Raw genomic sequence first — 124595 nt, forward strand, 5'->3', positions numbered from 1 at the left:
ATTCTAAGGGGAGATGGCAATCATCTGTTGTTCGGCTTTGGGGGAAAAACATATAAAGCCCTGCTCAGCCAATCAAATCAGACCTCAGATCAAGTTGTGAGCCAATCATGTACAACCTTGATGCCAGAGAAGCTTATCTAAGTGTTAGCACAGTTCACTTCATCAAAAGCAAAACAGGTCATGAGCACTGAGCCATCTACTTTACTACTTTACAAAAGTTAGTTTTAATGAACACATTACTGATCATTGCTATTATAATACACTGTAATCCTGATGGTTACAAACTACAGCCATTCAGTCCTGCAGATACTCGCACTACAGAGGATTGTTACTGCTGCTGTAGCTAAGTTTAATAGCATTTAGATACACTTTTACTGTCTCTGATACTGTCTGCTACAAGCTGTTGTGTATTATGAACATACCTTTTATTGCACAGTGTTGATGTTGGCTGGTGTGCAGGTTAGTTAAGTGTGTGCTACTTTGTCCTGTTCAGCTCATTTTCTGGTATAAAACAATGGAAACTGCTATCAGAGAAGCTGATTTGACATGATTAAGCCCACTTTGGCTAGTTTACGTTGTTATATTGGAGATTCGTGAGATGTTTAGATTGTCATTAAGGTGTTTAAGGCTAATATCTGAGAACACCAGTTGATTATCACACACTTTTCCATAGTATTTAATCTTTTTTTGGTCAGACTATCTCCGTTTGGCAAAAGGGCAGAGTTCGACTTGTTTTCTGACCCAGAGTTACATGATATAGACCAGCCCACACCACAACTCTACACACACTCCTCATCTTCATCTGCGACACTGAGATAACCAAGGTGGGTAGTGATGCAATGAAAACTGGCAAATGCTTTTGTCTTAAATGTGACAAAATCATGACCATTAAACGAATGCTAGCTAAGTAAATTAAGGTCCTGACAACATTTCTCACTACCTAATGCTCGGATCCTCATCCTCCTTAAGCAGCTTTTTCATTCTTATGTTCTTAGTGCCATCTTGTTTTTATGGAGTTCTTGCCACTCTTTTTACTATTCATGCATGAATATTTGCGGAAAAAGTAAAGAACGCTGTAGAGCACTGCTTGTTGTGTAAGATTCATGTCACGGATTCTCCCTTTGTCCCTCTGAGAGTGTCTTTCTTCCCCTCTGTTGTAGCCATGTGCCTTTTTGTTTTCTTGTACCTTGTGCTTTTGTTGTTGTTGTTCTGTATCTCCTCCCTGGTCCCACCCCCTTGTTACCTGTTCCACCTGTCTGTGCTCATTAGTCCCAGGTGTTTCTCGTTTCCCCTCTGTGTATTTATACCCCTGTGTTTGTTCAGTCTCTGGCTTGCATTGTGGATGTACTTGTTGAAGTTATCTTGTCTCCTGTCATCTTGTTTTGTTTTTGTCATAGACTTGTCATTTCTTCAAACCTCTGTTACTCTGGACTCTAATTTCAATAAAAGCAACTTGCATTTGCATCCTGTCTCCACCATTACAATTCACATCATAATGCTGAATTATCCACTTACAAAACTGCACCAATTAGCATCTTTAGATCTTAAATGATAAAAAGTGTAATTAAAAGAAAGGGTGATGTAAACAGTGGAAGACATGCCTTTATCCCAACTATTTTTGAAGGTGTTACATCAATTACTGAATTTATTCATATTTACAAAATACAATTATTGTATTATTAAATGAAATTGGTGATAATCTATATTCCTTCACTCTCCCATTCAAGGCAAAAGAGGGTCAAACATCCAACTGTGGTGTTCATAATCTCTATAGGACACAAATGTATTGGATATAGTGTAATGAGCAGTGTCTCAAAATGACATACAAATGTCCATGTCCAATGACCCTAGTGAGCAAACATGTTGAACCTGTTGAGGCACACTTGAAAATATCAGCATAAGTCCTTAAATCTTATACAGTTGGATGAAAATATGGATGACTTTCAGTCTTCCTGCCTATATGCAACTTTAGGGCATGTGTAGGCAATACTGAGGAGATGTCATCAGTACGTCACTCAGATAGCTCACTGTCTTGCAGTCCTTCAACAGGAACACTCTGAACATCACAGCTCATGAAAAGCACAAAACAACCCACAGTTTCTAGTAGATGGTCATCATCACACTATAATACAGTAAAGAGATCTGATGTCTAACCCCCACACAACTTACGTATGACTAAAACATGATTGTGTGCTTGAATTGACTATTAAAATTATTCTGATAATTAAGATGATTAAAATATATAAATTTGCATGAAAGATGAAGGATACATGAGTGTGGGGGATCTCCAATCATTCCAATAGCCACTGTCCCTACTGTTCCAGAGATGAGGTTTAGGATTCTAATGCTGTGTGCTGATGCTGTGGCTTGGTAATGAACCCTCTCTTTCCAGGGAGCTGGTGTCGGGCCCAAAAGGCCTTCTTCTTTATTGAGCTTGGATGGCAACATGGTTCCCAGACAACCACAATGCAAAGAACATCTCAAAAACACCCACTTTTATATCCTGTTTGGGGTGATGAAGTAATCGCCCCTCCTTTACTACGGAATTCTATACCATCTTAGTTCCCATCATTTCCAAACCTTACATTTAAGTGGGAACCGTTACATTTTCACTTGGGAACCCTTATTTCCAATCATACATGATATATGTTTTTTTAAAAATATCTTATCTTAGCCGTACCAGGATGTTCCAGTTCCCAAGGATGTTAGCCTTGACTGGTTGCTTTATAAATTCACCTACTCCAGGACTGGTTCTTATCTCAAAGACAGCTCCTCTTGCTCACACAGCAGATTCTCACAAGCTTCAGGAGGCCCCTTTTATTAAAAGGGGCATCCTGAGTCCAAGTTCTCATGGAAGCTAAGGCCTATTTTACAGTGTGAAGATTACTATTCTTTGGTTAATAAACACTACTTGTTAGAATTATCAGACGATAAAGATTATTTATTCAAAACATCCGTCACTGGCTTTGTTCTCTCATCTCACACGGGGTTCAGGTGTCTGTGAGCCTGCACCTCATGCCAAAGTTCAGTTTTCAGAACAGCAGTTCGTCTTTTTTTGCAAACCTATAAATAATGAGCTAAACCACAAGTGAGAAAATTCCCAAAAATATAGATAGAAGTGTTCAGATAAAAGATAGAGGTGTTAGCTGACTCACTGGCTCATTATAGTCTTGTTAATGGCAGAAAAACACTAAAGGAATATACTTTAAACAGCTGCTAACAGCTTTAGCTACTGTGTCTGTCTGTTTGAGCTTTCAAAGCAATGGAAACTCAGCAGAGCACAATCTTTTGTGTAGGTCTCAGTAGAGCAGGACCTCACTGGAAAAGCCTTAATTTACCTTAACATTATAGACCAGTTAATACCAGCAACAAATCAGTTACACAAACTCATATCAATAATCTACATAATTGATATTGCAGAGTGACACAAATAAATTTGTTAAACATTCAAACTTCCTGATGTAAAAGAGAGGAGTAACTGAACATGGCCCTGATGTCTGTAATTTGCCTGACAGCAGTCTGTCATTGGGTGCTGTACTCATTCTAATAGAACAGCCTGTTTATGAGCAAAGCTGAATTATCAGATCAAACTAAAAAGAGCTGAAAAATACAGGCTTTGGAAAAAAAAACATGTTCTTAACCACACATTTTAAACACAAACAAACTAATCTAGTATGCAGATAAACCTGTAAACATTCTGAGTCACATCAGATTTTAAGTTTAACACCAACATTTTGCATTGTGCCACTCAGCAGTGCTACATGAGGCAACCCAACACAGCTGAATTTGAGCAACTGACCCTCCTTTAATGGAAATACTGTTCTAAAAAAGGTTCAGCAGAGTCTCGCTCACTCAGGCTGAGGTGTTAGACCACCATGGCATCATCAGGCAAGCTGGGCTGCTGGACTGTCTCTGTTCTCTGCTCAAACTGAAGCTCACATTCCCACAGCATTGACTCCAGCCTGGAGGTACCTATATGGTGGAGAAAAAAGGAGAAAGAAACTCTAACTGATCTGCTCCTCCAGACGCAGAACCAGTATCCTTGACCTTCACTGTAACCACAGTCCTTATTTCCACACTGAAGATGCAGTCCAGCTGTAGAAAGGTTAAAGTCAATCTACACAAGTGTAGGAGATGAAATGGATCCAGCTCAGGTGAAGGGCACAGCACCAGCATGATACAGGAACTGAAAACAGTTCTGAACTCACTCTGAGACCCCCTTTTATGAGGGTCTGCAGAATGCATAAAATGCAGCACAAAAATCCCATAATTAAACACAACACAGCAGAAAGTGGATATACTTCAGTTCAAGAGTATTTAACATCATAAAGGTGTTTTGTCTTCTTAGCCTAATGCAAAAATGAAATAAACCAAAACTTTCTCTAGCTAAACAAAACCAAAATTAAAAAATTAGACCTATTACACTCATTTTCAATATTTATAATGCTATTTTTGGGGTCTACTAGAATAGATGTGCATGCTTAAGTGTTCCAAAAACACATTATTTTTCTCATACTGTGGATCTCTATTCACCTTCTGTCTGAAATGCTCTATTAGAGTTCCTGTGTCTTTAAGCCCTGCCTCCCAATGAGTGCAGTGTGCTCCAATTGGTCAGCTCCCCGACTCTGTTCAGATTTTCCAACTGCCTGAATGGTTCTGTCCCTACAAGTGCCGCCCCTGTCTTGCAGTCCAGGGGGCTTAGTCTTAGTCCAAGGCTAAGAAACTTCGCAAGCTGGTTAGTAGAAGCCTACAGTGGATTGCGACCGTAACATTACTGCTTGTAATCATAAATCCACCCCTACAGTTAAACACTGTTCAACATCTAGTGCCCGAAAAAAACATTGCATATTTCCACACCATTACAGCAATGTAATTAGTTGGCAAGTTAGCTATATTAGCCAAGAAGACTATGGCTGAGCATTGTATCTATGGTTTAGCTAAAGCTAGTGACTCAAAACCTGAACACTTGTAGTGGCTACCTTGTTTGTTTTAAGCATCACAAATCCACAAATAATAATGTGTAGTTACAAATTGTGAACCTGAATCTTCCGTTGGGCCACACAAAGTTGGAACTGCGCTGTTCTTCGAGTAAGGGCTGTGCGCTGTGAGGCCATGCCAAACGAACAGAGAAAAGGGCTGGAATTCCAACTAGGTGTTTCAGGCAGCTGAGAAAAGTGGTTTCTGTGGGGGAGAGTTTCTCCCTCTGGAGTGAACTTTGAGCTTTGTGACTTTGTAGAATGTTTACATGCACAAAAAGTTACATAACACACTAAAGGAAATCTTTAATAAAGACTGCCAAATTCTGTTATGTTACTCTAATGGAGACTCGAAATGCAGCCATGAGCAGATAATTAATTATAGGAAAGGGTAACATTTTCTTTAAAATATCAAAATAATAACCTATTATTATTATTATTATTATTATTATTATTATTATTATTATTATTATTATTATCCTTAACACAAACATTCTTATTTTCCATTTAGTATATCCACTTAGCATTTCACAACCCTTCCCCATACAGCACCTGCTTTGTCTCCTTCTTCACTAAGGAAAAATCTTCCTCTTGAAAAATTTTGAACAAATGAAATCTAAATACATATCTATCTTTAGGATTAGTTAAGAGAAAACTTCAAGAATAGAAATAAACACAAAACTGAACATGAAGACAACTCAAAATTTTACTTTGAGTATAAACAGATTGTAAATGATCTGACTCAAACAAACAGAGGCTTTTCTTTTTTTTTTATAAAAAAAACAAAGAAATAAAATTACACAGACAGACACAGACCCACTCCACTTAGTACTCCTCTTGGGCCAGACACAGTAGCACACCACTGAACTACTGCACAGTGTGATGATCTCAGAGAACATGCCAGTTGAGCCTGACCTCCCTTATGCTCCAAATGAGCACTAAGCAATAAAACTATATCCTTATTATTTTATTAAGTGTAAATCATGACCCTGGGAGACTTTTGTTGTGACCACCTCACTCTCTTCTAAATGTAAATATGTTCAGTTCGAGATAACTACACACACTACTTTGTGAGAGAGGCCAGTTTTCCGTTGAGTTCTCTGGGCCTGAGCTCATCTCAGATGATCTGAAAGACACTGAAAATGTGTGCTGTGGTCAGGTGAGTCCATGTTTCAGCTTGTTTTTCAGAAAAAAAAATATGTTGAGTTCTCTGTGCCAAAGACGAAAGGGACCATCAAGACTTTTATCAGCGAAAGGTGTAAAATTCAAAAAGGCTGGCATGGCATCGGGGGACATCAGTGCCCATGGCATGGATGACTTGCGTATGTGTGAAGATATCTTTAACGCAGAGGTTTATATTGGGATTTTAGAGCGGCATATGTCGCTATTAAGACAATGGCTTTTCCAGGTAAATCCATGGATATGGAGCAAGACAATGCCAGGGCTTTTCAGCATGTGCTACAACAGTGTGGCTTCATACACAGTGTGTGTGCGCTTGACTGGCCTGTCAGCAGTCCAGATATGCCTCCCGTTTTCTCTTGTGTTGTCTTATGAGTGATAAATGACCCGCCACTATGTTGAACAGCAGAGAAAGATGATCTTTTTTCAAACTGAAAGTTGATGTTTCCTAGAGTGATCCCAACATTAGAAAAAGTGACAAATCACCTTTGTTCACATTTTCAGGAAAACTGTACACCACCAGGGTACAAAGATTGTCTTAGGGCCATTTTTGACCCTTAATTCTCTTGTGATCTTAAGATAATACAACATAGGTCGAGATCACAATACAACTAAGTTGTGATCTTGAAAAAATGACTTTTGTTATCTTGAAATCAAAAGACACTTGACTCAAGTGACCTCACACATGACTCAAGTTCACAGACAAAATAAAATCAATTTCAGACAAAAGAAACATTTCTTACAAGTTATTTTTTTAAATGTCTTCTTGAGAAAGGTCCTAGAAGAGTCTACGTCAGACTCATGACGTGTCTTAAAGCGCAGAACTGTTCTCACCTGTGTGTGTAGATTCTGTTCTTACCTAAGAACAAAGCCTAAATAAGAAAACACTGGTGAATGTCAGAATCTATGTGAAATCTGGTGGGTTTAAGAAGAAATAGGATCATTAGTGTCATGGCCATTTGCATGACGTTTAAGTTGGGAGTCAAGACAGTTGTCCCCATATCAAGTATGAGAACAAGTGTCTCTTCATCTCACCAGTGGACATTCTGGGGCCTGCTGTACACCAGTCCCCACACCAGACTCTCAAAGCTCACTGTCATGTCCACTATGGACCCACGAAGACAGTCTTCATGATGCCTGTCAATCAGTCTCTACAACATCTTCAGCATCCTGTCCTCACAGGCAGGGTTCACTGCAGAACAAGCAGTTCTCAAAAATGAGACATGTACAGATGTATCACTAACTACAAAATAGCCACTGTTCCAGAGACCAGGCTTAAGATTTTAATACTGTGTGCTGATACTGTGGCTGGGTGATGAGTCCCCTCTCTTCAGGGGTCTGGCTATGTTCTCCCATCTCACACGGGGTTCAGGTGTCTGTGACCCTCTTCCTCATCAAAGTTCAGTTTTCAGAGCAGCAGCTCCTCACAGCACAGCAATAAGCTCACTTTTGAAATCGGTAAATAATGAGCTAAACCACAAGTGAGAAAAGTCCCAAAAATATAGATAGAAGTCTTCAGATAAAAGATGGAGGTGTTAAGATAAAGGATAGAGGTGTTAGCTGACTCACTGGCCCATTATAGTGCTGTAAATGACAGACACACTAATGGAAAATAATTTAAACAGCTGCTAACAGTTTGGGCATTTAAGCTTTCAAAGCAGTGAAAACTCAGCAGAGCACAGTCTTTTATGTAGGTCTGAGCAGAGCAGGACCTCACTGGAAATGCCTTAATTTACCTTAAGGATATAGACCAGTGAATAACTGAAAGTGGACGTGAAGTAGCCTAGCAGCAGCTTCTGCCTGGGTACTGACTCATTTTAATGGAACAGACTTTTTATGAGCGAAGCTGAAATATCATATCAAACCAAGGGGAGCCAAGAAATACAGGCTTTGAGTAAAAACATGCATTTTAAACAGTCTAAGCATAAGCCATCTTTTGTTTTAACATACAGATAGTACAGTAAACAGATAAACCAGTAACCTCTCTGAATCCCCACCAAAATTTAAGCTGAACACAACAATGTTACATGAGGCTAACAAAACAGCTACATTTAAAGGCACAAAGAATGTTTTTCCTTTCTCGGAGCTCAGGGGCTCATAAGCAGGCCTACCTCTGACTTTGCAACACACACACACACACACTCTTTATTTGAACTTTCAATTTTACTCCTACATTCATTCAACCTGTCTACACTAAGTTTTGGGGGAATTTCCCCTTTGACACCTCAGTTCATAGTTTCAGTTGTGTTTCATCTATTTCTTTATATACCTCTTTCATTTCTGTAAGGGGTCCTGGCCCTGCGGCAGAGGGTTTATTCCCCATCCCTGGTGGGTTTTTTTAAAAACCAAAATCTCACACACACAGACAGACAGACAGACCCACTTCCCCCTGTTACTCCTCTCAGGCCATACACAGCAACACAGCACTGAACTACTGCATAGTGTGATTATCTCAGAAAACATGCCCAGAGTTTTTTCTTTCCACACACAAGAGGTGGGCATGAGAGCACCTGCAGGTTTCTTCCCCCTCTAACACAGACTTGGTCACAGCAGTTACAGCTTTATGCAAATTATATATAAATTAGGCAATCTGCATGTACCATTGTTATTATTGTTGATTAATCATTACAAATTAAAACTATTATAATGTAGACTTGGATTGGTTCAGAAACAAAACTCAAAACAGTGTCACTGGTGAGATTTATTGGTGTCTGTATTTTGCATATGAAAATCAACTCAGCATTTACTGCACTGTCAGCGTTTACAAATGTCATTTTTGTCCTGACCCTGCCAGACGCTCAGTGTCTGTATGTGGTGACAGGAGGAGCTCTCAGAGGGGTGGGATCTTGTAACAACTGTGAGGACAGACACTGTAATGTGCCTGACTGACATCGACTCAAACTGAAAACAGTGTGCTGCTAAATAGGTGCTCAGTGCTGCAGGAGAATCATTCAGAAACTAGCACTGGTGTTAATGGCTCAATATAATCTGCAGCCTTTTGCCATCACCATCAGGAAAATAGTCTCAATAAACTGTAAATATAGTTCTGAGTTTGGAGATTTTCTTTATTTGTTAACTGTTAACAGTAAATCATTTAGTAGCTGATATGAGTGTGCAATTTTGCAGCTGCACAGCAGAACCCATTTCATGAATGTTATTGTAGGAATGAGCTATAATAGATACACTACCATTGAAATGTTTGAAAGCTGTATTTTCCATTAAACCTATTAGGCTGCAAATAAATGTATAAATTTCTTATTCTAATATCTTGGTGCTGTGTGTCTTCACAGGTTTTAAATGATTAGTAGGAAACTGGGGTGAATAAAAAAAAAAACAAAAAAAAAAATGGATGCGTCCACAGTGAGGACCACAGCTGTAAGTGAAGTCAGTTTATTAGCCATTATTATTGTGAATTGTGACTTCCTGTGTGTCAAAGAGCATCAGGCATCAGTGTGTAGCCAAATAAGCAAAGCTCAGAAAGATCACTATACTTACAAAACTGAGATGATTCATCAAATGTATGGTGCCTCCATGATTTACCAGTGTCTCACTGAAAAACTTTACTGAACATTTCTCTTAATGTCTGAGAATTTAAAGTGCTATTGTTCGATAATTAAAGTGCTTCTTCCACATGGTTTCTCATTTTTGCTCTTTTAGCCTAGAGCAGAGGTCGCTAATAGGCGGACCGCGGTCCGGGTCCGGACCCAGACGTTGCCCTATCCGGACCCGGGCCTATAACCGATAAACTATTGAGAATTATTTAATTTTGACGGAGTATTTCTATTTTAGACGTCTTAACTTTTCTAGCATTTATGGTACAGATTTAGTGGCCCAGGAAACTCACACACCAATCATGCGCGTTATAAAAATCACGAGACGCTACTCATCCAATCAGATTTGTGCATTATGATGCGCGCAGCGACTCGAGTAAGTGACACGCACACGGGAGATATGACGCAAGAAACAGCGGTCTGAGAGGAAAGCCAGTTAAAATGGCGTGCTCTAAAAAGAGAAAAGTAGACAACGAAAACAGAGCTTTTAACCAACAATGGACAGAATCGTACATGTTTATTTTTCCCACGGGCAGTTCGAAACCAACATGTCTCATATGTTCTGAGACCGTGGTGATTATTAAAAGCAGCAATGTGAAGCGCCACTACAAGACAAAACACAAATCGTTTGAGCAAACATACCCACTCAGGTCTGAACTGAGGTCACAAAAAATAAATGATCCAATAGCCCAGTATGATCGGTCCACCAGAATCCTCACACATTTATTCACTGCTCAACAACGTGCTAACGAATGTTCCCTTAAAGTTGCTTGGATTTTGGGTCAACATAAAAAAACATTTACTGACGGAGGGATTGTCAAGGAGTGCATGAGTGTGGTAGCTGAAACCTTATTTGAAGGAAAACAAAAAGAAGACTTTTGTGAAAAAATAAAGCAAATACCTATGTCAGCATCATCAACCACAAAGAAAACTGAAATATTAACCCAGGATGTGCTAGCACAGCTGGATGAAGCAATTCATAAGGCACCATGTGTAAGTTTAGCTGTAGATGAGTCCACTGATGTATCTGACAATGCTCAGCTGTTAGTTTATGTAAGGTTCTTCAACAAGGAGAAGAAAGAGTTCTGTGAAGACCTGTTAGGTGTTATACCCCTACAAACCAGTACAAGAGGAGAGGACATCTACCTGGCCATAAAGGAGATATTAGAAGAGAGGGGAATAGAGCCAAAACAAGTGGTTTCAGTAACCACGGATGGAGCCCCTGCCATGGTAGGGAGGGAGAAAGGAGCTGTGGCTAGAATGAAAGAGGACAATCCTGAGCTAATGTCCTTCCATTGCATAATTCATCAATCAGTCCTATGTGCCGCCCTGTCAGATGAGTATGCTGAGGTGATGAACACAATGATGAGAATGATTAACTTTCTGAGGGCATCATCTTCTCAACAGCATCGCATGCTCAGGGAATTCCTCAGAGAGGTTGATGCAAATGCTGATGACCTTCTGGTACATAATAATGTAAGATGGCTCAGCAACGGCAGGGAGTTGGAGCGCTTCTGGTCCATCCAAAGGGAAATTGCAATTTTCTTGGCACAGCAGAAGAGCCAGAAGGCAATACCATTTTCTCTCTTTTTAGAAGAGAAGAAGAAGATGGATATTGTGGCTTTTTTTGTTGATATCACTTTACATCTGAATGAACTGAATTTAAAGCTACAGGGCAAGGACAATACAGTTTGTGACCTGATAACAGCTGTCCGCTCCTTCCAAAGGAAACTGGAGGTGTTCAAGGAAGACCTGCGAGGAGACTGTGCACACTTCCCAACAGTGCAGGAGCAGATTCAGCATGAGAGAGATGTATCTTCTTTTGTTGACTTTGTGGATAAGCTGATTGTAAACTTCAGCAAACGTTTGGACAGCTTCAGCCTTGGGCAGCAGCTCACCCTGTTCATTCAAAACCCCTTTCTTATCACAGATGTCACAGGGTTCTCAAAGGAAGTCACACAGCTTTTCAAGTGGGCAAATGCTGGGCATCTTCAGATGCAACTGATCGATCTCCAAGCAGATTTGGCCCTGAAAGAATGTTTTGGAGAAGCTGACCCTGCCACTTTCTGGCTCCAAATGGTCTAAGAGACAGCTTTCCCAGGTCTGAAGAGAGTAGCCCTGTAGCATGTTTGGCTCTACATACAACTGTGAGGCAGCTTTTTCCACGATGAACATTATTAAGACCAAATATCGTTCCAGGCTCACCAATGAGCACCTTCACATGTGTATGAAGGTGGCCCTGACACCATTTCAGCCCAGGTTTAAAATCCCGGCAGGACAAGCAAAAGCACACTTCTCTCACTGAACAAGTGTGTGTGTGTGTGTTGTAGGGGAGGGGGTAGGGGGTACAAGAGTCAAAGAAAGAGAAAAGGTGGTGTTGAAGCTGTTCAACTGTTAGGATGTGAGATTTTTTTGTTATAAATTGGTTCATACTGTTAAGATGTGATACTGAGTTAACAAAAATGATAAAGTCCAACTCAAACTCCACTTTCTATATACTTTTTCTAAAATTAAGCACTTTAAGCTGCACATTTTTTCAAAAGCTTTCTGTTTTATTTTTTTTTAAATGCAACCCTTGTTTTTACTTAAAGTGAGAACAGAATATTTAGTTGGAGTATTTGTTATTGTTCCAGTTCAGTGTGAAAACTGACAGTAAATATTGTTGAAATACTATTAAATTGTACTTTATTTGGTTTGACATTCAGTTGCTAACTACTGACTTGCTGCTGATATAACTATAGGCTACTTCAATATACAGTTTAGGCCACTGAATCATAATTATGATGTTCCAGACCTTTGCTTGAGGAAATTTTCTTTAACTGGACCTTTTTGAATTTTAATTAAATATCCCTGGCCTAGAGGGGTGAAGCAGTTGAAGCAGAGAAGACTGAATATCAATGTATTTAAAGGGTTAACAGTGATCAATGTACAGTGCTCAGGCCTTTAAATGAAAACAAGTTTGAAAATAGTTATAGAGTTCAGGTCCATCAAAGTGGTAACAAAAAATGCTTTCTATTTCTGTTCATGTGCACAGGTTAAAATCAGTCTGATTCAATGTGAATTTGTCTGAATGTCTGTGTGTTGCGAGGTCATAGATCTGTCTGTCTGTCTGCCTCCTGCTGCTGTCTGTAGAGCTGCACTACGCTGGAGAAGAACTCCTCAGATCACATGATTCACTGTCTCTCCATCTCTCACTCGCTCAGGCAGAATGTCATCTGTCCATAAATCAATTCTGAATAATGTAGAAAAGAATCTGTTACATGCTGTTCTCATGTGTTTAGGACATCATATAACACTGTTTAGTTTGGTGTAACCCATCTCAGTGGAAAACACAATGCAGTGGACAGTGCTCCTTGAAAAAGCACATGGCTTCACATACACATTAGCTTGAACATTAACACTGTACAGAACAGATTAGATGTTGGAGATATACAGAAGGTTGAATGGAACCAAGTGTTGGTATTAAATGAGAATGTGGAAAAAGCCCTCAGGTTACTCACTGAGCTGTTTCATCTGTTTTATGAGAAAAATAATGACAAACTTAAACACTCACTCACTCTCAATCATCATCTAATTGTCACACATCCCTCAGGCTCTGACTCTCACTCGGACTCTAGGTGGTCTCTGTTCTTCTCCCGTTTTAAATTCAGTATCACCTATCGTCCAGGTTCTAGGAACACCAAAGCAGATGCTCTATCTAGATTATACCAGAACAAGAATCTTGTTTCCAACCAATCCGAACCCGAACACACTTTACCCCCTGAGTTTTCTATTTCTGCTATACGTTGGGAAATAGATGAGGAAAAATGCAAAGGCATTAACCAATGTCACAATACCAACCCAGTGTCCCCCAGAGAAGACTTATGTCCCAGACCAGTTTCGTATGCAACTTATCACCTGGGTCCACTCCTCACTCACCTCTGGTTCAGCTACAGCTAACTCCTTTCCAGTGTATTCTAGGGTACCAGCCACCTTTAGCACCTTGGACAGGTTGAGAAAATATTACGGAGAAACAAGGAACAAGCAGATCGTCTTAAAAGTGAAAACCTCGTGTTTCAACCCAGAGGCCAAGTGTGGTTATCCACCAAAGACTTCAGGGTCACAGAGGGAAGTAGGAAATTACACCAAATATATTGGACCTTTTAAGTTGTTGAAGAGAATAAATGAAGTAACTTATAGATTAGATTTACCCCCTCGTTTCAGAGTCTCTCGCTCATTTCATGTTTCTCTCCTGAAACCTGTCATTACAGGTCCTTTGGATGAGGCCACGCCCGATGTCATGCCACCTCCCCCAGAGGAGATAGATGGGGCACCAGTCTACACTGTCTGCAGGCTGCTGGACTCTCGGAGACAAAGAGGTAACCTCCAGTACTTGGTGGACTGGGAGGGATATGGCCCGGAGAAGCAGTGTTGGGTGTCAGCGTGAGACATCCTGGACCCTGGTCTCATCGCAGATTTCCACAGTGAACACCTGACAAGCCTGCTCCTTGCCCTAGTGGTCATCCACGGAAAGTGCTCCCTAGTTCACTTCCTGTCCGTATGCGGAGTCGTCGTGATCGAGGTCCGTCGGTCCAGCGCCTTGGCAGCTCTGGGTCTGCCCCTGTTCGAGCCTCCGGTAGTGGGCGTGGTAGTCATTGTGGCCTGTCCTGGCCCGTCCATCCCGGACCGGGGGGGACTGTCACGCATCCCTCAGGCTCTGACTCTCACTCGGACTCCATCTCCCAGAATCCTCACAGACTCCTGTGACCTCTGAACTGCCTTCACATTCCACTCAGCGCTCTCACTCTCCCGAATACTAATTTGATTCACCTGTTTCATAGGTCATGTGATATCTTTATAAGCCCAGGCTTTAGCATAGAAAGGTTGTGAAGCTCAGTATCGTTTTCAACCTACTGAGCATTCTATTGTATATCTGCTTTTCTGTTTATGACCATTTTGCCTGTTTTTCCCGACTCTGTCTTTTGCCTAACCCTTTGGATTGTCTGCCTTTTGATCTCTCACTGTTTTTTGGAATTTGCCCTTTTGGCTCGCCCTTTAGGTTGTTCTGCCGATTGTTATGTTTTTGATCTGGTTGTATTTTCTGGTTTTAACCCACGCCTGCTTTGTGACTACGAGCCTGTTTCACGTTTCCCTCAGTAAAGCCTCTCTTGATAATTTTAACGCGAGCATCTGACTCATTCTGTGCTGTTACACTAATGCACCCAGGTAAATTAAGCATTTACATTATCTGTGACTGTTTTCTCTTTATGATGTAATGATTTTTTTTCCATTCACTGTTAAAAAATATTTCATGTGGTTAGCTATTTAACTGGCTTTGTTCAACTCGAAGAAATATTTTCAATGAAACACTGCAAAGCAAAATGTCAGTTTAGATGAACAACAATCAACAATCAATATTGTACATCAGTTAAGTATTTTTAAGGTTTTAACATTTTATTTTATATATATATATATATATATATATATATATATATATATATATATATATAATATAAAAAAGATGTACAATAAAATTTAGCAGTAAAAATCATATAATCATGTTCAGGCTCTGGTCTCTGTATAGTTGTCCTGATGTTTTGCCTGTGCACACTACGAGTTAAACTTTGTTTTAAGATGTTGAAATGTGCTGAATAGAAACTTGGCTCAGATCCTCCAGCATCACTGAAGTATTAGAAGCATACAGATAGCCAACCAATAGCATGTAGGTTTAGTCTTTCTAATTAGCATACTGGAGAAAGAAATATAGAAATATACAAAAACCTATAAAGAAATATATATACATAAATAAGTAAATGTACAACTACATTTCCAAAAAAATTGGGACGCTGTGCAAAATGTACATAAAACCAAAATGTAATGCTGTGCAAATACTTTAAACCCTATGTTTCATTGAAAATAGTACAAAGACAACATACCAAATTTTAAAACTGATTTTATTTTGTTTTTTGAAAAATATTGCCCATTCTGCATTGGATGCCAACAACACGTTCCAAAACGTTGGGACGGGGCAACAAAAGGCTGGTAAAGTTGTGTAATGCTAAAAAACACCTGGTGGTTGATTGGCAACAGGTCAGACACATGATTGGGTATAAAGAGCATCTCAGAGAGGCGGAGTCTTTCAGCAGTAAAGATGAGGAGGGGTTCAGCACTCTGTGAAAGACTGCACCATCAAATACTGCAGCAATTCAAGAATAAAATTTCTCAACATAAAATAGCAAAGAACTTCTGCTTTTCATCATCTACAGTACATAAATCATTAAAAGATTCAGAGAATCTGGAGAAATCTCTGTATGTGAGGGACAAGGCTGAAAACCAGTATTTGCTGGCAGTGATCTTTGGGCCCTCAGATGGCACTGCATTAAAAACAGACATGATTCTGTAGTGCAAATCACTGCATGGGCTCAGAAACACTTCTGAAAACCACTGTCTGTGATCTTTCAGTTCATCAGTGTATCCACAAATGCAAGTTAAAACTCTAAAATGCAAAAAAGAAACCACATATAAACAGGATCCAGAAATGCTGCCTTCTCTGGGCCCGAGCTCATTTAAAATGGACTGAGGTGAAGTGGAAAAGTGTCCTGTGGTCCGACGAATCAACATTTTAAATTCTTTTTGGAAATCATGGACACTGTGTCCTCCAGGCTAAAGACCACTGAGCTTGTTATCAGTGCACAGTTCAAAAGCCAGGATTCATGGTGGTATAGGGGGGCATTAGTGCACATGGCATGGGTGACGTGCACATCTGTGAAGGCACCATTAATGCTGAATGATATATACAGGTTTTGGCCACATATGCTGCCATCCAGACGACGTCTTTTTCAGGGAAGGCCTTGATTATTTCAGCAAGACAATGTCAAACCACATTCTGCATGTGTTACAGCAGCATTGCTCTGTATTAAAAGAGTCAGGGTGATAAACTGGCCTTCCTGCAGTCCAGACCTGTCACCACTGATAACATGTGAAGGGTTATGAAATGAAGAATATGACAAAGGAGAGGCTGAACTGTTGGGCAGCTGAAATCCTGTATCAGACAAGAACAGGAAAGCATTTCACTTTCTAAACTACAGCAGCGTCTCCTCAGTTCCCAAACACTTACAGAGTGTTGCTAAAAGAAGAGGTGATGAAACACAGTGGTAAACAGGCCCCCGTCTCAACTTTTTTGGAATGTGTTGTTGGCATCAAATTCAAAATGGGTATATATTTTTGAAAAAACAAAATATCTCAGTTTCAACATTTGATATGTTGTCTTTGTCGTATTGTCCTTCAAAAACATGGTTTATGATGTGCACATCATTGCATTCTATTTTTATTTACATTCTGCACAGCGTACCAACTTGGAAATGGGGTTGTAGAATTACATACATGCATAAATAAATAAAACATCATTCATTCATGTATTATTTTTACTTTTCTACTACTCATTCATTTATTTAAATTTTTCTTTTTTTGTTTATTCATTTAGTTGTTATTTTGACCATTTTTGTCCTCAGTTTAATGGCAGTGGAAAAAAAAGCATAAATAAGTAATTAAATAAATTAAATCTAAGCAAGGGTGGAAAACTTGGATGAAAAATAGGTAACACTTTTTTTTTTAAATTGTGGACATTAATTAAGTCTTAATTCACTCCCCCTGATTAGTCTGCCTGCTTGTGCTTTTTCTTTGGAGAGGATCTAATTTTTCATGAGAAGATCTGAATGAAAACTCTGAGCAGAGCAAGAAGACCAACTGAGAGTTTAAAGAGTGAAAGTTTGTAGGTTTCAGATGACGAGTGTAAGGGCTGGCTCCAGGGTTGCGACGCTCCTGGCCACCAGAGGGAGACGACGCGCTCCTCCCAGGTCCAATCAAGCCCAACATCCTACACCTGGATAGAAGGCTTCATAAGCACAGAGAAGGAAACACACATTGCTGTGTCTTTGTCTCATCTTAAGTCAGCAGAAACAGCTGGCAATTTGGGTAAGAGGGCTGGGAGTTTTCAACTCTGTTTGTCATTTTTTTTATTTTAGCTCATCCTTCCACTGTACATAAGCTTGGCACTTGGGTCCCTAAAATCTGTGGTGGTTTAACTGGTAGGCCTGGGTTCACATCCTCTATCTTGTGAGCCATCCCTCGTTACAAAGAGAAGAGACAAAGCACATTTATGAAGTGAAAGACAGAAACATCTAGGACAACAGATCATCTTAACATCCGTTTTATTGGCTTCAAATGTGTTATATAACAGATTATAAAGAGGCCATTCACATTTCAATGCACTTCTATTCATTACTTTAATATTTAATTTTCACAATGAGAAAAGCATGAAGGCAGAGGCAGTTCTTCCATTGCAGTAAGACTTTATAAATCTTACTGTTTATCTCCCCCTAGTGGAGAAGTGTGAAATGAAGCATAAAACTGCTAGAGCTCTGGGTTAAATACTGTCACTCAGCTGAATCTAAAGGATATTCATACTGCACTGCTGTTCACCATCAAATCACTTTGACTAAACATGAAGCGTAAAACTGCTGGAGCTCTGGGTTAAATACTGTCACTCAGCTAAATCTAAAGGACATTCATACTGCACTGCTGTTCACTATCAGAATCACTTTGACTAAACACTACCAGCCATGCAGCAGAGTTTGGCACATATGGTGCTAAAAAGTCAAAATGTCTACAATCAGGTCAAACACACATGCAGAATGTAGAAGACACACTAAAAGCATCATATTTTATATTAGATGTGGGCAGCATGACAATATTTATCATGATAAAGTTTGTTACACAATATACTTTTCTAGATATTACCTGTGATTAAAGAACACAGACCAACCACATGTTTCATCATGAAGAGAGTATAATCAGTCCTGTTTAACTGGACTTAGTGCAGTGCACTGTAGGAAATGTTGAATATAATTAATTGTATCCAGAGTTTTGTTGGTAGTTTTTAATGTGCCTCTACTAGTGCACTATGTCTGTGTGAAAATACCATGATACATACTGTGTATTGTGAAAATGTCTGTAAGTATCGTGATATGGTGTTTTTGCCATGTTGCCCACCCAGCACGTTTACATACAGCAGAGTAGTTTATGTAAATGCAGTATGAGCTGTATGTACAATCCACCATTTGTATTGTTAGACTAAGCTTTAGGTTCAACTTCAGGAGGCAGAGAGAGAGAGAGAGACAGTGATGTTGAGTTGAGTGAGGTGGTGGTTTGAGGGAAAATAGGTTTGTGATGGTGAGAGGAGTCAGAGTTCATCTTAATCACCTCTGAATTCTTAATTACCTTCATAAAGACAGTAGAGCTTCAGTTCAGGTGAGTGCTGTTAATTTTGTTGTTGGTTAAAAAAAACATAGTTCAGCTGTGGCTACCTGTAATGGCTAAAAATAAAGTCATTTCTATTTTTAAAGTCATTTAACTTGAGCATTAAACTTGTGTGGTGGTCTATTTGTTTTGTGTTGCTACCTCTTAACCTCAGACTAGAGCTTGGTAGGTTTTAGACCTAGTATTGAACCTACTGAAAGGGGTCATAATGAGTCTCTCTCTGTGCTCCTAAAATGCAGCCTTATATCTGTGTGTGTGTGTGTGTGTGTGTGTGTGTTGTTGGTCTAACATATATATATATTATACACATATATGGGTTTTATGACATTTGATTGGTCACTAAAGGTGCAGTCACTTATTTACAGGAAGTGCTTCCTCAGATCTCTGTGTGTGTGAATCTCTTCAGGTTCGGCATCTGAGTGTTCAGATCCTGTAAGACAGAAACAGAACAGAATGATCAGACATGAACTCTCATCACCGTCACACCATCAACTCAGAGCTCCTTCTTTAAACACTCTCTAACTTTAATTCAACTCTATTAACACTGTATAAACTCCTCATCTCACTCAGACTGAGATCAGACACAGAACAGAAAGATCAGACATGAACTCTCATCACTGTCACACCATCAACTCAGAGCTCCTTCTTTAAACACTCTCTAACTTTAATTAAACTCTATTAACACTGTATAAACTCCTCATCTCACTCAGACTGAGATCACAAACGATAACTCTGTAATGACTACAATCAAATGGTACAGTGATTTTGGTGTATTGTCTAGAGGAATGGACCAAAACTGAGCTCTAATGGGCCGTCTTGATTTTGTTTTAAAACATATTGGAGCCACTGATCTGTCCTTTGCTTAGCAGCAGTTTAGTCTCCCTTTAATACAGCTGTGTATTAAATTAAACCTGATTGTTCAGTTGAAACAAGCATGAGTCTACGTGATCCACCGCTAAACTTCGGCTAAACTGGAAATTCTGTCAAATTACATCATGATCAATCTAACTAAAGCAAAACACTGCATAATAAACCGCATAATGAAAAAAATCTATATTTTTATCCAATGACAAATGTTAAAACAGTATTCCTTCAGTTTATTTACAAGTATAGCACACTGTAACAGCCTTTTTAATTTCAGACGTAACCTAACACAGCAATGGAGTTTATGAACTCAGGTTAAACTTTAAAACACAGCTATGCTAAAGTGCAATTGCCCCATCATATTTATCAACATTATATTTTTGTAACACTTTCTATGAATGTCACCTTTGTAAGCATCTATAAGCACATTCATAACAAGTCATAATGTATGTATAAGACATTATAAACATAGCTATAAATATTTATAAAATGCATATGTTATAGCCATGTTTATTATGCATTATGAATTGTTAACATAATACATTATAAGTACTGATCATAACAAATTATAAGAGCTCATAAGTTGTATTTGTCCGCTCTAAGTAAAGTGAAGCGTACTGTACTAAAGCCTCCTCCAGTGTTAAGAGTGAGGCTTCAAGTTGAAGTATTTACTGAAGTATTTACTGAAACACTAAAACATAAACAGTAAAGCACATTACAGGCTTCAAATGTCAGAGTTTAAACTAGTGCTGCCATCAGTGTTTTACCCAATGTGGGAAAGGTAATGTACACCACCGTTAGCTTGGTATTTGTCTTTACTTTACGCTGTCTAAGCTGGGACTGACTTCTTTGGCACTGACATTATAACATGTTATTAACATTATTTATAATGCATTATATTAACAATTCATAATGTATAATAAACATGGCTATAAAGTGTAATCCAATGTAATTAATTTTTATAAATATTTATAACCATGTTTATAATGTCTCATGCATACATTATAACATGTTATGTGTTTATAGATGCTTACAAATGCGACATTCTTAGAAAGTGTTACCTATATTTTTTGTTCAAAATTTTAGTCAAAATTATAATAGAATTTGTGTATAATTACACGATCATGTGTAAATTTGAAGTAGAAATGTGCACTGGAATTATTTTAAATAACAAAAACAAAAGTGTCTGAATGCTTGTTTCTCCTTACTGTAGGTAAAACTGTAAATATTTCTGCAAATGGAAATTTGGCTCATGTAAAAAAGGTGTAATTTGTGTGTGATGGGGGGTGGTTGCAGGGGGTTACAGCCTCTCCAAAAATCTTAGCTCAGCCATGCCACTTCCTAATAATGAATTTGGATAATAAACATTTAGTAACAAAGCATGACAAAATATTGGTTTTACTGATATAATAGATGCTACTCTAAAAAAACTTAAACCTAAAAAAGATGTGACAAATATTTATTAAGATGTTTTGGTTGCCCCTCCCCCAGTTCTAAAAACTTGGTTGCACCCAGAGCAGAAACAGGAGTTTTCTCTGGCTTCACACTGAAGTTCCTCAACAAGCTTGTCACAATCAGCTAAAGAGCTGCCACGAGTCAGAAGTGTTCTGACATGTCGCTTTATGAAAAAAGATGTTTAATCCAGTGTTTAGTGTACAATAGCCTTCCCTACAACAGACTGTGGGCTTCAGACTGTCAGTACGCATCACTCAGTCTGAGACTGAGACTAACGTTAGCATGAGTATTATTTGTGGTTGTGTTAGCTAGAACTTATAGTTGAACTTAAAGTAGCTTTATATCTAGCTGATATGACAGGCTGTAATATTTTTCCACAAGTCTCCTGTTCAGAGAGCGTTTAGAAGAGCCTCCAGTGGCAAGATAGGTTTTATTTTGTGACACTGTAAGTATTTGCCTAATGGCTAACTGACTATATTATCTAAAGGGAGATCCAGTAAATGAACTTCCTTTACAAGTTCACATTTACCTTACTGTGTCTACCATCTGGTAAACTGTGACATGTGAAGAAGGCATGTGATTCCACAGGCTGTTTGGATTGGCTGCTCAATTCTGTCACCTTGAGGAAGTAAATTAATAAAATTTAATAGTGGTTAAAAGCTGCTGCCTGCTCATAACTGTGTGGGTGTGTCAGAACACAAAATACAGAAGTGTCTCCCAGGCAACGTAAACAACCCGGCTCCAGTGGCAGTGGTGAACAACACTGAGTGCGTTTACATGCACTCAATAATCCAATCATAATCTGATTTCTGCAGTTATCCAGTTACTCAAATGGTCATGTAAACAGCATACTCTGATCTAGAAATCAGATTAAGAAATCTGTTAGAGGCTGGATTTTAGCTCAGTAATCAGTCTCAGTGCTGTAAACTCTTACTCTGATTTCTTTCAGATTTCTCAGTCTGTGCATGTGCGGAACAGACTCCTGTACCGAAATAAGTGAGCAGCGTTGCCGTGAGATGGCAGCAAAACACTTTTGAAGCAATGCTGAAACCTATTTTTCCACATGGCTGAAAGCCTCTGGACACCAACAGAGAGCTCTGTTTAACCCCTCCAATGTTTAACTCAGAGTTATGGCCTTGTCATGATGGTGATATGGTCCAAGGACAATCTTTAATATAAAAATGTCTCTAACATCAAGCTAAGGGGTTTAATGCTACACAGCTCTTACACACAGCAACAAGCAGCTACACATGTATCTGATGCACAAGGATTTGAAACTTGTAACAGACATTCAGGTACAAATTTGTTTGTATGCACTTTATGGTGAATCATTTAATAAACATTTCAACTTTACTCTGTGTTTATTTACCTGCTCTGATCTGCTCAGTGGAGGTAGTTTAGCACACAGTCAGACTGTGACAGTGTAGTGGGAGTTTATGAAAGCAGAGCTGATCTGAGTGTCTACAAATCTCTGGTGAAGCTGCAGTTCGTTTGACTGATTTTGCAGGAGTAGTAATTTTAGATGACAGAATTACTGAATACAGTCACGTGTCTAGCGTCCACACTGATCTCCAAACTCCATGAGGCTGATGGAGCTGCAGGCTGAGACTGTGTGAGCTGTTTCTGTTCTTCACTGGATAAGAAAACACAGTGAGTGTGGAGAGAAGAGACTCAGACTTCTCACACCTGCAGTTTTATCACTTTTTAAATACTTTTAGACTCTCTTTCTTTTTCCTTTCCATTTACTCTTCTATTTGTCTGTATTATCATTCCTTTTTAGCATCATGAAACTGTTTTTGGAGGAGATTGTCAAATCCATCTGACAAAGGTGTTTTGGCACTTTTGGACTCTTTTCTTAGAGAATCAAAACTCAACTGATATTTTAAAAATGTGTAAATTAAGAAATATAAGACAGTAAAAGACTGCACAGTGCTGAGTGTTTGTGTGTGTGTGTGTGTGTGTGTGTGTGTGTGTGTATAGATTTAACAAGTCAGTAACTCACCGTAGTTTCTTCAGATTGCAGGATGAATCCTTCTGTATATCGGAGAGTATTTTCACTTTTGAATCTCCTAGATTATTGTTTTTCAGGTTAAGCTCTCTCAGCTGTGGTGAGGGCTTTGATTTCAGAGCTTCAATGAGAGCATCACAGTGGTCATCTGTAATATTGCACTCAAACAATCTGCAGAGAGAGGAAAAACACCTCACACTTACAGATAAATGCACACAAGTAACAAGAAAAGCAGACATTAAACACCAAAACACACACACACACACACACACACACACACACACACACACAAACTAACTAAAAGACGTAACATTGCTGTTGTTACCAGCTGCCTTGTGATGTTTCCTAGCTATGTGACCCTCATTATTCTCTTAGCATGTATGTTATTCATTCAACAAATGTATTTCCATCATAATCCACAAAAATTATCTACACTTTTATTCAATATTTGCTGTTCTTATTAAGTCTTTTTACTCAATATGTCAAATATATCATATCTCTAATTGGATATCTAAAGTGCTGTACAAATACTGTCCATTTAATTATTATTATTATTATTATTATTATTATTATTATTATGTTTATATTATTATTATGTTTATATAGCACCTTTCCTAAGCTCAATTTCGATTTTATAGGGCATCCAAAACAGGCCAGGCTAACTAACACAAGTCTTAAAAACTTAAAACAAGAGGGACAATGTAAAGGAAAGCAAACGCACAACAAACATGCACAGTAATAGCAAAGTAACAAATAACAACAGAATAACAAATGTCATTAGAAGATCATAAGGAAAAACCAAATGAAGTTACGATAGAAGATAAGTAATGATTGAAAGCTTTGTAAGAGGAAATGGATGAGCAGTCACAAATGTGTTTGGGCGAGGACAGCTTAGGGGCTTTAGCACTAAAGGACCAACTACCCCAGAAGGCAGTCTAACCCGGGGGATAACCAACAGCCCAGAACCAGAAGACCTAAGTTCACATGAAGGGATGTGCACATGAAGGAATGAAGTATGGAGATGTCAGACCATGTAGCACCCTAAAAGTAATCAGAAGAGTCTTGTATTTAATAGTTGACGCATATAAATCAGGAAAAGGATGGGACCACAAACAGAACCTTGAGGAACCCCTTGAGTAATTGGGGTAGTAGAGAATTTGTGTTGACCTTTAGTAATAAACTGCTGTCTGTCAGCAAAGTAAGATCCAAATCACTGAAGGTCAGTGCCTGTAATCCTGATTGAGGAAAGATGGGACAAATGTATGTTGTGATTTAAAGTATAGAAAGCAGCACTAAGGTTGAGAAGAAGTATGTTAATAGCACCTGCATCAGCAGGAGATCATTACTTTCAACAGGGCAGCTTCTGTGCTATGAAATTATGATTGTGTTCCAATAAAAATGCCTGAACCTGCAAAGCAACTACCTTTTCCAATACTTACCCTAGAAACGTAAAGTTAGAGATTGTGGAATAATTTCAGAAAAATGTTCCCCAATGTAAAATTCCAAAGACTTTGGACATTTCACCATCTACAGTACATAACATCATCAAAAGATTCAGAGAATCTGGAGAAATCCCTGTACGCACGGTACAAGGCTGACAATCAATATTGGATGCTCATGATCTTCAGGCCCTCAGCATTTTTAATGCAGGCAGCACTGCATTAAAAACAGGCATGATTCTGTACTGAAAATCACTGCATGCGCTCAGGAACACTTCCAGAAATCACTGTCTGTGAACACAGTTCACCGTGAAATCCACAAACGCAAGTTAAAGCTGTATCATTCAAAGAAGAAGCCATATGTCAACAATATCTAGAAACGTTGCCATCTTCTCTGGGCAAAAGCTCATTTAAAATGGATTGAGGCAAAACAGAAAACTATCCTGTGGTCAGATGAATACATTATTTAATTCTTTTAGGAAACCACGGACGCCATGTCCTGTGGACTCAAGAGGAGAGAGACCATCCAGTTTGTTATCAGCACACAGTTCAAAAGCCTGCGTGTCTGATGGTTTGGGGTTGCATTAGTGCCTATGACATGAGCAGCTTACACATCTGGAAAGGCTCTATCAATGCTGAACAGTGTATAGAGGATTTAGAATGATATATGCTCCCATTTCCTTAAAAAAATCATTAATATTACACTTTAATTCTGACATCCATGCAAAATTTCAAAGCTGTGCTCCAGGTACTTTTTAAATTATGATTTTTTAAAAGTTTGTCCCAAATTAAAAAAAAAGGTTTGCCCCACTGATTTCTTTATAATTTGCCCCATTCAATGACTAAACACAGCTAAAATGTTAAATATTAAAAAATAGAAATATTAACAAAGAAAACATACTGCCTTTGAAATAAGTGTGCAGGCTTTCTAGAGCATTATAAAATTTGAAATGGAAATCCAACGTTCAACGTTTAACTATTTGTGATTATTATGCTTGTTAGCCAAAAATGTCATGTTTAAAAAACATTAAACCATGAGGGAGTCATAGTACATCTGTAAGCAAACTAAATATATAATATGTAATTTAGAGCCAATAGGGCAAAACTTTAAAAACTACTTAAAAAGAAAGTACAAAAAACTACATAAAAACAGTGCCGTCAAAAACAATTTGTATGGCACAAACCAGCACAAATGAATAGTAGTATTTTTATTCCATTTCTGACCACTTTGGGGGCAAGCTTCGTGGAGGTCTTGAGACAGGGATGTCATCAAGACCAGTGGGCCAAAACTAGGGTGTGCCCATGAGTATGAGTGGCTCAAGCTGGGTTAAGTTAAAACCTTCAAGGCTATGCAAGAATTTAGCTGTGAGGGGACAGCTAGTATCAACATGTACACTATATTTCCAAAAGTATTCGCTCGTCTGTCTTCACATGCATATGAACTTTAGTGACATCCCATTCTTAATCCATATGGTTTAATATGATGTCGGCCCACCCTTTGCAGCTACAGGGTTTAGGAGTGTGCACTGCTTAAACTAGACTTACAAGAGTTATTTACTTTAACACTTTAAAAACAAAAAAACTTGTGTTTGTAAACTTTGTGTTTGTGAATGTGTTTGAGAGAGAGAATAATCAATGATTTTAAGTATGCAAAGTATGTTGTTTGTTTGTGTGTGTGTGTGTGTGTGTGTGTCTACAGGTAGTAATTCAGTAACTTACTGTAGTTTCTCCAGTTTACAGTTTGGATCCTTCAGTAGATCAGAGAGCTCCTTTATTGCTGACTTTCCTAGATTATTGTAATTCAGATCCAGCTCTCTTAGGTAAGATGAGTTTGATTTCAGAGCTTTAAACAGAGCAGCACAGCCTTCATCTGTAACACTGCAGTTTCCCAGCCTGCAGAGAGAAGAAGAAAACCTCCTTACACTAACACTTATTTTCTGATTTACACTCTGTTCACAATTTACACTCATATGCAAATGTTTAGGCACCCCTGGTCAAATTCCTCATTGTGTTCATTTTAAATTACGTTCAAAGTTAAAACCTGTAGGTAAAATTACAGCATACAGTATTAAGTGTTCTTAGCCAAAAAAGTTGTGTTTGTTTTCTTTGCGCTCTCTATGGTGTTTCTTCAACATGTACATCTGCTTAGTGAAAGATTTAAGTATTTTGTAGATACCAATCCCAACTAATTTGAATAGTGCATTCCATTTAATATGTCGCTTTTAAGTATTTTTATATTCAGTATGTTGAAATATGCATAAAAATATGTGAACGGTGATCTAGCTTTTGTCTCCTTCAGTAATGTTCATTAGTGGGCCATACCCAAATTTCTCTAAAGCTGTTCTGTGAAGGTTATAAATAAGTTAGTGCTGTGCAAATACTATACACTTGAAATGAATTGATTTGAATTCACCACAACTCATGCCACTCTTGGTCCACACAAAAATCATTAAATTTCTGGACACATTACATAACATTCTCATGTGAAATACAGATCTTCAGTTACAGAAAGCTTTGTAGATGTTCCTGCTAAAGGTGATACAACCAGTTATTAATTTTATGGGGGACAATTATTTTTTCACATGGTTAAATGTGTTGCAAAACATTTTCCTTTCAATAAATTATTTTTCTGATGCTACCACACTATGACTATGAAGGCTGACAGAGGCATAAAGCTCTACCACATACTTGCAAACTGCTACAACTGCAACATCATTGGAGAGCACAATGTGCTTGGAGAGGAATGCTAACTGCTAATCCTCATATCAGCTAACAGACACCTGTGTTGGCTAGTGCTGAGTGCTGTTGGGAAAGGTAGGCCCACCTTACCCATCTAGAAAGAGGAAGAGAAGTTCTCTTGGACTCCCAGCTGTGGCATCACCAGTGATCAAACTCACGATCTTTTGATGATAACGGCAAGTGCTCAGTATGAAGATGCAAATACTTTTTCATAGCCCTGTAGGTGTGGTGTTGTGTCCAAACAAAAATAGCAGACAAGATGAAGCTAACATCAAACTGGATATCTGTTGACACAGGCTAACCCCTAGTCATCTTCAGATTTACAAAATCAGCAGAGGTTCCTGGAATCCTGGTAGTTTCAAGGCTGGACATTTTTTATAAACTCCTTTTATCTGTATGTGTGGCTTTGTGTGTGTGTGTGTGTGTGTGTAAGAGAGAGAGAGAGAGAGAGAGAGGGAAATAGAGAAAAAAAATTTTTTTTTGTAGTTTGTAACACTATTTTTCAGCTGATCCTGTTTGTTTGTTTGTGTATGTGTGTTTGTGTGTTTTTCTAAATTCTCTTTCATTATGATTGAAAAATGACTGTGTGTGTGATGTACTGTACATCCACAGTGAGAAAGTGATGAACTCACCTCAGTTTCTCCAGTTTACAGTTTGTACTCAGTCCCTCAGAGAGCTTCTTCACTCCTGAATCCTGCAGTTTATTGTTACTGAGGTTCAGTTCTGTCAGGGTTGAGTCCACTGAGCTGAGAGCTGAGGCCAGGTCTGCACAGCTTTCCTCTGTTAGATGGCAATCAAAAAGCCTGGGAGAGAAACAATAACACTGTCATCTCTCTCTCTCTCTCACACACACACACACACACACACACACACACACAAAGCATTCAAAATGAAGCAATGAGAAGACTGTCTAAAATGTGAAAATAGCTTTTGTAGTTTTTTTGAGTGGGTAAAAAGGCATACTTCCATAATACAGAGTACAGTACACAAACAGCATACGGAAATTCCCTGGATGATGTACTTCAGTGGGACAAATCATGACATATGTGACCACAGCTCACTGTTCTGTGATTCCACTGGAGCTGAAAAGCTGATTGTGTCTGGGGGATCATTTCTTAATAGTGTTGGTAGCTTTAACAAGCTACAGAAAAAACAGTATTTTTATTTAAATCACTAAATACAAAATAAATAATAAATAATAATGAATAAATTCTACTACTTTCAGTAACTGTACATGTATTTTTTAACTTGTGCAGTCTGTACAATGACAGGTGGTGAACAAAGAGACAATGGAGCTGGATTAGATACATATGAATCTTTAGGGTAGCCACTTTTTATGCATGATTTACCAGGAGTGTAAAAAGTACTGGGGTGACCGGGCATAGGACAGGCCTTCTCTGTATTGTTAGCTCATCAGTGTACCCATAAGTCTGTGTGTAACCCTGTCACAGTGTAAACATTAGCCATGTAGCTCTAGTTAGCCTGTTCTGTGTTACTGTTATGCCCTACACTGTGGTACAGGAATGGATTACTGACCGGGCCAGTGGGGCCAGTACCTGAGGGTCTCACACTGTCAGGGGCCCCAGACTGCCAGGGGTCTCAGGGTCCACAAGGCCAGAGGCATCTTAAAGACTGTTATTTTTGTGTTGTCAGAGTATGGGGGTTAGGGAGCCTTATTACACCATAATTCATCCCACAATTAGAAAAAAAACTCAGAACATGCTTTTATACATTAAAAGAAAACATTAATTCCTTTAATGCTATGCAGGAGTGAATCATACTCTAAACCTAGACTAAGCAGTGTCAGTCTGCACCTTCCTCAGCCCTCCTCCTCTCATCTTCCTCAGAAGTGTGGCCCTTCATCTTTTTCAGCAGTGCTGCTCCTCACCTTCCTCATTATTTATATAAATTTGTTTATATGTTTTAATAAATTTAAATATAGAGACTTAGACCTTTTAAAGTCTAAGTGAAAATGTAATGCCGCATTAGCTTGTTTGATGTAGACAGATATTTCTTTATTTCCAACAAAAAATTCCAGCACTGTCATCGACAATGTTCTACTTTCCACTTACTGCCAAGAGTTTCATTTTCCCAGCTTTTGCCATCAACTGTGATAGTAAAATACACAGAGTGGTGATTTTTTGGGAGCCATAAATACAGAATGTCTCATTGTGCAGGATCACTCAGTATTATACAACAAAAAAGAGTACAGAGTGCTCTTCTGTCTTCACTTTTAAGCTTACAGGAGGAATCAACACTGCTAAAGGTCTCCACTAATTAACATCCATTTTCACGCCTATACTGTCACTATGTTTTCTTTTTTGTGTGCTGCCATTGGTTGCAGAAGGCTTTGAAGCACAGAGCAACGCTATTTTCAGCACCAACATGTTAACACTGTAATAGAAACTGAAAGTTACTGAGTTACTGTTAATGCTTAGAAGTATTTAATTTCACATATACTTAAGTAAAATACAAATCATCCAAATAGTAACAAAGTACAATCACTAAAGTATTTTATACCCCTGTGTTTATAAACTGGATCTCTGTTGACACAGGCTCACCCCTAATCATCTTCAGATGTTCAAAACCAGCAGTGGTTCCTGGAATCCTAGCAGTTCCAAGGCTGGAAACTTTAAAAACTCCCTTTCACCTGTGTGTGTGTGTGTGTGTGTGTGTGTGTGTGTGTGTGTGTGTGTGTGTGAGAGTGTGTGTGTTTGTATGTGTGTGAGAGAGAGAGAGAGAGATAGAGAGAGACAGAGGGGGAAAATGTTTTTTTTAAATGCTGTGTTTTGTGAAGTTACTCACTTTTTTCAGCTGATTCTATGCAAGTGTGTTTGTATGTGTGTGTGCTTTTCTAAATTATTTCTTTCATTACTATCACGATAAGTGGGTGTACTCCACACTGAGAAAGGGATGATCTCACCTCAGTTTTTCCAGTTTACAGTGTGTATTTTTCAGTCCCCTACAGAGATTCCCCACTTCTCTGTTGATACTCAGGTCCAGTTCTCTCAGTGTTGAGTTCTTAGCCCTGAGAGCTAAGGCTAGAAGTGTACAGCTATTCCCTGTGAGATCACATTTAATTAGGCTGGGAGAGAAACAATAACACTATTATCACACACTTAACATTTAACATGAAGTAATGAGAAGATATTTAAAATGTGAATACAGGTTTTGTAGTACATGACAGCAGTACACCATAATGTGCTTATTGTGTCTGAATATATAGTGTTCATCAGACAGCACACGAAAATTCCTTGAATGATGCACTTCACCGAGACAAATTATGAAGTATACAATCCCAGCTCACTGTCCCATGATGCCATTGGAGCTGAAGAGCTGATTGTGTCTGAGGGATGTCATGTAACAACAGTGTAAGTAGCATAAGTAGCTTCAACAGACAACAGAAAAAAACTACAAGCCCAACTGTATACAATTTAAAGTCCTGGCAAGCTAAGGCAAAGCAATTTTATTTATATGGCATGCATTTCATAAACCAAGGCAATTTAATGTGCTGTACAAAAAAAATAAAAAAAAAGACTGCATAAGAGTGAAAAACAACAAAAGATAAAAATATTTTAAATATATCAATAAAAGAAAGTACAAACTACAAAAAAATCAAAGTACAATAAAAACATAATTGGGAATTAACAACTGAATTGTTATTAAAATTAGCCTATTAGGTGTAAAGTGCAGTAAAAATAACATGCAATTCAAATATGGATTTTAAAATTGCTACAATTGGGCACATATAAGATCTTCTGGCAGTTTGTTCCAGTTGTAGCAGCATAACTGCTAAACGCTACTTCACCATGATTAGTTTGGACTCTGGGCTTGACTAATTGTCGAATTAATTTCAAAATTAAAGAAGGCTGTTTGGTTATTGCTTTGACATGGTTGATAAAGGTGAGATCTGAGTCTATCAGAATGCCAAGATTTTGGACTTGGTCTTTGGCTTTTAGAGCCTGAGAATTGAGGTGCTCAGTAATAATAATTCTCTTTTCTTTATTGCCAAACACAATAATCACAGTTTGTCCATATTTAATTGTAGGAAATTATAGTTCATCAAATTAGTTTTATGCCCACATCCAAATATTGACACAGTGAGTCTACTGGGCTGTAGTCATTTGGTGAGAAAGTCAGATATATCTGTGTATCATCTGTGTAACTATTGTAATTAATGTTGTTGTTCTGTGGAATTTGGCCCAAAGGCAGCATATAGACTGAACAGAAGAGGTCCAAAAACTGAGCCCTGAGGGACTCCACATATCATAGCCAGTCCAACTGCCAAAGGTGACAAAGTAACTTAAGCCTTCTAAATAAGACCTCAACCAATTAAGGACTGCTCCAGAAAGTCTTAATTTCCTACTCAATTTTCTGACCTGTTCATAAGTATTCTATGACAGTGTCAAATGCAGCACTAAAATTAAGTAATACCAGAATTGATATTTTACCTCAGTTAGTTTTCAGATGTATATCATTTAACACTTTTGTAAGAGCTGTTTCAGTACTGTGCTTAGGTTGGAAGCCTGACTGAAATTTGTCTAAATAAACACTGGAGTTAAAAAATTGCTGCAAATCAGTTGTTACAGAGTAAAAATAAAATAAAATTTTTTGGTGAATTTTATTAAATTGTGACAATGATTAAGACATTTCTAGATGGTGGTAAAGGAGGCACAGTATCATTGTTTGACTGTGTGGTGTTGATGGTGATTCTAATTAGTTGTGATTTTTTCACTGAAAATCCATTGTTATGACAAAGTTGTATTCAATGGAGATAACTGACAGTAGTTCAGCAAAGACATCAGTAAAATCTGTAAATAGTTAAACATTTTTGGGAGCACCCTTTAATGTTAAACAGCGGTATATGAAACAGATAAAATAAATAAAATTACCAGGTACAATCTCTTTGCACTGGAATGAATCTTAAAATAAAGCAGCTACTCCTCCTCCTTTACCAGTTCAGCACGTATTCATAAAACTGACGTTTACTGGTGCTGTCCCGTTGAGAACAGTAGCAAAGCTGCTACTATGCCAGACACAGTAAGAAACAGAAAAATCTAAATTGTAGGATGTTATAATGTCTAACTAAAATTGATTTATTGGCTAGAGACCTGATATTAATCAACACAGGAATAAAGAACATATAAAGTATTAATTAAATTACTTTTCCGCTTCTTATAATAAAAGTAATCCCAATTACAAATTTAGAGTCATCAGTTCATAATAACTTACTCAAGAATATTTTTGTTTTGGAGCAAATATTCTTCATTTTGTCTATTTTCTTTTCTCAGTGAGGACAGCTACACATCCTTTCTGACCCATAGCACTGAGTCGTCCTCTCACAGTGGAAGGATGGACAGAAACATCTGTGGATATTTTCAGAAGCAGCTTGATTTTCTCCTCTCTCTCAAAGATGAAATCTTTAAGTGCGTTTTCTATCTGATGGGGGCAGTTTTGGTGTCTACCAGGTCTTCCAGGTGGTTGTTACGAGCCTCAGTAGCTCTTATTCATTTTCTAAAAGTCCAGTTTTGGAAACTGTCTCTACATTTATTCAAGTGGATTATCTTGCATCTAATGTCTTCTGAAACATCTCATGAAAAAGTAATAAATATGTAATGGCTACTGAAAATATATTCAATGTTCTTTATTCAAGATTATAGATAGATAAAGGTGATATAATTTAAAAGTGACACTTGTAATTAGAATTTTGTCATCGTTTCTATTATTGAAATAAACTGAAATGTAATTTTCTGATGTGGAAAAAGTAAGGACACCCCTACTAATATCACTACTTCAAACGTATCAAATTGAAATCACGTGCACCCTACCTGGTGCTAATGATTAGAACACTTGCCTATGAGTCTGGAAAGGGTGTTTAAGAAGATATCCACAATAGTGGAAAATGATCATTTCACTGTCTGGAAGATCATCTACAAGTGGGGGAGATTTTAAACCACTGCCAGCATATCCAGAGCTGAATCAGGTGCCTTTAATGAGGCAATGTGCTGAAGCCTGCAGTGTTTTAGCTTACAAGGACTGGTGCCTGACACGTGAACTACATTGTGCAGTACAGAACTGGCAGTTGGTGTGTTCCTGCGAGCTCATTCGACTGTCCCATGATGTTGCATTTGAGGCAGTTAAAAATAAGCAGTGGTGCTTCACAGGTCTCGATGGAAGCCTGTGCTAGCTTTCACCCTCCTAGCCCTGGTGGTATTGTGAAATTGGGGGATATATATATATATATATATATATATATATATATATATATAATATATATATCTCATATCAAGGCAATATATCTTAATTTTTTTCTCTGATAAGACTTTTTGTCTTACAAAGCACTTGTAAGTGTAAGATTATTTTGTTTATTTTTAGAACATTTACCTTGATCAGCTTTACTAAGAAATTTTACCTTATATTAAGTTATTTAGGGCTCAAAATAACCACAAAAGGTCACTGGTCAAATTATTAGGATTCATGCATCCATATTTAAGTTACAAAATCCGGGCATTTTCATGTGTTTCAAGCATTAGGCTGCTCTTACATTGTCTTCCTTCAAGGATTTTGAGATGGAGCCAAAAACACTGAACATTTATTTGTCATGATGCTTGCATCATGTATTACACAGATGCATTAAGTAATTACATTACATTACTTACAAGAAATAATATGACATCACTTGTACAAAATGTGTATAAAGGACAGGAATCTATCTGCCGTTATCAGCTCAGTGATTAAGACAGTACAGGGTAATCTCATTTATTTACATCAAAACCCAAGAGATGAGAACTCCAGTCTTGGAGGTCCAGACTCCAGTACAGTTTGGTGATTTTCCTGCTCAGGCAGATCTGATTTAACTCATCTGTTAAATACCAGATTTGTTTGGTAGGACAGAGCAGGAAAATCCCCAGACTCTGGCCTTCATTTCCCTACCCCTGTACCACACAGTGACACACTTTCGAGTCATAATTGTACTTCATAACAATATTGCATAAAAACAGTGAGAGTTTGACAGCGAGTGTGAGAGAGTTTGATAGTGTGTGTAAGAGGTTTGATCATGAGTGAGAGTTTGATAGTGTGATGAGAGAGAGTTTGATAGTGTGTGTAAGAGGTTTGATCATGAGTGTGAGCATTTGATAGTGTGATGAGAGAGAGTTTGATAGTGTGTGTAAGAGGTTTGATCGTGTGTGAGAGTTTGATAGTGTGTGAGAGAGTTTGAAAGTGTGTGTAAGAGGTTTGAAAGTGTAAGAGGTTTGATCATGAGTGTGAGAGTTTGATAGTGAGTGTGAGAGAGTTTGATAGTGTGTGTAATAGGGGTGCGGGAAAAACTCGATTCTTAGATGCATCACGATGCAGACGTGAACGATTGTGAATCGATTAACAAATGTCAAAAAACGATTTTCTAAATATTTATTTTATAACGTAAAGTTGACAGAACAAAAGGCGGAACTTGCAAGTGCGGAAGTGCAGCACCTGGACAGTCTGTGGGGGCACATAACAAAAACACTACTGGATGAGTGAGAAATCTGACCAGCAGCCTCTGCATTAAAGCCAGGTTAGATCAGGAGACACAACACAAATGACAAGAAGAGCCATTTTGTCCTTTCAACAAAAATCAAACCAGCTTGGGAGACACAACATTTTATGTCCAGTATGTGTCAGTATGTGATAATTTCCTAGTATAGACTAAACAATATAAATGAGAGCGCAGACTTACTTCGCTCTGCTTTAAGCTTTAGCTCAGCCATAGCCGCTTTCCTCCCCTTTCCCTCAGGAAACTTTTATTCAAAACTAGAGCAGCTTATTGTAAAATGTCTTTCAGCTTTTGGCTGTTTTACGAGGCTGAAGTCGCTTCTCATTTGCCAGCTTCTTGTTCAGTTTTTCCCGTTCCACCTTAAATTCTGACTGAGTCGCCGAATGTAAATGCGACACCATTTAAGGTGGAATGGGAAAATTCGAAAGAGAAGCAACTTCATCTTCATAACTGTTTAGTGTTTGACAGTCTCTCATTGCAGATTTTATGTACCAGGAAACCAACTGCGCTGCTTATAAATGCGAATAACGCATTGTTGCTAGGTGACCTGCAGTCTGCATGCCAATTCTCAGTCATATGCTGCACACACCCCACCTCAAAGATAGTTTACTGACACAGAGATTTCCCTGCCCCACTCTCTACAACAAGACCAAAACCAAAGTTATAAAATCACTAAAGAAAACGGGTAGGACGGTTGTAACGCGCTGTGTGGTCATCCATCACCACAGGATCTTATTTCAACGTAACTGCACATTTTATCGCAGATGAGTGGCAGCAGCGTCTCATGTGCTCCAAACCAGAGCAGTGAAAGAGAGCCTTCCAGTTCATTTGCCACATCACTTCCATTTGTTTTATTAATAAAAGATATTGGAAGTAAATTCATTTTGATCATTACAAATACTTTTTTTGGTTTAAAAGTACCAAGTCACTTTAAATAACAACTGAGTCACTTAGTCACTTTAAAATGTATATTGTATATTCTTTGTATATTTTGTGTATATTTAATATATGTCAGTTAGTTTTTCTTGTATTTTTACTTATTTACTTTCTGTAGAGTGATTAGCTGAGCCTCACCACTAGCATTTCAATGCATAAACGTCCTGACATGTTGTGCAAATGACAAATGAACTTGAAACTTGAACTCACACAGTGAGAAAATAGAAATTCTGTATAGAAAAAAAAAGATGCATCGAGATGCATCAGTAGTTATTAACCCCGGTAAATGTCAAAATGATTTATGAGTTATCCGTGACGTCACATGTGAAATATAAGTATTTTCTCAGGGGGTTGATATGTATAAAAACGTAAACATCAGTCGTATGACGTTACGTGTGAAAATTGCAACTAATTTTCCCAGAGGTGATGTGTGTAAAAAATGTGAACAACTATTGTAGGTTGTAAAGAATTTTTTTTTTTACGGTGATAAAATGTTCAATTTTCCCCAGGGTGCGTGTTGGCAGGGGTGGCAAGTGTGAGCAAATTTTCCCCCTTGAGAAGTGTTAATGAAAAAAATGTGAATTTTGTGTAAAAGTTTAAAGGGGTGTGAAAAATTAAGAGTAAGGATGAAAAGATGCGAGGACTTACCGTCGGTGGGGTGGGGTGGTTGGGTCGGGGTATGGTGTGTGTGTGTGTGTGTGTGTGTGTGTGTGTGTGAGAGAGTGTGAATGCTTTTTGATAACTACCCGAGGTTTGCCCGGTATGATGCGTGGGAATAATTTTCAAAAGATTCACAGGATGTGTTTTGGAAAAAAAAGATTCCCAGGATGTAATGGTATGACGTAGTTGTTGTTGTTGTGTTTTTGAGTGACAGTAGCAAGTGGGGGGCCCCCGTTCTGCTAAGTGTGACTAATAATTGAACAGGTGTCATGGTGTTTTTCTCCTCACAATACTATAAAAACTGGCCGTAAAAGAGACAGATTGGTGCGGAGAGTGACTTTTCTGCAAAACCATCGTCATGGATTCTCCAGACAGACCGTCTAAGGCTCAAGCTGGATCTCCGATCTTGAATTCCTTGAGCAAATGGTGCTATCGCACATTCATTCGGGACAACTTACAAAAGCGTGGAATACCTTATTTCGTGTGGCCAAACAGCCTAAAACGACTGAAACTGTTGGACCAACCCCCGAGGACCAGTCAAATTTTGAGCGCGAGGAAGGCTTTCGTTCGCAATGACATACCTAAACACTGCTGGCCCCATTCGATTCGGGAAGAAAACGATGTTACACCTGTTGTTTATTTAGTGGCGATGGTGTTTAGATGTTGTGAAGAAAAACTCTGCCGATACTGAGTTGCTAGCAAACGGTTTATTACATAGTAAAACAGCATCATATCAAGCACTATAAAGCACCTGAGAAAGGATCCGTGCCAATTCTAAATGTCCTCTCCCGAACAGACTGACCAACAGCATATATATATGGTTCTTGTTGTTGAAACAGGAGACAGAGCATATGGTTCTTTTTAAAATGATCTCATCTATTTGGACCTAAGAGAAGAAGGGAGAAAGTGAGAGGCCCCCTTCCTATGGACCTTTAAATTGAGGGGCTATGGACCCAGAGGCCCCCCCTGGTTCAAACATTCCTATCCCCTGCACAAACAGAGCACACAGGGAACTCCTAGATACTTGGAACTTCAGACATCAGCTTATACTCAATGTTAAGAGTGTTTTTACCTTCTTCTATCAAAATGCTCCTTTTTAAATATACTTCACACCTTCGCAGAAAAAAAAAGCAGGAAATCGACAGATTCAGAGCGGACGACAGTCTGTTTAAACCGAGCATAAAGAGGAGATGTCTTTCGATGACGTATTTGAGAATTTTGCCGAAAGAAACCCGGCTGAACAATCGCTACATCGTTTTTCGTCAGAGCAGACTGTTTCACAGTGACAAGCCGACTGAAGTCTCCATTTCTGAAAAGGAGTTCTACCTGTTAAACCAGACCGTCCCGAAAACGAATGAAGTGGGGGAATTGCATGCTATGATCTTACAGGCCAGAAACAGGTCATGTATGGTTCGCGACACAAAACACAAGACCGAACTGTCCAGGTCAGCCACAACCACACTGAAGGTCAGATCCGCGCATTATTTGCGTCAAATCACCCTGACCATCACAGGGCTCAAGACCACTGAGTTTACCTACAGAGTTCGACTGGAAGTGTGCACGTCACCTGTGATAAGGCATGAAAACGTGTGCTCCAGCGATGATGATCAGTGGATTTTTTATTTTGCCCCTACTGAAAAAGAAGAGCACGTCCAGCTGATTGAAATAACTTTGCGGGAAAGCGAACTACTGGATATTTATCACGTAGTCAAACATGTTCTGACAGGTAAGAAAAACGCTTTTTTTCTTAAGAATTCATTTTGACCGTTTGAGGTACCGTAGTTTGTGAATATAAGCCGTGAAAAGGGCTATACCGTTTCAAGTTGCAGCGTGTGGCCGAAGAGTAAGCATGTACGAGCCCGTTAAACCTTTTAACGATTTTCTCTCTCTATCACCAGCCAGCGTAATATGCGGTTGCGACAGCTGTCATATTCCACGCCCGACAAGTCTGATGTCTAAATACCAAGATGACAAAACAGCGATGCGCATGTGCGAGGACATGCCCAGCGAAAGAGATTGGGGGTGTTCCCCTGACTCACCAGCCAGAGCACGATGAAGAGAGTTCTGATCTAGACCTCGTGGAACGTAAAAAAAGCGGCGAAAATGACATTTCAGATTCGACCAGCGCCAGCGAGGTAGAAGAAGAGGAAGAGGAAGTCTCCGGCGTGACCGATCTGGACAGCGATGAATTTATCGTGGTGGACGAGGACGGCTTACAAAGCCGACCTTCTTCGCCGGCTGACATCGAGCAGCGTGAGAGAGAGAACGCGAGCGCTTTCTCAAAAACGGGGTCAAAAGGTCAATGCGAGGAACCTCTTGACGCCGGCGCCAGCTCGGAAAGTCAGAGTGAGAAGCCTTCGGACCTCAGTCTGAAGGACCGAGCCACGAAAATTGTGGAATTTATCTGGGCAAGAGCGATCGTCCTGGCTGTTCGTGAATGGATGACGAGAGATTGCTCTGGGTGTCAAATTCAACACCCATCACAAAAACAGCACAGTTGCGTGGAAGGCGTCCCCGTAAGATTTCTGGACAACGAGTTAAAGCAGAAGTGGCTGAATCTCATTCCAACTTGTGAATTGGAAATAAAAGAGTCTCTAAAGCAACACTTTGAATTAAAAGAACCTCATGATGGTTTTGTAATAAACATTTTGTGTAGAATTTACTCGCTGACGCAGGAAAAATTGAGTGAATATAACCCGCTGTCCGAGTACCTGAGCAGAGATCCGTCCGAAATTCTGAGCCGGTTCTACACGCGGCTAGATGAACCCCTGGACTGCGCTGCGGGGTCTGAGGATGACAGATCGGCGTAGTGATTCGCGAGAGAGAGAGAGAGAGAGAGAGGAGAGAGAGAGAGAGAGAGATTGTGTATTTGTACAGAAGACATTTATGACACCGATGTTTTTTTTGCTGCTAGTAAGTTTATACATTGTATATTTTTTTTATTAGACAAACCATAAACATTATTATTATTATTAGAAAAAACTGGGACCTTTTTGTTTTATTAAAAAACACCACGTTTTTCATTTAATATTTTAGTCGTTTGAGTTTGTGTAATTGTTTATAGCACCTTTATGACATCTTTTGATCGCTGCTAGTAGTTTACATATTTTTTTGAACCCCTTTTGTGCATGTTTATTAGACAAACTGTATAGTCTTTTCATTTTAATATTTTAAACCATGTAATCATTTTCATTCAACATTTTTAATTGTGTAATCATTTTAAATCATGTAACCATTTTTCATTTTCATATATTTAATAGTGTAATCATTTTAATATTTTTAACAGTGTAATCATTTTAATTTTTTAATATTTTAAATCACAACCATTTTTCATTTTCATATATTTAATAGTGTAATCATTTTAATATTTTAACAGTGTAATCATTTTTTATTTTAATGTTTTTAATAGTGTAATCATTTTCATATATTTAATAGTGTAAGCATTTTAGTATTTTTAATAGTGTAATCATTTTTTATTTTCATATTTTATACTTCAGTGTTCATCACATTTAGTTTGAAACTAATTTACCTATATCTCAAACTAACGGTTTGTCAGTAGATTAGATACTAACAACCAAAAAAAATATAAAAGAAATAAACCGTTTATAACAAAAAAAATACACATAAAAAACTTTAAACAAAAAAATAAAAAAACATAAAAACCTTTTGAAGTCGTTTTCTGTCATCAGTTTGTTTTCTCCACATTTTATTTTAGACCGTGTTTTACCCAGAAGAAAATATAAAAACCCTAATGTGTTTCACACCTCGACCATTTGGACTCAGACGGCGCTGAAAGAGTTGTACCATAAACCAGGGTCGGAAGGCGGTCTGTGTGGTAGGGAGCCCTTTATCAAAAGCGTAAGGGAGGTGGGGTTGGCTAATAAAAATAAAGATGAAATTGATAGGTTTTTACAAAGTTCAGACACTTACACGCTACACAAACCCCGAAGAATAAACTTTAAAAGGAGTTTCGTACTAGTGTGCGAAAAAGATTCACAATGGCAGTTAGACTTGGTAGATGTATTTTCAAAGTACGCGTGGGTGGAGGCGTTGGAAAATAACAACGCCAAGAGCGTAACGAAGGCCTTTGAACAAATACTTTTACGAGGTAGAAAACCCGTCACTCTTCAAAGTGACAAGGTGCGAGAATTTTGTAATCATTTATTTAAAAAACCTTTAAACAAATATAAAATAAGACATTTTACTACGGCTAGCGAATTGAAAGCCTCTGTGGTGGAGCGATTTAACAAAACCCTCAAAACGCGGATATTCAGATATTTTACAGGTTTTAACACCTTGAGATATTTAGATGTGCTTCAGGAACTAGTGAGCGCTTAAAATCGCGCCTTTCACAGATCTATTAAAATGCGTCCCGAAGAAGTGAACGAGGGCAATCAGATACAGGTGTTTCATCATCTGTGCGGGAAAAGAATGAGAGGAGAATTACCCCGACCCAAGTTTAAAATAGGTGACGCGGCTCGGATTTCGAAAGAGCGCAGGGTCTTCGCGAAAGGTTACGAACAGTCTTTCACAGATGAATATTTTTTTGTGGATAAAATTATTAAACGAGACCCGCCGGTGTATAAACTAAAAGACCTCGATAATGAAATAATAGAAGGTTCTTTTTATGAAGAAGAAATGCAGAAAATGATTGTACCTAAAAAATAAAGTCTATCGTGTAGAGAAAATACTGGCTAGGAAAAAAACTAAATCCGAGGTTCTCGTTAAAGTGAGATGGAAAGGTTGGGATAAAAAATTTGACTACTGGGTAAACGAAAATTCTATCCAGGACGCTCGATAAAAACCCCGTGAGAGAGCGGCGCGAGCCCCTATTCAGAAGCGCGGACCCCCACCATGGAAGAAACCAGAGATTTTTTCATCACTCTGCCGAGTAACGCTAGCTACAAATTATACCCTCAAAACGATATATCCAGCTACAGGGTGAAGTTAGCCAAAACCGTTCACCTCAGGGGCGGTTGGGAGGTCGGCTTAGCAGAAATTTCATTTCCCCAGAGTTGGTACACGCTGGCGGACGGCGGGCGACAGGAAACGGACTTTTGGGTGTGTGAAGGGCCGGATCTCAGTAAACAGGTGGCTTTTAAAGTAAAATGCGGTTATTATACTTACATCGCTGACATTTTGACCGAAATGAACAAATATTTTAGAACCACCAAAACCCACGTCGAATTATATTTGGATAAGGTCACGAGACGGGTAAAATTAGGGGTCACACCAGAGGAGATTATAGACTGACCTCGCTGAACAGATGGCCTATTCAGATTCGAACGCACGGACAGTTGGCGCACATTCTGGGCTTCGAGGAACAGAAGTGGACTGACCCGACCGAAACTAAATTCCCTGCCCATATTAAAGGCGGAACGTTTTATTTGTTTCTTTATTGGGATATTTCTTCGCATCAGATTGTAGCCGATACCTTAGCACCTCTTTTGCGAACCGTTCAAATACCCAAAGCGCATCTGGATTTCATCACGCTAAACTTTGACAAGGTGCACTACAACCCGGTCAGCAAACACGTGTTTGATGAAATTTTAATAGAGTTAAAGACGGATCAAAACCGAAACGTCAAATTCGAATTTGGAAAAGTGATCGTGAAGCTACATTTTAGACCGATCCGATAAAAAAAATGTCTGCTTATCACGCCGACCCTCGCCCCTACGTCCTCTACTATACGCGACAGGCGGGGTCCGGTTTAGAAGGTTTCAGCGGAGCGCCCGTGCAGTACGGAAGCGGGATCGGCTTGTTTAGACTGGCGGTGCCTCTGCTAAAATCGGGCTTCAACTTGGTCAGACCGCACCTCAAGACCGCTGCTAAAAATATCGCGAAAGACGTGGTTTCCGCAGCGGCTGGGAAATTACTGGGAAACGCGTCGGAAAGGCGGCAGGAGGGGGAAGGCCTGGTGGTTTTGAGCCGCGCGAATCGACGCATGCGCCCGCCGGGGCGTCGCGGTTCTGTACCTTTTAAAAATAAAAGCGTTTTTTCAAAAGGCCTCAATCTGAACAGGAAGCTGGCGAGTGCGCTCGTCCGCGCCTCTCGTTTAAGGAATAAGAAGAAAAAAAAGAGCGAGCGGAAAACCCGTGCGGGCCCCGACATATTTTAAAAAGATGTCTCTCATACACAGCGCCTCGGCGGAATGCATGAAGTCCGAGCTGGACCTATTTACGATCCCTATGACGCAACACAGTATAGAATCTTACAAATATGTAGAAACGCTACCGATCACGGCCATTACCGAAAACGGCCCCCTGGAATTTTTTATAGCGGGGTCGGGGGACGCCTACGTCGATCTGAACCGTTCGCTTTTGTACCTCACGTGCAAAGTTACCAACGCGGACGGAACCGATCTGGCGGCCGGCGCGGCCGTAGGTTTGATCAGTTACCCCGCGGCCACTCTTTTTAGCCAAGTCGACCTGTCCCTCGGCGACAGCTCATTTCTCAAAGCGGTTCCACGTACGCCTACAGGGCCGTTCTGGAGTGTTTGCTTAACTATTCCGAACCTACTCTGAATTCGCAATTCGCAGCGGGGCTGTTTCGCAAAGACACGGCGGGGCGCATGGACGAAGCTGACCCGAACAGAGACAATGAGGGGTTAACGTGGCGAAGCGCTTATTGCGAAAGGAGCCGAACGTTCGAATTAATGGGACATTTGCATAACGACTTTGCATTTCAGGAAAAGCTTCTTTTAAATTCCGTCGACGTGAGAATCAAGTTAGTTCGTAATAAAAACGAGTTTGTTTTAATGTCATCGGATCCGAACCCGGGCTATAAACTTCACATTTTAACGGCCCTTTTGTACGTGAAAAGAATACACGTGTCACCCAGTGTGAAACTGGGGCACGCGTCAGCTTTGCTTCAGTCTAACGCGAGTTACCCGTTAGAACGAGTTAACGTGAAAGTGTTAAGCGTGCCGGCGGGGGGTCGCGTGTCAAACCAGGATAATCTATTTTTGGGCCAAGTGCCAAAATTCATCGCTATAGGTTTTGTTCATAACGAAGCTTTCAGCGGATCTTACGCGCAAAATCCTTTTAATTTTCATCATTACGACGTGGAATCTTTAAATCTGAGCGTAGACGGTGTGTCCTACCCGTCCACGCCTTTTCGACCTCTTTTTCCCAGGCAGCGCTGCCTGCGAGAATACTTCAGCCTGGTCGAGGCTACGGACAGAGGGTTGAGGGACCAGCCTTTGGCCATCTCTCGTGAAGATTTTTCTCAGGGCTACTGTTTATTCTCGTTCAACTTGACCCCCGACGAAAGCTCGGGCGAACACGTTTCCTTAATACAGTCGGACCACGTCAGACTGGACCTCCGGTTTCAAGCGCCTTTGCCCAACACCATAAACATCATCGTATTTGCGTTTTTTGACAACGTGTTAGAAATTAATCACAAACGTGAAGTGCTTATGGACTATTTCTGAAAATGGACACCAGACAGATCGCTAAAGCCACGCGATGCACCCTCGGTTTCAGAGGCGTATTCCCCTGCGATCAACTGCCTCGGGTGTTAAAACACACACCTCCGTCCTGTTTTATTGTCAACACGCATCCTCATACCTGGCCTGGAGAACACTCGTTGGCTGTTTTAATATTGTCAGATGGAAATGCAGAGTTTTTTGATTCCTACGGGTTTCCGCCGGACTCTGAATTTTTCCCCAGTTACATCATGCTTTTTCTAAAAAATAATTCACGACGAGTTTTGTGTAACGCTAGACAAGTTCAAGACCATAGGTCGGACGCCTGCGGGCATCACTGCGTGTATTTTCTAAAACAGCATATGAAGGGTCTTACGTTTTCTCAGGTTCTAAATTCTTATTCCACCGATTTACGAGAAAATGATCGCTCTGTTAAAAAATATGTAAAAAGTTTGCTGCGGATAGATTCTTACTATCATATTGTACACGGCGTGCAAAGTTGTGTTTACCGTTGTGATTTTATCAATAAATGATTACAAAATGATCTTTTAACGTCTGTGATTATATATTTCAATAAAATCGCTACGCTTTAAAAAATGTTTACTTTATTCAAACACACACACACACACACACACACACACACACACACACACAAAAAAAAACATATTAAAAGAGTTGAAAAATATGAGACTGTTTTAATGAAAAAAAAAACAAAAGCATAAAATGTACTTTGAATCAGATATAAATGATGTGGTTATTTAAGCACACGAATGAAAGCATTTTGGTTTTAATAAAAATGCAAAAAAAAAGATTCAAACATTCACATTATCCGTTGGTTTAAAAAAAATGACACGATTATAAAAAGCATAAAATGTACTTTGATTCAGATATAAATTAAAGCATTTTGGTTTTAATAAAAATGCAAAAAAAAAGATTCAAACATTCCCATTATCCGTTGGTTTAAAAAAAAATGACACGATTATAAAAAGCATAAAATGTACTTTGATTCAGATACAAATGAAAGCATTTTGGTTTTAATAAAAATGTAAAAAAAAAGATTCAAACATTCACATTATCTGTTGGTTTAAAAAATGACACTATTATAAAAAGCATAAAATGTACTTTGATTCAGATATAAATGATGTGGTTATTTAAGCATACGAATGAAAACATTTCTTAATACGACATCCACCCTGGAGGTTCAAAGTGTGTTTTTCTATAACCCGTGAGGGCGTACTCGCAGGCGTGCTAAACGTTAAAGAATCATCAACGGAACCTTTGATGTGTTTGTATTTTTCCATCTCCCGCCTTACAGAAGAATTACCCAAGGCCCCCGAAGGAACGTTGGCGTCCGCCAAGCTGCGAAGGAAACTGCTCCACCCGACGGGTTTGTAATTCAGCTTCTGATAAGAGATTGCCGTTTTTAACAAATCAAATATATGACTCCCTTCCACGACACCCCCTCTGTACACGAATTTGCTGCGAGCCGTCCACGCGTTTTCCAGCGCGTCCATAATCAGTCGGGCTTTGTTTCTCAAACGAGCGGGCAAGTGTTCCAGAACCTTTGTGGAGAAGCCGTCCGGTGTTTTACTTTCTCATTTTTCTTCTTTTTCTTCTTCTTCTTCTTTAGGAGGAGGAGGTAAACTTAAAGTCAGTTCTTTTTTTTTCCAATGATTTTTGTTTGACCAGAGTCAGATATTTCCGCAAAAGTTGAGAATACAAATCCAGTTTGGTGTCCGCGGATAAATCCTTTCTCTCCAACAGGGATTTAATCTCCCGCTCCAGTTCATTCTCGCTGTTTTCCCTAATGTCGCCTTTAGAGGAGGAGGAGGAGGAGGAGGAGGGTGTGAGTTTTTGCAATTGGTCGGCAGAGACTAGGTACAGTTTTCGCGGGTGGTTCATTGCTGCCTGGGGGTCAGCATTTGTAACACAAAAGGCAGGGCCGCGGCTATTAACGGGCCGATAAAACCCCCCTTCTGAATGAGTTTACGCTTGCGCCCAAACGGATAACTTTTGTCAGCCAGATGTCTTAAACAGCGTCGCCTTTTCTTAAACTGTTTATACTGAGAGTCAGTCAGCGGGACGTTGCCTTTTAAAACGTTTTAAAACGATTTAAAAAAAATTCTATGTTTTAGGTACGTACACCACAGATTCTTGTCCGGGTAACAGCCCGCTCCGCAACCTAAATCTTTCTGGCATTTCGGCTTTAAGATCCACAATTAAATAACCGAAAGGTTTACTCGTAGCGTCCTGGAACGATTCCAGGAAATATTTCGATTGTCCGGGATACATTTGTTTAGCCAAAATTGAAATGTGTAACTTGTCTCTAGGATTTTTAAAAAGTATCAGGTAGGAGGCGTTTAAACTAAGGGTGCGAGAATTCTTTCCTCTATAAAATAGATTCTGTGTCAAATATATCACGCTAAGATTATTGTGGTGAGAATATCTCGTGAAAGCCCTTTCTAATTCTACTGACTGACTCATAACGTCCATCATATCGTCCAGAACGATCAGAGGACCCCCTACCCCTCCTCCTTGTAGTTCAGCGTCGTGCAGGCTGCTCGGTGCTCCTTGAACGAAAACCACATCGGGCATAAGCTCCAGTAGTTCGTCGTAACTTTTTTGCCAGTTTTCATAAAACCACATGATTTTGCTAGGCTTCCCGTTGAGAGTTTTGGAAGAACATTCCAAAAGTCTTTGCACAAAGCACGTCTTCCCCGAATGGTCCGGCCAAAATACATGTAAACGGCAACTTTAATCTGACGTCAAAATCCATAAGGCACCGTGGTAAAGTCGGATTACAGTATTCTCTTGTTATAAATTAATGAATTTTTTTTCAGAGCTCTGACGTTCCGCAGAGCCAAGCGTTTTTTGTTTCTTTGAATTAAAAGGGTCTCGGTAAGCAGAGTGTCGGATCGCCCCGTGCTAACGTGCTGCTCCACAAGCCGTTTAAAGGAAACAAAATGAAGAATTTTAGAAGTCTCCGGATTAACTGTAAACCCCTTGACCTTCAGAGAAACTTGCCTGCCGGCTGTGACAAAACAATAGCTTTTGGGTCCTGTAGACACAAATTCCTTGATATAATCTCCATCCGTTAGCTGATTCGACAGATCACCGAGATAAAACCCCGTGGGAGGAGTGTATTCCCCCGGTTTCGCCGTGAACATGACAGAATCCGTATCAAAATATAACACCCGCTTTTGTAATTTTTCTAGCACATCATACAGTTTTAATCGTCCGTAAGCCGCCGTGAAAACGGCTACAAATACGTTAGAAACCACGGGTTTTTGCAAATAATCATTTTCGTACTGCCACTGGACCAAAGCAACGTCGTCGTTAATAAAAGTAAAATAAGAAATGCGTTTATGTTTGCAAAACATCAGTTCTAAAAAGTCACGAGGCTCCATTATTAATTCCGTGTTCATCCGATTCTTTCTCTGTCCAAATTTCCCCCAGAGAGCGTTCAGAAACAGTTTGCTAATACTCCTCTGAGCAGGGTTAAATCCGATGTTTGACATATCCAGTTCGACACCTTCGTGTCGCTTAAACTTAAACAAATAGTCATTTTTCTCAGCGTCGGTGTTCACGCCCGGGCGGAAACCGCTGGCTTCCACTTTGTTTTTCAAATGTAAATCGATGTATCCTGCGAACAAATCGCAGGAGTTTTGTTCAAAGTGCCAAACCTGTACACTTTCCCGATCGTGTAGCCGTGGTTTAAACTCCTTTTGATCTCCTCCGTGCAATAAACGCCCGTTATGGCTCTCTCTTCCTCCGAATGTCGACACGCGTCCCCGGCCTCCTCCTCCGCGCAGGTTCTACAAAGAGTGAAAACTAATTTGTTTAGTTTATCACATCTAAAAGGCAACACGGGGTGGAAAAGATTTCTTGGGGGGTAGATTTTGACTCTGGCGATGCCAAAGTACTCTCTGATGTGTTTAAAATCAGTCAAAATCACCGTCGGGTGTCCAATGGGGTAGGCCATACGCTTGTTGCAGTAAGGACTCGTAAAGTCCAAGTAATGGATTTTTTCGTCCGGGGCGGTTGTGTGCAGCAAACGGATGGCGTTGGTCCGTCCGCCGTACAGAGCGTCTCTCGGGTTCATTTTCTCCGGAAAATCACAGCTTTTCAAAAAGTTTTTAGCTCCCCGTGTTATGGGACGGTGGGGAGGCGGACCCAAGTGCAGAAATGGAAACAGAAAAGAAAAAGTGAGTTGTTTGTGACACTGGGTTGTGAATCCGAAACATGCACATGAGGTGACCCAAAGCCAGGTTCGAACCGGCGATGTATTGATCGGCGCTCCGTGGCGTTACCTCTGAGGAGCCCGGGTAACTACTGGCAATAACGCCTCAAGGAAGGGGGAAAAGAAAAGGCGGGAAAATGACGAACGGCAAACAAAAGAGACGCTGAGAGCAGTGTGCTCAAACAAAGGCTGAACTAGAGAGGCGAGAGGACAGATAATAGGAAAAACAAAAAACACTTCCAATCCAAAAACGAAGGGAAGGCAGACCTCTTCTTTTCCTTTTTTTTTTTATTTATTATTTCTTTATTATTTTTTTTTTTGGCTTTAAGCCGCTTTGGGACAGTTTCTTTTCTCAGCCCTCTTTTCTTTTCTTTTTTAGTTTTGGGGCAATTTCTCTTCTCAGCCCTCTTTTCTTTTTCCTTTTTAGTTTTGGGGCAGTTTCTTCTCTCAGCCCTCTTTTCTTTTTCGTTTTTAGTTTTGGGGCAGTTTCTTTTCTTTTCTTTTCTTTTCTTTGCTTTTCTTTTCTTTTCTGACACTAAGTACCGTACCGGTCACCCCTCTACAAAGGTGTGACAAACACCACTGTTTGCCTTGACCTTAAGTAGAGGAGTCCGCAGGTGTGTCGCGTTGGGCCTAATCAGCCCGCGGACTTCTGGGAATTGGAGCCCTGTGCCGCGGTCGCCCTCTGCTGGCAGGTGGCGGCGTAGGCTGGACACCCTGCTGCCGTCGCCCTCTGCCGGCAGCAGGTGGCGCAGGCTGGACACCCTGCTGCCGTTGCCCTCTGCTGGCAGCAGGCGGCGCAGGCTGGACACCCTGCCGCCGTCGCCCTCTGCCGGCAGCAGGCGGCGCAGGCTGGACACCCTGCCGCCTTCGCCCTCTGCCGGCAGCAGGCGGGGCCGACTGAACCCTTACAGGACCCCCCCTCCTAGGGACGGCCCCAGAAGTCCCAAGGTCAGCAGCGCGTGTCCGTCGGAACTCCCTAACGAGCTCCGGGTCCAGGATATGGCGTGCCGGAACCCAAGACCGCTCCTCAGGCCCGTAGCCCTCCCAGTCAACCAAGTACTGGATGCCACCCCGCACACGGTGGGAGTCCAGGAGGCGGCGGACCGTGTAAGCTGGGGAGCCAGCAACAAGCTGCGGTGCTGGGGGCCGAGTCCCACAAAGGAACGGCCTAAGGCACGACACGTGAAATGCGGGGTGGATCCACATGGAGGGCGGAAGGCGTAGCACTGGCAGGCTGAACCCCGTTATCCCCGTTATCCACTTTTAGCTTAATCCACGTATGTTCCCACATGATCCTAACGTTATAACCCAAGGATTTCAGATATTCCAACCGTTCCGTGGTGCGTTGATAAAGTTCACCTTGTAACTCACCGGTCAGAGGGTTCTCGGCGTTAGGGTCCGAACATTTCGGACACCCGTGAAACACGCAGCCCAGAAATTCAAACACGGTGTTGGTCCGTTCGCAAAACCCGTCCACAAAAATAGATCCAACTTTCTTTTCCCCCATGTTCAGCGCATGTTGGATAAAAACGTTCTCCTTGAACTTGACAAACTCTAACCACTGTATACTGCAATTTGAAAAATGAATATTCAAATTGAATATCATGAATATCATGCAGGCTTTTCTTAAAATAACCACATCATTCTTACAATATTGGTACAGTTCCTTTTTTAAATTAAACACACCATTTTTTACAGAATCGTACCAGTTTATAAATTCAGTCCGCTCCGTAGGAGCCATTTGTGAATATCCGTACATATCAGGTTTCGGGTAACGTCCAACATAACACAAATTATCTTTTGTGTGAAAATAATGAGGAAAATAACCCTTTTTCTCATTTTCAAAACCAAAACTTTTGGGTAAATCAGCCAGTTTCATTTGGAAGAAGCTCAGGCTGTCTATGTAACGTTGTTTGAAAAAAATATCGGTCATGCATAAGATTTTATTTCCTTGAGTAATGAGATGCGGTACTATTTTGTTAGGTAATTTAGCATAAAATACGAATCATAACCGCTGCTGTTGTGAGCGATAAATGTATACTTTTTGTATCTGTTTTTTCTAAAACGCTTAAAAAACTTTGCTATGCAGTCGCGACCCGTGGCGCACCAATTTCGACCTTCATACGTGACGGTGTGTATATGTATCGCCGCGTGCTCGTTTTGTTCCGTAAAACGGGACTCTACGTCAAAAAATACATATTTCTGTGTTCACGGCCTCGGCAAAGTGGGTCTGATAAAACATTGGTGTTTAGAGGGATCCTCTTTCTCGGCTAAAGGCAACTTGCAAATGTTACACGTGGTCCAGGGACACTTGTAGAGTTTGGTCGTCACTATGTATGAGCGATTACAGTTTTCGCACCGTTTCACCTTATCACAATATCCCATTCGTTTGTGGTGTGAAAAACAATCCTGTGATCTGCAGAATCTAAGACACTCCGCGCACCTCGCACATCGCAGCGGTGCATGTATTTACTGTGCGAATACGGCTTGTGACAGGCTTTGCACACGTTTAACACCGAGAAAACCTTTTAAATTCAAAATACCATAATAATGATTGTTTAGCAAAAGAAGGTAATAGGTCTTCTCGTGCGGCTGTTCATGCGTTTGGAAAGTCTGAAACGAACCACCATTGTTTACTCTGTAAAGAATCACAATTTTGACATTTAAAAACTGTTCGAATCAAGTCACGTCGTTAAATGAAACTAAATGTTCCGGTGAAATATTTAACCAATTTAAAAGTAATAGAGCTTCCTTTTGACATTCGCTTTGGGTCAAACCCGGTTTCATCACACCCGTCAAATAACACGCGAAGCAGGAATTTTGGTAAGTGTTTAAAAATATAACTAAATGTCTACTTTTTTTTGTAAGTATTTCCGATGACAAAATACTGTTTATCATTCTGGAATAATCTATTCCGCCTCGAAAGTTTCTCACTATCTGAATGTTCAGTGTGAGTGATTTGTCGCTTAACAGTTTTTTATTGGACTGAACAACCGATTCTACGTAATTCAGAAAATGTTCAGCGTTCAGCTCCTCTGTGTTAGTTTGAAATATCACGGGCTAGAAAAGACTTTCACCTTTCAAACTTATTTGGATAATGTCATCCCCTTGTGAAACCTGTCTGGCTTTTTGTAACAAACGGTCTACTTGGTTGTGCAGAGCCTGCGTGAACTGAATTAAATTCAAACCTGTACCTAGATCCGATAAATTTATTTGATAATTGTATTCACTGTGATTAAACATGGGTCTGTATCTCTCCCTCACCCCATCCCCCTCCCCGCTTGTGGAGGGCCTGCTGATCGAAAGGTCTTCTGCGTGAATTTCAGGGTCTGCCGCCTGACACCTCCGTTCACACCCCGTCAAAGCGCTCCCATTTGCTCCATCGTTAATGTGTGACGCGTGTCCTTCGCTCTGCGGTGGTAACTCCCCCAAAGTCGATGCGTTGATATGCTGCATAAAAACATCCTGATTCGTTCCATCGTCAGCGTGTGAGGTAAAATCCGATAAATCCCATTCGTTCTGCGACGGTAATCCATCCTCAGCTTCGGTCAATATTCCTGTATCGTTTTGCTGAGCAATACTCATTCTATTGAATGAAGTCGCAGCGAAAAGTTCTGTCTACTAAAGTTTCAAGTTCAAACAAATTGACCGGATCTTCGACGTTTAGAAAGTTCACACTTCCGTTTGTCGCAACATGGTCATAGTCGTCGTTCTGTATCCTCTCATCAAAAAAAGATACAGCGTTGTCGTTAAATAAAACAGATCTCATCGTTGACGTCAAATTAGCAGAAACTCTCGACTCATCAACTCGCTCCTCGTAATCGGAGACCGGGCTGTAATCTGCGATCAACGGTCCGTCACCTGTGTTGGCACCGACTTTCGGCGTGTTGCAAACACGGTCACCGGGTCATGGCTGACAAACCCCCGGAATCTCTTCCTCCTCCTCCTCCTCGTCGTCCGAAATGAAAACATTGTCTGTTCGCGGTGGTGAGCGGACCGTGGCGGTGATACAGTTGACACAGTTGGTGACGTTGCAAACGATCACGCTGGGTCTTTCTTGAACCGCCGCCGAGTTTGTCGCATCTTTTTCAGGGGTGATATAAATAACTTCATCCACCGCCCCCGCTCTGAGTGATTCGTCTGAACCTGTGCTGCTGAAAGATCGCCACACGATCACGCTGGGTCTTTCCTGAACGACAGCTGAGTTTGGCGCATCCTTTTCTGGGGTGTTCCGAACAACACCATCCTCCACTGTGGATGATTCGTCAGAATCTGTGAGAAACATCGTACCTCTCGCAGATTCGGTGTCAGACTCGTACTCGGAGTCGGTCGATAAGTTTATCACCTCAGCTTCACCCCCAGCAGGGGTATTGTAATTGCTCGCAAACTGGTCCATAATGAGCAACTTTTTACAACTATTATGGCTCTCGGCCAGTTTTTATAGTATTGTGAGGAGAAAAACACCACGACACCTGTTCAATTATTAGTCACGCTTAGCAGAACGGGGGTCCCCCGTTTATACACATCAACCCCCTGGGAACATACTTCACATATTTCACATGTGATGTCACGCATAACTCATAAATCATTTTGACATTTACCGGGGTTAATAACTACTTGCATCGATAATCATTTTATAATCGCATCTCAGCCCTCTGAATCGTAATCGAATTGAATCGTGAGGTGCCTAGAGATTCCCACCCCTAGTGTGTAAGAGGTTTGATAGTGAGTGTGAGAGAGTTTGATAGTGTGTGTAAGAGGTTGTGTGTGTGTGTGTGTGTAAGAGTGAAGGTAAGTGTGAGAGAGTTTGATAGTGATCGTGTCAGTTTGATAGTGTGTGTGACAGAGTTTGATAGTGAGTGTGACAGAGTGTACTACGCAGTGATGCACTTTCGAGTCATAAAAGTACTTCATAACAATATTGCATAAAAACAGTGAGAGTTTGATAGTGTGTGTAAGAGGTTTGATAGTGAGTGTGAGAGAGTTTGATAATGTGTGTAAGAGGTTTGATAGCGAGTGTGAGAGAGTTTGATAGTGGGTAAGAGGGAATTTTAAAAAATTCAGTTTCAGTAAGACATTGCATCAACCACAGAGATTCAGAAGCCTTTCAGCACTGTTCCCACCAGGGGTTGCACCACCAAAGAAACTGGAGAAAGTTTGCAAATTAATGTTCAGCATTATTATGCATATTCCTAGTGCACTGTCACCCTTCTGTCTGTGTTGCAAACTGAAGCGTTAGGTGATGTAATTTATTAACATGATTCTACTGCATTTTACATAAGAGCACTGTCAGAATGGAAATAGTTTGCTAATTAGTTTTCATTTTCAGTGAAGATGAATGGAAAATGTACTCTTAGTTTTAAGGCAGGTCAGGATTCAAGACAGAAATTTTTTTTCCATGTTTCAGTAGTCTCTTTTTTAAATTTAAAGACAGCACATGAAGACCAGGCAGTTATGTTAATGGTGTAGACTTTAGTCTGAAAGCCTTGAAATCTGGGATTTACATTCTTTGCTAGAAATCTCAGAAGCTGCCTAAATATGCTTGTTGCGGTGTATTCAGATAAAGCTGACCTATTAGTACACTTGTGGTGTATTCAAATCACGCTGTCTTGATAACACACTTGTTAAAGTTAATAAAAAAATTAAAGCACCATTTTGATTTTCTGTTGCTTCTTTGATAAGCCAACTTGGCTTATGATGGCTTTACCTGAGTATGAATTGCAATATTTTGAGTCTTGAATTACTAGCAATATAGTCTTGCCGAGATGGTTGGATGAGAGAAATTGTCTTACATAGAGTGCATATGTTTTATTATTGCATTGAAACTGAATGTTATGATCAAGTTTAAAATGCTTTATTTACATCTTTATATACTAATTTTAAGACATTTAGTGATTTGAAGACCTAGATATTATTGCTTATCTGTAGAAATCTTACTAAGTAAAATTTGCCTACCCTATTGGCAATTTTTTTTTTTCCGTAATATAAGCATTTACATTTCATTTTCAATATATTTTTTGTTTTTGTAAAGTGCTTTATTTGCTGAACAAAAGGCTATTTACAGCAATGAGACAACTAACAACAAAAGATTTTAAATGAACACTTACAACAACTTCAACCATTAAGTTTAGGTGGACATTAGGACAGAAAGTCAGTAACTTACTGTAGTTTCTCCAGTTTACAGTCTTTATCCTCCAGTAGTTTAGAGAGCTTCTCCACTGCTGAATCTCCTAGTTTATTACAGCTCAGATTCAGCTCTTTCAGGCGTGATGGGTTTGACTGTAGAACTTGAATCAGAGCATCACAGCCTTTCTCTGTAATCTTGCAGATAGCCAGCCTGCAGAGAAAAAAAGAAAAAAAATAACACTTACAGCTCAACACACACACACACACACACACACACACACACACACACACACACAATGAAGTAATGAGTAACAGATTGGACCTTACAAGACCTCACTTTGTAGTTCCACAATTACAGTCCATCTGTTGCAGGTACTATTTGGGTAGTGGGTCGTTCTCAGCACTGCAGTGACACTGACATGGCAATGGTGTGATAGAGTGTGTTGCGCCAGTGCGAGTGGATCAGACACAGCAGTGCTGTAGGAGTTTTTAGACACTGTGTCCACTCTATTAGACACTTCTACCTTGTTGGTCCACCTTTTAGGTGTAAAGTCAGAGACAGTAGGTCTTCTATAGCTGCAGTTTGTTGAGCTGAGAAAATGGACAAAGAATGTAGAAATAAGGAGGTGCACATAATAAATGGATCAGTTGGTGTTTGGTAGATACAATTTCCAAGCTCGCCATGTATCGCAATATCGTAACATTAGACTATAGCCTATTACTGACAGCAATGCAGTCATCATTATACATTTCCAACACTTCTGCCCTAATTCAAAGCAATAGAGAGCAGCACAATGGAGTAGACATGTTTTTCTAAGATCCTCTGTGCCAAGTTTTTAAAACTTAATTTTCTCCCTGTCTCTCATTTCATTTTATATGTTCGCGTCTATCACTGACAATCACCGGCCCTCGACTGCAATCCACGGGTTTGTAATGCTGCCAAAAACATCCAAGCACTTGAAGGAACCCTAGGAGGCAGCGGCGGCCATGACAATTCTCTTAGCCAGGATGCTAGCCGCCATCAGTCTGATGAAGAGCTATCACTGATATGTGAGAAAATATCGAGTAAGATTTTGCAAACTATCAATGAGAGGTTTAACAAATTGGAACAGTCCTTACAATCCTTGCAAACAACAATGCAGGCATTTGCAGAGAGGACAGAGGCTATTGAGGGGCGAGACCACGAGGCCCATATTAGCTCCCTTGAGGTGGCCCTCGCTGACACCCAGAAGGCAAACAAAGCACCTAAGATAAAAGTCGATGAATTAAAGGGCCGGTCACTTTGCAACGTTAAAATAGTCGGCATTCCAAAAGGGAAGGAAAAAGGAAAGCCAACTGAATTCATTGCTGCCCTGATTCCTAAACTACTGTGGCGACACACACTTCCAGGAACACTTGATCATTGACCGGGCTCACCATGTTCTTCAGCCGAAACCAACAAAGGGGGCAAAGCCCCACACATTCATCGCCAGTGCATTTCTACCTGGAAAACTATGACTTAGGAGGGGACGCAACTTGGATTATAAAGTGTACATCTTTCCAGATTACACTGCTGAAGTGATGGAGCAGCGAAGGAAGTTCATGATGTGAGTTCTGAGAGAGCTAGAGGTGAGCCACACTCTCTATTTTCCTACGAAGCTTTCTGTTCAGCACAATGGCCAACTCAGGCTCTTTCCCTCTCCTGCAGAAGCTATGAAATTCATAGACACTGAACTGAAGTGAAGGTAATGAAGCATCGGCCACCATTGACTTTTATTGTCTCTCTGTGACTTCTCTAGTTTAACTACTTGTTTGCTCTAGAGATGATGTTTTTCATACATAGTCAGTTGCAGAGGGTAGCGAAACTGTTCTGGCTAGTTGTAGGCTCTTTATAGAGCTAACTGGGGTGTTATATATCTAATGGTATGTTTTCTGTCTATTTTGATCCTGTTTGTTTTCATTTATCTTAATGGGCTGTCTTTGATTTTCTTTTCCATATCTGTCCAGGCTAGCAATGCAGACTCAGGGCCAACTGGCTGTCTCAAGTCTATTAGGCACCATTTACTTCTAAAGCCAGAGGTGTGGCTGTACTTTTTTGCAAAAACATTTTATTTCACCTTAATTCCATGATTGCAGATACACATGACAGATAAATAATATCAGGGCACATTAATTCCTTTCCTTTAACTATGATCAATGTGTATGGTCCAAACTTTGATGATCCTGGATTGTTTCATAATTTATTTGATGCTATTCCAGATGGCAATGCCATGAATGTCATAATGGGTGGTGATTTTAACTGTTATCTAGACTCATACAAAGATAGACTCTCTCAGAGACCACCACTCACTATGGGATCAGTAAAAGTGTTAAATATTCTAACAAAATCTAGAAACATGATAGATATTTGGAGACTGCAACACCCCACACATAGAGATTATTCTTTTTACTCTGATGTTCATAAGTCATACACAAGGACTGATTATCTTCTAATTAGCTCTTAACTTGCATCTAATATTCACAGAACTAAATATCACAATATTCTGATATCTGATCATTGTCCAGTCACCCTCCAGCTCAAAGGAACTATGTCTAAATAAAATCACTGCTGGTGCTTTAACCCACTTTTACTTAAAGACGCATCGTTTAACCAGTACATGACAACAAAACGCAATGAATTCATTTAAACCAATGATAATGGAGAAGTCTCAGACTCTGTTTTGTAGAAAACCTTTAAGGCATTAATGAGAGGACATATTATATCCTTTGAGTCTCAGAAGAAAAAAATGCTCCATAGCAGACTTTTAGAGATTGAAAAAACCCTTATAAATCTTTTGCTTAAATTAAAAAAGAAACATTTCGAGCTAGGAGAAAAACCAGAGAGGCTGCTCACAAGACAACTAAGAGGAATACAAACTAAATAGGCAATTCACAAAATTAAATCAAAATTGGGTGATCTGACAATTGACCCAAAGCAGATCAATTATTACTTTAGAAAACTTTATTCAGCGTTATATTATACAAAACCTCAGGCAACATATTCAGACTAAAACAACTTTTTAAATATTTTGGATCTTCCTTAATTACCAGACACCTGTAGAAACAATTTGATTTTCTGATTTTCGGTGTCTGAAAAAGGGAAAGATGATACTTACCCTGCTTCTTATAGGCCCATCGCTCTTTTAAATTTTGATCAAAAAGTATTAACTAAGGTTTTATCAATTATGCTGGGAAAGTATATTTCATAAATTATACACCCAGACCAAACCGGCTTTATCCCAGGCAGGTTCTCATTTAGTAATGTGTGCCTACTTTTTAACATCCTATATGCAGATTTACCAAAAGACACTGCAGCTGCCATTACTTCTCTTGATGCCTAAAAGGCATTTAATCAGATAGAATGGCCACCTATGCTCGAGGTGCTTAGGAGATTTAGTTTTGGTGATTCCTTTATTGCATGGATAAGAATGTTTTATCTTATTTTATCTAGAACCACTGGCAATAGGGATAAAGAGTCATCCAAATATTTGTGGTATTAAATTGGGAAATGTAGAAAGCCTTGTGAATTTATATGCAGACAAATTGCTATTATGTGTATCTAACCTTGTATTTTCTGTTCCTAACTTACTGAACTACACTGATTCATTTAGTAAACTTTGAGGGTACAATCAATTGGAGTAAAAGCAAATTCATGCCCATTACTAAGAACCTTAGCCCCAATTTCCTAAGCTCCTTACCCTTAAATTAGTGATCACTTTACATATCTTGGTATTAGGATACCAAGAAACCCTAATCACTTGTTTAAATTGAATTTTTTAAACATGATTGATAAACTCAAAGCAAAAATTGAGATTTCAAGATTACTTCCTTTGTCAATGATTGGATGTATTAATGCTATTAAAATGGTTGTTCTTCCAAGAGTTTTATTTCTTTTTCAGAATATCCCTATTCATCTTTCTACAACTTTCTTCAAACAATTAGATGCAATTATTTTTCCATTTGTTTGGGCTTACAAGACACTGAGAATTTCAAAAAGTTCATCTTCAAAAACCCATTGCAGTTGGTGGCTTGGGCCTGCCTGTGTTCAAGAATTACTGGGCAGCATATGCCAGGGCACTTGAATTCTGGCAATGGGGTATTCCAGATGATTCTTGATTGGAGACCTCTCCACTGTGGCTGAGAACTGAAGATTTGTCAGTATCAAAGTCCTCTCTTCCTGTCTTACTTTTCTCAAAATCAAAACCCTCAACTAAACTAATTGGCAACAATTGTGTTATTCAAAGTTCTCTTAAGATCCTAAGTCAAATATAAAATTTCCTCTCTCTACCTCAGACTTCCATTTACACTCCAATAACTCACAACCATTGTTTTATTCCATCTCAATTAGATGATGTGTTCTCCACCTGGAGGGAAAAGGACTTCAGTGCCTCAGAGACGTTTACTAAGATGATATATCTGCCTCCTTCACTGAACGCCAATCCATATTTAATCTCCCGCATTCATATTTTTTTAGAAGTTTGCAAATTAGACATTATGTTAAAGAAAATATCCCACAGTTTTTAACCAAACTAAAGGAGCATGTTCTGTATGAACGCTTTCTCTCCAATCCTAAATCCAGGCATTTAGTTTACTGTTTTGTCTTCATTTTCACAATGACTGTGAATACTACTCATCTTAAAAAACCATGGTCCAATGAGCTGAACGAGACACTGTCTAAGGAAATATGGGAGGAGAGCTTATCTAGAATACACTCTTGCTCTATAAATTCAAAGTATAGCCTCATTTGTTAAGGTTTATTAAGTTTAAGGTTCTGCATAGATTCTATTACTCTAAATCTTGACTAGGTAAAATATACAGCTCGGTTTCCCCACAATGCGAAAGGTGTCATATTTCTGAGGGATCTCTATCACACTTATTCTGGTTCTGCCCTGAGATACATGATTATTGGATTCAAATTTTTCAGTGGGTTTCAAAAATGTTTAAGAAAAATATCTCTCCTGATCACAGTGTGGTAATTTTTTGGATGCTCGGACACAATCACTTCCTTTTCCTATACACAACAGCAGGCTTTGATAGCTGGTATGGTCATAGCTAAAAAAAGTTACTCTTTTGGTGTGGAAAACCCCAAATGCACATTGCTTCACTAGATGGTTAAAAGAGATGATTTTTATGATACAAATGGAACAACTGCATTCTAGTGAATCAAAAACACAATATATATATATATATATATATATATATATATATATATATATATATATATATATATATATGTTGGGATACTTGGGGATCCTTCATTGATACTTTGAAAGAGGTTTAGATTGGTGCCGGCCCGTGTCTGACCCTGCCATTACTGAATTTTTCTTTTTCAACACTTCTGGACAATTTTTTGATGGCCCGCTGTCTGTGTTTGTTATTTATTAATTTATTTTTTTATGTATCTATTTATTTTTATTCTTATCTGTCCATTTATGATGTCTTTGTTACTTCTGTGATCTTGTTACATGGCTTTGGAAATTAGTAGAAAACAACACATGATATTCTGTTAGGGATGGAATCTCACTTTTACACACCCCTAGGTACATCTTTTCATCACAGCTGAAGCTTTGAATTCATACCTTGGTGCCAGAACCGTACCTAGGATCAAAGTTTAAGCAAGGTCCACTGTGCAGAAAAGTGATTTCATTCACATAGTAAATAAGCAAATAACCTAACTGTGGAATATCTGTATTACACCAACTGCTAACTTCAGAAAATAGAGCTGAAAATGCATGTGAAACCTGTACTTAATCAGGTGGTTTTGCATTGATGTTATTTCATTTACCTCTCTCTGTCTCTCCGCGGGTTTTTCCTCTTGTATACATTCAGCATAGATTAAAAGTACATTACAAAAATGGTCTCTACCAAACCCTATCTATCAGGGAAGTACGCTGCTTATACAGTCAATGAAACAGAGTAATGTACCAGCTAATTTCTTAATAATGTTACATGATACTATGCCATCAATGTGCTAGTTAACAGTAAGCTGTCTCATGCTGGTTGTAGTACATTATGAGTAGGTAACACGATACAACTGTTTTGAACTACACTCAAAAAGGAACAGTAGAGCCAAATAGTCAATCAGACAAGATGTGTTGTATCTGACATCTGCTTCTGTAGGTTTGAACAGGAGATACTAGCCTAACATTGTTAACAAATGCTGGGGCTTAATTTTTACCAAACTCATCTCCATAAATATATGTCAAAATCTTAATTTATTTGCTTTGTTCTGTTTACTTGCTAAAAAATGAAAACAGCATTACCATCTGTATAACATCCTGCATTGTAGTACTATTTTGCTTTGAGGAGCTGACCACAAAGGGTGTGTTCAAAATGTCACTGCACAGGTATTGTGTTTCTTTTTTTTTAGCATATCTAAAAGTTTCATAACTGTAAGACTGTTAGCTAGAAGTATCACCTCAAATAATGATAAAGCTATAAAACTATTGTCTTGTGTTCCATTTTCTGTAAATAGTACAAAGAAATCTAGGCGTAGTCCAGTATATTATCACTGATTCCTTAATGATGCAAAGACATGGAAATTGTGGCTTTTGACATTGAACCACAAACTAGCAAGAGTGCCTTTCAGTAAAAGAAGCATGCAAAATGATGATTACAGGGAATGGATGTTATAAGATCTGCAGCTGTTTTAAGGTAAATTTCTATGAATGAGAAGTGGATTTAAGGTAAGCTTGGTTTATGGTTTCTCCGTCTGTGCTGTCCATTATGTACTCACTGAACTAGCATTATATTTGGGCCATATGCAGCTAACATGCTTGATAAATGTTGCTTTATGCAGTTGGACTACAGACATGAATTTCTCAATGTATGTTATCTTGTTGATTATGGGAACATGGCACATTGACACTGTAACTTAAAACATAGATTAAGCTTAATTGGTTGCATAATTTTTATAAGGTCCTTGCCAGTGATGACAATGGTGCTTCAGCGACACTGCCTGTGATTCCCTTAAAAGAACTTGCTGTAGTAAAGAAGACATCACAGATTTGACCCAACAAAATGGAAAAAGGCCAGAAATGTCAAAACCAAGCACCTCCAGAAAGTCAATGACAGGAACCTACTCTGCCAGACCTGCTGCTGCTGCAAGTCATCTTGAATCAGTGTAAGGTAAGTATTCAAATAAGTGCTTTCAATTTGGAAGAAAAAAAAATAGTCATTCCATGTCAATTCAGATATTTCGGTGCTTGTCTCAGATTTTGTTGATTGTTATTTGTTGCTTGAGATCTAAAACCAAAGTATTTTAGCTGAATTCTAACATTGTATTATATTTTTAGTCAATTTCTCATTAAAAAAAAAACATCTGGCATTTTTGTGGTTTATCATCTCCAGGGGCCATCAGAAAAAAATGTTTCATTAACTTTTCTTTAAAACATGAGGTTTGTACAATTAAATGTTTAAGATATTGACAGTAAGACATAACAGTATTACATATTTTGGCTACAGTAATTTTGATTCATTATTATAAGCTTGATAAACTTTGTAAAATGTGTTTAAAGCAGTGTTTCCTGATCCTGCTCCTGGTGAACAACTGCTCTGTGTTGAGTAAAGGAGTGCTTGAACAATGCTGTGTTGTGGGTCACTAGAGGCAGGATAAGAAACATTTGTTTAAAGAATGGTCAATGTTTATTCCAACTGATCAAGATATGAGCAAAAATAGAAATGAAGGACTGAAGCCCTGTTACTGGTATCTGAGTATTTTTTTCTTTTCCAGGCCACAGCTACAGCTGACTATGCAGTTTCCAAACCTTCTAATGCCATCCACAATTTAAAAGAACCTATATGTCAGGAAAAAGCCTATTGTGTCTAACCATAAACGTTACCAAAGGATACCCCCGTGATGTTGTGGGACAGTTTTTCTTCCATGCAGAGGCAGCATGTGTGAATCAGGTGTTACAGAGAGGGCAGAGCCTTCAGACTAACGGCCAAGACTGCCCAGCAAAACACCAAAAGTAACTGCTCTGTGGTTTATTTTCTGCTCTTTGTTTTCTGGGAATAAATGGCCTTTGGTGAAGTTACTTACAGTGAGCCTGATGACCATGACTGCTGTGTTATTTCAGCAGAGAATAATATGTTTGTGATTAGACTCTGCGAAATATTGGACGTGCGCGGGACTGCGCAGGCGGGAGCAGGACAAATCGTTTCGGTTGCGGGCAGGAACAGGAAAAATGATTCAGATTTTCGGCAGAAGCAGGATGAAATATCATGGGAAAAACCAGTCCTGTGCAGACCTCTACTAATAACTGCTGCACCATTTAAGGTGGAACAGAAAAATTTGAACAAAAAAGCTGGCAAATAAGAAGCTGACCTCAGTCTCCAGACTGTTGCCAGTATGCCAATGCTAGTTTCTCAGATCAATCAACAGAAATTCAATTCAAGAAATGCAATATTCTTAGTTTCTCCTAAGCCTTTTGAATTCCCTTCAGAAATGTTTTCAAGCAACTATTCAGCTCTGTGACTTCAGTGGCAGATGCACAGTAGCAAATGTGAGCAAATGTTTTACAGAGATTTTTTTTACAGTGTGAGGATTTACACCTCAACAAATGCAGTGATTCAGCAATGTTGATTGGCGTGTCTTATAAACAAAATTGTAAAAAAGAAATGAGTGAAAACACTTTTTGAAACAGAATGTAACACACTTGATCGTTGTTCTGTTACTTGTACTATTTGTTGTTGAATGAAATCTGGAAACAGGCAGTTTACTTACTTTTATAAATTAAAACAATTATTGTTTTATACAGTGTAGTAGATTTGCCTTTTTAACAGAAATTTCATGCACTCTCTTCTCATGAATTTTTTCTTACGTACACACTCTTTTTGCGTCACAAACTCTTTCTCACTCTATAATATATCTCTCTTTCTTTCTTTGAGGAGTGGGTCAACGTGCCACTGAATGAGACCCTGCATGATGAGAGTGGGGTTTAATGGGGGGTTAAAGCGTGTCATATGCTATTGTTATATGTTGTCTGGTTAAAAATGATTTAGCAGCACCGGAAGCTCAGGGCGGATGATGCCACTGGGCTTAGGTGGGTGTGGCTGTTTTAGTGGCTTATCTACTAAGAACTTCCATGCAAATAAGCACTATTATATCATTATACTGAGAAAATAAGATTTTTTACGACAATTAAAAATGACTGAATAATTATTTTATTACTTTCTTTTTTTGTTTCATGGTTTGAGCTGAGAACACATTGTGTGTACAAGTAATGCCAACAGGTGATTGTAAGCATGGTTTGGTACAAAAGCAGCACTCAGGAAAGGCCTAGAACTTTAGGGGCAAAGATGGGCTAGGATGCCAGTTTGCCAACAAATGCATGAGAACATTATTGTACTGTTTAAAAATAATGTTCCTCAAAGAAAGATGGATGTTTCACCCACTACAATGCTTAAAAGATTCAAGGAATCTGGAGAAATTTCAGTGCATAAAGGGTGCAAGCCTAAGCTTAATAACTGCTTATCGATCCCTCAGACAGCACTGCATCCAAAGCCATCATTGTCAAGTGATATAACCACATGGGCTCAGGATTACTTTGGCGAACCTTTGCCAAGCACTACAATACTACAATAACATAGTTACATCTGCAAATGACAGTTAAAAGGTCACTGTGCCAAATGGAAGCCTTGTGTTAACCATGATCAGAAGTCAGATAACTTACACTTCTGTAATGGCACCACAATTGCTGAAAAGTACAGAGGAAGTAAAGATTTTGGAGCACTGTCTTACATATTTCAACAAGACAGTGCAAAACCACATCATGCACACATTACAAAGGCATGGCTGAGGAAGGACAGGGTGCTGGACTAGCCTGCCTGCAGTCCTGACCTGTCTCCATGGTGAATTTTAAAATACTAAAAGTAAGTACACCCCAGGCTTCACTAACTGGTACTGCCCCTTTTAGCATAAACAAAGGTTATTTGTTGATGTAGGCGTTTCTTACTGTCTACCAGGTTTTGACATCTACTGGAAGAAGTTATCTATTTCTACATACAGAATTGTTTCAACTGTGCAATGTTTAAGGGACTTCTTGCTTGTCTTGTTCAGATCTGGGCTTTGACTGGGCCATTCCACAACCCTCCATTTCTTCCTTTTGAGCCATTCCTCTGTGGGTTTACTTCTATATGTGGGATCATTATTGTTGCTTGTTGCAGAGCACATCACTGTTGCTTGTGAGGATAACCTTACCTAGAAAGCCTGAAACCGCAAATTGGAAGCAACCGGTATGTTAATTATAAGGCACTACCAACTCACAGCACGATTGGAGGTTCAGCACACTACTTACTGGAGGACACTCATGCATGTTACTGTGGTGTCTGTGTGTTATGTGTTCAGTCACAGTAACTCATATTGCAGTAATTTTTTATACATTTATATGCCAAAAGTCAAGGGACATGGTCTAACATTGTGTAGAACCCCCTCTAACCCAGCAAATGCAGTAACTCGACGTGGCATGGATTCCACAAGTGGGCGGAAGATGTCTGGAGGGATGTTGAGCCATGCCATTTGGACAGCCATCCACAGCTCTGTGGTGTTTGTAGGTGCAGGATCTCGGGTGCGAATGGACCTCTCCAGCACATCCCATAAATGCTCAATTGGGCTCACGTTGGGTGAACATGCAGACCATGCCATTTGTCAGAACTTACCAGAATGCTTCTTGAACCATTTCTGGACAACTTGGGCCTGATTGTACGGTGCACTATTCTAATAATCCCAATAATATTTCATCATTGTAGGGCTACATGAAGTCCATTAAGGGCTGAAAATAACCACCAAGCAGTGGAACATAGCAGTCACTGGTCAATGACATGTTCAGGCAGACCAGTGGACCCAACCCATGCCATGAAAACACACCCCACACCAGTATGGAACCACCACCAGCTTGCACAGTGCCTTGTTGACAACTGGGGTCCATGGCTATATGGGGTCTGTGCCACACACAAACCCTTCCATCAGCCTGGAATAACTGGTACCATGACTCAGCAGACCAGGCCACATGCTGCCAACCTCACAAGCCCAGGTGAGGAGCTGTGTCCAGTGTCATGGTGTTAACAGAGGCACTCTGGTGGGTCTTCTGCTCCCTTATCCACTGCACTGACCTGTGGGATATGCATGTGTGGCCTCATGCAAGGAATGCAGATCTGATTTCTGCCAGAATCACTTGTCTGTGCGCACAGACCATTCTAGCCAGATGCCACTAGTCACAATCATTAAGCACCCGTGGGCAGCTACTGTGCTGTCCACTGTGGGTGGTAATGCCTTCTATGATGTTTTCCCAGTACACACGGGACACTGTGGATCAAGGAATGTTAAATCTGCCAAAAGTCTGGCACCCACTATCATGCCTCATTTGGACTGCAATAATTCATGTCACCTTGCTATAAGCGCACTGGTTCAACCACAAGATAACACCTCACAACTCATACAGGTGTAAGGGTTCCCAGGCCGTGCCCTAGGTACTACCACTTCATAATGAATTTACATACAGATGAATACTTCAGTCTAAACGAAGCCACACCCACAGGCTACAGCTATGCACATAGCCCTCGTTTAAGCGGCCGAGGTGGAGGTATAGCAACCATCCATACTAAAGCTTTAGGCGTGAGCCAGAAAGTAGGCTATAAATTCTCTTCTTTTGAAGTTCTTTTTCTTAATATAAGTGATCAAGGAACAAATTAAAATTCCGTTGCACTAATTACAGTCTACAGGCCACCAGGGCCGTATTCTCAGTTCTTACAGAGTTTCTGTCAAGTCTAATAATGCTTTCAAATAAAATAATAATTGTCTGAGATTTTAATATCCACTTTGGCAATCCTCAAGATGCACTAAGCAAGGCATTTACATCTATTATAGACTCCATAGGTTTCACCCAAATCATAAAGGGGCCCACACACTACCACAACCACACTCTGGACTTAATACTGACCTTTGGTGTAGACATAGATAACTTAGCCATTCTCCCCCAGAGCACAGCAGTCTCAGATCATTACTTAATCTCTTAAAAAATTCAAATTAGTGGTAATGTGCGTTCATCGCCATGTTATTGTGTCAAGCAGACGATAACTCCTTCCACAGCTGGTAGCTTTATTAGAAACCTTCCAAAATTATCAGCTTCTGTCAGCTGTCCATCTAATCCTACTGAGTTAGATACTATGACCAAGCTCTTAGAGGATAATTTTCGATCTACTCTAGATAGTGTGGCTCCATTAAAAAGTAAAATAGTAAGGCAGAAAAAACTCGCCCACTGGTATAATGACCACACTCGGGCTTTAAAACAGACCGCCAGACAACTAGAGCGAAAATGGCGCCTCACTAAGCTAGAAGTGTTCCAGTCCGCCTGGAAGGAGAGCCTTATAGACTATAGAAGAGCACTTGCTACAGCACGCTCAGCTTATCTCTCCTCTCTCATAGAAAACAATAAGAATAATCCTAGATTACTTTTCAGCACAATCTCTAAACTAACCGAGAACAAAACAGTTAGTGAACCCCAGATGCCACCAGCTGAACAGCTGCCCATCCTGTGCGTTCTGATGCTGCTGCCTTTTCTGCCTTGATCGGGTGCCACTGCTCGCCAGCCCTCTGGACCGGCTTACCAACATTGAGCCTCCTGCTGTACAACGCCGTACAAACCTCACCCTCACAACCTGACCCCACTTATACTACTGCTGTTGCTACATGAACTAATCAAAATTATTCACCTGAACCAATCATTTAAACTAATTCAAATTAATCAATCACCCATTACAGAACTGACTCTGTGTTTTTCCTTTCTTTCCTTTGCCGAGTTGAACAGCTGCCCATCCTGTGCGTCTGATGCTGCTGCCTCTTCTGCCTTGATCGGGTGCCACTGCTCGTCGTGCAAACCTCACCCCCACAACCTGACCCCACTGATGCTGCTGCTGCTGCATGAACTAAACTATTCAAATTAATTGTTTGTTTCTCCTTTTACCCTGTTTTTGTACTATAATACTTTATACTAACAATGTTTTACTATCCGGTGTCGACCAGAGGAGGATGGGTTCCCCTTCTGAGTCTTGGTTCCTCTCAAGGTTTCTTCCTGTTCTCTCTAGGGAGTTTTTCCTTGCCACTGTTGCCACTGGCGACGCTCATGGGGGCTTGGACCCGGATTTCTTTTCTTTTTGTAATGATCATTTCCTTGTAAAGCTGCTTTGTGACAACACCTGTTGTAAAAAGCGCTATATAAATAAACTTTACTTACTTACTACTTACAGCTATCCCATGACTTTTGGCATAGCAGTTTACAATACCAGTCAAAAGTTTGAACACATCTTCTCATTCAATGTTTTTTAGGGTCTTCAATGTAGCCATTTTTTTGATGACAGCTTTGCACACTCTTGGCATTCTCTCAAACAGCTTCATGAGGTATTCACCTGGAATGGTTTTCCAACAGTCTTGAAGGAGTTCCCAGAGGTGCTGAGCACTCGTTGGCTGCTTTTCCTTCACTCTGTGGTCCAACTCATACCAAACCATCTCAGTTGGGTTTAGGTCAGGTGAATGTGGAGGCCAGGTCATCTGACGCAGCACTCCATCACTCTCCTTCTTAGTCAAATAGCCCTTACATAGCCTGAAGTTGTGTTTGGGGTCACTATCCTAATGCCAAATGATGGTCCCGCTAAGTGCAAACCAGATGGCATGGCATGTCACAGCAGAATGCTGTGGTAGCTATGCTGATTAAGTGTGCCTTGAATTTGTCTATAGCACACCTCCCCATCTCCATGCTTCACAATGGGAACCACACATGCAGAAACTACCTGCTCATCTTTTATCAGCATTTATGTGTGTTTTAATCTGAGGCTCTATTAAGTTGTGGTTTCTGAGGCTTGTAACTCTAATGAACCTCATGAGAACCAGTTTCATCATAGCATTTGATGTTTTTTGTGACTGCACTTCAAAGAACATTCACAGTTCTTCATATTTTCCAGATTTTCATGAATTTCTTTACTGTCATGTCTCTTTGTTGAGTGGTTCTTGCCACAATATATTAGAAAAGTAGTGGATTCATTGAAAACCATTTCATGTGACTACCTCATGAAACTGATTGAGAGAATGCCAAGAGTGTGCAAACCTGTCATCAAAGCATAAAATGGCTACTTTGAAGACTCCAAAGTATAAAACATACTACACACTTTTTGTTAACTACATAAGTCCATTTGTGTTTGTTAACAGTTTTGATGTCTTCAATATTAATTCACAATGTAGAAAATTATACAAATCGAATGAGAAGGTGTGTCCAAACGTTTGACTGGTACTATCCTTGTTGTGTTTCTGTTGGCTGAGAAATGTGCTAAATCTTTGCTGTGGCTCCCACTGAATATGCTAGCAGTTGCCCTAGGGTAGATTACCCTGTTAACCATTTCTGTAATTTATTGCTTTGTTCAGGCTGCAATCTGAGTACATTTCTGGAAGATGCTGACTACATCTGAGTGACACTATATGAGCAATGTGGTAAATATGGTAGACTATAGTGACAAATACACCTTTTCCTTTAAATTTAGCATTGCTTATATTACAAGTGGTACTCAGGAACTCATTGTATCATCTAGATATTCGGGTTTATTGTATAATTTACTGAAATCTGAGCAAATGGCATGTTAAGTACAAAGGCCTTATATTCATTTCTGTTTACAGAAACACACAGATGCCTGTACAGACCCAGGTTCATATATTCAAAGCTTGTCTCTGTATGCTGTGACTTTCTGTCAGGACTGGACAGAAGTCAGACACTCGCAGATTAAGAAAGGAGAATTTAATAAAGGGCTTAGAAACAAAGGAGTAGTCAAAAACAGTCCAGGTCAGCAACAGCAAATAACACAAACAGTAAAGGGGCATACCAAAAGACGAAGTCAAAATACAAGCAAAGATCCAGACCGAAAAACAAAATCCAAAATGGGAGAGGCAAAACACAGAGTCAAAAACAGGCAAAGGTCAAAACACGGAGAACATACAGACTTGGAACGCTTTGTAATGATAATAGGCTAGTCAAAACTTGGCAAAGAGCAATACAACTGGGTGAGTGTATATAGGCTGTGACACAGGTGAAAACCATCAATAATCAGGAGCTTGAGAACAGGTGTAAGTCATGTGACTCTGGTTAGCAGTCATGTGAGAGTCAGTGTCATCATGGGAAATGGAGTCCTGTTCAGCATGTGAGCCAAAGGGAAGTGTGGTTGATAACCCAGGATAACCCAGGATGCACTGGAACGGGGGTAATGCTGATGGTAGAGTTTACCAAGGAGTTCTGAGCTATCTCGGCCCACAGAAGGAACTGGGACCAGTCTCTAGGATTCTTGTAACAGTACAACCGGAGGAATTTTCCCAATTCCTGATTAGTTCTCTCACACTGTCCTTTAGTCTGAGGGTGATAGCCAGAGGTGAGACCTACACCTAAATGTTCGAAAAAGGCTTTCAAGACTCTGTGTACCTCTGTCTGACAGGATATCCTCAAGAACACCGAAATGTCTGAAAATGTGCAAATGAAGGGCAAGAGCCGTGTCCATAGCACTAGGTAGGGCTGGAAAGGGAATGAACTTGACACTGCGAGAGAAACGATCAATAATAGTGAGAATCGTAGTGTAACCATCTGAAGGGGGTAGATCTGTGACGACGTCTATTGCTAAATGTGACCATGGACGAGCTGGAACAGGCAATGGCATGAGCTTTCCTGAAGGTAACATTAAGGAGTCTTACTTTGAGCACATGTAGTACACAAAGCTACAAATCTATGAACATTCTGCCTAAGGGACTCCCACCAGTAACAAGCTGAAATGAGCTGTCAGCAAAGAATGAGATCATGTGATTAACCTGTCTCTAAACCTTTCTGGGACATAGAGTTTCCCCTCCGGACATCCCTCAGGTGTAGGTATGTTGGATAGTGACTGTTCTATTTCTTCATCAAGTTCCCAACGAATGGATGCTACTGTTACTGATGGTGGAAGGATAAGTTCTGGCTCTGTCTGAACCTCCTCCCTGCTCTCCTCCTGGAATACTCTAGACAGGGCTTTCACCTTAGTGTTACGGTTAAGATAAGATAAGATAAGATAAGATAATCCTTTATTAATCCCACAACGGGGAAATTTGCGGTGTTACAGCAGCACAGAAGACAGAGCAGCAGGAAATATACAAACAATATATAAAATAGAATAAACAATAAAAGTATAAAGATATATATGTATAAAGATTACAAGAAAAATATACAAAGTATTACATTTAAATTTAGAAATGTAGAAATGTATGTATTGTAGTGAGTATTGCACAGTGAATAAAATAGCAAATAAATAAACAGTAAATAAAATATTGCACTTGACATAATTGCACATAATGGTGGTAAACATGTTGACAATGATCCGCAGTGAATATACTACGCATGGTGGATTGAGATATTGCACACAGTAAAGTGCTATGGCAGTGATGTTGAGAGTTCTTGCACATGGAAAGTAATTGTAAACTACTGTCTACTGAGTGCCGTGACTGTTATAGAGTCTGAAAGCGGCTGGGAGGAAGGACCTGCGGTATCTCTCCTTCACGCACCGCGGGTGCCGCAGCCGGGCACTGAAGGAGCTGCTCAGTGCTGTCAGAGAGCGGTGCATGGGGTGGGACAGGTTCTTCAGCATGTTTGTTAGCTTAGTCCTCATTCTCCTGTCCCCCACCACCTCCACTGGGTCAAGAGGACATCCCAGGACAGAGCTGGACTTCCTGATGATCTTATTCAGTCTCTTCCTGTCAGCAATGGAGATGCTGCTGACCCAGCACACCACTCCATAAAAAATGGCTGATGCCACCACAGCGTCGAAGAAGGTCCTGAGAAGTGCCCCCTGCACGCCAAAGGACCTGAGTCTCCTCAGGAGATGTAGCCTGCTCTGGCCTTTCCTGTAGAGGGCAGCTGTGTTGTCAGTCCAGTCCAGCTTGTTGTTGAGGTGAACACCCAGGTACTTATAGGACTTCACAATCTCAATGTCCATTCCCTGGATGTTCACAGGCACCGGAGGAGAATGTTTGGACTTGCGGAGTCCACCACCAGCTCCTTGGTTTTTCCTGCGTTGATCTGCAGGCAGTTCCTCTGGCACCATTCCACAAAGTCCTGCGTCAGTTCTCTGTACTCCCTGTCACCTCCGTCTGTGATGAGGCCGACGATAGCAGAGTCGTCAGAGAACTTTTGCAGGTGACAACTGGCAGAGCTGTACTTGAAGTCCGCAGTGTAGAGGGTGAAGAGAAAGGGAGCGAGGACAGTTCCCTGTGGAGCCCCCGTGCTGCAGACCACCGTGTCCGACTGACAGCCCTGGGTCCTCACATATTGCGGTCGGTTAGTGAGGTAGTCCAGGATCCAGGTGGTGAGGTGATGGTCCAGGCCCATGCACTCCAGCTTGTCCTTCAGCAGTGTGGGTTTGATGGTATTGTAGGAGGTGGATGATGGCATCCTCCACTCCAATGCCAGGTTGGTAGGCAAACTGCAGTGGGTCCATTGAAGAGCTCACCAGGGGGCGCAGGTGGACAAAAAGCAGTCTCTCCAGGGTCTTCATCAGGTGAGATGTCAGCGCCACCGGCCTATAGCTGTTGAGGTCTTTGGGGTGTGGGGTCTTTGGCACTGGCACCACGCAGGATGTTTTCCACAGCTGTAGGACTTTCCCTAACCTCAAGCTGAGGTTAAAGATGTACCTGACCACGTCACACAGCTCATTCGCACAGGTCTTGAGAAGCCTTGAGCTGATGGCATCTGGACCTGCAGCCTTCCTGATCTTCATCCTCCCGAGCTCACTTCTCACCTGGGATGTTGTGAATGTGAGGCTGGAGTAAGGGAGAACAGTGCTGGGATGTATGTCAGCAGGAGAGCCGTCTGATGGTGGCTGTGTGTTGAGATGAAGGGGGGTGGGTGCAGGAGAGGGGGGGAGGGCCAAATGCTGGTAGTGCCAGACAGGGAGAATTCAGCAGTGATGTGCCTGTGGTGGGGGGAGCAGGCGAGTGACCAAACCTATTAAAGAATAGATTGAGTTCATTCACCCACTTGTGGTCCCCCACAGCCCGGGAGTCGGGCTTCTTGTGTCCAGAAATAGTTTTGAGGCTATTCCAGACTCCACTGACATTATTCTGCTGCAGCTGGGCCTCCATCTTTCTTCTGTAGCTGGCTTTCCCCTCCCGGATCTTCCTTCTCAGCTCCCTCTGCACAGATCTCATCTCCTCCTTGTCACCTGATTTAAAAGCCCTCTTCTTCTCCTTCAGGAGGGCCTTTATATCAGGATTAATCCAGAGTTTGTTGTTGGAGAAACACCGAATGGTCTTGGTGGGTACGGTATTCTCCACACAGAAGTTGACATAGTCCGTTATGAAGTGTGTGAGGCCATCAATATCTTCCGCATAAGGATCACACATCTCCTCCCATAGTGTTGTGCTGAAACAGTCTTTCAAAGCCTCTTCAGACTCTGCAGTCCATTTCTTCACTGTGCGGGTGATGGTTGGTTCTCTGTGTACAAGTGGTTTGTACACAGGCAGGAGATGAACCAGGTTGTGATCTGATCTTCCCAGGGGAGGGAGGGGTAGGGAGTTATATGCCTCCTTTGTATTTGCATAAAACAAGTCCAGTATTTTATTGTCTCTGGTGTGGCAGGTGACATACTGGGTGAAGGTAGACAGTGTTGAGGATGGAGAAGAATGGTTAAAGTCCCCAGAGATCAGGAGGAGGGCCTGTGGGTGCTGCGTCAGAATCCTGCTCACAGCTGAGTGCAGGACATCACAGGCAGCGTCAGCGTTAGCAGACGGAGGAACGTATGCAGCTATCGCGATAGCATACGAGAATTCCCGTGGCAAATAGTACGGTCTCATGCTAACGGCTAACAGTTCAATGTCCTTACAGCAGATTTGCTCTTTAATAGAGATGTGTCCAGAATTACACCATCTATCATTACTGCCAGTCCTCCTCCTTTCCTCTTACCGCTCTCTGCTGACCTGTCCGCCCGTCCGAGGTGAAAGCCATCCAGAGAGACGAGTGTATCCGGAGTTAGCGTAGTTAGCCAGGTCTCCGTAAACAGCATGACGCTACACTCACGGAATTCCCTCTCGTGCCGGGTCAGCGCCGCTAACTGATCCATCTTCTTTTGAAGAGATCTTACGTTCCCCATGATGACAGAGGGAAGGACTGGTTTGTAGCCTCTTCTCCTCGCACGGCGCTGAGCCCCCGCGCGAGTCCCCCTTCGCTTCCTCCTCAGCTCGCGGGGGATCTGGGGTCGCTCTCCCAGGAGCGCCGCTGTGCCCCTCAGCGCTATCAGCTGATCCCTGGTGTAAACAAAGAGATCCCGCTGGGAGCACGCTGGATCCGTTTTTCTCGCGTGTGAAATGCGCGAGAAAAACAAAATAAAAATACCAGGGTGACGTGATAGTGAAACTAAACCAAGAGAAGAATATAGACCAACGTGCTTGACGAGAGTTCATACGTTTAGCTGTGCAAAGATATTCTAGGTTCTTATGATCAGTGAGTACCTGAAACGGATGTACAGCCCCCATAGATGTACAACTATACTGCCAGAAGTTCCCTCTCTCCTATACCATAATTACGTTCCGCTGGCGATAACTTGTGTGAGTAAAAGGCAACAGAATGAAGCTTAGGGGGATTACCACTGCGTTGTGATAGAACTGCCCCAACCCCAGTCTTGGAAGCATCAACCTCAATGACGAAAGGGGAGTTAGGGTCAGGATGCTTCAGTATAGGCGCCGTGGTGAAGGCGCGTTTTAGATTATCAAAAGCATCCTCTGCCTGAACCAACCATGTTAGTTTCATAGGAACTTAAGAAGAGCCCTTAAGAAGAGCAGTAAGAGGAGCCGCTAAGGAACTGTAGTTGCGTATAAACCGTCTGTAAAAGTTGGCATAACCCAAAAAACATTGTAGTTCCTTGACTGACTTGAGGACGGACCAGCTAGTAACAGCCTCTACCTTTTGATCGCTCATAACCACTCCTGTGGAACTTATTACATACCCCAAAAAGGAGACTGACTGGAGGTGGAATTCACACTTTTCACCTTTGACATAGAGATAATTCTCTAACAGACACTGTAACACCTTGCGTACATGTTGAATGTGTGACTATCTCAGGCAAGAAAATCAGGATGTCATCAATGTAGGCAATGACGAATGTTCCCAACATATCATGTAGAACTTCATTGATGAAGGACTGAAACACTGACGGAGCGTTCTCTAATCCATAGCTCATGAGCATACTCCACTCACTTTCCCAGGGTTGGCGTCTGGGTTCTGTGTGGACGCAGTCCACAGTCACGTCGAACGTGATCCGAACCTCCGCAATACAGGCATACCACCATGGAGCCAACAAAGACGTTCCTCCTTTGACAACCGGTATGAATCACACTGCATGGGTTCGGGTGAAAGCCTAGCTCCTGTGACAGGACTGGAAACCATGTTCCAGACTTTAGTATTCACTGGATTGGGTTGCTTTACACGTTCCTTGGGGCGTTTGCTCAGAAGCTGATCCAGGCATACAGAGAGAGATCAGCCGATCCAAGGAATGTTCGTTATCTCTACAGGCCAGTTCAGTGAAAACCTCAGGATTTAAACCATGGCAAAAAACATTCTTAAGAGCAGGTTCGTTCCACCCACTACCTGCAGCTAGCGTGCGAAACTAATGTGTATGAGGCAACGGAGCAATTGCCCCGTCACAGAGCCAGGATCAATTCGCCACTCAACTGTCCCTCAGCAGAGTGACGAAAGCCATCTTTCTGTGCTGGGTGGTGAGTTGTTAAAAAAGCACCGAGCATTATAACAAAAAGCTGCTACACTTATCAGGATCGCCATCAAAAGATTCCAGTTTACAGACTGGAAATGACGTTACAGGATTTACACTAGCCGAAGAAGTAGCCGGCACAACAGTAGGACTACTGGTTTGCAGATGAGTAGAGAGTTCTTTAATACTAGCCAGTATCTGAAATAGCTGTTGCTGTTGGAGATTTTGCTGTTGAGCAAGCTCACCAACTGACTGGGTCATGCTGGACAAAAGCTGCTGGTGTTGACCAAGCAGCTGGCCCTGAGTAGTTACGGCAGCCTTAACAGTATCTAAATCTGCTGTCTGCATGGTGGCCAAGTTTTCTGTCAGGACTCAGCAACAGCAAATAACACAAACAGTAAAGGGGCATACCAAAAGACGAAGTCAAAATACAAGCAAAGATCTAAACCGAAAAACAAAATCCAAACACAAAAACACAGAGTCAAAAACAGGCAAATGTCAAAAACACAACAGAACATACAGACTTGAAACGCTTTGTAATGCTAGTAGGCTAGTCAAAACTTGGCAAAGAACAATACAACTGGGTGTGTGTATATAGGCTGTGACATCCATAACAAACCATCAATAATCAGGAGATTGAGAACGGGTGTAAGTCATGTGACTCTGATTAGCAGTCATGCGAGAGTCAGTTTCATAATGGGAAATGGAGTCCTGTCAGCTTGTGAGCCGTAGGGAAGCGTGACACTTTCACAAGATGCTCAATTAAAGATTTTGATGAACTCAATCAGAAAAGTCAGCATCTATCCTGACTGGGGAGGTTTAAGGTGGTTTCCATCTTACTGGCATTACATGCAACAAAGTGGTCCTTTGAGCTGGATGTGCATTGACTGAATCCAGTCCAGAGTTTATGTGGAGCAAACGAGTCCTGATCTCAGCAGGATCCGTAGAATCCCAGGACATCTGGAGGGTTATGAGCTCTATCATTCAAGTTGAGTTGTCCATCACCTCCCATTTCAGATGACCATGCAGTCCATGCAAATTCAGGAGCGACATAAGGCCTAAGAATCCCTGACCGAGATGATGTCAGGTAGCGTAGGATGAAAGAATTCTGGAGTAACATTCAGCAACAAATCAGAGCACTCCAGACTACTGTGGCAGACTCATGAGATTTATCCCATTGTGTAAGATGGAACAAGCTGCACCCTATCTTGGCACTCAACTGCCAAAGATATTGCACACCAAACTCACTATTCTTTTGCAGTACGCAGTCCTATGGATTTATTCTGTTGTGCTGAACTGGCTCTAATTAGATTCATGCCGATACAAGGTTTTTGTGGGAACTTAGAAATTCGATCTTAACATCATCTAAACATTGGCAGTATGTCTGACTTACTCTGCTCAGAAGACTAGCTACCCTGAGGAAGTTCAAGCACTTAGTATGGGCCACCCAGATTGACTAGCATTTGTATCGGTAATCACACCTGATGAGTATGATACAGTGACTGGGGTAAATAGAGTTGGAAGAAGGCTACAACAGGCATCAGATCTAGAGCCTGATAGCATTGGCCCCATAGTCCTGGCCCACAAACCTCTCACACAGCTTATTGTGGAGCATTATGATCTCCAACTGCTCCATCCAGGTCCAGAATGTGTGTATGCTGAAATACACTGTAAATACTGGACCATTCATGGCTGTTAAGCTATTTGGAAACACCAGCGTCAGTGTGTGAAGTGCAAAAAGAAGTGTGGATTACCATCCACCCCGCAGAAGGCAGATTTGGCAACAACACCTCTGTGGCAACACCATTCTGGTCCACAGGTTTAGACTATTTCAGGCCCTTTACAGACAGTACTGGATGTAGGCAAGAGAAGTGTTGGGGATCATCTATGCATGTCTTATAACGAGAGCTGTACATGTAGAACTGTTGCCCAGTCCTGATGCAGACTCCTTTATTTCACATCATACTCATATCCTGGGACAGGATACAAATTGTGGTCAGACCAAGGCACAAATTTCAGATGTGGAAGTAAGTAATTGGAAGAGACATTTGATAACATGTAGTCAACACTACAAGCAAAATTAGTTAAGCAAAGCATTACCTTCTGTCTTAACCCACCTCCTGTTCCTCATTTTGAGAGAAATTTTGAGAATTTAGAGAGAAATCATGTCTGTGAAAGCCTCTTTGTAGGTCATTCTCAAAGAGCAGGTTGTACTCGAAGAGGTACTTCTTACAGCCCTCATAGAAGCGCAGGGCATTCTTAACCTTGGATATGCCTTGAGTGATGTGGCTGACACAGATCCAATTACCTCTAACCTTCTAATAATGAATTGGCAAGATGTCTCACTCCTGCAAGGTGTGTATGGATCTGGAAAGTCCCTGTGAACATGTTGGAGGCATAGCCAGATAACAGCTGACCATTTCTGGAGTCAGTTCATCAAGCAGTACTTCCCTGGCCTTCAGCTCTAACAGAAAATGGAGGAACTCTAGTGCTGACTTTACTGTGGTTCAAATAGTCATGATAGTTGACTTCTAACTGTCTAGATCCTTATGGCCAATCAGTAGAGTGACTAATGTATTTCCTGGCTCTGAAGGCATTGTCCAGTCCACAGACGTACAAGTGAAGGATTGCACCTACATGCACCCATTGGCAAAACTGCTGGAATTACCTCAAGTGCCTGATCACTTTTGGATTAACAGGGACTTTTTGTAGGAGTATATTTGCTTCACATGTACAGGGGTAGCTGTTGAAAACTCCCTGGTCATTGCAGAACAGGCCATTGTTTGGCAAGCTGTATTGTTTCTTGTGAGAATTTCATTAACCAGAAAGCTCTGCAAACTGAAACTGCAAACTGGAATCAACCGGTATGTTAATTAGAAGGCTCTACTATATGGAGAAAGAGAGAGAAAATTGTGAGGGGTGAACAGAGGATGAAGGCCAAAGAAAACAACAGAAAGTGCCCAAAGTTTGGGATAATTTCAAGCCATGTGCCATGTACCTGTTGTAAAACAGAACTAGCCTACCACAACAACGCAGTGTCAATGCTTCAGCAAGTTAATGTTAATGTTAGCATTTAGCTTACATAAGTTAATATGATTGCTAGTTGAGATGAAGGTTTGTAAAGAATGTATGTTAATTATGGCTATATGTAATGGCTAGTTAAGAAGGTAAATCAATATGGTGGCTAGTTATCATGTCGTAAGTTAAGCTTTGCTCAAGAACATAACCACAGAAAATAAAATGCTGCAGTCAATTTGTGAAAGCCTGAGCTTCATTCATGTTATTATGATAGTGTTTCTCTCTTTGTCTGTCTCTCTCTCTCAGACACACACACCACTACTCACTGCATTAAATGCCATAGAAAGCAAAATATCAAGTGGTGGTTTTACACAGCAATTGGAGCATAAAATGCACCAATCCAGTACAGCAGAGTTATTTTCTAGTACAGTTTGGTTTGATTGCAGTGAGAAGGGTCAGCAGATGTAACAATTGAGCAACTGAGCAAGCAGCTCAGTTTATACACAACATTTTTAACATGACCATCATATACATGCACTCACTGTCCATGATGGAGGATGAAGGCTTTCAAAGGATGATTTCCACTTTCAATCCCATGAACATGCTTCCTTCAAGAACTTCATGAAAATAAATGAGAAAGATTATGAAAAAATCAAAGACAAGATGAAGCACACCCTTAAGGAGACTGACAGCATTGCATGAGCAACTGACATTTGGATGAGCGTTTGCTACAGAGGCGTATCTGGGGGTGACATGTCACTTTCTTGGGAAGGATTTAGAAATGTAGTCCCACAACCTGACAATGATGCCCCTTAAAGAAAGACAAATATTTCAGAGTGGCTTGAGGATATTATCACCGAATTCAACATTCCACCAGAGAAAATCAAAGCTGTTGTCCATGACAACCGTGATAGTGATGTAGCAACAGCGACGATTTTGCCAAATAAGCATGGATGGGCGATATGCAAGACACAGCCTGAAATTGGTCGTGTGAAGCACTCCGAAGAACCACCAAGCTATCTATCAAGTGTGTGTCTGCTGCAAGATGCCTTGTCCAACATTTTAAGAAGAGTGGCAGCCATGCGCCAGACTAAAAGATAATCAGACGCAGTAGTGCTGCTGGAGTTTTTAAACACTGTGTCCACTCACTGTCCACTCTATTAGACATTCCTGCCTTATCAGTCCATCTTGTAGATGTAAAGTCAGAGACGATAGCTCATCTGCTGCTGCACAGTTTGTGTTGGTCATCCTCTAGTCCTTCATCAGTGGTCACAGGATGCTGCCCACAGGACGCTGTTGGCTGGATATTTTTTGGTTGGTGGACTATTCTCAGTCCAGCAGTTACACTGAGGTGTTTAAAAACTCCAGTAGCACTGCTGTGTCTGATCCACGCAGACCAGCGCAACACACACTAACACACCACCACCACGTCAGTGTTACTGCAGTGCTGAGAATGATCCACCACCCAAATAATACCTTCTCTGTGAGGGTCCATGGGGGTCCTGACCACTGAAGAACATGGTAAAAAGGGGCTAAAAAGTATGCAGAGAAACAGATGGACTACAGTCTGTAACTGTAGAACTACAAATAGTATCTATATAATAAGTGGAGCTGATAAAACGGACAATGAATGTTATTATGCCTTAGATGCATGTATACTTTTATTTTTATAATTTGAAAAAATATTATTTTTTATTTATTTACTTGTATTTGCATTTCAGAAAATGTTTCCTTTTGAACCCAGACTGTAATATGGCACATAAATGCACTGAATGGGTTTAGTGTTGACAGATAATATTATTGTATGTAATTTAAGCAATACAAATGCTGATTTTTCTATAAAGGAAACCAATTCGTTGTTTGTTTTAAGAGACCTGGCTTATTATTTATTTATTTTTTTTGTATATTTACTATTGCTTTTATCAAAGCAAAAAAACAATTCTATTCAATTACGGAAGAATACCTGATTACTACAATAATCTATAACTGCAGCCCTATATAGCACTCAAAAGTTATCCTGTTGGAAGGTCCACATCTTCAGCTCCAATTGTTTTACAGATGGTCTCTTATCCTCTTCAAGCACACTCTGGTATGAAAGAGAATTCAAAGAGATTCTATGGTTTCAAACTGGCCAGGTCCTGTGGCAGCAAAGCAGCCCCAAATGAGAACATTTTCACACTGTGTTTTACAGTTGGTATGATGTTCTTCTCATTAAATGCTGTTTTCAGCAAGCATGGCATCTGGTACCGTTGGCATGCAACTCTATCTTTGACTCGTCTGTCCACAGCACAGTGTTCCAGAAGTCCTGGTCCTTGTCTAGATATTCATTAGTCTGTTGATAGTGGTGTGGAAGGGAGCTGACATCTCAGGGTGCCCTCACATCTTTGTTACCTTCTGGCTTCTCCTTTTAGTGAGGCTGTAATACCTCAACCTGCCAGAGTCTCTGCTGAACTCTGTTACACTGTAAACTGTAAACAGTCATGCCTAACATAACTAACTGTCTGTGTGTTTTCTTTGCCAAGCTGAACAGCTGCCCATCCTGTGTAGGCTGATGCTATTGCTTTATGAGCTTTGATCAGGTGCCCCTGCTTGCCCATGTTTTGAATCAGTATGACCACCATGGAACTCCCTGCATATTTCCCATTATGTTCCCACCTAGACCTACAGTGGGGTCCAAAAGTCTGAGACCACACTAAAAATCTGGTGTTTTTTTCATTTAAACCTGGAAATAAACAACAGAAAATTTTAGAATCTTGAATAGTTTAAAGCAAAGAAAAGTTCTGACAATTAAAATGGAGAAGAAATATCTGACACTTCACTTCTAGGTCACTATTCAAATTGAAGGTAACATCTAACATTGATCACGTTAAGGTCTTCATGAATCTTTTTTTCAGTCTTAACTATTCCAGTGGAGCTGTTCTTCATAGACTCTCAGGTGGATTTGATCTTCTGATCAGAGGCTTTTACACAAACTTTCAGCTTGAGTGCACACAGTCATTAAAGCAGAATTAGAGAAGCAGATAGCTATTCTGCCTGGAGTTGTAACTCTTTTTATGGTCTCCCATGGCAGAAAGGTCATAGCAGAGGAGCCACACTAAACCTACCAGCTGTACTAGGCAGCAGCAATATAAGACAATGTCACTGGTGGATGATCACAAAGATGACAATGGCAAGAGATCAATTCAACTGCACAGAAGAAAGCAATGGTAAACCACTTCTGTACTTTACCAAGAAAACCACATGGATAGACACCACGGAATAGACACAACAGAGAGAATGATTGTTGAATCACAGTTGGAACTTGGAATGCATGAAGTATGAATCACAGCGAGCTGGAAGTAGTGAAGGTGGAAATGGATTATATACACATCAACATCCTCAGGATGAGTGAGCTGAATTAGATTGGATTAAGACACTTTCAATTAGGGGAACACACCATCTACTACTCAGGTCACAAACAATGACGATGAAATGGACTTTGCTTGGCTTTTACTGTCAACAAGGATGTCAACAAGACTGTTATTGGATACAGTGCTGTGAATGATCGACTGTGTCAATCCAATTTCATGCACAACCATTCAACATTACAGACATTCAAGGTTATGCCCCAACAATGGATGCAAACAACGATGGATGATCAAACTTAGGCTGAAATAGACAACACCTGCAAACAAGACATACTGCTGGTGACTGGAGACCAAATTAGTAGGGTTGGAAATAATATGGAGGAAAATACAGTTGGACAACATGGTCCTGGAAACAAGAATGAAGCAGGAGAACAACTAGTCGGCTTCTGTGAGTGCAATGTCTTTCATTACTAAATAATTTTTCAAGCAACCAAAACAATGCCTGTACATCTGGACATCACCAGATGGCATTCACCAAAACTAAATAAACTACATTCTTTGCACCAAGAGATGGAAGAGCTCCATTTTTATTGACAAGACTTTGACAAGGCCTGGGGCTGATTATGGAACAGATCATGAACTACTAATATCCAAAATTATGAAAATAAAACAATCAAATCATCAGATGTCCAAAATATGACCTGAAGAACATACCACCTGTCTTCAAAGAAAACTTCAGGAATTAATTTCAAGTTCTAGACATAGTTGACAGAGCACCAGAAGAGCTATAGATGAAACTCAAAGAGATCATTAAAGAAGAATCAGAGGATCAGAATCACCTGGTAGGAATGAAAAGGAGAAAGAAACCAAAGTTGATGTCTCATGATAGTAGAGTGGAGTAGTGGAGAAAAAGAAGAAGAAGAGAAGCCAAAATCAAGAAGGACAAATATATTTTAAGAGAACTAAAACATTAATTCTGGAGAGATGCCAGGAAGAACAAGACCAATACTACAACATCTGTAAAGATACTGAAAATGGGAACAAATGGGGAAAACCAAGTATTGTTTTTCAGAAGACACAGGAGATAAATTTCAGGCATGTGTCTGAAATCTGAGAGATGTTAATGGACAAATCATCACAGATTAAACAAAATCAAACAAAGATGGAAGAAATACACAGATGTCCTCTACAAAAAGATATCAACTGACAAGAAACTTTTGTTGACATCAGCTACATAGAAGACCCACGCTAGAAGCTGAAGTCAGACAAGGCTTGAGATCACTGGCAAAGAAGAAAGCCACAGGAATCAATAACAATGCAATAGAAATTTTTCTAGATTCTGAAGAAGATTCAGTACTGACCAAATTATGCCAACAAATATTAAGATCGTTCAGTGCAGAGGAACAAGAGATATTATTGAGGATGTCCACTGGATCATTGAAAAAGCCAACATCTGTTCCATCTACTACAGAAAGCCTTTGACTGTGTTGACCATGTTAAATTATGGAATGTCCTCAGAAAAATGAGAATACCAGAGCATCTCACTGTTCTACACTGATCAACAAGCCACAGTCAGGTCAGAAAATGGACAAACAGAATGGTTCCACATTGTCAAAGGAGTTAGACAAGGCTGCATACTATCACCATACTTGATCAACCTGTATGCGGAACATATAACCAGCTATACAATGGATGGAGACAATCAGAAGATTCATGAACCAACCTTTGAGAAGACCCAAACAGAAGACAGGATCTTTTGGAGAAACACTGTCCATATGGTCACCAGGAGTCAGAAATGACTTGATTGTACTTAATAATAAATTCATGTAGCTCTTGTTCAATTTTTATTTTAATATTCAGTGATGACCAGTGGAAGATGGATTCTCTGTTCCAGTCTTGGTTCCTCTCAAGGTTTCTTCCTCTTGCTCTGAGGGTGTTTTTGTTGCTGCTTTCACCCTTAGCAATGCTCTTTGGGGCTCGCACCTGGATTTTCTGTAAACCTGCTTTCAGACGATGCCTGTTGTAAAAAGTGCTAAATTTATAAATCTTGATTGAATCCTAGTAAATCAGAATAAGTGTTTCATGATAATAATCTGCTCACAGTATTCTGCTCTGTGTATGTAGAATGGCAATATATATATATATATATATATATATATAATCAGCTTTATCTAAAAACGTGGCAGCCGAAGAGTATATAGCTAGTCTTACATTAACATATGAGGTGAAGAAGAGAAATATAGCCACTTGTGATGCTTAATGTCTTTATACATGACTCCATAATAAAGTGTTTAATCGAATGTGCTGACAAAACAAGGCGGAACTTGGCTTCCTTCTTGCCATCCTTTTTAGAATTTTCTGGTCCACCTTAAACAGTGCAGCAGTGACATTCTGGTGCCTCAGTGCACTCAAATGTTACAGCTGTACCATTTATTGTGGAACTGAAAATTCAGAAAAGAAGCTGACTTCAGCCTTGTTTCATAAGCTGACAACGATGGCTGAAAGTAAGGCTGGACACAAAAATTCCAGTTGATGCCATGCAGTGGTATCATCTATTAGGTGAGCATCAGAGTTGGAATTATTGCTCTGCCATAAGCTCACCTGCTAATGTGAATTGTGGAGGGCTGCAGAATTAAGTAATTTAGTAATACTGTAATGCTAGGTAACTCTACTCTCCCGTTTGCTGTCTTTATCATCTGGCTAACATGATCCAGCTCACTGTGTCACACACATATACCAGCAACTTTTGTGATAATAATTCTTCAAAAGGAAAGCAGGACATTAGAGACCCTCTAGCTGAATTTGATGGTTTTGACTGTTGTGTTGAACATCACTAACCTCTCTTGGTAAAGGCCTCAGCCAAAAAACAAACAAACAAGCAAACAAATAAATAAATAAAGCATCAATAGGCAAAGGGTGCCCACATCCTCCACTACACGTGTTTAAGTAAACAGTGTGCTATTCCGAACTCATCAATTAAGTCAGCAGCTTACTGTAGTATCTGCAGTTTACATTCTGAGTCCTTCAGTAGTAGAGAGAGCTTCTTCACTGCTGAATCTCCAAGCTTATTGTCGCTCAGATCCAGCTCTGTCAGGTGTGATGAGGGGTTTGATTTCAGAGCTTTAACCAGAGCAGCACAGCCTTCACCTTTAATACTGCAGGTCCTCAGCCTGCAGAGAGAAGACAAAATGAATCACACAACTCAACAGACACACACACAATACACAATGAAGTAATGAGTAACAGACAACCTAATGAGAAACTGTAGAACAGACTCAGTTTATATCACAATACCTACATTTAGAGTCGGTTATTCATTCAGCCTAATGAGAAACTGTAGAACGGACTCAGTTTATATCACAATACCTACATTTAGAGTCAGTTATTCATTCAGCCTAATGAGAAACTGTAGAACGGACTCAAACGGAAAGTTCATATAAAATGTTCATTTAACTATGAAATGCTGATCATTAACTATATTTTCTGTCACCACCTTAACTGTGGTTTATCACATCTTTGGAAAGCTGAGTTCAATTTTCCTAGCCACACCCAGGCCTAATTACTGCCACACCTGTTCTCAATCAAGAAATCACTTAAATAGGACCTGCCTAACAAAGTGAAGTAGACCAAGAGATCCTCAAAAGCTAGACATCATGCTGTGATCCACAGAAACTCAGGAGCAAATGAGAAACAAAGTAATTGAGATCTATCAGTCTGGAAAAGGTTATAAAGCCATTTCTAAAGCTTTGGGACTCCAGCAACACACAGTGAGAGCCATTATCCACAAATGGCAATTCCATGGAACAGTGGTGAACCTTCTCAGAAGTGGCCTGCTGACCAAAATTACCCCAAGAGCGCAGCGACGACTCATCCAAGAGGTCACAAAAGACCCCACAACAACATCTAAGGAACTGTGGGCCTCACTTGCCTCAGTTAAGGTCAGTGTTCATGACTCCACCATAAGAAAGAGACTGGGCAAAAATGGCCTACATGGTTCCAAGATGAAAACCACTGCTGAGCAAAAAGAACATAAAGGCTCATCTCAGTTTTGCCAGAAAACATCTTGATGATCAACAAGGCTTTTAGGAGAATACTCTGTGGACTGACGAGACAAAAAATGAACTTTTTTGAAGGTGTATGTCCCATTACATCTGGCGTAGAAGTAACACAGCATTTCAGAAAAGGAACATCATACCAACAGTAAAATATGGTGGTGGTAGTGTGATGATCTGGGGCTGTTTTGCTGCTTAAGGACCTGGAAGACTTGCTGTGGTAAATGGAACCATGAATTCTACTGTCTACCAAAAAATCCTGAAGGAGAATGTCCAGCCATCTGTTCGTGACCTCAAGACCTCAGTTATCGCAAACGCTTGATTGCAGTTGTTGCTGCTAAGGGTGGCCCGACCAGTTATAAGGTTTAGGGGCAATCACTTTTTCACACAGGGTCCTGTAGGTTTGGATTTCTTTTTCCCTTAATAATAAAGATCTTCATTTATAAACTACATTTTGTGTTTACTTGTGTTATCTTATATTTAAATTTGTTTGGCGATCTGAAACAATTAAGTGTGACAAACATGCAAAAGAATAAGAAATCAGGAAAGGGGCAAACACTTTCTCACACTAGTGTATATGTGTATGTGTGTGTGTGTGTATATATATATATATATATATATATATATATATATATATATATATATATATGCTCTTGTATACCCAATCATGTTACTGACATGATATCCAGCCACCAGGTGTTTTTTTTTTAGTATTACACTACTTTACCAGCCTTTTGTTGCCCCGTCCTAACTTTTTTGGAATGTATTGTTGGCATCAAATTAAAATTGGGCATACATTTTTCAAAAAAACAATAAAATCTCTCAGTTGCAACATATGTTGTCTTTGTACTTTTTTCAACTAAAGAGAGGGTTTAAATGATTTGCACATCATTGCATTTTGTTTTTGTGTACATTTTGCACAGTCCCCAACTTTTTTAGAAATAGGGTTGTATATTAAGTCTTTCTTTAGCCTTTGTAAAAAGAAACTAATTGAATCTTTAAAGTCTCTTTAAGTTTAAATCATCACACATCTGTTTCAAACTGTTTGGAGTTGTTCAGTAATCTCAAAAAAACTTGATTACATTTGGTTTCTGACGCTGCATGACACACTGTTATTTATAAAGTACAGACAACATTGAGAATTCAAGATACTATAGATACACTATATTGCCAAAAGTATTCACTCACCCATCCAAATCATTGGATCCAGGTGTTCCAATCACTTCCATGGCCACAGGTGTATAAAACCAAGCACCTAGGCCTGCAGACTGCTTCTACAGACATTAGTAGGCTCTCAGGAGCTCAGTGAATTCCAGCGTGGTACCATGATAGGACGCCACCTGTGCAACAAGTCCAGTCGTGAAACTTCCTCACTACTAAATATTCCACAGTCAACTGTTAGTGGTATTATAACAAAGTGGAAGCGATTGGGAATGACAGCAACTCAGTTTGGTGGAGGGGGGATTATGGTGTGGGGTTGTTTTTCAGGAGTTGGGCTCGGCCTCTTAGTTTCAGTGAAAGGAACTCTTAATGCTTCAGCAGACCAAGAGATTTTGGACAAGTTCATGCTTCCAACTTTGTGGGAACAGTTTGGGGAGTTTGGCCCCTTCCTGTTCCAACATGACTGCGCACCAGTGCACAAAGCAAGGTCCATAAAGACATGGATGAGCAAGTTTGGTGTGGAAGAACTTGACTGGCCTGCACAGAGTCCTGACCTCAACCCGATATAACACCTTTGGGATGAATTAGAGCAGAGACTGCAAGCCAGGCCTTCTCATCCAACATCATTGTCTGACCTCACAAATGCGCTTCTGGAAGAATGGTCAAAAATTCCCATAAACACTCCTAAACCTTGTGGAAAGCCTTCCCAGAAGAGTTTAAGCTGTTATAGCTGCAAAGGGTGAGCCAACATCATATTGAACCCTATGGATTAAGAATGGGATGTCACTCAAGTTCATATGCGTGTGAAGGCAGACGAACGAATACTTTTGGCAATATAGTGTATTTTTAACAGTGTTTGGTCAGTGCTAGAAAAGACCTTTTCCAAATATCCTGGGATTTTAATGTTTAGCAGTCAATAGTGCCTCAAACCAGTGACTTAAAATGTGGAAGTTAATTGTAGTACATAAGAGTTCTGCAACTGAAATATTTGAGCTTCAATATCTAAAAACTGCACTGAATGCAGACTGAACCTTGTAACTCTAAGCCCAGAATATTCTGATATGAGTATACAGAAAAGATCATCTACATAAGAGAGAAATTATTGCCATTAACAATAAAACTGATGACCCATGTACCCTCATATTCTCTTACATTAATTTCTCAAGAGCGATCATGCATCATGTCTCTAATCTTTTTTAGCTTTAAAACAGTATTAGGTCATTGAGCCATGCCAATGTTTTTGATGTGATCTTCATTCAAACAGTATTCTTCTGCAGTAGGCATTATGCTGAACACCTCAATCAAATGCTTCATTCAGGATGTTGAATATAGCTGACCAGAAGCCTCTCAGCTTAAAACGAGATTAAAACTTGTGGGTAAATCTCTGATGTTCATCAGATATTGTATACTTAGTTTTTCTACCCAATCCATCCTGATCCTGTCAAATGACACATTTGTAAGAAACATGATGATGAATAAAATAAAGGCTAAACAAGTTTTAGCCTTTAAAATCACAAAAAAGACCAAGCTAAGAAAACATCTCAGATACAGGCTCAACTATTTGCTGATGCACTTTTCACAAAGTGCTAAGCCTTGACCCATGCTTGCTCATGAAGAATTAAGAATTTCCTAGATGGTTCTTTAATATCCAAACATTATTAGATCCTCTGTTTTAACATTTCACAATGTTCCTAGTCTTAAATTGCTCCTGTCCCAAGTTTTCTTTTAAATATGTTGTTGGTATCAATTAAAAGATTAAATATCTTGTCTTTGTACTGTTTGTGCACACATACAAGTCAAGGTAGATTCATGAGCCTCTGTTGTAATTTAATTTAATTTTTACCTACTTTCCTAACTTTTTTTGGAGTTGGGTTTGCATATTTTTAAGTGAAATTGGCCTGTAACAGCTGCACTGATGTGCATTCCTGCTTGGCTTCACAAGAAACAAGATGGATGCCTCTGTGAGGCCTTGTCTCAGTGTGTCTGAACAAATGAGATTTTGAGAAAAAGGTTAGCTAATTTGAGAAAAAAGTGAGCTAATTTGGCTAGAACCGCTTATAAAACCTGACCAAGTAGCCATCCATTTGGGGATTTTGCCACTTTGCATTGCTGTTTTGGCATCAACCACCTCCTGCAGTGCTACTCTTTTTATTTTCAGGAACAACTATAATATAGGTCAAAGAAAAAAAAACACCTGTCAATGAAACCAGTGAAATGCCAGTTGCGGAATATACACTAAGACATCTGGAATATGAAAGAGATAAACGATCCCATCTCTAAATATTTACACTCCTTAAGACTGCAAAGATTTATAAGCACTCACAATTATGCAAACTGTAAAAATCATTGTGACTTTTTACTTTCCAAAACTTCACCATTTCATTGTTGCCAAATCAGCAGGTTATATACTAAGAACCTTCATGCAAATGAACACAGGCACAACTTAACTAACCCTTGGAACCTGAGGCTCACACTTTACAAGGCTATTTTTTAGATTTCATAACAGGAAGAGTTTAAATTACAGCTATGGTATGCATATCATAATCTGCAGGATATACTTATAACTACACTTTTATCAAGATGCATCAACGTATAGAGAGAAATGCAGTTTAGAAAACACAAAATATACTTATCTTGATATGTTTTATTCTCCATGAACATCACATTCTGCATGTCTTTTGGTCCGGCACTTCGGCTCAAATCACTTAGCGAGTAAAGCTTGTGATCCACTTTAATATGATTTGTCAAAATATTCAGATGGGTTGAGCTTTTGGTGTGTGAATAACCATCAAACCATAAAACATGTTCTATGAGAGCAGAGCTAAAAAAAGCTCATTTAAATCAGAAGAGGTAGCAAATCCGTTTCTACAATACTACACACTACACACCACTAGAAATGTACATAAAACACCTGTTTAACACTTGCAAATTTCTTAGTAATGCACCAGTGACTGTTATTAGAAAGCAGAGGTGATCAGAGCTCAGTGATAACATACTAGACTAGGTGACAACATATTTCACATATTTTGTACTTTAAGAGGGAAACTTCTATGAAAGCATCAGCAATGATCTTTGATCTTATTTGCCCTCATTAGAACAGGATGATCAGGTCAGCAGATAGCTAACAGAAAATGATCAATTCCAAATCAGAGCAAAACGCATCAGCTTTCAAATGTGGATAATCTTTAGGCTTAAATAATTTTTAAAAACATTTACATTCAAATATTTTTACTTTCAAAGTTGTAGTTTTAATTACTGGTGTTTACTTGATTTCCTCAATGTACTCTCATATGGAAACAGCTCAGTTAAACACTGTAATGTGTTGAAAAAATTTTACAAAAATATTTAAAACCTAAATATTTTACTTCACACCTTTTTATAAATGAAAACTGCTGTTCCTCTTGCCTTAGTAAGTTTAAATGACAAACCTGCTCTACACACAGTGCTCTACATCTACTATGGTCTGATATTTGGAGTTGTGTTTAATGTGATTTCTGTATTTAAAATGAGTAAATCAGAGTTCCTATTCTTGCCACAACTTTTAAAACAGGTTTAACTTATTTCACTTAAAAAAAAAAAAATTAAATAGGAGGCACATTAGCAATCTGTACTAGCTTCATGAACCTGACTGTCCTAGTTACCATCAGACCTTTTACTTCTCTAATAAATAAGCAGAATCTGTATCACCAACTGCAACATTTGATATTCTCTTTTTGTTTTCTGGATTGCACCTTTACAGAAGTGCTTGTTACCCATCCTCATAAAAAAATGGCAATACATATACGGCCATAATAACATTTAGAATTATAGTGTGTGCGTTTTGGCATCAACAAGTTTTAAGAGTATGTGAGAGTGAGGCAGAGGTCACTGTGGTAGAGTAGAGTATACGAGCTTCCATAAACATTAACATTTACATATTATCTTTCATCTGTGTTTGTGTTTCGTGTGCATGTTTCCCACTTTTCTACATGGAACGTATATGTGAGTGAGAGACACATGTATATTTTAGAAGGTTACTGTGAAAGAGAGAGCATGTGTGTGTGAGAGCGAGAATGTGTCTGAGTGTGTAGTGAGATAGTGTTCTTACCTCAGTGTCTCTAGTTTACAGTTTTTACTCTTCAGTCCCTCACAGAGCTTCTTCACTCCTGAATCCTGCAGCAGTTCATTCCCACAAAGGTCCAGTTCTGTCAGTGTTGAGTTCTCTGAGCTGAGAGCTGAGGCCAGAACTGCACAGCTTTTCTCTGTGAGATCAAGATTACGCAGCCTGGGAGAAAAATGATGATACATCAGAACACTGCAATCTCTCTCTCTCTCTCTCTCTCTCTCTCTCTCTCTCTCTCTCTCTCTCTCACACACACACACACACACACACACACACACACACACACACAATATTTATATGAATTAAACCGCAGTACATTGAAGGAGAGGTGAATCACAGGCCAGAAACAGAAGTGCTCTCATTTTATTTACACTCATGTAACACATAAGATCACGGAATATACTGAAAAGACAAAAAATTACTGTTACACTATTGACTTTGTACATTTTTTGTTAATCAATTAATCATTTGTAATCAGAATGTTATAAATAAAAACACAAATGGAACACCTTACTGCCAAACAGCAAAAAATTATTATTCAGTTCATCACAACTAAAGCAGTGGGGTTCTGCCATACATCGGTGGGCATTTGGACAGCAACAGTAACTAAGTAACTGTATTTAACCCCAAAACTTTTTTTGTGTGTCTCTAAAATCAGGAATGAAATTAAAATGAAAAAATATTTCAGTCAAACACAATGATCACACGGTGTGGGGTGATGTCTTGGAATTTTCTAATATATCCATGAATATCCATTCACTTTATTTTAAAATGGAAACTTGATGCTAATAAGGAGTAATGCTCATTTTGGTCTGTGCTGATGGGAGTAATGTTTATGTTGTCCTGTGCTGACTTGAAGGAGCATAATGCTACGTCTGTAGCTGCTAGGTGGACATACTAATTTGTTCAATTCATGATCAATACCGAGATGTGACTCTTCTAATTCCTGCATTTTTCACTTCTAGCATGTGTTTTTCAATACCAATACAATCTACTCATCCTTCAGATCTAGAGGACCCCATCATCATCGCAGGAACTGCAATACCAGTAATCTTATTTATCTGACTGGGAGCCTCTGGGAGACATGTCACCGATTCATGTTCTTTCTTCACTCCATGCAAACTGCACTCTATCCCTCCTTTCTACAGAGGGAAACTGAAAGCATCAGCATCTGATCCACACAAGCTCTTTATTTTCTCCTCTCTCCTCAACCCTCAATCTTCTACACCACCCTTCTCTCTTACCTCAGAGTACTGTCAACTTCTTTAAGGAGAAAATGAATAGAAACCACCAGCTTTTTTCCTTTCTCTTCACTCTCTTCTTTAGTCCTCGTCTTCTTGTTCTTAATTCTCCAACCTGGTTTTCTTCTCTTTCCACAGATGATGTCCTACAGGTACTCAAATCCAGCAATCCAACCACCTTCCTACTGGATCTCATCCCATCCATGGACCTGCTGCCCTTCGACACTTCATATCATAAAAAGTTCCTTGTCATCAAAGAGTATTGTCTCTCTTTCTCACTCAGAACCAGCTCCAGGGCCCTAACCTGCCTGGCTTCAGACCAGCACACTCAATAGAAACTGCCCTTATAGCAGTGACTGAGTAGGTCTAGGCAGCAAGATCAGCCAAACTGTCATTGTATTTTTCTTGACCGTTCTGCAGCCTTTGACACGGTCACTCAGAAGATCCTTCTGTTTGTCTTCACCAGCGCTGGAATTTTTGTATATTTTTTTCACATTAGCAATCTGTACTAGCTTCATGAACCTGACTGTCCTAGTTACCATCAGACCTTTTACTTCTCTAATAAATAAGCAGAATCTGTATCACCAACTGCAACATTTGATATTCTCTTTTTGTTTTCTGGATTGCACCTTTACAGAAGTGCTTGTTACCCATCCTCATAAAAAAATGGCAATACATATACGGCCATAATAACATTTAGAATTATAGTGTGTGCATTTTGGCAGCAACAAGTTTTAAGAGTATGTGAGAGTGAGGCAGAGGTCACTGTGGTAGAGTAGAGTATACGAGCTTCCATAAACATTAACATTTACATATTATCTTTCATCTGTGTTTGTGTTTGTGTGCATGTTTCCCACTGAGCTCAACCACCTTCCTACTGGATCTCATCCCATCCATGGACCTGCTGCCCTTCGACACTTCATATCATAAACAGCTCCTTGTCATCAAAGAATACTGTCTCTCTTTCTCACTCAGAACCAGCTCCAGGGCCCTAACCTGCCTGGCTTCAAACCAGCACACTCAATAGAAACTGCCCTTATAGCAGTGACTGAGTAGGTCTAGGCAGCAAGATCAGCCAAACTGTCATTGTATTTTTCTTGACCGTTCTGCAGCCTTTGACACGGTCACTCAGAAGATCCTTCTGTTTGTCTTCACCAGCGCTGGAATCACTGGATCTGCGTGGAAAAGGTTTGACTCCTATCTGGTGGGGGGCTCTTTTCGGGTAATATGGAGAGTGTCCACATTCGCTCCGGGCAGGCTCTCCACTGGTATCCCACAAGGCTCAGTGCTGGGTCCTTGTCTCTTTTCACTCTACACTCATTCTCTTGGTGATGTAATATCTTTTTACAGCTTCTCTTACCACTACTATGCTGATAACACCTAGCTAATGCTATCTTTCCCGTCTTCCGATAAGCAGGTTTCCAGTCGCATCTCAGCATGTCTGACTGACATCTCTTCATGGATGGCACCGCCTCACTACCTGAAGCTCAATCCTAGCAAGACTGAAATGCCTTTCAGAACCACAGGTCCTCATCATGATCTTGCCATTTCAATTAAGAACTCCTTGGTCGAAGATGCAGGAAGTCTTGGTGTGATTCTGGATGGCCAGTTAAGTTCACTCATGTTACTCCACTACTGTGCTCCCCTCATTGGCTTCCTGTAGCTGACCACATCAGATTTAAAACCCTAATGCTTGCCTACAAAGCCAAAAATGCACCCCCTCCCACCTTATGGCAGTGATCAAAACTTGATCTGTACCTCAAGCCCTTTGAACTTCAAGCTCCGCTTGACCTACATCAAGATTCTTCTCTGTCCTGGCACCCAGATGGTGGAGTGAATTTCCACTGGCTGTCCAAACAGTGCATTCTCTCACAGTCTTCAAATGGAAACTGAAGACCCATCTTTTTATGAAGCACTTACAGGTGCAGTATATGATTCTGGAAAAATGATTGTTTTTTAACTCCTCAGCAAAAGAAATACACCCCTACCTTCAATGCTTCTTCGGAAGCTCTGTCCCTCAAATTTATGGATGTGTAATGCCAAGATAAATGACACTGGGCTAGCAAATTTTTGTGTACACAAATACCATGATGATATAACATAAGAGCAAACAAAAACACAGCAAGAAATGTAACTAGCATTAGCGGGGTTGTTGGTTAGCTACATTTGCTACTGTGAAGCTAACCGGTTGCTAACTTAAACAAACCAAACAGGAAAAAACAAGACTGACCTACTGGTTCTCAGAAACTTTAGAAAAGTTAAAAAAACAAAAAAACAAAAAACAAAACAAAAAATAAGTTCATGTTACCCATCTGTCAGAAATAGAGCAACATCCCCATACCTTTCATGCTTTTCAACTCTCAATGAAGCTGAAGCTTCTTTTTTGTCAGCTTCTTGCTTGGATTTTCCCATCCCTCTTTAAATGCTGCAGCAGATGTATTCTGACACCTCAGCTTCAGCTTAAATGGTGCAGCAGTAACACTCCAGCACCTCAGGTTTATATTTGAATTTTCCTTTTCCACCTTAAATGGTGCAGCAGTTACATTCAGGCACCTCAAGCGTCAGAATGGAACTGCTGCACAATTTAAGGTGGAGCTGAAACGTGAATAGAAAGCCAGCTTTAGCTTAGCCAACTTTCAATGGTCTTCCCACCATTGAAACACCTCACCGTCAACTCTAGCAGGTCTTTCCACTGTTGAAACGTCCTTACCTGATCAAAGAACCTCTTTCTCAATCTTCAGATTTTCTCCTTTTTGGCTGTTTCTGAGCCATCTCTCCTTCTTGACACTGTGTGTAATTCAGCACACAGCTCCTAACCTTCCCCCGTCCTGTGCATGAGTATGAATGCCCCCTGTTGCTGCTTGGCTAGAATAGTGTTATGCAGCTAGGCCTGAGAAACTGTATTTATTTCCCATTAACAGGGCCAACACCAGTTTTCTTCCAGCACGAACACAAAATGGAGAGCTAGTGGAATGTGAGGAAACATTCGCTTAATTAGACAAAAAGTATACTGTATTGAAATCGTATGCTGTTTTTTTTTTAAATGAGCGCTAATCCATGTAGTAACTGAAATGCATTGTCTTGCACTTATGCTAAGTTTTACTCTGTATCTTTCTTTCTATGTATTAGCACTGGCTTTTGTGTCTGGCAGTGTCTGAGCTCAAGGGTAGTTTGGATTCTAACCTATGTCTAACATTAAGCTGAATGGCTGCATCTGGAATGCTGTCATTGAACCATGTCTCCATAAAAACAGAAATGCAGCAGTCCCAGAGTTCACGCTGGGAAGTTAGCTGTGATATAAGTTTGTCAAGTTTATTGGTGAAAGAGTGATTGTTTTGTTTTTGAAAACTGACTATAAGAAACAAAAGTGTTATCAATATTTTCAGGATATGGCTGCAGCATGCTAACAAGCTACCATCTTGGTTCATCATCATTTGAAGTGATGGTTATGCTGACGGTGAGTTGTTGGATGTTGGCTTATGCTAATGGGGAATAATGTATATGTTGACCTGTGCCGATCTGGAGTAATGTTCATGCTTGCCATAAATTTAAAGTGCAAAAATGTACATATTGATCCTCTCTATCAGAAAACACACTAGCTGCTTTTTTATATTTTTTATATTTATAAGCACTCCCCAGTCGTTCACCATCTAATATTACATTTATGCTGTCTGTAAACAATGTAAATTATCAGACTCGTTCCAGTGGCTGGATCACCCTTCAGCGAGTTTATACTGAACAAGTAAAATTTACCACCAGTGCTAGGAGGATGAAGTCAAACGCAGGCTTCCTCCGAGACCTGTGAATTGACACTGCATCTTTTCAAACTGCACGCTCACGTAAACGTCATTGGACAGCTGAACGCACTCGGAGGAAAGCGCCAAGCGCCAGATCTGTTACATCAGCTAACAGTCGCCTGTGCTGACTAGCAGTGCGTTGAGTGATGGGGGGGAGATGGGGAGGACATCCTACCCACCCAGAGAGAGCGAGGCCAATTGTGCTGTCCTGGCTATAGCATCACCAGGGATCAAGTTCACAATCTCCTGACAACGGTTAGATGGTTGTGCCACTCCTTGAAGGAATCCCTATTAGTTGATTAAGTTTAATTTTTACTTTTCCATCCCTTTTCTTTTCTTTAAACTTCTACATGCATGCTCAGCTACATTATAAAATAAGGGTCAACTTCAAAGTAACCCATCATCAGTGTTTATTATTTGCCTAGTGATCTCTTGTAAAGCTAATCAGGAGTGTTTTCTTTTGTAAGAGGTAATGTTCATTTTAACTGCATGTAATATGTCTCTGCACACAAGGCTCACATCTACATGCTTAACTAAGCTTTTTTATGGGAACTTTTTATCTCTTTTTCTTATCAATGCTAACTCACATTACAATCATAAAGCTAATGACAGATTTTTTGTCAGTTGGAGAATGTTGAGGGCACCATCACTTCCAACTTCCACTTTCATTTGTTCCCACCCACATTTAACTAAACATGTCTCATGGTCGTCCACAGACGTTCTCAGCAAGAGATCACATGTGGCTCTGTGAAACAAATCTCAAGAAGGATAACTTATCAGAAAATTATTTAAAATAAAAATAATTATACTAAATTGTTTATTGATTACATAATTTATTATTCCTAAAAAAGATTTACAGTATTAAAATAATAATACAGTAAAATCTGAAAATATCCTGATGCCTAGTTTATAATATTTATATTGTACATGTACGTACATATATTTATACATATATATATATATATATATATATATATATATATATATATATATATATATATATATATTTATACATTAGGTTATTAGTAAATGTTAACTTATATTAACTTAATCTGACAAGTGAAATGAAACTTCTGAATGGTAGTTTATGAGGATTTTTTTATTTGTCTTTCTTTTATTAGTTTTTTTTTTTTATTTGTGTTAGGAAATCAGCTCTGATCAGAAAACAGGGAAACCAAATTCACAGAAATCAGTGCAAGACTGTGCTCAATATCACACAACTAACATAACTTCATTTATTTAATGTGGTCAACTTTGGCCAAACTCACAAACCCAAAAGAATTTTCTCTCCCAGTATTTCTACAGTAAGGTCCTCTCTCACTAACTGGTATATAGACCCTCTTTTTTTAAATTCAATGCTCTTCCACTGATAGCATGCAGGTGCAGCAGGTAATGAGCACGTGATTTTGGGGGTTTGAGGAGCAGCTCCTCCTCTCAGCTGACACGTTAATTTGGGTTGTTTTGTGAGTAATCAAAGTTTATGGGTGATCAAAAGTGAGTTTTCACTGTTGAAGGTTTTGAGAATAGTGTGTTTGGTAATGAGCTCTTTGTTTGTAGTTTTGTGTGTAATAAAAGTGTAGCTGTGTATGTATAATGCAACTAAACGCAAGGTGGACTGGGGCAATTTCATTTTCAAATAGACCACAAAATGATCAAATGAACAGTGTTCAGTTTATTTTGGGGATCATTTAGATGAGTCTGAGATTCTGACTGACCTGTTTACATATGCACAGAACATTGTGTCTCAGCAGCGGGAGCCTATATGCAACGATGAAACAGTACAAGTGTTCTAAGAGCCTTAAACAGTTTATCTTTTATATTTTTCTGAGAGTTCTGTCTCATTTTATAGTTTATGAGTTAGTTATCTTTAGTATATTTAGCACATGACTGTAGTATAGAATGAAAATAGATACTCACACAACTCTAGGTTGAGTTTCCATAATTTTCTGTAGATGGTCCTTTAATTTCTGTAGTGAGTCATTTCTTAGGCGGTTCAGAAAACCCCTCTCCACTGTTGGGTCATCACTCTGCTCCTCCTCTAACTTCAGCAGAAGAGACCACATTGATGAGCCATCACGCTGCCCTTCTTCTGACTTCCAAAAAGCAGATTTAACTAAAGGGTGATCAAGACGAAAAAAAGTCTATATACAAAAATTTATGAGTATGGATATATCAAATGTGAAAGCATACAAAGCTGTTTAAATTTAGAATTTAGAACTTTTTCTGTAAATAATTACAGTGCATAAATATTATTCACGTATTAATAATCAACACTTATGTCTCTGTTGTCTCATTAAAAATGTACACAAAAAATATACACCAAAAGAGAAATAATAAAATAATTTATGTAGTTTCAAACTATCCTTCAAAATAATTAGCATTACAAATTTAACAACAAATTTACTTTATCTTAAAAAACAAAAGCATATTTGCCAGAGAGATTAATGTATACATTATTAATTATTTGAATAGTGGTTGTTTTGTTTCTTGAATGTATGAATATTTTGATTTATGTTTTAGAAGTATTCCACTCTCTTTAACAAACTGATTATTTTTGATGAACTCGGAAGGATTAAAATAATATCAAAAATTGAAAGTCAGTGAGAGATATCACACAGGTTAATAAATATTTGTCAATAAATCTATCAGACAAACTCTCTTAACCATCTGATAACATTTTCATATGCTAGAGACAAAACATCATTCAGTACAAAAGCTCACAGAAGCACATCATTCAGCTCACACAACCACATCATTGAGCTCCACAACCACATCATTCAGCTCACACAAACACATCATTCAGCACCACAACCATATCATTCAGCTCACACAACCATATCATTCAGCTCACACAACCACATCATTCAGCTCACACAACCACATCATTCAGCTCACATAACCACATCATTCAGCACCACAACCACATCATTCAGCACCACAACCACATCATTCAGCACAAACAACCACATCATTCAGCACCACAACCACATCATTCAGCTCACATAACCACATCATTCAGCACCTCAACCACATCATTCAGCACCTCAACCACATCATTCAGCACCACAACCACATTATTCAGCACCACAACCACATCATTCAGCTCACACAACCACATCATTTAACACCACAACCACATCATTCAGCACCACAAGCACATCATTCAGCACCACAACCACATCATTCAGCACCACAACCACATCATTCAGCTCACACAACCACATCATTTAACACCACAACCACATCATTCAGCTCACACAACCACATCATTCAGCTCACACAACCACATCATTCAGCTCACACAACCACATCATTCAGCACCACAACCACATCATTCAGCTCACACAACCACATCATTCAGCATCACAACCACATCATTCAGCACCTCAACCACATCATTCAGCACCACAACCACATCATTCAGCACCACAACCACATTATTCAGCACCACAACCACATCATTCAGCTCACACAACCACATCATTTAACACCACAACCACATCATTCAGCACCACAAGCACATCATTCATATGTCATGTTCTTCAACCTCTCTCTATTGCCAGTCACCACTGAAACATAACAGAAAGAAATACTTAAATTTGCCTGTACAATATCTCAGAAAAGTGAGTACACCCCTCACATTTCTTCAAATATTTCATTAGATCTTTTCATGGGGCAACACTAAAGAAATGAAACTCGGACATAACTTAGTCAGTGTACAGTTTGTATAGCAGTATAGATTCATTTTTCTCTGAAAATTACTCAACATACAGCCATTAATGTCTAAATAGTTGGAAACACAAGTGAGTACACCTCACAGTGAAGATGTCCAAATTGTGCCCAATCATGTCGTTGTCCCTCCCTGGTGCCATGTGACTCTTTAGAGTTACAAGGTTCCAGGTGTGAATGGGGAGCAGGGCTGTTAAATTTGGCGTTTTGGGTACAATTCGCTCATACTGGCTACTGGATATTCAACATGGCACCTCATGGCAAAGAACTCTCTGAGGATGTGAGAATTGTTGCTCTCCACAAAGATGGCCTAGGCTATAAGAAGGTTGCAAACACCCTGAAACTAAGCTATAGCATGGTGGCCAAGGTCATACAGCAGTTTTCCAGGACAGGTTCCACTCGGAACAGGCCTCGCCAGGGTCGACCAAAGAAATTGAGTCCACATGTTTAGCGTCATATCCAGAGGTTGGCTTCAAAAAATAGACGAGTGCTACCAGCATTGCTGCAGAGGTTGAAGAAGTGGGAGGTCAACCTGTCAGTGCTCAGACCATACGCCGTACAATGCATCAGCTCGGTCTGCATGGCGGTTGTCCCAGAAGGAAGTCTCTTCTGAAGCTGACGCACAAGAAAGCCCGGAAACAGTTTGCTGAAGACAAGCAGTCCAAGAATATGGTCTGACGAGACCAACATAAACTTGTTTGGCTCAGATGGTGTCCAGCATGTGTGGTGGCGCCCTGGTAAGAAGTACCAAGACAACTGTCTCTTGTCTACAGTCAAGCATGGTGGTGGTAGCATTATATTCTGGAGCTGCATGAGTGCTGTCGGCACTGGGGATCTGTGATTCATTGAGGGAAACATGAATTCCAACATGTACTGTGACATTCTGAAGCAGAGGATGATTCCCTCCCTTCAGAAACTGCGCCACATGGCAGTTTTCCAATTCGATAACGACCCCCAACACACCTTCAAGATGACAACTGCCTTGCTAAAGATAAAGGTGATGGACTGGTCAAGTATGTCTCCAGACCTAAACCCAATTGACCACCTGTGGGGCATCCTCAAGCGGAAGGAGGAGGAGCGCAAGGTGTCTAACATCCACCAGCTCCGTGATGTCATCATGGAGGAGTGAAAGAGGTTTCCAGTAGCAGCCTGTGCAGCTCTGGTGAATTCCATGCCCAAGAGGGTTAAAGCAGTGCTAGATAATAATGGTGGTCACACAAAATATTGACACTTTGAGCACAATTTGGACATGTTCACTGTGAGGTGTACTTAATTGTGTTGCCAGCTATTTAGAGATTAATGGCTGTGTGTTGAGTTCTTTTCAGAAGACAGTAAATCTGTACTGCTATACAAACTGTACACTGACTACTTTAAGTTATATCCAAGTTTCATTTCTATAGTGTGGTCCATGAAAAGATATAATAAAATATTTGCGGAAATGTGAGGGGTGTACTCACTTTTGTGAGATATTGTATAAATAAACAATCGCTTGCAAACAAAATCTCTTTTAAATGATTTATGAATTATGTTAGAGACCAAAGTATTGAATTTTTATGTGTGACTTAAACTTGGCACCATGAGGGAGACTACACTGATGAATGAACTCACTCCACCAGTCTAGTATTTTCAAGTATTGTGAAAAAAGCATGTAAATCGGGAAGAGGCGGTGGACTGGTTGTTCTTTTTGGAGACAGTTTTTGTGTTGTCTGTTCCTAGTATATCTTCTTTTGAATTCCTAGTCCTATGGTGTAGCTCTCCTTTCACATTGACAGTTTAAATCATCTAACCTAAGGTTAATCCTTTATTTGTTCAGGAATTTTCAGATTTGCTTTTTACATTATTTTACATTATGTCCTTCACATTTTTATGTTTGGAAATTTTAACATACATGTTGATTCTCCCAAAGGATCACTTGCTGTTGATTTTCTTAAACTCATTAATTGTCTTCCACTAGTACAGCATGTTAACAATCCGACACACAAACATGGGCATACACTAGATCTTGTGACGAACTGGAGTGCTTGTAGGGCCGAAGTGTGGATTTCGTACCCCTTTACCATATTTATTTTTCTCCAATCTGCAATCTCTATACAGCAACATGGAATAACTACTTTTGCTCAACCACACCAACAAGGACTTTTCAAACATATCTGCCCTGTGCTTTACAGAGACCTGCCTTTCTGATCTGACCCCTGACAGCGCACTCCACCTTCCCAGCTTCCAGATGCACAGAGCAGATAGATAAGAGAAGATAGATTGCTGGCCAAGCAGATAAAAAAGTAGAAAGAAAGAGGTAATCTGGACTCACTGCTCATCATTATAGGATACTTCAACAGTGCAAATCTAACAAAAGAAGTTCCAAGTACATACAGTATGTCACTTGTGCCACAAGAGAAGGGAATATTTTGGATCATTGCTACACCACTGTTAAAAGCGCCCGTTGTGTCGTCATGCGTGTCACTCCGACCACAGTCTCATTCACCAAAATACAGGCAGAAACTCAAAACCAACAAGGCTGGTATCATTACAGTGAAGAGGTGGACCAGTGGAGACAAGCTACAGGACGGTTTTGAATCCAAAAACTGGACTGTTTTTGAAGAGCCGACAAAGAGCCTAGATAGAGGTGATGTCCAGGATGAGAGGGGTCAGCTGCAATTTTGCCAGCACGCTTCACCTCCCTGCTGCTTTAGATGTCCTGAAGGATTGGTAGATTACATCCAATGATCTTCTCCACAGTCCTGATAATGCCCTGGAGTTTGGCTCTTCTAAGGTCGAGGAACCAAACCAGATGGTGTGAGGATGGACTTGATGAACTGGATCATCAGGCTCTGCAGCAGGTTGAATTTCTTCAGCTGTCTCAGGAAGAACATTCTTTACTGTGCTCTCTTGGTGATGAAGACTCCTCTCCCACTTCAGGTCCCTGGATATGGTGGTGCCCAGGAACTTAACTGACTCCACAGTGGAAACCACAGAGCCATTGATGGTGAGCGGGTGGTAGGAAGGGGGGGCTGTGCCTTAAATCCACCACCATCTCCACCCTTTTTTCCATGTTCAGTAGCAGGTGGTTGCTGCTGCGTCAGGAGACTTCCTTCCTGTCTGCAGACTCATTACTGTTGGCCATGAGGCACCTTCATAGCTGTTTCCTTAGAGACACAGTCATTGGTGTAGAGACTGAAGAAAAGGGGTGAGAGCACGTAACTTTGCGGAATAATAGTACTGAGGGTTTAGGGGTCTGAGTTGTGTTTTCCTAGCTGCACCAGCTGTTTCCTTTTTGTCAGGAATCCATGATCCAACGGCAGATGGGATCTGGCACTGACAGTGGAGACAATTTTACCTGCCGCAGCTCTGGCACTGTGTTGAATGTCGAGCTGTCAGTCAAGTCTGCAAACAAAACTCTAGCGTAGGTTCCAGGACTGTTGAGATGAGCTGTAGAATAAAGTGCAGGGCCAAGCTGACCATGTCGTCGACAGACCTATTAGTTCTGTATATGAACTGGAGGGGATCCAGCAGAGAGTCTTCAGGTGGGCTTCAGGGCTACTGGCCTGTAGTCATTTAGTCCAGTGATGTTCATTTTTTTGGGAACTGGAATGATGGTAAATGTTTTGAGGCATGATGGAACAGAGCAGAGTTCCAGTGATCTGTTGAAGATATTGGTGAAAATTGGTGATATTTTTTTTTTAACATGTGTCTGCATTTTGAGTTCCTATGCTATGGAAAACAACATGCCTGGTGTCAGTGCCTAATGACTACAGAGCGACAGCACTAACTCCTCATACAATGAAGATCTTGGAGAGACCGGGGTCTGGATGATGCATAATCTCCTGCTGCAGATGGCCTACTCCTTTTTGGACAGACCCAACTGTATGGTGCAGATTATGTTCTTCTTGAGCTCCTTCAACACTATCCAGTCTAGACTGCTAGAGGATAAACTGGGGGGACATGCAGGTTTATGCCCACACGATACGAAAATTGGATTACGATTGGATTATTGAGAGCATGTAAATGCACTCACTGACTGGGTTCAGATTGTGAAAGTGTGGTTCACTGAGCATGAGGGATCATTTTCACGCATGAATCAGCCACCACAGAATCCTGATCTTAACCCCACTGAGTTGTAGTTGTAGTTTTTGAGTTGTGCTGGAGAAGACTTTACAGAGTGGTTTGACTCTCCTGTTGTCAATACAACATCTCAACCAAAATTAATGCAACTGAATGAATGAAATAAATATTTTAACATTGCATAACAATGCCACAGTGAATGTATGCTGTGATAAAAGCTAAAGGTGGTCCAGTGAAATATTAGAGTGTGCAACATTTTTATTGGCCAGGCTATTTATCACGTTCCTGGTACTACTGACAATCAGCTTAATTCCACAAATCTTTTCACTCACTGATACATTCAGTGATTTTTCACAAAAAGCAAATGTTAGTGCTTAAATAGTTTCTGTCTATCATTAAGGACATTAACACACACAAAGTCAGACTTCACAATGCATGTTAATACCCATTTGCTCAAGTGGAGTGGAATGTAAAGAATGGTGCTGGATATCATTCACATTATGTCTTTTTTTCCTAATAAGGCTGTTTCTTTCCACATTCAGTGTGGCCTCTCACCCCACATCTCCAAAGGCCCATTTCAGTAATGTAGCTCTGTAACAGTTCTGTGTGTAAATGGATCCTCTGCTGTTTCACAGATTATGTGTGTGGCTCTCTTTCAGCTCTACACTGCTTTAAATGAATTCTATGATATCAGATAACCCTCAGATTCTCTGATTAAAAAGGCAAAAAGGAAAAAAAACTCCATCTTACCTCTTTTCAGTTCTTTCTTTTTTTTCCATCTTCTTTTTTTATCTATAAACAGAGAAAATTTACAGTGAACACATGCACACGTGAATAGAAAACCAATAGGTGTTTGGTTATATTCTCATGCTATGTGTATAAAATGTGTTAAAGAAGATACCACATGCTGTGCTACAAAGAACACTTTGAAATCCATTTCCCCTATTTTAAAATAGAGAACATACTTACTCCAAAAACCTGGTTCAGTGGAACGGACTGTATGAACTAGTGTGGGACAACAAGGAGTGACTTTAAAATGTAGTCCAGTACAGATTATGCAATCTGTAACCTAATCCAAAGGGTTTTTAAATTAACGTAATATACTCTTCATTTGAGAATAAGTGTGACACTGGCCTCAAAAGCTATTATTTTGACAGGCCATGATGAGAATTACCCTACTTGGCTCATTGCGCATTTCACAATAATCCTAACTAAGCAGGCAAATAAACTTAAGCCAGGCATACACTGTGTGATTTTAAAAATCTTTGGTCGCTCACGCTGTATGTTTGAATCGCCAATTGTGCTTGGACAATGCCTACAATTTATATAATGCAACATGCTGCGCGTCCGAGTCCTGAGCAAAAGCACTGGTTAAATCTGAAAAACCTCCCTGCTCCCTACATAGCGAACAACGTAAGAATTAAAATAGTGTGTCTTCCACCAATACAGTGCATCATGTGTCTAATAAATAGCCATTTGGGATGCAACCATGTGTGGTTGTGACAATGTGTGTTCATCTGTGTAGGAGCAGTGCTTGAGGCTGTGTGTGTTCACCTGTGTGGGCGCAGTGATTGTGACTGTGTGTGTTCACCTGTGTAGGAGCAATGTTTGAGACTGTGTGTGTTTACCTGTGTAGTTGCAGTGATCGTGACTGTTTGTGTTCACCTGTGTAGGTGCAGTGATTGTGACTGTGTGTGTTCACCTGTGTAGGTTCAGTGATTGTGACTGTGTGTGTCCACCTGTGTAGGAGCAATGTTTGAGACTGTGTGTGTTCACCTGTGTAGTTGCAGTGATCGTGACTGTTTGTGTTCACCTGTGTAGGTGCTGTGATTGTGACTGTGTAGGAGCAGTGATTGTGACTGTGTGTGTTCACCTGTGTAGGTTCAGTGATCATGACTGTGTGTGTCCACCTGTGTAGGAGCAGTGATTGTGACTGTGTGTGTCCACCTGTGTAGGAGCAGTGATTGTGACTGTGTGTGTTCACCTGTGTAGGTGCAGTGATTGTGACTGTGTGTGTTCACCTGTGTAGTGATCGTGACTGTGTGTGTCCACCTGTGTAGGAGCAGTGATTGTGACTGTGTGTGTCCACCTGTGTAGGAGCAGTGATTGTGACTGTGTGTGTTCACCTGTGTAGGTGCAGTGATTGTGACTGTGTGTGTTCACCTGTGTAGGTTCAGTGATCGTGACTGTGTGTGTCCACCTGTGTAGGAGCAGTGATTGTGACTGTGTGTGTTCACCTGTGTAGGTGCAGTGATTGTGACTGTGTGTTCACCTGTGTAGGTTCAGTGATCGTGGCTGTGTGTGTCCACCTGTGTAGGAGCAGTGATTGTAACTGTGTGTGCTCACCTGTTTAGGTGCAGTGATTGTGACTGTGTAGGAGCAGTGCTTGAGACTGTGTGTGTTCACCTGTGTAGGCGCAGTGATCGTGACTGTGTGTGTTCACCTATGTAGGTTCAGTGATCGTGACTGTGTGTGTCCACCTGTGTAGGCGCAGTGATTGTGACTGTGTATGTTCACCTGTGTAGGTGCAGTGATTGTAGCTGTGTAAGAGCAGTGCTTGAGACTGTGTGTGTTCACCTGTGAAGGTGCAGTGATGGTGACTGTGTGTGTTTACCTGTGTAGATGCAGTTATTGTGGCTGTGTAAGAGCAGTGCTTGAGACTGTGTGTGTTCACCTGTGTAGGAGCAGTGATTGTGACTGTGTGTGTTCACCTGTGTAGGTGCAGTGATTGTGACTGTGTGTTCACCTGTGTAGGTTCAGTGATCGTGGCTGTGTGTGTCCACCTGTGTAGGAGCAGTGATTGTAACTGTGTGTGCTCACCTGTTTAGGTGCAGTGATTGTGACTGTGTAGGAGCAGTGCTTGAGACTGTGTGTGTTCACCTGTGTAGGCGCAGTGATCGTGACTGTGTGTGTTCACCTGTGTAGGTTCAGTGATCGTGACTGTGTGTGTCCACCTGTGTAGGCGCAGTGATTGTGACTGTGTATGTTCACCTGTGTAGGTGCAGTGATTGTAGCTGTGTAAGAGCAGTGCTTGAGACTGTGTGTGTTCACCTGTGAAGGTGCAGTGATGGTGACTGTGTGTGTTTACCTGTGTAGATGCAGTTATTGTGGCTGTGTAAGAGCAGTGCTTGAGACTGTGTGTGTTCACCTGTGTAGGAGCAGTGATTGTGACTGTGTGTGTTCACCTGTGTAGGCGCAGTGATTGTGACCGTGTGTGTTCACCTGTGTAGGAGCAGTGATTGTGACTGTGTGTGTTTACCTGTGTAGATGCAGTGATTGTGGCTGTGTGTGTTTACCTGTGTAGGCGCAGTGATTGTGACTGTGTGTTCACCTGTGTAGATGCAGTGATTGTGACTGTGTGTTCACCTGTGTAGATGCAGTGATTGAGACTGTTTGTGTTCATCTGTGTAGGTGCAGTCATTGTGACTGTGTATGTTCACCTGTGTAGACACAGTCATTGTGACTATGTGTTCACCTGTGTAGGAGCAGTGGTTGTGAGTGTGTGTGTGTTCACCTGTGTAGGCGCAGTGATTGTGACTGTGTGTGTTCACCTGTGTAGGCGCAGTGATTGTGACTGTGTGTGTTCACCTGTGTAGGAGCAGTAATTGTGGCTGTATGTGTTCACCTGTGTAGGAGCAGTAATTGTGATTGTGCACTTGGTTACACATTTTAATAACAGCATCAATTCTGTCAGGTAGGGATTACACAAATGTCTTAAGCACTGGAGGTCTGGTGTTTTTGCTGGTCAGTCAAACTGTCTCAGTGTTCCATCATGTCTGTTGATGCAGTCACATACAGACACCCTACAGTTGTGTTGTACACCCGCAATGGGAGAGTGTCAATGTTGTGTTCTGACTGGATGTGAACGAAATTAGTGCCCACCTTTATATTTGTAATAAATGACTACAGGAACAAGAATCACAATTAAAAAAAAAACTGCAGTGACTCCACCCACAATTGCAGCTGTTCGTGCAGGTCTGAGCAGGTGATCTGAAACACAGTCAAAGAGATGAAATTATATTTCTGTATCTATAGTCACACTGGTCTTCTATGAGTAAGAAAATATTTTTTTTTAGTTCTACATTAGCACTTTATGCAAGCATGCATGCATGTGGCAGGAATGAATGCATGCTCACACAACATGCACAAAATAATAGGTTAATAGTTACCATTTGGAACATTTGATGTTTCCTAACTTTGGTGCTGTTACATGTTGTATTAATTTATGCTGAGCACAGGCAGTGTATCTCAAATTGGTTATTGCAAATGTTTTTCTATGTTTCATCAGTAAATTATCTGTGTGACAAATTTGGCAAAGCTACATCTGGATCTATTTTGTAATGTGCCAGAAATGGATTTTGTGGGCTTATTTGTTAGTATTTCTAAAGATCTCCCTTAAAACAGTAATTACTTTTAGATTACAAAATAATTCACATTTCATAATTAACAAAAATTTAAAAGAAAATTCACTAGCATAAATACACTATAAGGACAAAAGTGTGTAGACACTTGACTATCACACCTATATGAGCTTGTTGGACGTCCCATTCCAAAACCATGGGCGTTAATACGGGGTTTTGCGACTCCCCTCTTCTGGGAAGCTTTCCACAAGATTTTGGGGTGTGTCTGTAGAAATTTGTGCCCTTTCATTTAAAAGAGCATTTGTTAGGTTTGGCACTGAAGTTGGACAAGAGGGCCTGGGCTGCTTTCGACTTTACAGTTCAACCCAAAGATGTTCAGTGTGGTTGAGGTCAGGGCTCTGTGCAGACCACTGGAGTCCCTCCACACCAAACTCATCAAACCATATTTGTATGGAGCTCACTTTGTGCACAGGGGCTCAGTCACACTCTAACAGAAAAGGTTCTTCCCCAAACTGTTCACACAAATTAGGAAGCATATAATTGTGTGAAAAGTCTTTGTGCTGTAGAATTCATGCTTCACTGTAACTAAGGGGCCCAAACCCTGAAAAACGTCCCAGACCATAATGCCACGAAACATTTCTGTTGGCACTGCATTCTGATTGGTAGCATTATCCTGGCATATGCCAAACTCAGATTCATCCATCAGGCTGCCAGAGTGACATTTAATTCATCACTCTAGAGAACACGTTTCCACTGCTCCAGAGTCCAGTGGAGGCGTGTTTTACACCACACTGCCACTCTGGCCACTGCTTGGCAATGCTGTGTGGCAGTTCAGCCATGGAAAGCAATTTCATGAATCTCTCAGTATACAGTTCTTGTGATGATGTTGCTTCCAGGGGCAGTTTAAAACTCTGTAGTGAGTGATGCAAAACAGGATAGGTAATTTTTGCTCACTATGTTGGTCAGCACCCTGTGGCCCTGCTCTGTGAGTTTTGGCAAGAAAATGCACTCTCACAAAATATCCACAAAATAATAGGTCTATAGTTAGATCTACTGCTTCGTAACTGAGTTATTGTTGCTCCTAAATGCTTCCATTTCACAATAACAGCACTTACAGTTGACCAGGGCAGATCTATCAGGGCAGAAATTTCACAAACTGACTTGCAAAGGTGGCATCTTATGAAAGTGCCATGTTTAAGGTCACTGAGACTATGTTGCTACTATAGCTGTTAGCAATGGGTGTAGCTTTAACATCTGAACGCAATAACTGGGAGGGGAGTCCACAGTTGCTAGGCAGTAACAATGTATTAATAGTGTGTACCAAGGATGTATATCAGTGCAAATGAATGCAAATCAGCCATGTTTGAGATGTGTAGCACAGGCGGTTGCTTTAAGACTATCAAGTACAGATTTGCCTAAATTTCATCAAATGACATTTGATATCGTTAACAACATGTCTGTATTGCTCTTAACTTATAATGCAATTCAGTATTTTAACTGAATAAAGTGTAAAATACCTAATCTTTAACACAAAACAGCACAGTCTGCATTAATATGTTTGTGAAAAGCCATGGAAGCATGTCCCATAGAACCGTACTAAACAGAACCCTAATGAAGCTTGTCTCGGGAAACCTTGCTGAAGCATGTCCCATGGAATGCTATGGACGCACATCTCATAGAATCCTACTGAAATACATCCCATAGAATCCTACACAAGCACCTCCCATAGCACCCTACTGAAGCACATCCCACAGAGCCCTACTAAAACTCATCCCATAGAACACTGAAGCATATCCCATAGAATGCTACTAAAGCTGGGCTTCAATGAGAGTTAATGAAAAGGAGCTCAGTTATACTAGAACAGGAAAGGGTCTTCCTCAAACTGCTGACACAAAGTTGGAAGCATATAATTGTGTAAAATGTCTTAGTATGCTATAGAATTAAAACCACCCTTCACTGGAGCTAGGTGGCATTCCGGTAGGTAGTGTTCTCCCCATCCCAAAGAACACTGAAGCACATCCCATAGAATGCTACTGAAGCTGGAGTTAATGCACAGGGTCACACTCATGCTGGAACAGGAGAGGGTCTTCCCCAAACTTTAATGAGAGTTAATAGCAAGTTCAAATACATGTTGTTTTAGTGGAGCAGAGGTCAGCATTTATTAATAGCATTCGATCGCATCGTTAGGAACACCCTGTCACTACTTTGGTAGGCAAGATGTAACTCTTCATCCATTTCAACTCTATATACAGGGTGTCCCAAAAAATTGACTTCATTTCGTAGTCTAATAATGTAGCCAATTCTCCCTCAAATGATCTCAAATTTTAACAAAAATGTGTGAAAACTAACCAGTTTAATTTTTAATGTTTTCTTTCAACAAAATTCAATAAAAATGCACCAACTAGAAAGCAGTATTGGACATTACACAAAAAATTCAAAGAGGAAGGCTGTCTGTGCAGGGCAAAGGGATCTGGACGACCACCAGTATTGGAAGATATTACATTTGTGAAGCTTCGTGAAATCGGGTATAAAATCTACATCCCTCTGAATTTCTTGTTCGAATTTTGATAAATAAATCTTGTATTGTTCAATATATATATATATATATATATATATATATATATATATATATATATATATATATATATATATATAATTTTGTTTACGTATGACATGTAGTTACTCAGATATCCACATCTCAAATGATGTCAATTTTTTTGGGACACCCTGTACAACTTACCCTCACTCACTTCGACTCACCACTCGGATGTGTGTCACACCTACGTTACACAAGTGACTTGGGGCAGAGAGAGAGGAGGGGACAGTGAGCAGCGGATTATTTAAACGGAACACACTCACCAAATCAAGGAAAGCAGATAGAAAAGTTAGTGTTTTTCAGCTATCGTAAACCAGCCTGAACTGACAAACCCTTTCATGATGGCAGATCACCCATTAATTACTCACATTTCCAGGCCCGAATCAGAAATACTATGGAAAACATGGCATGTACCATCAGTGAACTGCTTAATACAGGAGTAAATTGTTTGAAAACTGAAGACTCTTATACTGTAATGCAAGCTGTATATATGTATTCAACTTTATTATTGAAAGTAATTTGCATTTTGCTATTTGATATTTAGACTAATAAATAGCCCTGTTGATTGAAGCATCCTTCATGTGGTCAATTAAGAGAGATGACTTAGGTTACCCTAGACTCTCCTTTGAGGTCAAAGAAATAGTAAAGTAATTTAATCGCTTATTTCCTCTTCAAGTGTTTTCAATAAACTAAAACCCATTTGGCTATCAAACATTTAAAGTGTGAACCATGAGCTAGTTAGGTTAGATTGAGAAACATCCCCATTTCCAAAAACAGTTTGTGTTTTTCAGAAGTGTTTCTGAGCCCATGCAGTGATTTCCACTACAGAATCATGTCTGTTTTTAATGCAGTGCTGCCTGAGGGCCCAAAGATCACGGCCAGCAAATACTGGTTTTTGGACTTGTCCCTTACATACAGAGATTTCTCCAGATTCTCTGAATCTTTTAATGATATTATGTACCATAGATGATGAAAAGCAGAAGTTCTTTGCTATTTTATGTTGAGAAACGTTATTCTTGAATTGTTTCACTATTTGATGGTGCAGTCTTTCACAGAGTGGTGAACCCCTCCTCATCTTTACTGCTGAAAGACTCAGCCTGTCTGAGATGCTCATTTATACCCAACAATGTTACTGACCTGTTGCCAATCAACCACCAGGTGTTTTTTTTAGCATTACACAACTTTACCAGCCTTTTGTTGCCCCATCCCAACTATTTTGGAATGTATTGTTGGTGTCAAATTCAAAATCAGCAAATATTTTTCAAAAAACAATAAAATTAGTATTAGTTCCAATATTTGATATGTCGTCTATGTACTATTTACAATTAATTATAGGGCTTAAATGATTTGCACATCATTGCATTTTATTTTTATTTACATTTTGCACAGCATCCCAACTTTTTTGGAAATGTAGTTGTAGTATCAGTACTGAGTATCAGCAGAGAAAAAGTGGTATCAGTAGATCCTTAATTACACTGCACATGACTGAGAAATCTTGCCATTTTAAACAGCTTGGCTAATAAACCATCTAATGTACATTAACCAAATCATTTTTTTTCCAGTTCTTAGAGCTGTGCAGTGGTGGTTTTTATATTGATGGTTATTATTTTTAGGAATACAATACATTGTGTTAAATATAACCATAAAACCCATTCCTGTTATAATGTATCCTGTAGCATCAAATCTAACTGTATTTGATTCACAAAGCGTATCGCTCCATGTATCCAAAACAAATTTTGCTTTCATATGAGAATCATGACCTTACTGGAAATTAAACAAAAGAGTTATCTCTGACTTTAGCACCGTATTGTCAATTCTTTTTTCTCTATAAACATGTTAGAAATACCTCCTTAATAGGAGGTGATTTGGAGAAAATGGGGCTGGAATATTTAAAGAAAATAAATGATTAATTAATAAAATATTAGTAAAAAGACTGGTTCCTGAGATACCTCAGAGTGTTCTTGTGCAAATACAGAATGTTTTCAGCAGTGTAAAGTAACTTACCATAAAAGGCCTCAGCTTTGATTTTTTCCTCCATCATGTGTTCTCTCAGTGTCACTCTGCAGTAGAACGTGTCGATATGACACTTATGTATAGTGAACCGACGTTTTACACTGAAAAACTCAGCACCTCTGTGTAACTCTGTATCTCCTGCAGTCAGATTATTTTCTTCACTGTCAAGCCACTGAAGATCAGGCTCAGGAAACCAGCCTTTAGATTCACACAGTAAAGTGAACTCTTCAGACTTCTCATCATATCTCTCTACAGTGATTACTGGAGGAGTTCCAATAGCTGTGGATTAAAGAAGGAGCCAGAACATGAGTTAGTGTGGCATCACTTCCTTTTACAAGCAGTACAAGTAGTAACAATTATTTTATACAATACAATATTAGTGTGACTTTTACCTTCAACAGTAAGTTTAAAGGTGATATCACTGTACCAGAATGTGGACTCAACACTACATCTGTACTCTCCCTCATCATGAATATTAACTTTAGTCAGTCTCAGTGAGATGTTGCCGTTCTGTAGCTCCTCTTCAAACAGAGCAGTTCTACCTCTATATGCAGGACTCTGCTTGATGGTGATGTCTCCATAATTAGCATAAAAATGTACTACTGCATCTTCAAGGTCTGATTTGGTCCATTTAATGTTCATATCAACAGCACTAACACTGGTCTGATCATCCCAGTGTTGAACAGAACATGCCAGAATTATGTTAGAAAGAGGGGCAGCTACAACAGGAGCATCTGGACCCACAACCTTAAACTTCTCTGCAAAAGAGAAACAGAACATTGAATGAACCACAGATAATCTACTCAATCACACACCACAGATAATCTAATCAATAACACACACCACAGATAATCTACTCAATCACACACACCACAGATAATCTACTCAATCACACACACCACAGATAATCTACTCAATAACACACACCACAGATAATCTACTCAATCACACACACCACAGATAATCTACTCAATAACACACACACCACAGATAATCTACTCAATCACACACACCACAGATAATCTACTCAATCACACCCACCACAGATAATCTACTCAATAACACACCACAGATAATCTACTCAATCACACACACCACAGATAATCTACTCAATCACACACACCACAGATAATCTACTCAATAACACACACCACAGATAATCTACTCAATCACACACACCACAGATAATCTACTCAATCACACACACCACAGATAATCTACTCAATCACACACACCACAGATAATCTACTCAATCACACACACCACAGATAATCTACTCAATCACACACACACCACAGATAATCTACTCAATATCACACCACAGATAATCTACTCAATAACACACCACAGATAATCTACTCAATCACACACACCACAGATAATCTACTCAATAACACACCACAGATAATCTACTCAATCACACACACCACAGACAATCTACTCAATAACACACACACCACAGATAATCTACTCAATAACACACCACAGATAATCTACTCAATCACACACACCACAGATAATCTACTCAATAACACACACACCACAGATAATCTACTCAATCACACACACCACAGATAATCTACTCAATCACACACACACCACAGATAATCTGCTCAATAACACACCACAGATAATCTACTCAATCGTGCACACACACCACAGATAATCTACTCAATAACACACACCACAGATAATCTACTCAATAACACACACACCACAGATAATCTACTCAATAACACACACCACAGATAATCTACTCAATCACACACACCACAGATAATCTACTCAATCACACACACACCACAGATAATCTACTCAATCACACACACCACAGATAATCTACTCAATCACACACACCACAGATAATCTACTCAATAACACACCACAGAAATCACACACACCAGATAATCTACTCAATACACCACCACAGATAATCTACTCAATCACACACACCACAGATAATCTACTCAATAACACACACACCACAGATAATCTACTCAATAACACACACACCACAGATAATCTACTCAATCACACACACTACTCAATCACACACACCACAGATAATCTACTCATTAACACACACCACAGATATAACTTACTCTATCACACACACCACAAATAATCCACTCAATCACAAATCACTGATTGCTTAGCTGTCTTAAAACTTGTGTAAGTTTAACTCAAATCTGTGTTGATCATTTGGTATTCTTGATAAGTATCATTTCAGTGGTAACAGAAAGAAACATTTTCAAAAACACTCAGACTGTGCACACTGAAATTCTTTTTATTATTTTTTACATCATTTCAGCTATACTGCTGAGGAGAAATTCAAACTAAACTAGAGTCAGCCTGGTGTTTTGGTGTTTCTCTAATCTGTGCAGGACTGTAGGCTGTACGTGTTTAGGAGTTTAGTCCTTTAATAGAGTTACTGTACCTGAAAGAGCGCAGTGGAGGAACAGCATCATCACCCAAACACACTTCATTTCTGAAACACAAGAACTACATTTCAGTTCACTGAACACAGCTGATCACAAATACACACACTAAAACTCAATCAGTGCTGAATTTAACACACTTTAACACACTTTAACATTTTGAATGACTTCAACCATTTCAGTTTATTCCCTTCAAGGAATTAACTTTTATAACACTTATGCTGTTACAGAACTAACTGCAACTTTAAAAAAGCTTCTGTATGGCAGCACCGGCATTTTTGACAGGGTTGTGTGTGTATATTAATACTTATCTATTCAGCCCCCTCACTGAATCAAGCAATACATTAATAGTAATTTCTCAAACATTTGCTGCAGCTTTATAATGAATCTTTCAGCCTGCAACTCTACTGCTTTTTCCTGGATGATGTGGATGAAATCTGTGTGTTTCCATTGTAGGACTGTAAAAGATGTGATTCGGCTTCCCAGGAGACTTAAGCTAATACAGGTTTAGCCACTTCTAATGTCACTATGCAGAATGTGTGCATGAGTATTGCTGTAGGCTACGCTACTATTCTATTATTAAAATAATAATAATAATAATAATAATAATAAAGCATTCTTTAGAGTGATGCCGTAGAAGAACTACATCAAAACCTTCCAATCAAGGTTCTTTGAAGAACCGAGATGAGTGTGAAAGGTTGGCCGATTATTGGGCCGACCAATAATCATTGCCGATACAGCATTTTTCTGATTATCGGAATCAGCACTTGAACGTGCACCCTTGCCCATAATGCGCTTTTTGTTGTGTATACTCACATCTAAAGCAACTACAATCAACAAAACACACTTCTGTAGTCTGGTCCAATGTCCCACCCACAAGGTTACTGGATTGCTTGAAACATGAATGATAAATCAAGTACAACTAACAAACACCTCTATAGTCTGTCTCTGTGTCCTGCCCTGTCTCACGCAAATCCAGTTAAACGTACTTTTCGGTGTTTGTGAAAGACGTGGGAGGTCGAGATTGAACAACGTAGCTGGCAAAAAGCACAACGCACTCAGTTATGTGACTTCACTAACTCTATCCAAACAAATATGACTGATAACATGCATGCAACTAGAGCCCTACCCAAAACATCACATTCGTTTGGTGAGAGTGCAGTTTCTGTGTGTGGGAGCAGAAACAATGTGCGGCCCCACACTGCTTCTGTAGTAGTTTAAACGCATTTGGAATGTGTGTGTTTAGCGGAACTTCATAGCCAACTATGCAGTCAAGCCTAGGTAAAGCAAGGCAAATTATTTGTACAATCATAACTTATTCTTTTACATGTAAAGCAGGAGTAGGTGACTTTGTAGAAACCAAGAAATGTAAGCTAGTTTTTGAAATAATCCAACCAAAATAAAAACCCACCCCCTATTTTCAGCCCTCCTTCCAAAGCCACTCCTCCAAAACACATGAACCCATAAAGCCTGACTAATCACACTGAGATACAAGATACAAGATAAACATAGCTAGCTAGCTTACACTTACAGCTTAGTATTGGACTAATACATAACGTAGCTACAAAAGTAGCTAGCTACATTGGCTACGTAATTCAGGAAAATAAATTCCTCCATGGACAAAACAAACCAGATAATTACCTGCCCAACAGAGAAATAGCAACCTTGGCGTCACTCCAGGTCTTTCTCCCTCAGGTTTCGCCAGCTGAAGTCAGCTTCTTATTCGCCAGCTTCTTGTTCAAATTTTCACTGGGTGCTTCAGGTGCTTTATTGGTGCCAGAATGTAACTGTTGCACCATTCAAGTTGGAACGGGATAATTTGAGCAAGAAGCTGGCAAATAAGAGGCTGACTTTGAAAAAAGCTTTGTGTTTGAAAGCCACATCAATGGTTTTGTAGCCATAAAACCCTTCAGAAACATTATACCATGCTATAACATTAGCGCGAACAACGACACGGAAGGTAATGTAACTAATGTCAGCTAGGTTGTGGGTTAGACAACTGTTGCTACAATTGCTACTGAGCTAAGCTGTTGCTATCACAAACATTAGCAAAACAGGACAAAACAATACTGACCTATTGGTTCTGTAAATCAATGTTACCCACCTATCACACAGATCCTCACATCTTTTCAGGCCTTTCAACTCTGGATGAAGCTGAAGTCAGCTTCTTGTTCGAATTTTCCCATTCCACCTTAAATGGTGCCTGGGTGTCTCAGTGGTGTCAGTGGGCAGCAGAATATAGCTGTTGTACCATTTAAGATGGAACGCGAAAGTTTGAACAAGGAAGTGTAGAGTAAAAAGCAGACTTCAGTTTCGTGTTGGAAAGCTACACTGATGTTCACTGTGGTTTGATCTTGTGCTTCATCCAACCTTTTTGTTCAAAGCCTTTTCTATTTTTGTCTTTCATCAGCTGTACAAGCTGTTGTAGGTCTGTGTGTGACTTTTTCTGCCATTTTTGTTAGCCTAGCTCGCCACCGTATTCACACATGCGCAAATCAATACACGTACACAATGCACGCATGTGGGCAGGTCTTAACGTAGGTAAGTAGGCTGAATTTATTCTGAATGAAATGACTGGACAGAGTTTTAACAGTCCTGTGGCCTCCACAGATTTGTTTCTTTTTAACGTCAGAGCATTTGATTCATTAGTTGCCATTGGCATGTAAAGTATTTCAAGAAAAATAAAAAAAATATTTCTAAAATAAATTGCATACTCCGCCTTTGATAAGTCATGCATGATTTCTGGTCATTTTCATGTCTGTTTTCACTTGTTAAAAGTACAGACAGCCACAGCTACTTCCAAATATTCCACCGCTCTGCTTAGGCTGAACAGGCTGTTTCCATCAAATCATGCAGCGTTTTTTCAAGAGCCAATCAGACTATATCTGATACATTGATCGCATATTACCGGATGAAATACATTTTTGGTCAAACTAAACTAAATAAACATGATAACATTCATATACACTTTTTGTTGTTACTTTTTACAAATTATTGACACGTTTTTACTGTATGCTTGATCAAATGGTTACTGTAATATTCCTATAGCCTGTCTAGGCTTTCTAGCTTGCATCCATATACTGAAAAGGCAAGCTCTGCCCCTGACGTGTGCTCTTTCAGCACTGTCCATGACTCATGTATGGCAACTGAATACAGAGCTCCACTGACTATGACTCTTATATACTGTCAGGGTAACGTTTAGTTCAATTAGTATTTTAAAGCTATGCAAACTGCACTGACAGATTTCAAATCTTGTACATAAATGGCTTAAAGCACTCCTTATATGGTTTAACATACATAAGACAAAGAACAGAGGCTAAGCTAACAATAGGAGGATATAGAAACAAGGCTGCAAAAAGCTGTAGCACTTTTCTGCATAAATAAGATTAAAGTACTAAGTGAACATGAACCACAAATACAAATACAAAATATTAATCTAGGGTATGTATGATATCTTAAACACTAACAAATTATGCTAAATATGATAAAGACAAAGGCTGCCAGGCTAAAATTCCTTTGCAGGGGTGCTATTTAACATTAACTAAGGACAGAACACACACACACACACACACACACACACACATTTTCTAAGCCGCTTATCCTTCTGGGCCGCAGGGGTGGGGGGTGGGGGGTTGCTGGAGCCTATCCCAGCAGTCATTGGGCGAAAGGCAGGATACACCCTGGACAGGCCACCAGTCCATCACAGGGCAGACAGACAGACATACACAGTCACACACTCACTCACACCTAGGGGCAATTTAGCGTGTCCAATCAGCCTGGCTGTATGTATTTGGACTGTGGGAGGAAACTGGAGAACCCAGAGGAAACCCACACAGGGGAGAACATTCCAACTCCACACAGAAAGGACCTGATCACCCAGCCGGGGAATCAAACAAGTCTGTGATGCTACAGCGCCACCCACTGTGCCACCTTGCTACCCTAAGGACAGAACATTAGTGGTTAACTATTTTTTAAGTTCTATGTTTCAGTTTCAGTTTGCTTGCAAGATATATATCTTGGCTATTTTTGTGGAGCGTAGATGTTGTTTTGCATTTGCACTGACCAAGGCAGACATCTTCAGCACCAATAACTAGTGCTGGGCGATATGACCTGTTTTACCTCGATTACAATTAATGATCGATTATTTTTTTGTTGGTGTTCGTTGGCAGTCATGATTGTTTACCTCTGGATGAGCCGCGTGAAGCTCTGTTCTTTTTCGCATGCGGCTCAGTTTAGGAGCTGATCTGCTGTGTGAACCTAGCCTTAGCATCCATGTCGCAGAGTGGAAGTGGCGGAGTCGCATGATATTAGTAAGTATTTAAGGGCACAGTGCATGAACACACACAATGGGGAAAGGATTAACAGAATAAAAAGTCTAAATAACCGACATGGGCAAGAGTATGTCAGTTAGAGGTTCTGAATGTCAGTTTGAATTACTTTTCGATTAATCGCCCAGCCCTACTAAGAATAGCAGTCAAACAAGCTATGCTTAACTGCTGCTTATAACAGGCTGGGGAGACATCTTCAGCACCAAGGACAGCTTCCAAACTAGTTTTGCTCTTGTTTGCCTTGTCATGTGGTGAATTACTGTACTTTATGGAAAAAAAAGAAATAAAGTTTACATTCATTAAAACTGCTTCATGGTCTGTTTGTGTGTAGCTTATTGCGGCCAGCCTAACGAGCGGCCAGATGTGTGATGTTCTATAGAGTAAAAAATAAGCAATGGGAAAACTCATTTTACATTCAATTAGCAAAACATCTTCAAACATCCTCTGGCATGCCTGCTTGTAGTTTCAGTGCAGTGTGGCACAAGTTAGCAAAGCTGCTGCAGCTCAGTTTCTTAATGGCTCTATCCTTCCTATATAGCACGTTTTCTAAGTAGTGAAATTCTAGTCTGTTCAGCTAAACAGTGCACTATTTATTCTGGAACTGTGCATGTGGCTAAATCCCAAATGGCTATTTGTTAGACCTAGTATGCACTGCTGGACTGCAGGAGTATTCGTATGTGGTGACCTATGTAGGAAGCAGCTGGCTCTAGAAATCTGTTAGGATTTTATAAATCATGCAGTGTATGTCCAACTTAAGATGGAGTCCACCAGCCAGTCACAGCACAGCAGACAGAACACCACAAACCAATCATACCAAAGTAGACGGGACCCCTTAGCCAATCACAGCACAGCAGCCAGAATAACACTAGCCAATTATACCACAGCAGAAAGGATCCCACTAGCCAACCACAGCACAGCAGACAGAACAGCACTAGCTAATCACAGCACAGGAGACCGGACTACATTAGTCAATCACAGCGCAGAATGCGGGGGCTGCCGGAATACGGGTGGGTATAAAATAACGGTTTTATGTGTGACCACACCCAGACAGTCAATTATACCAAAATATTACTACAGCTGTCCGTTATAAAAGAAAACGCTCCTCTTCTTCATTCTGCTTTAAAGCGAACAGCCCGTCATTATAGAAATACAGGAACAAATGAACATCCAGCAGCTCTGATCCTGGATTCTTTTTCACATTATAATCCCTGCTGAAAAAAACACATAGAAACCGTTTTGGTTCCTGATAGTCTTGTAATGTGTTTTGGCTTTTTTAATGGGTTGATGTCACAATGTAAGATATCCTACTGGTTAAACAGGTGATCAATGGCTGATTCTAAATGCATTTGATGGTTTCCTGATCTAGTTTAATCTAATCTAAAGGTGTTCTACAGGAAACTAGTGACTATTGGAAACCATTAAACTAGTTATGATTAGAAAGCAAACCCATTAGATTTTAATCTTAATGGTTTCTAATGGTCTTTTTTCAGCAGCGGTATAACAGTGTCTTTTTTAGTTCAATGTGTTAAACTCAGACTCACTGCGCCCTCGGGTGAAGCTGCGACAGCAGAAATTCCTCTGAGACTCAGACGCTCCTCTTTCAGACCGCAGCTCCGCTTCTCTCTCCTCCACAAAATGGCGCGGCTGCTCAGCGCTGAGGAAAATCTCTACTTTCGGTTTCGATGTGACGGAGCTGGGCGGGGCTAATGCGTAGCTCGACCAATCACAGCACTCTTTAACAAACTGAACTAACGGAAAAGTAGCGGCTGAATCTCTAACGGCTCTCCGCTCCGCACAGAGAGCGCTACGGAGCTGACCACGGACTGCTGACCCAGACAGGGAATAACGGGGCTGATAAACGGGCATTCGGGGTCCAGCAGGGCGGACAGCTCCATACTGGACTAACAGAGCCCGGTTTGGGTGGAGAAACACGGACTACTGACCCAGACAGGGAATAACGGGTCTGATAAACGGGCATTCGGGGTCCAGCAGGGCGGACAGCTCCTTACTGGACTAACAGAGCCCGGTTTGGGTGGAGAAACACGGACTACTGACCCAGACAGGGAATAACGGGTCTGATAAACGGGCATTCGGGGTCCAGCAGGGCGGACAGCTCCATACTGGACTAACAGAGCCCGGTTTGGGTGGAGAAACCAGAATTTCAGAACTTACTAAGCGCATTAAAGAGGAAGGAGGGAGAGATTTGAGATTCAGTCATTATAAATGGTGAAGCAGAAAACTGATACAGCATAATAGCTAAAATAGAAGAGTGCCATTCTAAATAATAAATAGGTGACATTATGTACTTCTGTACTCACCTGGTTTTCAATACATACATATATATACATACACACATTATGTTCTCTCTAGAGAATATGTGTATAAACATACAAAAACACATACACTATATACTGTCTATTCATAAATGTATACATCATACGCTCTACACACTGACGTATACACTGTACACTCTACACATTAATGTATACACTATACAATCTCTGTAGAGTGACCCACCTTGTATAGTCACTACTCTTAGTCCAAGTTATCTTGCTTCAGTTTGCAGATGACCCCAGTCTTAAAGGACAAAGTTACACTGTGATCAGAGCATGTACAGGAAAGAAGGATGTGCGCCACAAACCTTCAAAACATCAAAACTACTAAAACTATAGCTGATCAGAGACTTCAGGCAGAACCCTTCTGCACACTCCATATTAGCAAACAAGAACATCACTGTTAATGTGGCGGAAGCTGGTGAATTCCTTTAAAGGGCCCATATCCTACATTTCTGCTGCATTTCATTTTTTCCTCTGAGGTCCACATATAATGTTTTTAATGTTTATAAAACACAGACACACACACACAAACACACATCATCTAAAGCACTTATCCCTCTGGGTCGCGGTGGGGCGCTGGAGCCTATCCCCATTGGGCGGATGGCAGGATACACCCTGGACAGGTCGCCAGCCCATTACAGGGCTGTTTATAAAACAGTCATAATTAATTCTTACACTGCAATTTCCAACGTCTCCTTAGCCTTTAAAATAAAGAAAAAAATTCATATCGCTACCTTTAACACTAATATATGTAAATGAGCTCTGTTCTGATTGGCTGGGCAGGTCTATATTATGCCTTGATCAAAAAGTAGTTTGGGATGAAACCGTGCTTTTAACTTTAGTATGACTTTAGTATTAATCCTGTTTCTCCATTACTCCAACTCAAATTTCAACTTTGTGTAAAAATTAAATTTAAACTTCCATATGAAGTGGATTAAAGGAACAGTAAGCCATTTCTTTCTTTACTTTGAGAAGCAACTAGTTTGCCAATGTGTTTAATAGAGTCTGGCTGCAGACATGCACTCTCAGCCCCAGTGACGTCACGTGCACATGCGCTCTCTGCCACAATGGCAGAAGCCGCCCAACGGCACGTAAACCTTTCGCTGCTGCTGCTTAGCGACATCATCACTTAATCCATTTTTTGTCCATAATATGGCTAGAGAGTTACATTTAATGCGCCTCCCTGTTGAAAAAAGTCATAGAACCTATTAAAAGTGTCTGTAGGTTCCTGGTTGTTATATATGTTTGAAATACAGTATATTTGAAATCACCACTAAAATCTGACAAAAACCTCATCAATAGTTTGTAGCATTTCGCTACAGGAGGGTTTTCACCACTAGTGCCACAATATCATTGACCCTTCAATGTTTGCAGGATAACCCGCAAGCTGATTGGCTCTTTATATTGAAGGGCAGGAGTTTCTCTGGTTGGTGGCATGATAGCAGTCCCCCCACTTAAAACAACTTTCTGCACATCTTGCCAACTGGTGTTCCCTGGTGCTTTACTTCACATTCAGCCCAAAAAGCAATGTGCATTTTTTTCATCCAATTTCAATAAATTGTCCACTGTCAGGCCTCAATTTCAGAGATGGATGTCTCACTTACTAAACTAAAATAAATAGAAAGTCAGAAATGTCCGTATGTGTGTGAGATTTACACACTGACCTGGCTCTCATGCTCTGAGTGTATTTTGGGATGTCTGATGTCCGCTGGTTTATGGCAGGTTACCTGTCCTCTAAAAGAGCGTGACCAGGAAAATAACTCATATCAGGGCCCATGGACGCTTGATTAGTCAACCTTTTACTGGGAGCTACACTAGCAGTAGCCTAATAACTTTGGTGTGTGTTTAGTCACTGTGATTACAGCTATGATGGCTGTAGTAATAATAATAATAATAACAAGAAAAAAACTGTTAAGATTTTAATAGTCTGATTTGTAACGTATTTGTGTTGTATATCATATCATCATTAAACACTTTAATGATCATCTCCTATTGTGGCTCCAGTGAGGTCATCTTTCCACCACGTCCCTCTATCAGCTCTGAGTTATTTTCCCACCTCTTTCTCGATTCAGATCCTCTGTCTCCCCCTGCTGGAGACCTGCGCACATGTCGATCAAATGAGTTAAAAAAAAATAGAACCTTTTCAAATTTTGTCTGTCGTATTTCTCATTTCATTTTAAGAATGGAAAATGGACAAAGCTGAGAATTCATGATGATCAAGACAGAAACATCCAGGACAACAGATCATCTTAACGTCCACTTTATTGGCTTCAAAAATGTTATGTGCCAGACAAGATTGGGTAGTAGCAGAATACATATAATAGTGTTACATAATCAGGATACATAAAAAAAATTCACTGTATTCCATTACAGTTGCAGTAGTCAGTAATCAGATTGCAGGTACATTATAAAAACAGAGTGATGACCAGCAGGATTACAGTAAAACCACATAGACACAAACTCAGCACATTTTGCCTGAATTCGCTGCTTTGATTGATTGTCACATGAAGTGTGTAGTTGTGAAGAGATTTTTGAAAAATCCCCAAATGCAGTGGTCTGTTTTTCAGCCAATCTATGGAAATTTACTAAGTATTTAATTTTAACTGCAGCATTTTCCCAAAGATATCTGATTCAGGCACTTTCTCTGGATTTGCGTAATATATCAGTAAACAGCAGCAAACTGTAGGTATTCTCATTTTCTACAGACTGTCGAGCTCTAAACTGTTTTTTTACTGACATTAACTTGCCATTAACTTGTCAGATCTCTGTGTGAATCTCTTCAGGTCCGGCGTCTGAGTGTTCAGAATCT

The 124595-nt window shown here is 40.1% G+C and overlaps 1 protein-coding gene across 1 annotated transcript; it reads right to left on the minus strand.

Annotated features, from left to right (window-relative positions):
• Positions 1-19257: 19257 nt before the first annotated feature.
• Positions 19258-121569, minus strand: LOC118803636 (selection and upkeep of intraepithelial T-cells protein 6-like). The gene is made up of 16 exons (XM_036564096.1): positions 121506-121569; positions 120992-121276; positions 115122-115172; positions 113077-113442; positions 112676-112963; positions 107597-107704; positions 104465-104506; positions 97844-98039; positions 90874-91050; positions 84567-84743; positions 54471-54644; positions 30432-30593; positions 28141-28311; positions 26489-26662; positions 23325-23501; positions 19258-19433 (listed from the first exon to the last, which is right to left on the minus strand). The coding sequence occupies exons 1-16, from the start codon at positions 121567-121569 to the stop codon at positions 19427-19429; spliced, it is 2619 nt and encodes an 872-aa protein (XP_036419989.1). The 3' UTR covers positions 19258-19426.
• Positions 121570-124595: the final 3026 nt, after the last annotated feature.

This window comes from Colossoma macropomum, unplaced genomic scaffold (assembly GCF_904425465.1).
Source record: "Colossoma macropomum unplaced genomic scaffold, Colossoma_macropomum, whole genome shotgun sequence".
Lineage (NCBI taxonomy): Eukaryota > Metazoa > Chordata > Actinopteri > Characiformes > Serrasalmidae > Colossoma > Colossoma macropomum.

What these genes read in the sequence shown, in the direction of transcription:
- LOC118803636 (XM_036564096.1), bottom strand. Translation starts at nt 121,569, where the DNA reads ATGGAGCTGTCCGCCCTGCTGGACCCCGAATGCCCGTTTATCAGACCC. An exon ending in ACCCGTTATTCCCTGTCTGG is followed by an intron (nt 121,277 to 121,505) that starts GTCAGTAGTCCG and finishes TGTCTGGGTCAG; the next exon opens with CAGTCCGTGGTCAGCTCCGT. An exon ending in TGTAAACTGGAGAAACTGAG is followed by an intron (nt 26,663 to 28,140) that starts GTGAGTTCATCA and finishes TTCTCTCTGCAG; the next exon opens with GCTGGGAAACTGCAGTGTTA.